This window comes from Silurus meridionalis, chromosome 20 (assembly GCF_014805685.1).
Source record: "Silurus meridionalis isolate SWU-2019-XX chromosome 20, ASM1480568v1, whole genome shotgun sequence".
NCBI classification, from domain to species: domain Eukaryota; kingdom Metazoa; phylum Chordata; class Actinopteri; order Siluriformes; family Siluridae; genus Silurus; species Silurus meridionalis.
In genome coordinates, this window is record NC_060903.1 from 3,989,904 (window position 1) to 4,118,384 (window position 128,481).

The window sequence follows — 128,481 nt, forward strand, 5'->3', positions numbered from 1 at the left end:
ACCACATCTATTCATCTCTCCTTCACATGTGTGCCCCTTTCTAAACTCTTATACGTCACCCTATGATTCTCCTTCTTCTTAAAATACGTATTCACCACTGCCATTTCCATCCTTTTAGCAAATTCTACCACCATCTACCCTTCCACATTCCTCTCCTTAAAGCCATACCTACCCATCAGTTCCTCATCATCTCTGTTCCCTTCATCTACATGCCCATTAAAGACTGCCCTAATCACCAATCGTTTTTTTCCTAGGTACACCTTTGTAAGAAAAAATTATGAGGACAAAGAAGATTGTAATAAAGAAGTTTATAACAGCGTAGCAGTGACAAAATACAAAAAGAACAAAGAGTCAGAAAGAACCCAGAGCAAACTCCGCCCAAATATTTTATATTGTTCCTCCGTTTGAGGTGTAGATAGGGTTTAGCTTTTAAATGTAAATTAAACTGTTGTTTACACCTTTGCTGGTGCCGGCCCCCCAGCGGGTCAGGATAGGGTATTGTTTAAATGATAATCATGGTCTCAGACACCTTTTGGTTAGAGATAGTCCTTGATGGCTTGCTGCCTCTACCAGACTGATTAAATTAAGACCATGATTAAGATTGATACAACTGAAATTCTTCATCAAACTACATAACAACTTTTTATCAAATTTAAGCCGTTTTGAGGATGAGCTAAATTTCATGTAGCATGGGGTGGAATCTTGATTAAGGCAGTCTGTAATTCTTACACCTTCTACCACTTCTTCAAACTTACTCCAGAATTTTTCCTTCTCCTTCATCTTACAACCCACTTGTGGAACATAGGCACTGATGACATTTATCATCACCTCTTCAACTTCCAGCTTTACGTTCATCACCCTATCAGAAACTCTCTTTACCTCCACTACACTTTTACTAAACTCTTTCTTCAGAATTACCCCTACACGATTTCTCTTTCCATCCACACCACGAAAGAACAGTTTAAACCCCCTTTAATGTTCCTGGCCTTACTCCCTTTTTACTTGGTCACACAACACATCTACCTTTCCCCTTTTCATCATATCAGACACCTCTCTTCCTTTACCAGTCATAGTATCAACATTTAAAATGCCTTCCTAACCTCTACTCTCCTACACTTCTCCTATTCCTGCTGTCTCTGTAGACGCCTTCCTCCTCTCCTTCTTGTCCTTTGGCCAACAGTAGCCCAATTTCCACCGGTACCCTGTTGGCTAACAATAACTGGAGGTCGTTCATAACCATTTAGCAATCACTCTACCCCAAGATCGCTTTCTGAATGTTTTGTTTATGATTGGGGAGGAGGTGCAGACTGAAAAGTTCATTATATTACTTTATATGTGTTCATCTCGTACACTTGCTTTATTGAATGCAGCTGAATTTCTTTGAGGAGAAAAAAAAAAAACTATTAAAGTAAAGACTGGATTTTTTTATCTAAAGTTTCTCTTAATTCATGTTATACTATAATGTTATGTGTTTCATCATGATAATGGAACAACAAAGTATTATTCAGTGAATTTGAGAATTTGATTAGGTTTGCTTTTTCTGTTTGCACTGGCTTTTAGATCAGACTGCAGTTTCTGTTCTCTCTCAGTGAATCTGTTCATTCATGTCTTGTCAAGTGTCAATTATGGAGTTTTCCAAGAAATGTACTAGATAGTAGTCTACAGTATGAGTCAACCATGATAGCCTCTGGACTTTTTTCTTTTTTTAAACTATATATTATTATGTAATGTAATGTCACTCTGTGCCTGGTCTAATGGCCTCCCATTATACACTGACTCATACACAGAGCTGGGTGTAAAACACAGTTCTGTATCTTAATACAAATGAGCAGCTCATGTTGATGTTGGGGAGGTGGAGCTCAGTGGTTAAGGCATTGGACTTTGGTTCGGCATATCACAGGTTCAAATCCCACCGAGCTGCCACTGCTGGGCCCTTGAGCAAGGCTTGATTGTAGGATGCTCTGGATATGTAAATGTTAAAAAAGGGTTTCGCAGAAACCTTTGTAATACAAAGGTATCACAAAATCTCTTACAAAAAAAAAAAAGCAAAATTCATATATTTAAATTGAATCCCAGTGCTCAAAAAGAGCAAAAAGAGAGGCCCAATTGAGAGGGTTTGGACATAAGTTATATCGGTAGGAGAATGCTGAGGATAGAGGTGCAAGGCAGGAGGAAAAGAAGAAGGTAAAGGATGAGGTTTATGGATGTGGTAATGTAAGACATGCAGGAAGTTGGTTTGAAAAAGGTAGAGGTAGAACGATAGGGATACAAATAATCAACTTTGGCGACCCCTAACGGGAGAAAGAAGCCGGAAGAAAACGACGATTTTTAACGTCGTACAGTGTAAGTAGTTCCTTTTAATATTATTAATAATAAATTAAGAAATCAATTCTACAAAAAACGTCAATAATCATAAAAATATATTTTGTTTCGTTTTGTTACACACTCGTCTTATAAGATTAGCGAAATATTCAAATATGCAAATTGTTTGTTCCGAAGCGCCGCCTCTCGGGTATAAAAGAGATCCGCCTTCTCCTTGGCGCCATATTGAGCTGCACGCGCCAGAGCAAGTCGGACTAAATGTAAGTGGCCTCAGTATCTGCTTTTCGACTTAAATTTTAACATGTTTTTTGTTATTCGATTGAAATATAATTATTACGACTACTTCTCGTTTTTAAATCTAGTTGTAACAAGTAGTTTGCTTGTTTGTAGGGTTTTTTTGTGTTTTCAGCTAGCTTCTTCACGTGGTACAAAATGGCGCTAGTTAGCTCAGCTACCGATCTGTGGCGTTCATTCTGGGTTTTGGTATTTAGCCATCTAATGTTTATGAAATCTTTATTTTACACGAAGGAAAAAACTTTAAATGGCTATTTTTATTTAGTTTTGCGAATTTGTGTGGTGTGTAATTACCTATTTGGACGGTTTTTTTTATTGAGGGAGGGGGATGGGTTTTTTGTTCCCGCCGCTTTTCTGTCGCGAGCACGCGCCTTTCGCTTTTATTTGTGCTGAAGTAATCTGGCGCGGTTTGTGCCGGAAAAGCGGTGGGCCAAACGTGGGCTCGGCGCGAGGCCTATTGTTTGACCCAGAATTAAGCCTGAATGGTCCGATACTATCGTTTTGTTAATTACTATCGGTATTTAATTGCGATTTAAAATAAGTTTTCACTAACGGTTTGTTTTTGTCCAGAATCGACATCATGAGTGACGAAGGAAAGCTTTTTATTGGAGGCCTAAGCTTCGACACCACGGAGCAGTCCCTAGAGGATGCCTTCTCCAAATACGGAGTCATTACCAACGGTTAGTGGCTTTTATTTCTTCTCGATTTTCCAAGTTATACTTTTCCCTCAAGTTTTCCCAAGTTTAGATTAAATTTTTTTTTTCACTTTACAGTTCACGTTGCCAGAAACAGAGAAACAAACCGGTCGAGGGGCTTCGGCTTTGTCACGTTTGAGAACCCAGAGGATGCGAAAGACGCCATGGAGGGAATGAATGGAAAAGTATGAACACAACTTGGTTCCAATCTGATTTATTGATATGGGTGTTTATTTTTGGTTACATGGTGGGGCAATTTATTTTAATTTGATCAAGACCATAGTGCATTAAATGATTATTTGACTTGGATGCTTACATAATATAGCTACTTTTAATATAAGTATAAATAAATGGCTTGCTTTATTATTCAGTTCCTTAGCACATTAAAATTTTAAACTTGATTTGTAATGAAGTTTTAAAGGTTAAATATACCCACCGGTTTGTGTTAAATGACCAGATATTGTATCGTTTTGCCTCTAGTCCGTTGATGGCAGAGCGATCCGTGTGGATGAGGCCGGAAAGGGAGGTGGTGGACGTTCAGGTGGCAGCGGAGGTGGTGGAGGATACAGAGGCGGCAGCGGAGGAGGCAGAGGAGGTGGATACTTCCGTGGAGGTAGAGGAAGAGGTGGGCCACAGCGTAACCTTGATGTGTAGTCTACATCTTGGTGCGTTTTGGAGACAAATCAAAGCTATACTGATTGCAGATTAAACTCTGTTTTTTCTTTGCTTTTTTCTTTCCCAGGTGGTGGTGGCTATGGCGGTGGTGATCGCAGCTATGGTGGTGGTGATCGCAGCTATGGCGGTGGAGGGGATCGGGGGTATGGTGGAGGAGATCGAGGCTATAGTGGGGGATACAAGAGTGGTGGTGGCGGCGGTGGTGGAGGAGGATACAATAGAGACAGGTAATGTGGTTATAATTTTTTTATAATTTTTTTTTTTGGGAAAAGTTTACATTATTTTTCTGCTTTTCATAGGAGTTCCAGCTATGGAGATCGCAGCAGCTCTTACAGAGACTACTCTGATGGATATCGTACGTATTAGCATTTATTATTAGCAGCACATTTCCAAATGTTGGGGAGACCTGTTGCCCTGATTTAACGTTTTTGTGTAGCTACTTAATTTGATAGGTGTAACTGGCACAGGTTTAGATTATTGAACCCAATTTACAGAAGCATAAGTGGTTCTTTTCTGCATTGCTGTGTCCACACGGCCTGACTTTGAGGGGCAGAGTCTGCTTCCAAGCAAGGCTTCATGCCCACTTTTGCTCACTTGATCCTTAAATCGGACACAGCCAATAAACATGTGGACTTCCCTCAGGTGTATCAGTTGGGCAGCCACAAGTTTTGTGGCATTTGTTTTGCAATTATGAGGGTTTTTTTTTTTTTTTTTTTTTATAAATCAAACTACGAATGTGTTCAGATGCTTCAGTGTCCTCTCACGTGTGCCTGCTTCTTCCTCAGCTGCACACGAATAAGGCCCAAGACCCAACTCTTCACTGGCTGTGTATTCTAAAGACGTGCTCCTCAAGGATCTGTTTGTTCATGTAGTAGCTTTCTTTGTTTAAAAATATTGCATCCAGGGAAAATGTGGGGCAGGAACGTATTCTTATTGGCTGTGAAATGTTTCTCTGCTACCCCACTTACACTTTTGGTTTGGTAGAATTTTTTTTTTTTATATATATACATACTTTTCTGAATAATGAGCCTCATGTGAAATGCTATTCTTCTCGGCCTGTTTTGAGCAGCTTCCACAGTATTGATGTTTTCAAGTTGCAAATTTTCCGTTTTAATGGAGGTCCTCATTTTTATATTTTGGGTTGCCCTGTTTTAGCGAACATCTACCTCTTAAAGGACCTTTTAAGCGGCTGTAGAATTTTCATAAAGGCTAGAAATTGTAGCAATAGACTAAAGTCGCAAAATTTAAGCAATCATTCCATTTAAAAATGACGTTAATTTGATTAAGTAAGAAGCCTTTGTCCATTGTCAAGTATCCAAAGAGTCAATTCCTTGCAGACTGGTGAACACTGAGTGAGCTGGCCAACATTGGTGCTGTTCTTGAAGTGCAGCTTGCAGTTTGCCACGTTCACCCTCACTCTTCCAGAGGTATCTCTGCCCTGCTTGACTTCTGCATATATTTTTTTTTTAACATGTGCTGTAAAGATGGACCGACACTTCTGAACTGTATAGTAATCTATATGGAAGATAAATTAATGTTGAGAACTGTTACTATTACTGCCCCAAATCAAAGGGGATAATGTGCTCTGTTCTTTGTATTGGCATTGGATCTATTATTTTCTGTCCTTGGCTTCATGGAGCCTATTAAATGAAACCGTTTGAAACATCTATTTTGTTTGTGCTTTTAAATGCTGGCTGAGGAGGTATGGTTTAAGATTTTTAGCTTGGTTAAAGGGGTTTAGCAGAAGTTGTAGGCAGCCAGCTTTTTTTTTCCACATCCTTGGGGAAAAGAAAAAAAATCTAATTCAGACTAGGGGAAAAGATGGTTTGCTAAATTTAATGGGTAAAGAAATAAAAGAAAGTTTGACTTTCTGGAATTGAATATTTAGTTGAACAAATTAGTTTTAAATAGCATAATTTAGGAAGGGTTATATAAACTATAGTAATGTCTTTTAGGCATCTAGTTTTTAACCATTGGCCCTTTTTATTTTTTTTCTCTCCCCCTTCATCAGCACCAAATGGGTTTACAGTTTATTTATATCAAGCTAGGTAATGGAATTATACGAATATTTAATGCCCATTGTCTGGTAATTAGCCACTCACTGAACAAGTTGTATTGGTTAACACTTGTGCTCTTGGCTCTGGTATAAAAGCAAAATACTATACTTAATTCACAAGCTCTGCTTCTGTAAAGAGGGGATCAAAAATCCTCACTCGTGCCTATGGAGAACGAAGTTTTGCACCTACCGAAGTGATTCCCTCCTGTCAATGGAACAGGAGAATGCTGCTACACTCTTGGGCTAGTTGATGTATGGAGAAACAGTAGGCCTGTGTACACGAGGTAACCTTCCTTTGCTCACCTGTTCATAATCTTCTGAAACTTAAGTTCATATTTTATTGTGCTATGAGATCAGTGTGTTTTAAAGTTTCTTCCTTGCCATGTGCCTTTCTGCATGGGGTCGTGAGCGCCTGTCACTTGTTGCCCCGGAAATCTGTTTGGCTTCAAATTCACATGGGGGTGTCAAATGTTGCAATCAACCCCTCAAGTCCACCTTTTATTCTCATGCTTCATCAATGCTCCTCAGATCATTTGTGAAATTTGCTAAATGCGGGTCACTTGTGAGCTAATATGGATGCCTGGTACCCTGATATTTTTTGGTGACCTGTAAAATTGGATCAAACACCTGTCCCTTAGGAAGAAAAAATTACTGTCTAAACTTTTATTTTATGTATGCAATGTTCATGTTTAGCGAGTATCTGTTTTTTCTTTTTCTCTTTCCACTAGGTTGAAAATGTCCTGTCATGACTTTGGCCTTCATTCATCAAGGTGCCTGTGTGCAACAGTGATCACCATAAGACAGAATGTAAAAGTAAGACTAATGGTTTTACTCAACTTTAATTTTCTGAACTTTGCCCATAAATGTTTAAATTCACATCATACTGCTTTTTTTTGTGTTCTGTAGTAACATGTTGACTTTTTAACAGGTGTGGAAGTGGCAGAGAAGACAGCTGCAAAATGCTACCAGTTCTTAATGTGATATGAATTGGCTGTGATGGGAGTTGGAGATCCTCCATACCCCTTGGCTTTACTTCATTAGTCAATTGATTAAAATAAATATTTAAGCAATGAATTACATGACATAAAATTTAGTTACCAGGTTTGTAGACAGTAAATTGGATATTCATACACATTTAAACAATATATATATTTTTTTTACTGAATTGGAATCATCTGTTTCACTATTACATCAATAAATATATTCTCTTGCTAAAGTGTTTATTTTATTTTTTAAGTCCCAATGATTTTTACCACCTTCTAGGGTGCAGTGCTGAGATTTACTGAAATATATGCAGGCTTGTTAAAGGATTTCAGTAATACATGCTGTACTGGGGAACTTTGGTAGATTGAGCTCATATTTTTTCTGAATATCGTAGGGCAGTAAGCGTCCGGCGAGTAAATGAATACCAGAGAAACTGAGTGCGCATCTTTTTGGTGCCATCAGAGAGATAAGGACATTAGGAATAATCCCTTCAGTGCTGGCTTTGTCAGGGTCCCATCCTGTAAGGACAACATTCCAAACTGAGTCAGGACTTAATTATAGATTTGGTGAGTAATTAGAATGATTAGAAACCAATGTTGCTGCTGTATATAAGCACGTTTAAGTCAAATACTATGAATAATGTATGGAAATTATAGGTCCTACCCATTACATTAAGTATAAAGAAAAATAACATTAATATACATTTGTTATAGGTCCAAATTAATGTTTAATACAAAAGTATAGTCATACAAGTTTACTAAAGATGGTTACATTTCTCAGCATGAGATCTTTATAGATCTGTCAGTTTCTACATGTTATAAAACTAAGTTTAAAACATAAATCAAACCTGAAGGAATGTCCAGGCTAGCAATGGGGATTTTGACCCCTTGGAGAGTGAGGATAATGCCTGTGAAGGGTTCTGCTGATCCTGGTTCTGTCTCTGGACCCAGCAGTGCATCCACCACCAGCTTGTATGCATCGTTTATCAGCTGCACCTATAATACAAGACGATACAAGTTAAGGCTGAAGATGAAGCTCGTTCCCAATCACTGCATATAAAAAAATTATTTTAGTGGCCATTACTTTTAGAGACTTGGTGAAACCTTTTAACTTTGATAAGCTAAATGAAAATTGTACAGTGGACACTGCAGCTCACAGATCAAGACCGATACTTTATTTATCCCAATGGGAAATTATCAGTTGCATTAATATAATGTCTTATGGGGCGTCATGACGTCTGCTAATATTCTATTAAATCATGCTCTAGAAAAACTAACTGATTGAAAATGTTGTAAAAACAAGTAAAGAGAATGAAACCATTTTCTCTCAAAATATGAAGCATTAACATTCGTAAGAAGATCAGACAGGTACAAAAGCAGTGCCTCAAATTTAGTCATACAATCTGAGTGTATCAATGGAAAAAGAGGAAGGAGACATTTTCCATCTTGGGTTTCATCAGAAGAATTAAACACTGCAGTACCCATTTTGATTATGGCACTGTGCGAAAAAGGGAAGTGTGCATTATTTTTTTTAGCATTGTCAACAAAAAAAACCCTATTTGCTTGGTTTTGCTATTTTGTGCAGTGAAAATAAAAGCCTTAGTGATGTGTGACTGGACGCTTTTCTCACCTCTGTGGGCAGGTAGGACAGGAAGGGGATGTCCATTTTCTCACACTGTACTGTGAAGTCCAGGTGAGGGATTTGTGAGGACCGTTTTGGGTAGAAGACAGTAGGCATGTATTCCTGAAATAAAGGCAAGTGAAGGATGCATTATTGTACCCCACTGTATAATTTATACATTGTGAGCAGAGAAGGAGCTGTTACTTTGCTGTTATGTGACCTGAAACTGGTCCAGGTAGCATTATGCCACCTGAAACTGTTTTACTTGATACTTACAAATAATCTCAGATAGCGTGCACATGCCAGGCCGATGCAGCCATTCTTATCTGGCCCACACACCACTAATACAGTGGGCTGCCTCTTACCCAGAGTGCTCAGTGGGTACATCTGTGAAGGGATCAGGAATATGAACCACATGATCCTTTCCACATATGAAAAATTACTTTAGAAAAATAAATGATCGCTTTATTAACATCAGGAATTAAAAGATTACATTAATTGTGCTATGGAATATGACTCAAAAATGAATATTTGAATGGAGATGGTTGAAGCTCAGACCTTTGTGATGGCAATAGCACAAGCGTGGCCTAAGATTTCTGTCAGCTGATGTACACCAAAGTGATAGTCTCTGAGCAACTCCATCTCCATGGCAACCGCCTCCTCTTTACTGAGAAGAAATCAGAAAGGGAAATATTACTCCAAAAAAAAAAAAAAAGGTTAACAATCTGGATATATTTATCCCAACTTTGTGAGAAGGTTAAGATTTAATGCACCTAAATAGTCATTTTACATACATGCACTGACCTTATAGAGTCTGTGGGTCTATTTGTGTTCTGCTCCTCAGTTCCTGAACCCTAACTGGGTATTGATCAAGCAGCAGACGGCTCCACACAAAGGGGAGCATCAACTCTAAAGTTTAATCTTCAGGAACAGATGTCAGCACTTTAGTGGCTTATGAAGCGAATATATTTAATCAATATTTTAGAATTATTCGTGTGAGTCATGAATTTTGGACCCCCTGTATAATATAGAATTTGGGTAAATCAGAATTGTCTTTAAATGGCTAAAATGATTCTAGTAGGAGAACATTTTCCCCAATTATTGCAACGCTATTGTGAAATAAAATAATGTTAAAAAAAAACCCTAGATTTCTAGAATGTAGAATGCAGTGCAGGTCTAGTCTCAGTGTTTCCCTCATCCTCACACTAGTAGGTCACTAATGCTTCTCAGCTTGTAATATTTCCCAATAGGCCATTATATTATGTGGCACAGGTTAAAGTGGAGAAGCTTTAACTGAAAAACTGCACACCTACAATGCTCCTTCCTGTTCCTCCTAACCAGCTGGGGTTAGAGACGGAATAGGCAGCAGTTATCTCACATGAAACTCATGGTTAGGATTATTGTGCTGAATAACTCGGGTGTCGTTTTATGATCTCAGTATGTGATTAATGTTACATAACAATGTTCAGGATCAAATGAAAAATTTATTGCATGCCACTATTTGGGAAAAGCTGTTAGACTGTGAAACACAGCAAGTTAAACATTAATATTACATGAGAAAAGTACCCATGAAGGAATACATGTTCACACAGGGTCCTCTTTCTCTTCCTTTAGTTACGGATTATTACACATTTATTTGGATCTTTCAGTAAGTAATTATATATATATATATATATATATATATATATATATATATATATATATATATATATATATATATATATATATTACTGACAATTAACTTTAAATCAGATAATGGATATAAACAATAACAGGTACAGCTAATAATAATAATAATAATAATATTTATTTTATCAAATAATTTAGCACTGACATTGTAGAAGTTATCACTTTAATTGATGGAAAGCAGATCATTTGGTTTTGTACAGAAAATAATAATTATTTTTATTTTTTGGAGCAAAGTTTTTTATTGGTTTAACACAAATCACAAACTTTTATGTACCAATTTTTTTCCAAAACAAAACAAAAAAAACAACAGTTTTTTCTGTTCTAGTTCTCAATTGCGTGTGGTATGTTCTTAACCCCAGATTGATATCTGTTTAGTTAGTGATACACAGAAAATGCCTAATTGTTTACACAACTTTCACAATTACAACAATTTTAAAAGAGGGAATTGAAAAAGAGAAAGAAAGAGAATGGGAAGGGGCGTAGGGAGAACTGCCATTCAGAGTATGTATTAGGGTTTAGAGAGGAAATCTATTAGAGTGAAGGTCACATATTCAAGTATATGGCAGCCACAAGATTACAGCAGTTATACTGTAAATACAAAGACATTAAAAAGACACATCCCCTCCCCCCTAGATTTTATTTGCGGCAAAGTGGGGACAGTTTGGCAACAGTTTTAGTATCAGCTTTGCAATCATTTCCTGTGAGAATATTTGCTGCGATATAGATTCATTCTGGTTAGATGTAAATGAGAGCTGTGATTGATAAAGTTAAAATAGGTAAATAAAACACGAAAGAAAAACATTCACCTAGTAACAGAGTTTTCACAGTCGTTTGAATGATGCTGGAGATGTGGTGGATGCAGCTTACCTGAGGTAGTGCAGCATCTGTGTGGACTCGCAGTCCTGATCAGCACTGCTGTGGTCCATCTCCTTCACTTCAGTTTCACAGTGAGCCTCTTCTGTGGAACTCGAACCAGATTCCTAAAACATACATGTAAAAATGTGTTTTCAGGATCACTCCTCTCACTTTAACTGTATTGCTTCATTAACCAGTTAGAGCAGAGGAGAACAAGGAAGGCTCTTGATTGGCTGAGCAGACAAAGGGGGTGTGACCTGCATTTTGAGGGACGTGTATAAAGTGTGTTTAAGTTCTGCATATTTTATATTTTTTTGCACTTCTCTTTTTACAGATTCAACCATGTGTACAATTATAACTCTCATTTATCTTTCTGTAATATAGTTTGAGAGAATTTACAGCGATTCATTATTTATATATAAAGTGTGTTTGAAATCTTGGCAAATTTATTGACAGAAGAAAAAAAAAAATTCATTCACAGCCTTTGCTATGACACTCAGTATTGTGTTGTATGTTTGTGACAAATAAAATATTTAATATATTATTCCTGATCAGTGCTATTACTCAACAGTACACTTCTGAGAGAGAAGTAAGATGATGGAGTGAATCCTTGATCAGATGTCTGTTGAGTTGCATTAACAAATATGTAGGTTAAACGGCATGTTTTACATTGGAATCGTCATTAAAATGTTATTTTTGCTTGATAGATGATTAAAAAATATGTCCATTTAAGTCTTACAACACTGACCTCACCCAGTTACTTCAGCCCTATAAAATATTTGGCATAAATCATGTTATACAGAAAATTCTAAAAAAATCAAAAAAGAAAAGTGACATGCTAATTTAAATGAACTCATTACTTTCTAGTACATCATAAGAATGTGCTTATTCGACATTTAGCATTAGGAATACTGGTTAACTAGTTAAAGGTTTGATTACACCACAGAGGAACAGAGAAAAACTGGGTTGTTTTTTTTACCAGGTAACTGGGAACCTCACTAGAAAGAGGAACATTTCCAGTTATACATTAACAGAATAGAGAAAAGATGACAGACATACAAATGTCTGTATGCATTCTGAACGCAGAATGAGTAGGAGTTCACTCCATTTACATGTAGTATATTAGATAAAACATGCAATTTTTGGCAGTTGTTCATGTTTGGGGAAAAAAATATTCATAAAATATTTAATTCTATATATAATGTTTTCTTCTAAATGCCATGTTAAACTGGAGGATAAAGATGTCCAGGCCTTCCTTAATATTCAGGTCACGATTAAAAAAAAAAATTGAAAGTGTTGATTAACAGTTGTAGCCCAAGAACCAGGGAATTTGTAGCCTACAAGACATAAAAAAAAAATTATGTAAAGAAAATATGAGTTCAACTTTTTTCCCACTGCTTTCAAAAGCGCCCGTTTTTAATTCTACAACAGGGAAAGCATTGGCCTATAGAGGAAAAGTGAATATTTGCACACTCCTATTTAATAAAAGGGTTAAATAGTTCTTATATATTTTATAGACAATTGTTTGTGGACACCTGACCACCTGTGCTTTTTTTTTTTTTTTACATCATATTCCACATTCAGTTTCCATTTGCTCTAGAACCTCCACTCTTCTGGGAAGATGATGTAAAATCAGATTCTGTTGAAGGTGAGAAGGTCTGGGGTAGTCAGATTTCCAAATCATCCCAATGCTGTTTAGTAGGGTTGCGTTTCAGAGAATCTTCCACTCCAACCCACCCCATGTAAAACATATCTTCATGGAGCTGGCTTTGTGTACAGGAGCATTGTTGAAATAAATGTAATGCTACAGCATTCAATCCAATACGATTTGTGTGCCTCCATGTTTGTGGTAACAGTTTGGAAAAGAACCACATATGGATGGAAATGTCAGGTGTCCCAATACTACCAATACTTGTTAATATAGTGTATATTCTTAATCTGCAGTTAAAAATAGTTCCTGTTGTATCAGTGTTATTGTGTAACAGTGCAAACTTGACAAATGTCTGTAATAAATCAAAACAAAACAGCACAACAATGGAAGTAAAGAAATCATATTTAATATTAGAAACATTTACAGTCTGAACATTATACACTGCTCCTGTCTCTCTCTCTCTCTCGCTCATCTCTTACAGAGCAGATTAGACACAGGTGGGTGATCCTCCAGGCCGAGCTGCAGCTTAAACGTACCACAGGAAGCCAAACCTCTTGTTCAAAAGCTCCTCCTGAGGTCGAAGGTTAAAGAGCTCATCTGTGGTTGGAGTGACCCAGCGGTCTGTGTGGAAAACATTTTCACCCACCTACACACACACACACACACACACACACACACACACACACACACACACACACACACACACACACACACACACACACACACACACACACAGGTTCCCAGCATGATTACAGACATAAAATAAATAAACAGAAAACATTAATCTGCTAATGCAGTTTTATTTTCAGTGTAACAATATTTTCAGCAATCCAATGTATTGTATAATAGAGTTTAACACCTAATACAGCTAGGCATTGACCTCTAATGAGAAACAAAAACTGGTCATTATTTTCCCTTCAAAGGGCACCACAGGACAAATTTGAGTCCTAGTTTGGATCATATACTGCAGATGGCAGAAACTGAGAAGTTCTGAAAGTTTTCTTCAAGTATTCTGCCTTTGAAATGGCTAGATTTAATACTCTTTAAAGACGAGCAAAACATGACAACAGCCTTCAAAGGAGAAATCAATCTGAAATACCTTCCAACTGGGCACATCCTTCATGATGACGGCTTCCTCTTCCAGATTCTCCCGGAGCATCCGTAACGTCCTACACAGAACAGAGCGGAAAAAGGAAAAACGATCGGTAGGGTTAAGTAGAGTAACGACAGACCCTCCTGTTCTTAAAACATCCTGCATTCATTTAGGACAAAAGAATGAACAAAAGGAAGTTAAAGGCTCCTTCCTTCACAGCCATACACACATCCTATAAATAATTAAGCTGAAAATCGTATTCAAAATAAGAAACATCATTACAGGTTTAAATTTCTGATTTTTTACCAGGGATTTTGTACGAGATTTTTCACAGCCATCATACTATATATGTTTTTTAAAACATGATAAACCCACCAGCATTTACAGCCTATTTGCTTTCACAGCTTGAAGACGTGGAGAAATAATGAAGAGAGTCGAAACATCTCACCTCCTGTCATGTTCAGCCTGTAGGAGAGGCAGGAGAGCGATGCGAGCTTCGAGATCCTCAATGTGCAAACGCCTGGGAGACGCACATGTACACACATACGTTTCAATCACTGATGTAAAAGGTTTTACAGCATATTCTAAAGAATTATTTTAAAACCAAAGCTGTCAACAACTTTGTTTCATATCAGATATTACTCACGGATTGGGAAGGCAGGAAATTCCCAGCTTTTCTAATGTTACTTTACATTTATAGATAGAAGGGATTTCGCCTGAACACTGAAAACCTGGATCATGTAAAAATGCCCTCTCCAGGATGTAACATGGATCTAATAACCTGGTATGTAGACACTGGGGGTCGACCGATTAATCGGGACGATTTCTGGCATTTTTAAAAATAAATCGACTTATTTAAAAACTCTCTCATACCAGCAGGTGGCAGTAGTCTGTATTCGGCATCCAAAAAGAGAAACGCTATAACTGTAAATATCGAAAGCGAGCAGGGTTTCCACCCGCTGCGATCATTATTAATGGATCCGTGTAGCTTTTTTTTTATTTTATTTTTTTTATCATGTCTGTTAACGTGCAAAGTACAAGAGCAAGAATGACAACAGGCGTGTTCCTTTTTTTGCGTGTGCTCATTCGCTAATTAGACAATAGGATTCTTCATACACTCAAAACGCCCGGCTGTAGTTTAGGCTACAGGGAGGCATGGGCACCAAAACAATAAATGTTTTAATTTAAGCAATTCTTGTTTCGCATCTTATTAATAAAGAATTTCATTTTATGGCCAAACATATTGCCATCATATATCGGCCGCCCTGATTTCTAAATATCAGCCAAAGAAAAACCCACATCCGTAAACCTCTAGTAGACACATACTGAATTGTAGGCCACGAAGCAACCGAGTATAAAAAAGTAAAAACATCATCAGCATGTGTTAGTTATAATTAAACAGAGGGACTGTGGTTTGGAAATTGCGGTTATGTGCTGCGGAAGGTGAGAATATGGACCCATCATGGTGAGAGAAAACAAACCCACCAGCATCTACAGCCTACTTGCTTTCACAGCTTGAAAACATGGAGAAATATGGACCCATCGGGGTGAGAGGAAACAAGCCCACTTGTCTCAGGTAAGCAAATAAATATCTCATCCTAGTCTGCATGTGCAGTCAAAATAAATATATATGATGACTGTGTATAGAATTTCTTCCTTACTGAAATCCCACATTCCCAAAATTCCAGTATTGCTTCAAACTTTTTTCTCCTTCACAGTATTCAGAGTTTAAGAGTTATAGTGTGTTGATTAATACGTTATTACATGTTGTATTTCTTTTGTCTATCAACATTGTCAATGATTTCACCAGCCATCTCTGGTCCGAGGACCTCGACGATGACCGTTTAGGAGCCACAGACACGGAAATCACAATAACTGTTTCAGGGAAAAATTAATCTGTAAAATGAAGGCACGATTTTTTTTTAATAATTAAAAAATTAAATACAAAATAGATTTTTCCATAAGCGCCACACTATATACATCCACGCCGTTCTCCTGGGCAGCTCTTCTGACATAAGTCACAAATTTGTGATGTTTTTTTAAATGCTGTTTGTACATTGCCACCTACATTTACAGCATTTGGCAGACACCTTTATCCAGAGCGACTTACGACTGAGCAGTTAAGGGTTAAGTGCCTTGCTCAAGAGCCCAGCTTAGTGTTGCTGGGATATGAACTTGTGACCTCCCGATCCAGAGTTTAATAACCACTGAGCTACCTCCAACCTCACAGCTCCAGGGTTCCTGGTTCGATCCTGAGCCCTGTTAATTTTATTTGTTCTTTGTGGATTTCATCTGGGTTCTCTAGTTTCATCCCATGGTCTCAATTGCAGTCGGATTGACTGCTCAACATTTCCCATGTAGGGGTGTGTACTCATAATGCTTTTGTGATAAAATCATGTGACAGATTCCACATAAGTGACCAGAAAATGTTTAAAATAAATGACTTGTGCTTGACCAATCAATGGTCAGCTTTGAACCTAGGCCCCCACAGGCAGGTTTGGTTGTCTGTGTGAAAAGGGGTCAACAAACTATGGGTGGTGTATAGGGATTTTATAAGGCTAGTTGAAAGGACAACAAACATGGGCAGGGGCACTGTATGAAATTCATATAACTGTAGAAAAAAAAAAAATTTATATATATATATATATATATATATATATATATATATATATATATATATATATATATAATAAATACTAACACATATTCTGAGTTGGGAATTGATTCTGTAGCATCCAATACAAAGATCTCGGAAATTAGTTTTAAATTAACAATTGAAAAGGTTGGGACAAGTTCATGTCCAATTACTGGACATGATCCTACCTCCTCTCTCTGTTCCACTTGAAAAGCCTCCAGTAGCCGAACAGCATCACTCCAATCCCAATGCCGAACATGCTGTAACCTGGGAATTCCAGATAAAAATCACAACGAATAATTCAGCCGATTTCACCATTAATACCATGGGAATATCTCATTCTAAAGACATTATGGATTGTAGTTGTGACATTTCCCACCTATGAGATGAAAAAGAAGACGCTGTAGAAGATGTAGATAAAGTTGAAAAAAATTTTTTAACGCAGATGATGTAGGAGTAGAAGTATAAATAGAGGATGAAGAAGAAGTAGAGGGAAAAGGAGTAGAATATGAAACAGAAGCTGATGTAAAAGTTTAAGAAGTAAATGTGCATAAAGTAGAAGAAATAGATGCAGAAGTAGTAAAGAAAAAAGAAGAAGAAGAAATAGATGATTTGTTATTCTTGGTGCACTTGCTCACTAGTTCCAGCACATTTTTACACTGGCGATAAACTTTATATTAATTTGTTGTATTTACTCAACAGCTCATGTACATTTTTCCCTGCAAAATCCTTTATATTTCTTTGTTGACATTAATTCACATATTTTTACATGCTGTACAGATATTTGAAGATATTTATCTGCACTTGTCAATTTGCTCACTGCTAATAATTGCACTTCTAGTAGATGCCAAACTGCAAGTCGTTGCTGTGTATCTGTACTATGCAATAACAAAGATCTATCTATCTATCTATCTATCTATCTATCTATCTATCTATCTATAAGATGATGTAGAAGAAGTGAGCTTTATGTGTGTGAGCCTTATGTATGGTAATATGTAATATTAATAGACAGTTAAAACGCTAATTTCTCTAAAACATTAGCTTGCACAACTATTAACAAGTTTTATTTCAAGCTGAAAATAAACAACAAATGTACTGTCAGAGAAACACAAAGCTAGAAGAGTTAGCTAGGTAGCTCGCTGTGCTAATTCTGAACACCACTGATCCAAAACAACGAAAATACCTATAACTCTGATCCTGTAGTAACCGAAGTTCGGTATACTAACCAGAAAGCCCTCTTTTAGGTAAATTTCTCTTGTAATCAAACGGAGCGTAACCTCCCGGAGGAGGCATGTCCTGCTTCACCTTGGACGCCGCCATCTTTCTTCCACCAGCACTAACAGCTTCGGCTGGATATTTCTCTCTCCCTCCCCTTTTTAGGTAAACCACGCCCACAGATCGATGATTGGACAGTACTGTGTGCGCCCTATCCATTCAGAGAGCTGGTTTGGAGACTCGCTTAGTGGCCAATCCTAGAGCAGGAGGCGGGCTCTATGTGTAATGTAATGCAATGTGTTTAATGCCCTCTGCTGTGGACTGCAGGTATTACAACGACGTTTACCACTCAAAATGTTATTACTTTACTTGAGATATACATTTTTGATCCCTAATTACTATTTTTCAAAACTTGGTGGTCTCCCCTTTTTTTTTACTGTCTTGCAATTATAACATAGATAACTTATAAGGGATTCTATCAACGTTTCATAAGCAAGTATTACTTGCATGGTACGACGGCGTATTAGGGCCAATATGGGATTTAAAAAAAAAAGGATTGAAAGGACAGGGAATTTTCAAGTTGTAAGTCGAAATTTTCAAGAATATTGCAAGTGTGGAGAACTACCTTCGCTTATACACACAGGAAGGAGAGGCGGGGTTTGTGTGACGTCACCTCATTAGAGGAGCGCTGAATCTAAATGAAAATTATGGATAACAAAAACGATTTTTACAATAATTATATAAGTGTGTAAAAAAGGGAGTAATAATAATAGTTAAACATATCACACATTAGATAAAAAGTTGGATGAAATAGCAATCCAGAATTGAAGGCCAATATGATTTTAGGGGAATCAGCTCATTTCTTTTGTATAATCCAAATTTCAAACTCAGACAATAAACAACCATTAAAAAAAAATTATATATCAGAAATAACTAAAGCATATACATGCAGTTACAGTTTTCTGGCTGCCTGAACATTGATACAAAGAAAAATCCTTACAAAGACAATGGTTTATATATTAAAAAAAAAAAAAAAAAAAAAAACCTTGAGACTTTCAGACACAAATCAATGCACACGAATAAACCAATTAAGGGTTAAAATTCTTTTATTATTACTTCTTAAACTGGGAAACAAAAAGGATACCTAACAGATGGTAACATGAGTTTGTACAGCGCTGCAGAACCTGAGGCAGCCAGCACTGCTATTAAACCCCTGAAAACAGAGCGGCGTGACATCATCAAGCAGAGACGCCCAGGACGCCTCCATCTCCGATCATCTGAACACTACAGCATCCACGCTGACGACCAAACGCATCAGTGGTGCGAAGGAGCTGAACAAACGGCAAAGACAAGGACGATATATAAAGAGTAATATGAGACTCGAATGATTTCAACCACAAAGAGAAAGCGAGCGAGCGAAATGGTCACATCTGCTGACAGAAAAGTCGCCTAAAATCCATTTCAAGATTTATTTCACTAATAAATACAGGCCAGTTTCACAATCTGTAACAATCCAGGCTTTCGGGAAACAGGTTTCCGAGTCGCTCACTTTCTTATCAAGGTGATAAAGGTGTTTATGGTGAAAGATTTCCAGTCTGGGCAGTAAAATTATGAAGTGCTGCTCTTTAATCTGCTGGGGGAAAAAAAAAAAACAGTGACACACAAACCATAAAGAACAGGACGCAAAAATCAACTGGAATGGAATCAAACATCAGCATACAAACACAATCCATCATGCACACAATTTTGTGAAGGACCTGCTGAGGTATAATTGGATTGTTTTAAACAGTCATGAATAAAATAGGAGAAAGATGAAAAATAAACCCTCAGACTAATTTATGAAAAAAAGAATGTGTTTGCAGCAGAGGGGAAATCATTACGCATTCATTGTTTGGGTCGTTGTGTATCGCCGAGACTGAAAAAAGCCTCAAAACTCAAACCTAAAAAACAAACTAAATGCACAAGGAGGAAAAAAATATGACTGAACATTTTTTGTTTTTTTTTTGAAACACGTGTTGAAAGAGACAGAAGACGTTCGAGCTCGGACTCGATCAGGTGTATAACTTACAATCAACAAAACTGCCGTACGCCGTAAAGGGCTGTTCGTGGAGCACTGCTGGCTTTTAGTTTGTGACTTTTAATTATTCATCTTTTTTTTTTTCTTCACCCCCCCTTTTTTTTTTTTCAAGAAAAACCTATTTACTCTTTTTTTTTGTTTTTGTTTTTTTGTTTCCTCAAAAAACTGCAATTTCTATGATTCATATTGAAAAAAAAACAGTCTCTTGGTTCGTCTCAAATCCACAAGGCGGGGCACAGAGTCTCCCAGCACAGAACGGCTTCATGTTCCGGCTCACAGACGCGAGTCTCTACTGACAGCGAAGCAAACGAGTGGAAGCCCTTTACCCTTTTCTTTTCTGCTTGGTTTCGTTTTTCTCTTCAGTAACTGGTCCGGTTGACGGCGTCTCCGGAGCCTATTGCTTTAAGATGCGTCACTGTTCTCACACAATGAGCAAAATGTTGTTTTTTTTTTAAGACTTAAAAAAAAAAAGAGGGGAGGAAAAATAAATCGTCACGAGCGAGTGATTGAGGAAAGTCTGCTGTAATAGAAGGCGAAAAGTTTTTCTTCAGAATTCATTCCGAGATCGAAAGGCAAGACTCCCGGGGGTCTTTAAAGATCTTCCACAATCCCCCACTGATCTCAGAGGTTCTAGAGCCGCTCCTAGAGCTGTTCCAGGATTCCAGGTGAGGTTCTCGAAGAGGGCTGAGGGTTGTGATGATTAGGAACGCTCGGCTGGGTTATTTCCACGTGTTTGCTGTCTGGGAGATGGACCTGGAGGGAATCATATCTAGCAGATACTCTCTCTGACGCTCCACCGCTGACGATGAAGACTTGTGTACAGGCAGGCTGGGGTTTACATAAGCCATCGTCACACCTTCAAGGGGAGGATAGAGAGAGAGAGAGTCAGAACACAGAGTACATACTAATGCACACAAAAAGGATTAAAATAACAAACAAGGTGATTTTATTATTCTTGTTAAAGTACCCCTGAACAAATAAAATTAAAATAGTATTTACTTTTCATGTGGAGAGGAACATCTGTTATGGAACGCTGATATCAACACTACTGAACACCTTTTGGATGAATGTAAACGCTGACTGCACCCCAGTCCTCCTCACCTTCTCACCTACATCAGTACCTGACTTTACTAATACCCTTGTCCACAAATGTAGGCAAATATCCACTAACGCACTCCAAAATCTAGTGAAACATCTTCCCAAAAGAGTGGAGGGAATTCTAAAAGCAAATTGGGACTAAAGGTGGAATGCAATGCTCAAAAAGTACACACCATACACATGACCAGGTGTCTGCAAACTTTTGCCAATAAAGCGTAAGTTTTCTCCTTGGTGCTAAAAGCGAGACAGTCCAATAATGTGAAGTATAAAATACGTTGAATAGAACATACATAGAGTTAAGTTTTGAAAGAGATTGAAATTGGAAATATCATGGAATGTCGTGTCATTTGTAAAAAAACAAAACAAAAAAAAAGTAAATATTTCGAGTTCATGGGTACTTTAACACTGCTGCTACACTTCACACACACAGCATGTGCTTCAGATAAAAAGCATCTCAATGTAAGAAGTTCTACAGAGTGGAGGAGAATCACCAACATTTAAACCCCACACCAGAGGAATGAGAGAAATGGTCAGAGGTTCACGAATGTATCTATATACAGGGTATAAAGTCTTCACTCAAACCCGCGTTATTGCATCACGGAGACGGGGGTCAAATCCATTTCCTGTTTAGGATTCAGACAAGAAACCCAAATCGGCTGAAGTGACCCCCTGATTATATTATATATCTATCTATCAGCACCAGTACAGTCAGCAGGAGTGAGTGAGCGAGTGAGAAACAGAGGAATGGGACAGAGACGGGCAGAGGAAGTCGAGAGGAAGGTTTTTTTTCTCTATTAATTTTTATTTTTTATTTTGCAGACGATCCTACACGGGGGCTCAGAATCTACCTGGTGGTGCGCTGTTCCTTTTCCTCCAGGTGGAGGAGGTCACTGTCTTAGAGGTCCTGCTGCCGGCACTGCTGCTGCTGACCTTTGACCTCTGAAGCACAGCATGCTTACCTGGCCTGCTAACCAGCGCTGCAGCCGCCACAGCATTCTGGAGCTGAGAGGCTGGAGAGAAGGAGTGAGACACAGCACGCAGGGCCCCTGCTGACTGCTGAACACTGCGGGACAGCTGAGAACTCTGAGGAGACACACACACACACACACACACACACACACACACACACACACACTTTTAACTTAGTTAAAAGGTCAAGATTTCAGGCCCCTGATGCGATTGTCCAGCTTTTTTACAATTACTATTGCAATACAGTGCCAATATTTAGTTTCAGTATTGACAACCCTTTTGCTATGATCCAGCTGTTCTACTGTCAGTGTCTGCATGTTCCCCTTACTATTGTCCAGCTGTTATTGTATCGCCCCAAGAATCAGCAGATTCCTCATTCATTATCCGTTTTACAGTTAGTATCAATACAACCTTATTTATTAGCATCCAGCTGTTGAATAATCAATATTTGCACTCCCATGTAATTATCCAGCTGTTATATAGTCAGGATCAGCATGTCCATTTATTATTATCCAGCTGTTATTGGCATGCTCGTTAGTACCTTCCAGCAGCAGAGATGGGAAGTAACTAAGTATTTCTATTGTAGTAGATTTTTCAGGTATCACTACTTTACCTCACTATTTATTTTTCTTTCACACATAAATTTTTTTTTACACAAATGTCGGTACTTTCTACTTAAATTTTTAAAACAGGCTACTTTAGTTTGAATCGATTTGTTGACACGATCGATATCTTTTTATTCTCACTGCGCCGTTTTTCAGCCCATCAACCTGTTTCTTGTCTTTGCGTGGCTTTTTCCACTAACGTATCATTTTCTGGCTCTCCCACACCACAGATGTAGGCTAGTTTACGAAGCTCACAACGAGCACGGCAGAAGGCAATAAGAAGTCTGGCTAATGTGGATGAGACAGAGGGAGTCAGCGATTATCATCATCATCATCATCATCTTTGCTCTGCTTGTGTTCTATATGGTGGATGTTCAGCCTAAATGCATTCATTAGATAACCTTTGAAATTCTTTTGTATTAATATGTTAATATGATGTCAGGACCAGTTACCAGCGTGACACTGAAACAGGAGTAGGAGTCGTAGGAGTAATGGCTATTTTTAACTATAGGGCTGCGTTGAAATACGGATCCCACGGTTTTACCGCTGCCATGGGTGTGAGTTTGCGGTCAAACAAATATAGCGTGAGTCCTGCCATCCCAGAGTTTCCCACTAGTTGTAGTGTTTTGTTTGGAAGTTGTTTATAAGTTATAGTTTTTTTTAAGGCTAATAATAAAAATAAAAAAATCCCAAGGCGTCTGTCGTGTGGTGTCGTGTCGGCACTTTTTTAACCAAACACGAGTATCTGTACTTCTACTTAAGTGAAGGATGTGTGTGCTTTTGCTATCTCTGTCCAGCAGACATTTTGTGCATGATACCATCGTTGGGCCTAAATCTCAAAGCATCAGCACGTCCATTCAGACTGTAAAACACCTGGACAACACTTTTTGATACAAGCGGTATCTTGCTATAATCCAGCTGTTTTGGCGAGCTCACCTGTGCTAAAGTGGAATGGTGGCGGCCGACCAGCTGGCTGGATCGACTGTGCTGGAGCGAGGAAGATGAGCGCTGCTTAATCTGATGAGTGACGATCACCTGCTGCTCTGACTTCGCCACGTGGCCCGAGGACATGGACGATGAGGAGGAAGATGAATGCGAGACAGGAGATGAGGCCTGCTGGAGGATCCTCTGCTCGATTTCCTGCTCCTGCTGCAAGGCCTTGACGAAGGCTGCCTTCAGTCGATTGGTGTGCTCGGCCTTCAGGGACTTCTTCTGGTTGGTGGACATGCACTGCTCGCACATTAGGGCACCGTTCTTCTCCTTACGCCACCGGCAGGTGAAGTCGGTCTTGCACTGAGTGCACGTGAACGGCTCTGTCGGTACAGAAGCCTGAGAACCTCCCGGTTTACCTGAGGGATAGAGAGGGAACAAAAAAAAGCAAAAAATAAGAAAAAAGAAACAAAAAAATGATCTTTCATTTGTTTAATGCTGTTTGATATTATGATAACATGTGTCCAACAATGACTCCAGTACTTCTGTCAGATCATGGGCTAGCTTTAATGTTGAAGACAAATATAACATTAAAATTTAATACAGGTCGTCCCTGAGTTATGATAGAGATGCGTTCGGATGACCCCATAAAAACTAAATATGTGTGTATGTGTGTATGTGGCAGCAGGCACTTCAACAGGTTCGGTTTTGTAAGATCGAAAAATCATAGCCCGAACTGTTGTAACTCTGGGTTTTGCTGTATTTAAAATTCAGGTCTTATTAACCAATAGGAATGAACGATCTGATCTCTCATGATGTTTCATTGAGACAGGCAGATGTATACCTCTTCCCAGGGCATCCATTAGACACTGCACAACCGCCTCCAGGCCCACCAGGTAGATAAACTCATTATTGGCTGCTGAGGGCAGAAAGTTGAATTCTGGGGCAGGGGGTTTGGGAGGAGGAATCTCCAGCAGAGTTTTCTCCAGCTGCTTGCGCAGTGCCAGCTTAGCCGCTGCCTGCCGGCTGGCAGGAGACTCGTTAGCACTCGCCACGCTACCCCCAGAGGATGTCTTCAGGTTGGTGGACAACTGGAGAGCATGGAAAGCACAAAAGTGAGCGGAAGAAGAAAAGTAATTACAATAGATCCGGCATGGTGCAGCTTCGAGGATCTAAAAATCGATTTATTTCTTACAGGAAAAGCATGATGTTTACTGAGTGGAATGTCAAGTAAAGTGACTGCTGAAGACCCCATTAGCTTTAGAAGGAGTTTCGAGAGAGAAAATGAAGTGTTTATGTATGGATAGTAACTCACCGAGCTGACGTTGACGAGCAGGTTGGCATTAGACACATTGGCCACGCGAATGAGGCTGGGCTGGATGATTTTCTGGCCCTGGACAGTGGGCACAGAGGCTCTAGGGGCCAGCAGCAGGGGCGGAGGGCCTGAGCTGGAGTACTGCTGCTGCTGTCGCAGACTCGCTATCTGCTGTGGCGTCACTGAAATCGGCTGGTGTGTGCAAGAGAGCGACAGAAAGTGAGCTATACACTTTTTAGTGTATTTTAATCAGGGTCTTAGAACTAGTACCAAAAAAGCTGCTAGCCTGACATCAATTTGTTGCCATGAGGTAAAGGATAAAAATGTTTACACTGCTCTAGGACTGTAATATTTTAAATGCAATACTTGTGACATTTTAGATATTTATTAATTCTCTATTTGTGTATTTCACCATTTGTGATACATGATGGTTAGTGCTGTCACTTATATACATTAGGGCTCTCAATCGATTAAAAATATTTAATCACGATTGATTGCTAATTAATAGCACTTTCTTTTCTTCTGTTCTAAATGTAATGTATAGGAATATTTTTTGCATAAGATTGCAAAATCAAACAAATACAAATTGTCATATTCACCTGAAAGTAACAGAAGTTTAAGAAAAGCAAACTGTTAAAAAAAAATAATAATAAATGAACAAGCTGGTTTAAAGTTCATTCGACTAAATCGACTGCTTGGAATAAATGCTTAGATATGTTTCCTGATTTCATGATTGAGTAAGAAAAGAAACCACACAATAAGAGGTTGAAAAATGCGTGTTGTGAAAGGTGTAGGTGTGGTAGACACTAGGGTCACCTGAGCTCCTCTGACCAGTGGAGGCATGATGATCTGGGAGCCCTGAGAGCCTTGTTTGGACACCTGGCCTCCACGCACCAGAGGAGGAGGGATCACACCTGATGAACTCCGGCTGGGCAGAACCTGCTGAGGATCAGAATAATGCAAGAAGGTTTTCCAGTTGTGGTGTTGAAACAACATTTAAGTCAAATGATTTGGCTTGAGAATAAAAAATGCATGTGGATATTAAAGTGAGTGGTGACTTGGAGACTTACAGGCTGAGTTCCTTTGCTGGTCAGTGAACCTCTCACCAGAGGAGGAGGTGTAGCCACAGAGCCTGAACTTAAGGGCTGAGAAAAGTAGCAAATACTCTTAATACACAAATTACTCATGGGTTTTTTTTTCTTTTCAGAAAAAAAGGCCATAAGTGTTGTGTATGTGTGCGTTACCTTCTGAGCATTGGTTTCCTTGTGTATTTGGCTCTGTCGGAGTTTCTTCAACAATACCAGTCTGGCCTCTTCAAGCCTCAGTTCCTCCTTTAGTTGCTTTATAATCCGAACTCTTTCTTCAGGACTGCTCCTCTGTGCATACACAGACATTGAAAACAGACAGATTCATTTAGCGGACCACATTGAGCCAGAAATAGATGCGTCATTACTGATCGTCACCTGATCTAATAAATAAGCCTAGAATAATATAATTGTGTAATGGTTCTGACCATGAGCAGGTCCGTGTCGAGCTCTTTGAAGTGGCTCCCACCATTCATCTGTGGACTGGATGGTTCGTTGTCAGACAGAACGATGACATCGTCTGGGGATGGAGGTGCCTTCTCTTTCTTAATATCGCTATGAAGGAAGCAAAAAAAAAAAACCAAACATGAAAAACATTTGCCTCTGCACGTAATCCTATAAAACAAATGAGAGGTTTCTGACAATGATCATGACTAAAGGTCGACCGATATCGGTTTTGCAGATTATTTGGCACCGATAGTTGATAGTTAACTATCGACAAAAATTTATACCGATACCGTTTTTCTCGGGGTGCGTTATATGGTACGACAGCGGCCTCTAGAGGCGAATCACTTACTGCTGTTTCAGTTCAAATGCATGTCTTTTATTTTCCTCAATATTTATTAATATAATTAATTTATTCATATTTATTTCTGCTAAATGCCGCAAATGAATTTCATTAGCACATTTTCAAGATTCAGTACTGTTTTTATTATTTATTTTGTTATAAGTTTCAGTACTTTTACAGGAAGTGTTTGTTTTTTGCTATGTTTTTTATTATTATTTTTTTTTTATCAATTATCCATTGTAAAAATTATCGGTTGTTTAATCGGTTATCGATATGTATGATCCAACCTAGCTATTGCTATTATCGGTAAAATCCACTCGTCGACCTTTAATCAAACCGGTATACAGGCTGATCGATGCATCCTTAACCAAAAAAGTGCATCTTTAAGTTCTTTTCTCCAATAGAGGGAGACAAACACACACATTTCAAACACCCCCTCCCTCCCCATCCACCCACCCATATTTTGGAAACTTCTTACCCAAAGTGAAGTTTTATGCAGTGAACTTTACAACCGGATGTTACTCAAGTCATATTAGACAGCTTTTCACACTCATTTCACATTGAATGGAAATTATATATTACACATAAATCGAAAGATAATGATTCATCAAGAAGCTTGCAAATAAATACATTAAACAACCCCCCCCCTTCAAAAAACAAACAAACAAAAAAACTCCCAAAAAACAAATGATCTCCTGAAAGGACGGAGGATTGTAAACCTGACTGGTGGAACTGTGTGCGTTTATCACTGTGTAAACTTGTGAAACTGCTTACAGGTGATAAGAGCTATTAAATGGGGGCAGAGTCAAAACTTTTAAAAACAAACACAAGCCCCTTTTTTTTTTAATGGAGGAACATCAGAGGTACATAAATACAAAACTAAACATCTCTTAACTGTAACTAATGCTGTTGAAATCGAGAAAGGGGATGTAGTGTATACCTGCAGACACGCTATTTAAAAAACATGCACTCTAAAGTCAAAGGAAGGACGGAATTTAATCGTGATATTAAAACTTTGAAAGCGAAAGCCTGAAGCATGTTTGGTATTCTATAGTTTACAGCGTAAACGCAGGCCATAAAGACACATGACGCTGAGCATTACTGACTGTCCCAATCCTTAACAGGCAACAAACTCTGTGCATGTCATGAGCCATGTTTCCTATGTAGGCCGTGCACTTTCTTCCTCTAGGGAAAGATGCAGGGGTGCCTGCATATTTATGACCTGAAGGAAAAACTCGATAAAACTGTTTAATGAAAGTTTGCCACGCGGCGAGTTCTGGTTTACGTTTTGGGAAAGGAGAAGGCTGCTGCACCAGGTGATGAAAAAGCATCGTTCTTGTTCTTTGCCTCGGAGATGCTCCTCTTCCTACAGGCACCCACTTCCTGTACATTAATCACTCTACTAAACAAGTCATGTGACCGACAGCAGTTGCGTCATGTGACCCCTCCCCCTCCTCCCGCCTTGCTCCTTCCAAAGTGGAAACCATGGCAACCAGCCGGCTAGAACTGGTTTGTGACACATGGCCTTCATTTTGTGAAGTGCAGTAGGGTTCAGGTGCTGGAGAAAATGGAGCTGCCGCCTCGCAAACTTCTGCCACACGCACATGCGCACACACACACACACACACACACACACACACACCTCTCTCTCGCTCTGTCTGTCTCACACACACACACACACACACACACACAGGAACACACGCACACACTTCCTGTGTCAAACTATCACTTTGCTCACTCTTCATAAGTATTAATAGATCACACACCTCACAGAGATATTTGTGGATTATTCATATTATTAGACGTACTACTCTATGTCCAATCTAAAAATTACTGCACCGCAAGACTTCATAATATAAAGGAACCTCCAGATTCACTTCAATTTTTTTTACTAATGACATTAATACGGTGAAACAAAGCTAAATATCTCTGAGCAGACATCTCTCCACCATTACCATACACAAATACACACACGGCTAACAGCATAATAAAGAAACCGGCTCGTTTCCCTTCATACCTCAAGTGTACACACACACACACACACACACACACACACACACACACACACACACACACACACACACAAAACAGAGCAACATTTTTGGGACACCTGACTTTTCCAGCCGTGTGGTTCGTTCACAAATATGTTACCACAAACTTCCAGGGTCCAGGTGCACAAAATGAGCTCCATGAAGATATGCTTTACATGAGATGGAAGTGTGTGGAAGATCTTGAGTGGCCTGCTATAGAGCTCTATAACCCTATTGAATGCCTTTGGGATGAATGTGAACACCAACCGCATCCTCACATCACCTACATCAGTACCTGACTTTACTAACACCCTTGTGGCTAAATGAACACTACTCCAGTATCAATGCAGGAGAGTGGAGGTTATTATTTACCAGACATTTGGCAACATTTATTGCCAGATGGTTACTGGCCTTAAGGGACTTGCTCAAGGGCCCAGCAGTGACAGCTTGGTGGGGCTGGGATTTGAACCCATGAACTCCTAAAAAATTTGCTGAAATCTGTTCAAAACTGTGCTTATTGAGCATCACATTCCTCTTCTTTTTCTTCTCTTTTCGGCTTCTCCCATTAGGGGTCGCCACAGCGGATCATCCGTCTCCATACCACCCTGTCCTCTACATCTGCCTCTTTCAACCCAACTACCTGCATGTCTTCCCTCACCACATCCATAAACTGCCTCATTGGCCTTCCTCTTTTCCTCCGTCTTGGTGGCTCCATCCTCAGCATTGAGCATTGCATTCCACAGTTCCAAATTTGTTTTATATTCTCTCCACTCTTCTGGAAGACTCCACTAGATTTTGGGGATTTGTGCTCATTCAGGCACAAGTCAGATACTGATGTGGGTGAGGTAAGGTGAGGAAGCCTGGGGTGCAGTCAGTGTTTCAATCCATCCCACAGGTGCTCAGTAGGCATCTAGCAATAGGGTTGGGCACTAGGGTTGAAGTCAGAGCTCTACAGCAGCAGATTTTTCATTCCAACCTATGCAAAGCATATCTTAATGGAGTTTGCTTTGTGCACAGAAGTATTGTCATGCTGGAACACATTTTGGTTAAAGTGAAGGGGAAATAACTGCATTTAAAGATACTAATGGGTTTGTCCTTATAGTGTATGTGTGTGTATATATACAGTGGTGTGAAAAAGTGTTGGTGTGGCAGTAAATCAGGCCTGGGTGTGGCTATAGAAACGGAACTAACCACAGTTTTACCAGGGGGGCAAACACTTTTTCACACGGGGCCATGTAGTTTTAGGATTTTGTTTTCCCCTTAATAATAAAAACCTTTATTTAAAAACTGCATGTTATGTTCACTCGTGTTATCTTTTATTAATATTTAAATTAGTTTAATGATCTGAAACATTAAAGCTCAACATAGAGCATGAAGGCAAAAAATTCTTGTAAATGTTTTTAAGTAATTATGGTGTTTAAAATTATGTAAATCAGCAACATGTTTCCACACGGATGGTTTTAATTGCCGGATGTGTGCATCATGGCGCATTTGGGTGCTTGATTTGAGATTTGGCGTATCAGTAAAACAAAAGTTTAGTAACAAAAAATTATTTTTCCGGTGAAGTAAATTTTTTTAAACATCCGGGTAAAGAAAGGACATGGTCAATACATGTGTGTTGCGTGGAAGTTTTTAATTTCCCCTTTTTTATATTTATTTATTTAGATTTTTATATATAATAATAAATATAGATAGATAGATAGATAGATAGATAGATAGATAGATAGATAGATAGATAGATAGATAGATAGATAGATAGATAGATAGATAGATAAAGTTTGTTACTACTACCTTGAAACCCAGCCATCTTTCAATCCCAGCACATTGACTGATAAATCAGTTTAGAAATGACATTGAATATTGAACAACAAGCTGGTGTTTGCACAACAAGCACGTTTGCAAAAATCTAAAAACACTCCAGGCACATGTGTGCTCTTAGTATGCAAAACTATATGATAAAGTTATGGTAAAACAACACAGTGAGAACCTGTTCCTGTTACATCACATATAATCCTTTACCACAATGTAACATGATCCACATCAACCACAAATGGGAAAAAATATATAGTTTCTGTCATTCTGCTTCATTTCATCATGAAAACGAAGTGAAATTAAACGCAGAGCAACATGATCACAATAACTCTGTGTTCTTTTTTTCTGATGTGTTTCAAAGAACTAATAACTGACCTGAATTATCTTAAAGAGAAAGTCCAATCACAGAGGCCAGTGGCTTTAACTTTAAAGATTAAAAAATTATGGGATATTAGTCCTCTATTTATCTATCTGTAGCCAATTATCCATCCATACCTCTATGTATCCATATATCTCTATCTACACATCGCCCTGTATCCCTTCTTTAATCAATCGCTCCATCCATTTGTCGATCCATCTATCTATCTATCTATCTATCTATCTATCTATCTATCTATCTATCTATCTATCTATCTATCTATCTATCCATATCCCTCCCTCTTTCTATTTATCCATTGATTCCTCTACCTGTCAATCTATCTGTAAATCAATCCATCCATCCATCCATCCATCCATCCATCCATCCATCCATCCATCCATCAATTCTTATCGATCAATTCACACCATATCAATATCTATCTTTTTATCCATCTTCCCACCTATCCCTATCTATCCATCCATCCATCCATCCATCCATCCATCCATCCATCTATTTATCCTTATATCCCACTTATTGTGCCATAGAGCTTCTCACTCCTGAACTTTCCACCAACACAACATATTAGGATTTGGATGAAAACCTATTAAACTGAAGTGACCCATTAAAAAACTTTTAAAAACTCAAAAATAAACATAATAGCTTTCATAGTGATGGGTTATAATTCAGCAATGTAATAACAATAATAAAAAAAAAACTTGGGTGTGTGTTTTACTGTAAGTGGGTTATGAACCAGGGATTAGCACGAGAGCTATGAGGAATTCAGCACTCAGCTGGTCTTTCTCTCACCCTTTAGTGGTGCTCATGTCCACAGGCTCATCTCTGGTCTGCAGCTCCACTTTAATGGTGGCCTTCACCTCGCCGGCGCTCAGGATGTTGGAGCTGCGTGCCGCGGCCTCGGATCTGGGACGCAGCACGGGCCGATCATCCCTGTCCCCGCCCTCCAGCTTCACCTTTTTCACATCCAAGTCCACGGGCAGAGCCTCCCGCTCCAAAGCCCGCTTCTGACTGCGTGTCTGACGCACCGCCTCGTCACACATGGCCACACCTGGACGGAGGGAGAGCGAGACAAAGAAAGGAAGCAAGAAGGAGAGGGCAAGAAAGAGATGGAAAATCAATAGTCAAGTTTATTAAAGCGGACCCTTCAAACGCCAAGACATCACTGCAACCTATGACCCAGTGCAGGAGCAATAACTGGCCATAATGTAATCTAATGGGCTGCACTGATAAAATTGCAGACATCAAGATAGCAAAGTACATGCAGAACGCCAAAGGCTGTCATCTACAGGAAATCACCAGCACCCCTTCGGCCGGACTGAGTGACTCTGAAGCCGATGATAGATTGAAAGATGGGCGGTTTAATGGAGAGTGGTGGAAGAAGTCAAATATAGCTTATTTGTTCGTAAATCCTAATTAAATGTGACAGCATTACTCAGTCTTCAGTGAAATAAAACATTCTGCCTGCTATACGTTCAAAAATCCACCTACATTATGGCACCCTCACAACAAACACTCACCAGAATCATGTTCACTCGTGTACAATATATGGTCTGATTAACGAATTAAACATAATCGACTAAATTTTTAAGTATAAATGCTACAAATTAAATACTAATACAAAACACTCTGAGGTAAAACAAATATACATGTTGTGTCAAATTTATGCTAACAAAATAAATCAATAAATTAAAAAAACTTGCAAAAAAAAATCCACTTGCAAATAAAAAATTTTCCCATCATCAAAAGATAGCCAAGGCATCAATCTCAGCTAATATGAATAAAGGCAAGTTTTTGATAAAATAAAAAAACAAACAATAAAAAAAGGTTTAAGGGGTTGTTAACATGCTACTACTGAGAATTAATAGCTACTATACAATCTTAATGCAGGTCCATACACAAGGCCATGAGGTAAATCTGAATGATTTGAAGACTGTATGTCAGCTTTTTTTTTTTTTTTTCCAATTATAGCATATTTGTAATACACTGTATAGCTCCAATCTTTACCACAACTCTAAATCTGGATTTGGAAATTCATTTTATACCAAAAGTTCTGTCAGAAGTTCCAAATAAAATCACCAAGTTAGAATAAAGCACCCATTATCATGTTCGCCTCGTTTGTACAGCGAATGCGCCACGTCATACACGAGTAATAAGAATTGAAAAATTATTAAGCAAACAAGAACAGATTGTTGCTTCAGTTTTTAATAAGAAAATGTTTATATGGCAACATCAGGGGTTTGTAAGTGCATTTGGTCAGTTTTTTACCACAGGAAAGATTTCAGGTGTTCAAAAAGTTCAAACTTTCTAGTTTTACAAGACCACGGCAAGCCGGGTCTTAGTTGATTACTTCATTCTTCTTAATACTTCAAAAGAGGAAACAGTAAAGTCTAACAAAAAGTAATAGAGTATAAATTAGCACGGACTGTTTTTCTCAGCATTAGGATTGCGTTTTACAATTCAATAACTGAGATGTGATGTGAGTCGGCGTGTCTACCAGAGTCGCACATATAAAAGACTTAATTCCTTCAGCCACAATGGGCCAAGAAGGAAGAAACGTTTTATTACTTTTAGAACATCATTTTTGTCATTTTTATTGCAGACTTTTAAAGATTGAACAACACGGTAGCACAGCAGTTAGCACTGTTGTCTCATGGCTTCAGGGTTGCCAAGGGCTTTCACTGGTTTCCTCCAAATCCCCCTCCCTAAAGGAAATGCTAGTAGGTGGACTAGCATTGACTAAGGCCATGTCCACACTGATACATTTTCTTTTGAAAATTGCTATTTTTCTCTCCGTTTTGTCCACAGGGAGACGGCATTGTCGGTCAATAAAAACGTAGCTTTTCGAAAAGGCTCTCCAAAGTCGATGCATTAAAAATGGCGTTTTCATTGCAGTGTGGACTGTAAAAGAAACTGAGGCGCTTTTTTTTTTTTCCATTTTTAGTCATTGGAAAACGCAGGCGGAAATGACGCAGGTCGAAGGAGCGTTTTTAGACTATCAGATTTATCCAGATTAGTGTAGATGTAGCCTAAATCGCCTCAGGAGTGAATGAGTTTGAGTGTTTTTGTGTGTGTGTGTGTGTGTGTGTGTGTGTGTGTGTGTGTGTGTGTGGGCTTCTGCTACAGTACACCACAACCCTGCAATGGATAAAACTCTACTGAAGAAGGCTGAAAGAATCGAATTTTTATGATCCATGTGTAAAAGCTGGAAAAGAAGCTACTACGCAATTTAACGCAGACCAAAAGACAAGCCTGAGAGCCAACAAATAACTGTATGGTGCGCCCTCTGAAGTAATTCAACAACCGACTTCACCTATTAATCCATAGGCGATGTTTACAGTTGGTGTCTGTATAAAAAAACCCACATGGAAGGGGACCTTTGAATTCCCTTCAGAGTTTTTTTTTTTATTTTCAACATGGTTTAAAAATGCCTTGTCTCCACAGGAAGATCCTACTAAGAAACACTAGCCAGGTATATCCATTCCCGGCTTCCTTGCCTGAACATGAGCTGAGTTTGGAGACTGGCATTAAGGACATTAGGAAGATGCTGAGATGTGGTCTCCTCTTGGTGAGGGTAAGGGTGAGATGAACACAGTAATGGAGGCGGAAAAGCAGAGCCTCATCTACTCGCTGGTGCATAACAGGAAGCGTTAGCTCAGAACGTAAGGGCTAAACATAATATTAACCCTTTCCTTGATGTGTACACTCACACATTAACTCTTTCCTGTCACAAAAAGAAAAAATAAAAATAAATCAACCATTTCCGAGTAAAGTTTTGCACAACACTGTAACTGATCTCTGATCACCTCATACACACACACACACACACATATATATATATTACACACACACATTCAGCTGATAAAGGAAAGCTAACTTAAGTTCCCTCTGTGACATCACTGAGTCGCACATGACCCTTCCCAGGATACACTGGGCCACACAAAGCACTTTACTGAGGACCGGTTTAAACCAGTAAGAGAGAGAGAGAGAGAGAGAGAGAGAGAGAGAGAGAGAGAGAGTGTGTGTGTGTGTGTGTGTGTGTGTGTGTGTGTGTGTGTGTGTGCGCGCACATGAACGCGTGTGTGTGCGCGTACATGCACGTATGAGAGAGTGAGGCAGATTTTAACCCTTCATGAGCAATAGCAAGCAACCACATAACACAGACAAAGACAGTCTCTCACACACACACACACACACACACACACACACACACACACACACACACACACACACTCTACAAATGAAAGGTTACACCCCAAAGAGACGCCACATGGCATTCCAAAACACAAGTCCTCCAAAGGAACGAGGGCTGGAGGTGGTAGAGGGGGAGTGAGGAAGAGTTGAAGAAGACTGTTACTCTTAGCTCAGCCCCAATCAGGCTGTGTATTATTTAAGATGCTGTTATGACCAAGACTATTCTTTTCTTCAGCCCAAAAGTACCGCTATCTGCTAACGAGCAGAAACGCAGCTCTCTTTCTGATTCATTGATCAAATTAAAGAAAAGGCAATTAAACACATTGTCTATCCTTGATTGCAATTTTTTTGCTACGGAAAGAACGCAACCGAATTCCAGAAACGAAAATGAAACCGTTTCGATTTTGTGCAAACGTCACCACAAAACCGTAAAACGTCTCTCCGATCAGCAAATACCAGGCCCCGGGTTCCACCTCAAGTGCCTTACAATAGACGTGTTGTTTCTTCTGATCTGCTTATATAGCGTGTAGCTTAGGTCAGTGCTCTCGAGTCCCAGAGGACGTGTCCGTTCTGTGTGTACAGACTTTGCCGGGGGGGAATCGTTTCGACACGCCCATTAATTCTGAAGTGTTGAGGGACAGCTGACCCGTTCAGCACCTTATTTTGGGCTGCCAATGCTCATAGTGATTTTGAATACTAAGATCGCAAAGCAGATATGCAAATGAGCAAACCACAAGTTCTTTTTTTTGTGTGACTTTAGAGTTTCCGGTTTCACTGCAGCACAGGTAGGCCGAAAGAAAAGCTTAAAGAAATTAGTCAAATTTATGTGGGCCGGCGTTCAACAAGAAGTCGTTGGTTTGCCAGTTTGTTCTGTTGCACATCGTCAGAAAATCAAGCTGCGTTTTTGCAATTTTTGGTCATAGTATATATACCAATGGGATGCTGTATAATTTACAGCATCCTTAGTAACTGCCTGATCAGTATTTCAGTAGATTCAAATAAGGCTACCAGATTTGGTTTTATAGAAACAGAACCAACCAAACTGGGCCTGGAGTGATGCAGCTGAGGTTAAGGAACTGCCTGGGTCAGACCTTATACAGTGCTATTTCCACTTCTGCTTTTGTTTTGCTTAGGGGCATAATGGTAAGTTTGACATTTGTTTCACGAAAAAACGTCTGGTTTAGGCCACTCGGATCTTATACGGATATCTGGTGCACCGAACAGATAGGGGAGAAAGGAGGGGGCACTGTGTTACAACTCTACCATGCTAATCTTATAGGGTCATATTGTTGCTTGCATTTCGACAGACGTACACACAAGCAAATGAATTCCGTTTTTAGCACTTTGCATACTGACGTGCGAGTTCTGTGCCGAAATTTGGCTTCTTATTTCGAATGGGCATTGAGTCATTCAGCCATCAAAACAACATATAGGCCTTTATAACATACCATTAGGCTTGGGATTGTCATAGACACCTAAATGTAAAAGATTTTAGTATTTAGGCCCAGCAAGTTTCAGATATGCTCATTTCCATATTGAAGACGCTCCACACATATGACTTGGATGTCAAAGCTTTCTGGTTTAGCATCTGGATAACAGGGTTTCAAATCAACCGGACTTTGATCTGGAAATCTTGTTATAAATGGACCAAAGGTGCTGGGATAAAAGCGCGAAAGATGCGAACGACGTTACCAACATCGTTTTCACTTTCGGACACGACAAATTGGACTACAGCGAGAAGAACAGCAGCACACGACTTGCCCTTTCTCCGCAGGCTACTGTTCCTTCACAGAACTCGCCTCGGCATTCCTTACTGGGGACGAAGAAATGGTAAACAAATGAGTCATCATCCCGCACAAAGCTATAACAGACAGCTGAAGCGATCGGGCTGTTCTCAGATCGGACTGTAGAGGTCGAGGGCAGCAGTAGAACAATCGGGTTTGGTTTAGATCGGCTGAACTCGACCCAGCAGTTACAGATGGCTGTGTGAAGGAGCCAAAAGTGCAGAGTCAGACGGCGGACCGTGGAACGAGTCCACATGTTGCAGTGAACGTGTTGAGTGTCAGTTACAGTGGGTAAAATGGCAGCGACGGCTCAGGTTTCACGTCGCCCTGGGGCAGCATACGTATATGTGGCTTCTCAACAAGGCACATCCTTCCATACACATGCAAAAGAATAGAAAAGACCAGTTGAAAGAAAAAAAAAAAAAGGATCCAAACCATAAAGATCAATTTAAGTGCAACCTGCCAATCATCTCATTGCAAAACTAATTTTTAATATTTGTCAAATTTTATATTTAAATTCTTTAAAAAGAAAATCACGTACAAAAAAAGGATATGAAAGACAATGCCCATTGTCTTAGACCACAATCCTCTAAAATACAAAACAGCCAATGAGAGTAATGAGCGGTCGCCATGATTTCAACACGGAACTACGTTCTCTGCTCAACATCTTCTCCACCGTGATGACATGCACGAACACATTTTGAATATACGGTGCTGTAAACCATTCATGATCACTAGCAGATCCAAACTAATTGCTTTGGCAATAGGAACCCAAACGTAACCCTGGTGATGAGGAAACGCTGACTAAATAAATAAATAAATAAATAAATAAATAAATACGTAAGCAAATCCATAAAAAGCAAGTCAAATTTATCCCAAATCATCTTGTACAGACCCTAAAACACATTTTTATTCAAAGCAGTGATGCCCTCTGGTGCTAACTGCTAGTCTGCTACTGAACAGGAGCTTGAGCTGCTGTAATGTTGATTCATTCAGGAACATGCGCTCGTGAACTGGTGCTCGTACATGCACCCGCTGCCACGTTTTAAACTTTATACAGTACGATAATGATAATTGCTCTGTTTCTCTAAAACTGTAATTTGATCCTTATTAACAAATTAAGACTCCTGGGTAGGCTAGGCCATGTCTCAACTTAGAGATGTGTTCAGATCACCCATTCTTAACTCTAGAATATTTCATCGTAAGTCGGAGACCACCTGCAGTTTCTAAGGCTCGAAAATAAAGAAACACTTCTATGTTCTGAGCGAAATGCGTGTATTTTCTCTAGAGCACATTAAAATCAAGGTGAATAACGTGTGTCTGTTTGCATAAATGAATTTCAATTAGATTCCCCATTGAGCAGTACAATGGGTCTATAAAACGAACTGTTCCGAAAGGCTATTGACAAAGAGTCAGCATATTCCCTCAATTCTGTATTCCCTTTAATAAAAAATAAACTCTGGGGTTAAAACAACTTTTGTGAGAACCGGAAAAAAGCGTCTATCAAAACAAAAGTAACCTCCAATAAGGTTGAAAACCAATGAATAAGTCTTTAGACCGGTCCTAGAACAATGAACAAGTTTCTTCCTAATCATTTTCCTTTATTCATGTTTTATTGACGGTTCTGATGATGTATCCTGTCTAACATGTCACTCCAAAATCTCCCATAAACATTCATCAGGACTGAGTGCGAAAAACGGACGATATGATCTACATCATTCCCTTTGAGCTCTGCTGCACAGTGACTAAAGGCTTGGCCATGCTGTAAGAAAACACAACCACCGCAACAGCAAGAAGGATAAAGAGGATCAGTCCAAGGACTGCACTATTCATTGGCAGTAATTTTCCTGTCTGAGAGGACCAACATTGGCAAAAGATTACGACAGAATTATTACGCAAAAACAAGACGTGCGTAAATTATTAGCGCTAACATGTAACATGAAAAATAAAAACTTGCATTTTAGATTCTTGGTGACGGTTTGAACGCTACGATTTCTCACTACGTAATTCTTCTACCTGCCAAATTATATAAATATATACGGGTCGTCCCTGAGTTACAATAGAGACTCATTACAATGACACCATCGCAACTTGAAAATATCAAAACATGGCCCAGCCTACCCAGGGGCCTTAATGAATGATGACCAGGATGGGGCAGTATACTGCAATCGGTTCATAATTGAATAAATTACAGGATAAAATTTAGCAGAAGAAATTCCACTATTGTAATGCATCGACTTTATAGTGCACGAGTACCGGTTCATTAATGGAGGGCGGAGCGTGCTGTGTGCTCCGTTTCATTGTCCGGTGACGCCGATAGAAAAGGAAAGAGACGAGCTAAAAATCGGGCCTTAAAGCAGCAAAAACACAGACAAAAAATACGCACTCTAACACCGAGACACTGAACTCTGTTGACCGCTGGTGCGTGTGAGGCATCTCACAAGGAGGAAGATACGTACATTGTGGTGCAAAAATGTGTAAATTTTTTTACCATTTTTTTTGTAGCGCTATCGTCATTATAAGATCGAAAATCGCAAGTCGAACTTGTGTGCGCACACACACACAATGTGGGTACTTGACTGTAATTATCCATCTGCCAATATTTTATTGAATTTCTATACAACTCCAAGTACATCATAATACATCATTTGACATGAGAAAGCAACAAAAAGTCAGCAAACAATGGAGAAGTAATGCTTATTCCTCACAACATATCTTAAACTTTTTAACTTAAACTACGTATTAAACTACCTCTTTTCACAGACACAGTTTCCGCTTGTGCCAGGTTACAGATTTCTGCACCCTTGCACATACATTTAACTTGACTTACTGGTGTGTCGTTAAATTGGTGACAAACAAGGCTGGAAAAAGTTGCAGAAAATTTCCGCAAACTTTCTATGCGAATTTTTGAAATATTCCAAGGAATTTATGGAAATTAGACATTTTTAGTTTGTTCATAAGATGATGTGCATACAAACTAATACACTTTATTACTAACATTAAAATCTATGTAATATGTATGTCATTTACGTGAATCCTCACCAAGGTTGACATTTATTTGACATCATTTTGCAAACTCAAGAAATGATGCGTGTTCTTGAGGAATGCAATTTCTGCTCTGCACATTGATCAATCACATGCACACAACACACTTACCGAGGCCACACCCCCCTGACATGCAGCGTGCATGTCAGGGGGGTGTGGCCTCGGTAAGTGTGTTGTGTGCATGTGATTGATCAATGTGCAGAGCAGAAATTGTGAAAGTGCATTAAATCTGAATGTTTTAACAAAGATGACCCTAAAGATTATTCACAGTCATTCCCGAATATTTCAGTTAATTTCCATGGAAAGTTTCCAATCTTCAAAATTCCCAAATTGTTGCAACCCTAGTGCCGTGACCGTTTTGATCAGAGCTCTTAAGGTGTGTAGAACAAGGCAAATGACAATCATAGGAGTATTACAAAGTCCTAAATGTGCACCTACTGTGCATTCCCTAGTACAAGCTTTAGCTCTTCAGCTAAGTAAATATGTACAGTAAGTCTGATGGCACGGGTTCAGCTGACCGAGAGCTGGGTGGTCAGGGCTGCTTGTCTGACCGAGCTCCTGTTCTGGTGTTCAGCACGATTCTGGTCCACACACTTCCACTGCCTACCGAATGAGGCTGATTTTTCTTCACACTGATTACGGAGGAGCCGCGGGTCGTTTTTATAACAGCTTGGAGTGAGATAAGGCAGAAGCCTAACTTGTGCGGTCGGATTCAGCAGAATACGGTTACGTCATCAGTACTGCGGAGTGCATAGTTTTCTACCTCAAGCAAACCACATTCCTCTGCGTACCTGATTCAGGTTTAGTAAGTGTGTTAAAACAAACACCTGCTGGACTACAGCGCTCCGGAGCTGCACATGAGCCACGGTGTGCTGTGAAGTTTGTCAGGTTGTGGTTGTTAAAGCTGAATTAGTTATACCATATTTCTCTCAGGTTTTGGACAGAAATCCCAGAAAATGTTTATTTCAATCAAAGGATCTAATTTTGAAACATGCTGGGGTCCTTTATCGAAGAATATAACTTAGAATAATGCTAGTAGAGTAGCATTGTTCTTCTGGGAGAAAAAAAAAGAGCGAGAGAAATCAGCGTTACTGTAACTAGCTAGCTAGCAATGAGGCTTCTTATTTTGAACTAGCCTGATTATAGGTTTTGGTTGTAAGATGTATGGAAAGCCATTTTGGCCAAAATTAGTACTTGATTAAATTTTTTTCTCAAATGCTCGGATTCGACAGCAAAACAACAAATGTAACTACCTGAGCGTTATTAATGTACCACAACACATTCCTTTTGCTGCATGCAAATGACGCATGACAAAATCTCTTCATGGAATAATAATAAAAATTGAACACACACCCCACTTTGGATTTCACATACCGGAAATGTTGCGTTTACTGTTAAACTACACGATGGCTAAATGCTTCGTAACATTGGCCCAAATATCTCACAACCATCTCGCATATTCCTGACAATATTTTGCCTCACAGGCGTATCTCTTTTCTCTCCTTCTCTGGAGCACATGCCCCTGCCAGGCCAGAGAAAGGCTTTTCCACGTCGGTTATTTTTAGCTAGTGATGTAATGACCTCTCCTGCAGGGTTTTAACTTGCAGATGCACACAGACGTGTTTGTGTTGTGGAATTTTATATGGGGAGAGAAAATACATACATACATACATATATAATATACAAACAAAAGTATTGAGACACCTGACCTTTCCAGTCATAGGTGTTTTCTCCACAAAATGTCACCACAAACTTGGAGGCACACAATTGTGCAGGATGTTTCTGGATGCGGGAGCATTACATTTATTTAAACTAGGAGATCCAACCTTGTTCCAGTGTGACAATGTTCCTATGCACAAAGCCAGCTCCGTGAAGATCTCCTGCTATAAAGCTCTATAATCCTACCTACTGAACATCTTTGGAATGAATTATAAAGCGGTTTGTACCTCAGGTTTATTCACCTCACCTACATCAGTACCTGACTTTACTAACACCCTTGTGGCTAAATGAGCACAAATCTCCACACTCTGAAATCTAGTGGAACATCTTCCCAGAAGAATGGAGGTTACATTTTTTACAGAAAAATGGGACTATATGGGGAATGGGATGTTCTAAAAGAAGATCATGGTGCACAAATGTTGGTTTGTAGATACAGGTGCACACAAACAGACACACACCTCTTTTTTTTCCACCACCTAATGGGCATAAACTAATGTTATTTCACTGACTGGACCCCAGAGAAGCACATTATAGCCATGTTTTATTTTCACTATGAAGGTTGTGTGGCTAATAGCAGGCAGGAAAAAAATACTTCCACTCAAAACACAATGGTGAAAAGATTTTTGCGGATGAGACAAGGACACACTGTTGTTGTGGAATTCATGGTATTTGTGAATTTCCCCATGTGCTTGATTCCCTGGGCATTGTGTTCAAGATGAAGGACATTTTTTACCTCTATAATCCTTTGAACCTACTGCGTAGGAACGGAGTTAGAGCAGTATTCAAATCTATTGTACAATATTATGGTAATGATTCTTCTCATCATTGTGACAAATCCAACAACCTTCAAAACCTCACTACATACTAGAAAAGCAATTTCTCTCTCGTCCACTGTATGTCATTAACCACTAATATGCTTTCACCAAACTTCAGTGAAAAATAAACCCAGTAAACACACAAAAGTAAAACAGTGCGGTGTGACCGCGAAACTTAGACAAAACGACTTGTTGACATGTAAATAATGTCAATGTGGCTGTACAGATTAAACTGGAATATCAGACACCTTATGCCTTCACCACTTTTTTTTTCCACACAAAATAAAATAAAAAAAAACCTGACATTATACAAAAGCTGAGCCTTAAGAAAATAAATGTGATTCACAACAGAGGTCAGGAACGACTTTAACTCTTTATACTTTCCACTCCTGGCCAGAAGCAAAAATCTGAGCTCAAGATGCTTTTAAACGATTCAAATCCGAAGGATATGTATACCGAAAAACCCCCGGTGATCATGTAAAAATCCGCCTGGACAGATTCAGCTCCATCTTGAAAACACTTACATTAATCAGGTGTAAAATAATGACATCACAATATGAGCGGTGAAGTGAATAACAATAATAATCTCTTCATCGTGGCACCTGTTAGCGGTGGGATATTATTAGGCAGCATTTTGTCCTCAAAGGTGACGTGTAAGAAGCAGGAAAAATGGGTGAGCATAAGAATTTGAGTGAGGGCCAAGTTGTGATGTCTAGACATCTGGGTCAGAGCATCTCCGAAACTGCAGCTCTTGTAGGGTGTTTCCTGGTCTGCATTGGTCAGTATCTCTTAAAAGTGCTCCAGAGAAGGAACAGTGGTGAACCTTCATGCACCACCAAGGCTGGTCCGCATGGTCCGATCCAACTGACGATGCTGTAAATGCTCAACAGATCAGGACTTTTTTGGCAGCAAAAGGGGGACCAACACAATATTAGGCAGGTGGTCATAAAGTTATGCCTAATCGGTGTATTTCACTGTCCAATCTTGGTTTTTACCAATGAAATCATTGAAAATGACCTGGAAAAAAAACACTTCCCATCCCAAACTAGATTTCGCTGACCTATGGAAATTGTTTTCCTCCGTACACCGATCAGCTTGACTGGCAACCCACCCTCAACACATCATCCAATCAGCTTCTGAGTGTTATTGTTGGGAGACCATGTGCATGATTCCCAACATCGCCACAGGCATCTGTGGAGAGCAAAACAGGCCAAACTCCCTCTGCTGTCAATCACAACTAGCATGTGTATGCAGAAGAGGGTAGATAGCAGTTTTGTGTTCCTTGATCCTGCAATGCAGCATGAGCAGCAGTTCTGAAGGTCACTCCCAGCTGAGTTCATATTAGTCTCAAATCCCCATTCAATAGCTGTTATATGACCGAGGAAAACTGGCTGGTCTGAGAAAATTGGATGGTGTCCAACTTGAGGAGACAAATGGAACAACGGTGAGCTACAGCTAATGCGATTTTTTTTAAAAAGAGATGATGATCAGAAAAAAAACGATGATCAGTGCCTGGACTCGACAGTCTACGATCTTGAACTGATTTCCTGCAAGTACACGCAAAGGCTTTACCTCTGATACCAAGAAAAAAAACCCTGTGATTAAACCTGAAACACAAACACCTACAGAGTGTGCGCTTTCAGGCCTTTGCTTTGTGCCAAAAGTGTTCGCACCCTAGTCATACCAGCATTCTGAACACTTTAGGATTTTTTTAATGAAAATGACACTCACAAGCTTCCAAGGTTTCATCCACATCCACATCAGAAGGAACATGAGGACATGGGGAGATAAGATGGCACTATGCTTGACACAGTTCTGTGATCTGGAGCTGCTTAGCAACACCTAGGCATTGTGACTCCTTAACTATGAACAACACACAGGCCTAACTCCATCACACCCAATTCCCATCAGCTTCTGCCTGAACATTCGCTCAGACACCTGGGAGCTCAGGTGCACCAAAAAAAAGAAAAGAAAAAAAAAGAAAAAAACATTTATAGGATTTTAACCTATGAACTTCCGATCCAGAGTCACCTTAATCACCGAGCTACAACCTTCCCTAAAAGACCTGTAAAGCTGACTGAGGAAGAGTTGCTGAAGATCCATCAAGTAGTTTTTCTAATAAAATGTATTCAAAGAAGATTTTTAATCCAAGAAAGCCTTGGACCAAATGCACCCGAGAGCTAAAGACCAGCATAAACTTCATGCTAGGTTTAGTACATTGATGCACTCAAGCACTTTATCAGAAGTTCTGCGTTACTCAAAAGCATGTCCCTGAGCTCTTTGTTCGCCAGCGAGTCCCTTTTGACAGCGGCTGATGACAACCTGTGAGCATCAAGCGCTTAGACAAAGGAACATCTCAGACTGCCGCTGAGGCTTTTTTTTTTTCTTCTCCTCGGGCACTTTTTTAAAACCTATGAGCTCCTAACAGATGGACCCCCTGTGGTTTACATCTCATCAGAGCAGACATGTGACATAATGGCTTGAAAAAAGAAGCACAACTACATTATAGCGTTGCTCAGGTAGACACAGGAATGTGCAATGTCCTGTAAGTTATTACCTTAATAGCTTATAAAACGTCTCTGACTAGATGTCAGTCAAAATTATACAGCCCACACGTTTTCCGCCTCTAAAGCCCACCAACGAAACAAACCGAACATCATCTTATTGACCTCACGGTACTTTAGGATGTAATATAAAGCTCACATTCGACGAGACACCAGACAACACCCCCCATGTGACACCCAGATGGTTCTCCATGCTAAAACGTACAAAAGTTAACGCCCTTTTTGACTGACAGACTGACATCTTTTTGTAAGTTAATTGCAGTGTATAGTGACTCCTGGCCACAAGTGGATTTCTTAAATGTGTATCTAGTGTGTGTCTTTAATTGGAATAGACAGACAGATAGCTTTGGAAAGGAATACAACATTAGTTTTTGCCACCAATACATGGCAACCGAACATTCCCTTCAAAAGGTGGTCCTTGGAAACCGTTCGGTTCGGTTATAGAAAAAAAAAAGAGGACACAGGAAGTTAGTGGGAAATTCTAACGATCTGATCTGCATATTACCAGGCAGCGCAGCAGAGTGTAGCAGAAAAGAAAAGATGAACAATTCAAATCAAGGAGAAAAAGAACAGTGTAACAGTTGACATTAGGTCTTCATCCACTTGCAACAGCCTCTTTCCTTCTTTCTTCCTCAAACGTGATAAAAACTAAAAACAGTGCAGCTCGTCACTACAGAGAAAGTGAAGTGTTTCTGGTGGTGAAAACGACTGAAACTAATCCTATTTGAATCTGAAATGAAGAACGAAAGAAAGAACAAAAGAACGAAAACAATAAGAAAAAAGAAAGAAAGAAAGAAAGAAAGAAAGAAAGAAAGAAAGAGAGAAAGAAAGAAAGAAAGAGAGAAGGAAAGAAAGAAAGAAAAAAGAAAGAAAGAAAGAAAAGAAAGAAAGAAAGAAAGAAAGAAAGAAAGAAAGAAAACAATAAGAAAGAAAGAAAAAAGAAAGAAAGAAAGAAAGAAAGAAAGAAAAAAAAAGAAAGAAAGAAAACAATAAGAAAGAAAGAAAGAAGAAAGAAAGAAAGAAAGAAAGAAAGAAAGAAAGAAAGAAAGAAAGAAAGAAAACAATAAGAAAGAAAGAAAGAAAGAAAGAAAGAAAGAAAGAAAGAAAGAAAGAAAGAAAGAAAGAAAGAAAAGAAAGAAAACAATAAGAAAAAAGAAATAAATAAAAAGAAGAAAACAATAAAAAAGAAAGAAAGAAAGAAAACAATAAGAAAGAAAGAAAAGAAAGAAAGAAAGAAAGAAAGAAAGAAAGAAAGAAGAAAACAATAAGAAAAAAGAAAGAAAGCAAGCAAGAAAGAAAACAATTAGAAAGAAAGAAAACAAGAAAGAAGAAAACAAGAAAAAAGAAAGAAAAAGAAAGAAAGAATAGAATAGAATAAGAAAACAGAAAGAAAGAAAGAAAGAAAGAAAGAAAGAAAGAAAGAAAGAAAGAAAGAAAGAAAGAAAGAAAGAAAGAAAAGAAAGAAAGAAAAGAAAGAAAGAAAGAAAGAAAGAAAGAAAGAAAGAAAGAAAGAAAGAAAGAAAGAAAACAAGAAAGAAAGAAAGAAAACAAGAAAGAAAGAAAGAATAGAATAGAATAAGAGAACAGAATAAGGAAGAAAATGTTGGGAGAAACACAAGGAAGGAAGTACGAATGGTAATAAACCCCCGCGCGTGCGCGTACGTGTACACACACACACACACACACACACACACCACGCCGTGTCGACGTATCAGCGCGCGATCCAATCTGCACGTGTGGCTTTAAGAGGATGAGGAAGGATGAGGAGGAAAAGGAGGAAGAGGAGGAAGAGTACAGCCAGGGGACTTTTATTGTGATAAGAGAAGAGAAGAAAAAAAACCTGGCGGTCTGGTCGAGTTTAAGTGCCACGAATAAAAACCCTGAGACACCAAACATCAACCCTCAAATCTCTCAGGTCAACATTTAACTAAACAATTCAACACAAAGTGTTTCCTTTCAAAAGTAACACCCCCCCACACACACACACACACACACACACACACACACACCGGCAGAAAGCAGACCGGATGACGGAAATGTTGCAGAGAAACAGGAGCAGTTCGGGAGAATGAACGTGTTTATACTGAGTATTACTTCTGATCAGATCATGTGCTGAACTTTGTGTATCAATTACACGCTTTTACTGTTCCATGGGGCAGAAACACTGAATATAAACAATTAACTTCAATTAATAACTTCTCCACAATATACAAAAACTTTTATTATTATTATTATTATTATTATTATTATTATTATTATTATTATAAGACCAGGAGGCAGCAGTTCTCGGCATCACGTCTTAAAGCCAATCAAAGCGCTGAACCGTTCCCAGTGTTCACCTACCTCGCGTTCCGGGGAGAGAGTGGGGGGGCAGAAAGGGGCAGAGGAGGGCAACAGCGCACAATTTAAACTTTCAGCCCCCGAGCGAGTACAAAATCCTCCATTTCCAGGGTAACCCCGTCCTCCAGGGAGCCACCAGGGAGCCACCAGGGCGCCCAGGCAGGGAATCACCGAGTCCCGAGGGGGAACCAGACCCCGAACGGGTGATCAACAACAACAACAACAACCAAAAACTCGGACAGATGAAGCTAGTGGTTGACGCGGCGCTTCATCAAGATTACGAAAGAAAAAAAAGAAAGAAAACCCGAAAGACCCCCGGAGAGCCGGCGGGCAGAAACTTCAGGAGGAGATCGTGATGGAAGGGGTTAGAAGTGTTTGGGGTGCCGGGTGAAGCCTCCTGGAGCGCGGCACGGAAATGAAAGTGTATCGGCTACTTTGTAACGGCGTCGCGTTGTTGGAGGAGGAGGAAGAGGAGGTGGAGGAGGTGGAGGAGAGAAAGATGAGCTTTCGATAAGACCGAATAAAACGGATTCTCCCGAATACACCCCCCCCTCTCTCTCTCTCCCTCCTCTCACCCTCCCTCCTACCACCATCACCCCCCCCCCTTGCTCTCTTCTTCTTCTACCCCCTTCCTCCTCCTCCTCCTCCTCCTCAAAAACTTCACACACCGCTCTTTTCTCTCACTTACCGGCTCCCAGAGGCGCTTCTCCGTCTATCCGCTCTCCTCCTTTCGCCTTTTTTGAGTCACAAATAAATAAAACTCAGCGTCAAAAACAAGAGTCGCGGGGATACCAGACCTGAGATCAGCCTTTTCCTCCTCACCTCTTCTGCTCCCCGCTCCGCCGCCTGGGCTGCCAAATAATGCGCCTTATACACACACACACATACACACACACTCCTCTCTCTCTTTCTCTCACTCACTCACTCTCACACACACACACACGCACGAACCGCGGCGTGACCGCAGTGCGCATGCGCGCTTGTGCACGCCAGGAGCGACCAAGTACATTACACACAGGACCATTATTCCTGACCATGACCAATAACAAGGAGGGCAAAAGATCCGGACCCCAACACACACACACACACACTTCTTTCCCAATACACCCCACCACCACCACTGCCCACTCTACCCAACTCTAACCTACACCGATCAGGTATTATAACATTATGATCATTTAAGTGAATAACACTTATCTCTTCATCATGGCACCTGTTAGGAAAAATGGGCGAGCATAAGGATTTGAGTGAGGGCCAAATTGTGACGGCTAGACGCCTGCGTCAGAGCATCTCCAAAACTACAGCTTGTGGGATGTTCCTGGTCTGCAGTGGTCAGTATCTATCAAAAGGGGTCCAAGGAAGGAACAGTGGTGAACCGGCGACAGGGTCGTGGGCGGCCAAGGCTCGTTGGCGCATGTGAGGAGCGAAGGCTGGTCCGTGTGGTCCGATCCAACAGGCGAGCTCCTGTAGCTCAAACTGCTGAAAAAGTTTGTGCTGTTAATAGTCGATGGGGAAGGACTGTTTTAGCAGCAAAAGGGAACAAACACAATATTAGGCAAGTTGTCAAAGTTATGCCTGATCAGTGATTATATATGATATATAGTGTATATATAGGATAGAGATCCCCAGTACACTATAGTTACAGTGAGGGATACATGCACTCACTCATCAGTTTATCTTCATCTTGGTAGGGATGGCAGTGGCGCCGATTACTGGGTATTGCATGAGGCCCTGTTTTGGGACCTGTGTGTTTCAGGAGACCTCAGACACTCATTCAGAACTATCGTGGGCAATCCACATTGACAAAACCACCCCAGGTGTTCCTTGGCGGTAGGAGGAAACCAGGAAAGTAGAGGAAAGCGACATGGACACATCCAACCAGACAGGATCCTGGAGCTCTGCCAGATGTGTCTGTATTTTATGTTTACATTACGATGTATAAATACAGCGATGACACTTAAACCTAAAGCCGCTCAGAGGTGAAGGTAATAAAATCGATTCTCCTAGTTGAAATCAATTTATAGCATTTTGGTGTTTATCCTGAGCGACCTACATTTATCTCATTAATTCAACTGAGCATTTATGGGGTTAAGGGCCTTGCTCAGGGGCCCAGGAGTGGCAGATTGATGTAGTTGGCATTTGAACTCATGACCTTCTGCTTAAAAGATCAAATGCTTTAAACAAACTCTGAAGACATCTGGGTAAGGGTGTCCCCCAAACAGCAGGTCTTGCAGGGTGTTTCGGTATTCAGTGGTACACACCTACCACAAGTGGTCCAGGGAATGACCACCAGCCTCACTGGAGTGTGTGGGGAGTGAAGGCTAGCTGGTCGCTTCCGGTTCTACAGAAGAGATACTCTATTGGTTATGCTCTACAAACCATTTCTATCTGTCGAGGCAATGATCTTCTCCTTCTGTCCAGGAGACAAATACCACATTTGCTCTTCCTGTCACTCTTCTGGGAAGATGTTCCACTAGATTTTGGAGCAGCTTGTGGACATTTGTGTTCATCAGCCACAAGGGTGTTGGCCTGGGGTGAAGTCAGCATGCCAGTTCTTCCCAAAGGTGTTCAGCAGGGATGAGATCAGAGCTCTACAGCAGGCCACTCAAAATCTTCCTCTCTAAACCATGTAAAGCACATCTTCGAGGAGCTCACTTTGTGCACAGGGGGATTGTGTTCCTCTGGCTTTGTGCTAACAGTTTGGAGAAGAACCACATATGGCTGGAAAAGTCCGGTTTCTGAATATACACACATGCAAAGATATGCACAAATAAACATTTATTTATTTATGGTAATTTATGCGTATGCATGAACCTGTATATACGTGTGCACTATTTAAGTCATTATAACGTTATACATTCAAATAAAGTGTTGTTATTTTACAATCAGCGCTACAGATGTTGTGCCAGTGAGAAGAATAATAAGTGCTATGTCTGTGATCTGACAGTGCCAGAGAAGATCTGGTGTGTGAGAGTGTGATACATGGAAGGATAGGTGGGGGGGTGGGTGGATTGGTGTGGATACTGTAATCCCCAGTGAATTAGACCTGATAAACACAAATACACCCACACAGACGTGCGCAAATATATACGGGGTTGATTTCATCATTTTATTTTTTTTTGCAATCATTTCCTCAGGGGTGTGTTTCATCTGATGTCGATTTCAAAGCCACCAGATTTAAACCGCCGATTGTCAGATTAAAGATTTAACAAATAAACCTTAGATTTTTTTCCCCCTCGAATAAATACGGCTAATATCTTTTTTTTAAATTACAGGATGCACAATACATGTCAAAGAACACAAATCAGCTATCCTCATATACGGGAAGGAAAAGAAACGACCACAAAATCACGTTCAGCGCAATAGATTTATTGATTAACTAAGACAAAGTGGCACCCTCCTGTCCCTTGGTATAGCACATACCGGCCTATTAAGGTTATATAAGATGCGCTTAGTGCAGCAATACTTGATTTAATTAGATTAAATAAAAGCCACAGGGTGCATTTTGGGTCATTATGGTTCAAATGTTGCTAAAGAACCATTATCTTTAAACACGAATCGAAGGGAGTGTCATAGAAAAGCGCTCGGATCTCATCATACTTAATTGGATGTACAGAATTTGAGGCTTTTCTAGAAGTGATTCAATTCCAGAAAATATCATCTAGCACTCCGAAGATTCTGGTTCGAAAAGAAAGACATATTTGGCATTTTCTCTTGTTATTTGATAGAAGAAATCGTACAACTTTATGTTTTTCTGTACGCACAAAGTTTAGGCTATTTTTAAATGAATAAAAATAATCATGAAAACAGAAACCAAAAGACAACATGGTGCACTCAAAGGTCACGACACAGCACCACGTTCGGTTTGTCTTTCAGCTCAGCAGGAAACAGTAATGGCTGCCCTGAACAACATGACAGTCTTGACTTTAATCCCCATTTAAGTACAGTAACAATGCAGGAAGTGGCCCTCCCAGTCCCCATCAGCCCGGCTCACTATTTGGCAGGAAGTCTCGACTCTCGGCTCTGCTCTGACACCTACTACCTAATAAGCATCACTTAGTTAGCGTCAGGTTTCCTCCCCCACCAAGTTACGACTCTGTAGAGCACGAGATCGTATTTCAACTGAACCATGTCGTGTTTTTTTTTTTTTAAGGCCCAGGATGTGTTTCTCTGGACTTCATGTCTTATCACAGGAATGTCAAAGGCACTGCTGGGCAGATTAGAAAAATAAAGACAGTCATGTGACCAGGCCTGCAAGCTGACCTCAGAGTTGGCATGGTTCCCTGCAGAAACACATGCGCACGCACACACACACGCACACTCACACACACACACACACACAGAGACAGAGACAGCTCCACCATTACTGGAGATCAGGACTTTTATGCATTCCTCAAGGGCAAGGCACAGAAGCACACACAAATATGCAGTCACACCCTCATGTTTGTATACACGTGACCTCAGCATATCGATTTGTACACACGGTTAACTGAAAATGCAGGTTAATGTTATCAATAATACATATATATAAATATATATATACACACACATACACAATATATTACCAAAAGTATTAGGACACCTGACCTTTCCTGCTATATGTGGTTCATTTCCAAATTGTTACCACAAAACTGAAGGCACTCAATTGTAGAGGACGTCTTTAGATGCAGTATAATACAATTTTGAAAACCCAAACCTGTTCCAGCATGGCGATGCCCCTGTGCACAAAGAGAGCTCCTTGAAGATCTGGTTTACATGGTTTGGAGAGGAAGATCTTATCTTAGAGCTCTGATCTCATCCCTACTGAACACCTTTGGGATGAATGTAAACGCTGACTGCACCCCATGTCTCTTCACCTACATCAGTACCTGCCTTTCATAATACCCTTGTGGCTGACGAACACAAATATCCATAAGCACCCTCCAAAATCTAGTGGAACATCTTTCCAGAAGAGTGCCAGGAAGAACAAATTGGGACTAAATGTGGAATGCGATGCTCAAAAATCACAAACTGTCCTATTAATACACAATGTGCACTTTATTAGAAAAAGTACCCGTCTTTTCAATCAATCAATCAATCAATCAATCAATCAATCAGCCAATCATGAGGTGTAATGTAATATGCATATTCATATTAAACATTAAAATGAGGATTTGATTGACTCAATGATCTGCTGATCTGGAATTTTATGAAATCTTTTATGTAATTATTAGTAAATGTGTTACACTTTTATTACTTAGAAAAGAATAAATTGATTAATATTTAAGATTGATTTCTTCTCACTAAACAGTTTCCCAGGCGTGTTCTCTCAGCACCGCTGCTGCTACGTAAATATGACGTATCACAACACTATGGAGACCGAGGCGTGTCCTGAGTCACACAGAATACAGATTAACATGGCAGAGGTAGAGCTGCATTTACCTGGATTGATTTCATTTTGTCCTTTTTTATTCTTCGAACTACAAAGACGTGTTTGTGAAATGGCCACGAGTAAGAAGTCAGAAGGCACTAAAGTAAATTATTAATTTGCTGCCTGTCTGAACTAAAGAAATTAAAGTGAACTATCTGTGTTATATTGAATTGGAGAACATACATTTTTTCCATTGGATAGAATCGAAATCGTATCGTATCAAAGGCTATCTTGCATCAGACTCAGTTATGAAGATGAACATCCCTGATATGTATCAATATATGTTTAATTAATGGCACAGTTGAGGGTGAGTATATGCAAATCCAAAGACAGTAGAAATGTAATGAATCGTTTTAAGATTTCTTATTTTTATAGTTATAAAAAGGTACAAATATTGTAGCAGAATTAACCTTTAAAGAACCTTGAAAATCGTCGTGTTCAACGTGAGATTGTTTTGCCTACTTCAAGTCAAATGTTGTTCTTCATAAAGCAGCACAGAGGTGCAAAAGTCCAGAGTCCACAGTTCGATCCTGATCCTGCGACTGTTTCTTCATGACCTTCCAAAAATCATAGCAGACAGCGGTTCGGATACGTCTTACTTCTAGAACGTGTGCATGGTATACTGATGGACTTACACCGCATCCATTACATTTCAGGTGCCCTTGATTTATTATTTCATTCCATCCAATCGAGCAGTTAATGTTCAAGAGCCTTCCTCAAGGGCACCAAGGGTGGGCCTTTCAGAAGTTCAACAGCTTGACCACTGAACAAGAACTTGCATGTATTCCTGGGACAGGCTCCAAATTCACTGTGATAAGATGCGTTCCTGAAGATGAAAGAAGAAACCTTATGGTATATTTCAAATCAGATTGTTATGTCACTTACATTTTCCAGAGGGTCCTTGAATAGATAATCACAAAGAGAGTCGGGTTTCTCTCAGGGTATCTGCCTCATGCATTATATCGACAAAAGTATTGAGACACCTGATCTTTCCTGCCATATGTGGTTCTTTTCCAAACTGGTACCACAAAGCTGGAGGCACACAATTGCTTTGGATGCGCTATAATAAAATTGTGTATTCAATTAAAACTTGGAAACCCAAACCATTCCAGCATGGCAATGCCCCATGCACAAATCAAGCTGCATTAAGATTTACATGGTTTGAAGAGGAAGATCTCGAGTAGCCTGCTATAGAGCGCTGATCTCATCCCTACTGAACACGTTTGGGATGAATTGGAATGCTGACTGCACCCCTTTATGAACACCCTTGTGGCTGATGAACACAAATGTCCTCACTCTAAAATCAAGTGGAACATCTGAGAAGAGTGGGGGGAATTAGAAAACTGGGAGCACACTGCATACAGACCAGGTGGTTTCGCAAACTTTTGGCGATATAGTGCATCATCTCAGGGAGTTTTTTCCCTCCCCTCCCCTGCCGCCAGCTGCCCAATAGGGATAAACATACTAGGGGTTAATTTACGAAACTAAAATTAATTTGCAATCTAATCAATTCTGTGAAGCTACTTTGGGACAATGTCCATAGTTAAAAGTGTTATAGAAAAAAAATTGAATAGAACTGAATTTTTCTTCCTGCCAACCAGAAGCAGTTTGGGTTACAGACATTTTCACTTGACTGTACATCATTAAAATTAGAAGCACTCGTGATCCGACTGTGATCGCATTACTTAGGAGGGGGGAAAAAACAACAACCCAAAACATTGTGCAGCACGTCATCGCTGTCCATTACAGTCACGTAACAGTTAACGTAAGATAATATAATAACGTTTATACTGCATTATAGTGAAACCTGGCACCAAGATGAGTTTTTCAGCTTTTAAATCTTATAGATGAATTTAAGCTCACAAGTTAAGGTCCCTCGATAGTGGGATCGTGTGTGTAAGAATTGAGTCCTAAGTCCAAAAGGTGTAAATGATAATGGAGTAAAATTCATGAGGTCAGCAGCATTAAAGCTATTTTTAGTATTTCACCATCCCAAATGTGGATCATTGAAACAACAACCATGACACACATTTTCAAGTTCAGATCTTCAGAGCGTTCAACAGAACCCTGATTTGTTCTCGAGTCGATAAGTATATGACAATTTAGAGTAGTTCAAAATAAATTCGAGTGCATCATCGGATTTATTTAAATGACGTCCTATTTTTAACCCGTTCAAGTAAGCAGTTAAGATGAGTTTTTAATATTAATAAATACACTTAAACAGCTAAATGCATTTGTCACTTCCCCCTAAAACAGTATCGTACATTAACGTGAGATTTAAACATTTACTACATCGGTCAGTGGGAAACAAATTAAGTTTTCGTTCAAAGAGACAAAAAGACACGACTGCTTTTTGTAACATTTATGCAAAGGTTGTTTTTTTTTCTTTTCTTGTTTGTTTTTTTTTAAATCTGATGAAAATAATAACAAGGGTAATAATATGGATAAATGCGGCATATAAATATTCAAACTTTACAAAATTTAATAAATGGATTTATTTGTTAAAACTACAGAAAAGGGGGGTAAATACCTTTAAAAAAAAAAAAAAAAAAAAAAAAAGCTGACTCAGCAGGGTTTGTACAGTGGATAAGAGAAAAGGGAAAGGGGGAATAAAAGAAAAAAAAAAAGAAAAAAAGATGAGCACTGTGACATGTCAGTACAAAACACGTCTCGCTAAAGGAAACTCTTGGGTCTGGTTTAAGAAATATTTACTAGAATATTACAAAAAAGGGTCTTCAGTTTCACCAGCCTGGAGTTGAGAAAGGAATGCTGATCTGGGATCAGAATGCTACAGGAGATGGATCCGTCTTCAGCATGGGAAGAGTTCATTTATGACTACAGACCTGGGAGAATGTGAAAGGAGAACAGGCTGTGACACCTCTAGCGCCCTCTCTTGGTTATACTTTTATATGCACATCTCGAATGAAACCCAATATTGATGGAGATGCACGGAAAAAGTGTTTAACAATAAATATCAGTGAAACGTAAAATCAAACTTAAAGATAGACGCTGTATGCTGGTGGCTTGTTTTTTTGTTGTTTTGTTGTTTTTTTAAAAGATCAATTCTTCGCAATACTTCGCAAACAAAACATGTAAGCCTTTGTTGCTGAACCAAGCACAGTATTTCCCTAAACTGCATCGACAAAATGCTCTTAACTACCCAACTGCCACTGGTAATAAAAAATTTGATACTGCTAAAAAAATATCTGCAGTGCTCAAAATAGAGAAAAATCTATACATATGTTGTTTTTTCCTGAAATAACCCCACACTAGACATAAATTGCAAAAAGAAAAGATTACTATGCATTTAGTTACAAATTTTAGATGTAGTTAAAAAAATAAACAATGAAATAGGACCAAAAAAAAAAAAATCTCTCGATGATGCTGAAACGATACTTTGAGATGTGGCTTATCGTTAGACACTGTGCGACGGAGTTGTTTTACCGATTATTCTTCACGTCACACCCTTCAAACTCTTAGCTGCCTGTACGAGCTCGGGTTTGATATTAAACATATCCCTTCTGTTCGGACAACCCGCACGTCTTTCTTAAGCTCTACTCTCATGCCAAAACCTGAAGAAAAAAAGGTGGAGCGTCAACCTCAAAGTTCAGATGTGCACCAGTAGCATTTGATATTTTGCAAAGGTTCATCGTGGCTGCAGGTTTCCTTTTTTCGAACAAATCAGCAGCCACAAATAAGAGTCTTTTAAAGTCTGGTGTGATCGGATGCGACTCTTGATTGTTTGAATGAAAACGATTGCATTCATACCGAGTCTTTATGCACCCAATTGTAATCAAAAACTTAGCAATCTAGGTAGCGCGCAACACACCAGTGTTTTTTCTTCCCTGGTTGGATGATGCATTGGGAGTTAATTTGGTTACAAAGTCCGTGCACGGAGCATACGCGCCGAGGAACTCGACTGAAGTTGACAAAAACAAAAAAGGCTCCATTGGTGCCTTCCTTTTCCTGTTTTTTGACGGTCAAGCGACCGAATATATTTTCTAAATGTACAACGCAGATGCATGCCTCAGATTTATTTCCCAGTAGAGCCTTTCTCTGTGTGGATGTTTACGCGGACTGAAGTCATTATCGCGCCCATTGTGACTCGCATCCCGTTGGTCTCAGTGACATCTCATTGCCCCAACATCATAAGTTTAATAAGAATAAGTTAAAATCTGAAGAATACAAGATAAAATCTGCAGGACAAAAGGCAGTGGAGTCCTGTCTCCTTTAGTTTCAATGTGTGTGTGTATGTGTGCGCGTGTGTGAGGGCTCAGAGGCTGACCTGTATGTACAAGTAGGTGTGCTCACAGTGAGTGAGAGTGTGGGTGTGTGTGTGTTTATCAGTGTGTTGGATATTCAAAGCAGGCTGGCCAGGCTGGTTGTGGGTCCATTCTGAGCTTGGATCTGCACTGGTGGAGGTCCATCTGTCCACTGAAATACATTCGCACAAACACACACACAAAGCGGTAACTTTAAAAGAGGAACCAAGACTACAAAAACAAAACATAAATTATACATTTCTAGTTTTTATAAAAAAAACAGTTTCATTGTATTGTATATTATTTGTATAGCATCATTATATTAAGAATTATCTGCAAAAATAAATAGAAATAATTAATACCTATAGGTAAAAAGTAATACCCAGAGGTTTTTAGCACTAAAATGTGGAAAGAAATCAGGAAGAAAAAAACGTAAGCTGAAAGACACTCCTAAGCAACATCACATCAGATGCTCCCAGTCAGTTTGTATTTAATAGAGGTCGACCGATTAATCGGCACCGATAGTTTGATTGCTGAAACGATCCATACCGATAGTTTTTCCGGCTTCCGGTCCGCTGCGATTACGACAGCGGCCACTAGAGGCGAATCGCCGCGAGACTGCGTGCTGCACAGAGAGTGCTACATTTATAATTTATTAATTATACTATATTATATATATATTATAAGTATATTTTGTCATTATTTCATTTATATATTATTTATAATATAATTATATTTATGTATTTATTTTATTTAGCACATTTTCGTGAATCAGTACTTTTTATTTTTGTCAAAGTTTAGTACTATTTTATTTTTTCTAAATCGGGCAGCGTCACGCTCTCTATAAAGCCAGAAAGTTTTACACACTAAAAAAAAAAAAGGGCTACAATCATTAGAATCGCATGGTATTAAACTAAGTCTCTGAAAACAAAAAGAAAACAGCTAGGCCCGAAGAAAAGATTCAGGCCAAAGAAAACGACAAAGTTTCCAAAGTTTGGGATCATTTCAAACCAAAACAAAGAAAACAGTGCGTACAGTGCGTTTACAATTTTAAAAGTCATTTGAAATCGATTTTTATACTTTAATGTTATTTTTATATTTTTGTATTCGCATTTTGATGTAATATGGCATTTAAATGCATTAAATAGGCTTAGTTTTCGCAGATATTCTTGTAGTCAGTATCAGCAATAAAATGTACATTTTTCAAAAAAGAAACAAATAACGTTCATTTTAAAAGATCCGTCTCATTTTCTCTTTAATATTTAGTATTGCTTAAAATAAAAAAAAGAAAAGAAAAATAACATCCGATTACTCAATTAATTCTATGGAATAATCGGCAGAAATGTTCGATTAATAAAATATCCGATAGCTGCAGTCCTACTCCAGCATCTATTTTTTTTAAACTATTGCTTGATTAATCAATTATCGCCAAGTACGATCCGACCTAGCTATCGCTGAAATCTGCTACTGGGTGACCTCCACTATTAACTATTAAAAAAAGAGAACATATAGATATCTATATCACTATAGTTAGGGATAAAAACATTGTTATAAGGATAAAAACATTGGCAACATATCGGAAGTTCACCTTGAGTGATTATACCTCAGAGACTGATGTGGATGATGCTGTGAGAACCATCATCATTTCCCATTTCCAATTTATGGTTTGGCAGAATTTAGCGATAAGGTATTGATATCAGTATACTCGGTTGCACATGTAGAGGGTGTCTTACAGGCAGAAATGCAATCAAAAAATACATTTCCTGGTCTTTCTTTGTGATTCAGGGCACCAAACATATTAATTGCTAATAATGTATGTGGAAAATAGATAGTCGTAAATTAAACCCCACCCCGTGAACCCGTGTCTGGTGATTGGGCACTTACACTTATGAGGTTGTGTTCAGGCAGGCTGCAAGCAGCTATATGGTCCTGTAGGAGCTGCTGGGAGAAGTTCTGGTGCATTTGTGCTGCCTCGTGCGCGTCTATCGTGTTCCCACAGGCCTTGTTCAGATCTGAGCACAGAGAAACATGGACACATCAGCTGTCTGGTGAATCATAATCAAAACATATGGGAAAGGAATCGTATTCGCGGAATGATTCGTTTCCAGTGAAATCCTTTTTTTCCCCTCTGCTTTCCAATGAGTCACAGGATAACGTGAGAGAATCTTGAGTTCAAATGCCGCTGTCCCCACACACACACACACACACACACACACACACACACACACACACACACACACACACACACACACACACACACACACACACACACACACACACACACACACACACACACACACACACACACACACACACACACACACACACACACACACACGGGCCGGGACTTTTACAGGAAAAAAAATGGATAAAGGGGTAAAACCCAAGCATATCTATGGCCGTACGTCAGTCAGTGACAATCCTAAAGCAGGCTGTCCAAGGATGGTTTAAGCGTACTGACAAATCTTTCTATGCTGCCATTAAGTCAAGTCAAGTCAAGTTTATTTCTATTGCGCTTTTCACAACAGTCTCAAAGCAGCTTTACAGAAATCAACAGTTAAGTTGAATGGTGTGAATTTGTCCCTGATGAGCAGCCGTGGTGACTGTGGCAAGGAAAAACTCCCTTAGATGTTATGAGGAAGAAACCTTGAGAGGAACCAGACTCAAAAGGGGAACTCATCCTCATTTGGGTGACATCAAGATTTTGATCATAAATCTTTCAACAATACAGAACACTGGAGAGTGAGAACTAACATGAGTACTGGAGTATAAGATTATAAGTAAATGTTCTTTTTACAGTCTTTGGTATAAAAGTAGGAGCTACTGAGCTCAACATTTGTGATCATCACAGATCCAGCACCAGCTTCTCCATGACAGAGCCTTTAAACACTTCAGGAGGTCCAATGTCAAAACTCCACACATGTAGTGGGATCCAATTGGCACGTCTCTAGATGGTTCAGGATGTTTGCGAGTTTGGCATCTACTTCTTTAAAGTAATTAGTTAAACACCAGTGTATAAATGTAACAGGGGCATATGTGGGAAAAAATCGTTTCCATCCCTTGAAATTTCATTTATTCTTTAATTTTATAAACTCAAAAGTCCCAGTTTGACTTGAACGCCCCTCATATATACATATACACACATACACATCAAATTGTTGGGGTTTTGTTTTTGTAACAATGTAGTTTATTATTATCCTCATTTGAACAGTTTTAATTTCTAAAACAATTTTAAATAAAATGTCTGCTTGGTAAAAATAATATATAAAACAATATGTTTTTATTATTTATTATAAATAATCTAGAAAAAATGTAAATTAATAAAAAAAAGATTTTTTTATATTGATAAAATTGAGTAATCAATAAAACTGTCAGAAATTAAATTGATAAAATCCAATGAAACAAATGTAAAAATGTAATGAAGTCATTTATGTTGGTTAGACCCCATTTGGGTAATACACGTTTATATAAATGTGTGCGTTTTACGTTTTATATTTGATTTAAACGTTTCTACTTATTTCAGGCTACTTTAACAAATGTTTTCATTCCTTCCATCCTTCATTTATTTACTCCTTCAATATGTGGAATTGTCAGGATTTTTTTAGTTTTGAGAGAAATTCTTGAAGCTGGACATAAAACGCTAAAGAACGCATAGCGCTGATGTTAGCTGCTAACCAGAAAGTGGCTAGCGGCTAACGCCAGTGCTATGCATTCTTGAGCGTTTTTGTGCATGTGCAAAACAAATCTTATTTCCGGTACGGAGAGAGTAGCCACATCGCTAAACAGTTTCTTTCTTTTTTTTTTTTTTTTTTTTATATATATACCCCCTGGCATTGTGTATGTTTTTAAGTTTAATAATAACAAATAAAAATTCGCTTAAAATGCAACCTGGAGACTAAACAAACTGGCGGTCCGCCACTTAATGCGTTCCTGAGGAAACTTCGATTTGAACTATGTTTCGTACCGTATGTAATTATTTCTAAAGCAGACTGGAACTTGGTTAAATTGAAATGGTTCATTGAAAGCTAAATAATGCAATGTGTAGATAAAAAAAAGCCACCACATATCTAAATGTTGCAACCTGGAGCCTTGAAGAACCAAATACAGAGCTTTCACAGCCCCTTATATGTAAAGTAAAGTGTGAATTCTGTACCTTTAAGCAAAGCAGAAGACCACAACTGAACAGACATGTCAGGAATCTTGCTGGCCAACTGCATGGCTGGAACCACCATATTGTTGCTTTCCTGAAGATGATTAACATGGAAAAACTTTTACTTTTCACAGCTCAATGAAAACAGACTACACATATACACTAATTCAGGCTTCTCCAATTGTGATTAAACCGTGTCTAGTCATTTTTACATAATCACTCAAATGGAAAAACCATTATACATGCTCACAGAATGATGGTAAACATGTGAATAATTCATTTCCATGGCTCAGAAGAGAATAAGAGCAGCACGTACCCTGTGGTTTCCCAGAACATAGAATATGTGTCCAAGAAGAACAAGCGAGCATGCGGTCAGTCGATTCAGATCTTCGGCGTTGGACATCTTTAGAGTTTCACGCAGGAAACGCCTGCATATGCACAAATGCACGAATACAACCATGATCAAGTGTACACAAGTCTCGAATTTCTGCTTTGGTAAATCAACAAAACACGGAGTACTGCTTAAACGAAAGACTAAAAACGCAAAATGATTTCATGCAAATAAATGTAAAGCGAGAAGCAGGTCGTATTTAACTCACTTGGCCTCGTTGTAGCGACCTTGGAAGAAGGAGAGAAGTCCACGAATATAAAAAGCTGCAGCTCGTAGACAGTGGGAACTGAAACCAAAAGAAAACAGTTCAGTGTTTGTAGCAAAAATGTAAAAAAAAAACACAAAAAAACCTAAAGTGCACCCCACACATTTCCGCAGCAATTGTAGTGCATCTTCTCAAAGAACAAACTATAGAAATTGTTGAGGAAGGTGCTGCATCCTCTATGGGGAAGGTGAAGAAGCACCATGTGTCTAACATCCAGCAGCTCCGTGATGTCATTATGGAGGAGTGGAAGAGGATCCCAACAACAACCTGTGTAGCTCTGGTGAATTCCATGCTCAGGAGGATTAAGGCAGTGCTGGATAACAATGATGCTCACACAAAATACTGACACTTTGGACACAGTTTTCACATGTTCACTTGGGGTGAACTCACATTTGTTGCCAGTTATTAAGACTATAATGGCTGTATGTTGAGTTGTTTTCAACGGACAGTAAATCTGCACTGCTGCACAAACTGCACCATGATACTCTAAAATATATCCAAGTTTCATTTCTATAGTTATCCTTGAGAAGATTTGCTAAAATTGATGCTGAAAGGGGTGCTGTGTGTAAGATACAGTGTATAATAATAATATTTATATGAAAAAAAGAGGGTGCAACGGTTCAAAATTCACGGTTCGGTAAAATTTTGGTACGTTTCCGGATAAGAAATGCAAAACAAAATTGCTTGTCATTTCATATTAATGCAGTTTATTAATATTAATATTTGTGATAAACATTTAAACAGTTGAAATTTTTTTTATAAATTAATATATACAATTATATTCTACAAAAATTCTAAAAAAAATATATAAATACACTATTATATTGAATCAGATTATATTATTATATAGTAATTAATTAAATTGGCACAAATTGAATAAAACTAAAATAAATATATTACATTAAATTCATATATTAAATTAAGTAGTTTACATTTGTTAGATACAGATGTGAATATAAATGTGTTTTATATTTAAAATTAATTTTTTTAAAGATATGATCTACTTAACTGTTCTATGTATTTCAGCATAATTTAACAAACGCCTTCATTCTTTCCAACCTTCATTCATTTACTCATTTGATATGCGGAATTGTCAGGATTTTCTCCTTTTAAGAGGAATTCTTGAAGCTGTACAAAAAACGCTAAAGCATGCTTAACAAATAAAAAAATCTTTAATCTATAGCGTTAGAATTTAAGATTTTTTTTATTTGTCACAGTTACATGCAGGATACAACTTGCACTAAAAGTTGTATCTATGTTAGTTGCTGCATGTAACGATGTTTGCGCCAAAAATTCTTGAATCTATAGACCTAGCGTTAGCTGCTAACCAGGAAGTGGCTAGTGGCTGATGCTATTGCTATTGATTCTTTAGCCCAGTACCGAAAAATGTTGGTACAAACACGTGTACCGTTACACCCCTAATATATATATATAATTAAATTAGAGCAAGATGTGTAATTTTCCTTTAGCAGCAGATGGTCAGTGCATGCAGGAATCTCTTACCTGACAGGAAAGTTGTGGTCAGGGTTTATCCTCTCTAATAGGCTATAAAGCTGTTCAGAGGAAAAAAAAATACATTGTTATACCACATTAATACACCTGGTAAAAAGAGCAGCACCAATAGACCAGGTGACTCACTTCTTGGTGTCGGTTGCCTTCTCTAATGTAGACACTGGCCAGGTTGGTCACGATGAAAGTCCACAGCTCCTGGTGTGTAGTGAGCTGGAAGATGATCAACAGAAGAAAGAATCAATATATTAGATACATTTCATCACTAAATTTTTATTTCAAACTTGAAAAAATTACAGAAACAGAATTTACCGTAATTTCCGGACTATTAAGCCCAAATATAAGCCGCACCCAGTGATTTTAACAAAGTTTTTTATTTTGAACATAAATAAGCCGCATGTCTACATTGAAACTAATGAACTTTACACAGGCTTTAACGAAAGACAGTGTCTGTTACACGGCTTGTATCTAAACAGTAGCCTACCAAGAAAGTCATTGTTCACTGTCTTCCTCCTTCCTTTTATAACTATTTCTCTCGAGAGTTTTCCTTTTGGCATCGTCGTGCGTTTAAAAATCACCATCGGTGAAGCTTTTCTCCCGATGCCGTGCAGCTCAGAACACAGGTGAAGTGTGTTTTTTCATGCCCGGTTGTTTTCAGCGTGACGAATGATTCGCATTTCTTGTAGACAGTCCGAGTGAGCGGCAGGTCAAACGTCAGAGGAACATCATCCATATTTATGATGTGGTGCGGCCTGATTCAGTGGGAGCGCATCTGATTTAATACAAAGAGTTTGATTGGTTCACCTGAACCCGTTCAGCAATTTCATTGGTCTAATGTTATGGGGTTTTGATTTTTTGGCTTGAAGTTTGTGAAACCAGGAGAAATCTATAAATTAGCCGCTTCATTGTTTAAGCCGCAGGGTTCAAAGCGTAGGAAAAAAAGTAGCGGAAAATATGGTAGATTTAAAAAAAAAAGAAAAGGAAAAAACCTGGAGAGGATTTTATGTAAAAACTTGTACGCAAAATATGTTTTCAGCATTTCAACCCACACCAGAGAACAAAAACATGTAATATGACAATTTCTTTTTCTGAACAAGTACAACACTGATGCTCATCTGCTATATGACTGAATGAAGGAAAAACGGTGCACTCACCCGCAAGGCTGTAGTGAACTGAGCCTCTGCGTTGTCCATGCAGTTCACAGAAATACAGTAGAGCCCCTGATGAGACAAATATTCATTAGATCACACCATTCATGCAAAACATGCAGAACGTTTTGGCACCGAACATTTCAACATCAGTGTGTGTGCAGTTTTGACTCACTAATAGAGTATGGAGCTGAGCAGCGTGGTTGGAGAACAGACGAGGGGATTGCTGGCACAGCTGGCACACCTGAGAGATCTGTTTGAATAAAAAAACTTAATTAGAACCCCTTTCGGAAAAAAAACCCACATTAAATCACATGTAAGTAGAAACATACCTCCTGCAGCGCCGTTGCTTTGTGGCCTGTGACCAGGCGACACATGATGATGTGCTCCAGCAGGATCACTTGGAATGACGAGAGGATTGGACTGCAGTCCAACACTAAATATAATACAAGAAAAGGCAAATCTGAGGCAATGACATAACAATGACCTCTGAGCCATAATAACCAACACGGAATACAAAGAGACCTGCAACAAACGACATACCATTCAGACCGCTGTTAAACATGTCACTGGCCCCAAGCATAACAATGACCTTTCACAGAAGTACAATGGAAGCCTAACAATTTAATGTAAAATCAGGGAGCACAAACATAGAAAATGTATATGTAGATAGACACAGAGTTCGACTGAAGATTTTCGATAGCAATTCGATTGACACACAGCAGTCAAACGTAGCAGCGTCATAAATAAAAACACACACACACAGTTTATGCTGTACGGTACTTTAAATTGTTCTGTTTTGCTAATTAATGTACTGTAATTTGTTAAATTATTAATACTGAGCACCATTTCATAAATTTTCAATTGATGATGGGGTCATCCTAACGCATCTCCATCGTAAGTCGGGGACTAACAGTGTCGTATTGTGAAATAAAAACTAAATTCATCATAAAAAAATGATCCACTTTCCAGTTGTGTGGCCTGTTAGTGTGCGGTGACTCACTCTTTAGTTTCTCTAGTTGCATTAGAGCTTTGTCTGTGTACTTCTGTGCCTTCTCCAAGTATCCGGCCTGCATCGAGTGCATAACAGTGACCTACACAACCAACAAACAAAAAAAAATTATTCAAGTATTATAGGAGAGAAATGCATCTGTATTTAGAGCTCAGATTTCACCACTGGTTGTGTGTAGGAGCTGCATATGCAGGGTGAAAGCTGAGTGTATATTAAGACTAGCAATAAATGACTTAATGCAACAGCCAGATGTAAAGAAAGTCAAAAAGACAACAATATTAAATGTATAATCAAAGCAACACCAATGAATTAAGAGGATTCTCATTTAAAAACAGAAAACTAAAAGCAGGAGATTTAATTCATGGTCTCAGCAATGGCGCTCAATGGCAGATTTTTTTGAAGACCCATATAGAAGAACATTTTAAATGAAACTAAATCTGCAGTGTTTAATGTGATATGAATCTGAATATACGGCTGCATGCTTTAATAGATGCCCTGTATAAATTTCGCAGATTAAGCATTTTAATGTAAAAGCGTATTTGTGAATGCTGAACTGAGCTGCGACTTTATGAAGGTTTTAATTCTTTTCAAGCGCAAACTCCAACATCTGGAACAAATCGAACAAAGTATTCTTTTTAACCAAGTCTGAACATGCATTAAGCAAAAATGTGTTCTGTGTACATGTGATGATTACTCTGAGGTTGTGTTTTAGAGTGTGTGTGTGTGTGTGTGCGCGCGTGTGTGTGTAAGAGAAAGAGAGAGAGAGAGAGAGAGAGAGAGAGAGAGAGAGAGAGAGAGAGAGACATACCAAGTAGACGAGCACACACATATGTTCCTTAGGCAGCCAGTGGAAGAGGTCTGCGGGGTTACTGGGCAAGATCTCATCATCATGGAGTGTTGAGATGGTCTGAATGCACTGCTGCAGTTGCTTTAGGCACGGCTTTACACTTTTCACCTACACACATAGAAACACACGCAGACACGCATGAATTCAAAATTTAAAAGCGACGCCACGATTGGAAAACTTGCTCCGGGATCAAAGATAACAAATGGCTTGCGGTGCTACAATGTAACTGGAATATTTAATAATGAAACAATACAGTCGTTTTAACTATAAAAGTAGTAAACAGAAAAAGAATAACATTTTTCAATGAAACTTCTCAAATCTCTTTTTTATCTCCTGAGAAACCCGAATATAAACCCGTCGAGCAGCTAGACGAGCCGGTCACACGATTGAAAGTGGGGACACACACACACACACACACACACACACACACACACACACACCTGTCCGGCATCCAGGTAATGCGTGACCTGCAGCACCAGGAAAAAGACCCGGAGGGATTCCTTCTGTATGGGGTTCCCTTGCCAGTTCTCCACGATCTGCCCACACAGCGTGAGCAACGGATGCACCTCCTGTAGCTTACGTTCCATCAGCAGCAACTGTGCGCGCACACACGTACACCATGTAAGCGAAATCGTTCTTCAGTCATTACAAACAATTTATTATTTATGAATAATTGTTGGGGCATAAAAACTCACCATCCCTTTACTTAGAAGAAACAGAGCTCTGTGGAAGTAAAAAAATTCAGATAATTAATAACAAATAAAAGCACTACTTTTACATATAAATAACCACTATATTTTATTTTTCAAAACATTCATACCTGGTATATTCTGATCCGACGACCCTGGCATATTCCGCACCTACACCCAATAAGTCACACGCAGACACCAAGTCCTTCTCCAGTGTGTGCAGTTGCTGTAAACAGAAAAAAATATAGATATAACCACAGAAGCACTTCAGTAGAAATCAGCAGATTTTTTTATGGTATATTCTACTGAGTTTTATGCAAAAGCAAATCTGCCTCCACTTACTGCGAGTTGGAATAACAATCTGCAGTGCCAGTAAGGAGTCTGCTGGGAAATCTGGATGGCTTTGCGTAGTAAAGGCTTAGCAGAATCAACCAAATTCTAGACGGGGAAGAAAAAAAAGATATCAACACAGTTATATATTAAACAACTTCCACCTCAAGCCTAAAAGAATATTCTGAAGAAGGTTGTGTTTAGTGCTATAAAGTATGTAATCTATGATTGATGCTCTGCGTTTTAAGCACTGCTCGTTTTTTGTTTGGTGGAAAACAATAGAAAAATAAGTGAGCTCTGGGGGAGAGAAAAAAAAAAAAGAAATTTTATATATATAAGTATGTAATAAGTAAATAATAAATAAGTATATAATTCCTAGAGTTATTTCTATTAGAAAATTTCTAGAAGCTAAAAAAAACTGTAAACCACACAGACATGTCCATGACTATTTAAATGAGACTAATATCCCAGAGATACACTGGGAATAACGACATCACACCACCTGCTCATTTCAACAGCGGTTGTGTCAGGAGCTCCCGAAGTAAAAGTCATGACCCTAACGTCTACACTAATTCAGATACATTTGAAAAAGGCGTTATCGTCTTCACACTTTCGTTTTCAATCGTTTTCCAAAAGTTGCTCATCTGCACAGAATGGTCCGAAAACTCTCACGCCCTTGTATGGAGCAAAACGCAAGGCGATTCGTCCTGTGCCACTTCTGGCTGGCGTTTCTTCGGCTTTTGCCTCTTTAAAAAAACATCACGGCAAGGACTAAAAACACATCATCGTTTTCTCGGCCTCCGTTTTCACAGTAAACGCCGTTTCAAGCTTATCCACTTTGGAGAGCGTTTTTCCAAAAGTTAAATTTTTGTCTAAAAAAAAAAAAAAAAACAAAAACAAACAAACCCGGAAAAAAAATCTGATAATTTGTTTTTTTTTTTTTTCCATTCTTTGTACTGGTCGGCACTAATGCGTTACTGTTTTTCCTTGTCTCGTGTTGTCTCTTGTTTTTTGTTTGTGTTGTTAGTTTAGAGTTCTGTGTAGCTTTTGGTAGTTTATGCTGTTTGATGTTGCAGCATGTTCCTGGGGGAATGTTTTCATTTCATGGATGAATGACATCTTACTTCCCCTTACCATTTGAACATTTTAGTTTCTTGGGATAATCAAGAAACATTTGTGTATCTTATTCATATAAATGAATGCATTATGACTATGAACAAACACAATGTAATGCTGTAGAGTGTATATGTGTATACAGTGTATACTCACCTGTTGGCAATAAAGCTCTGAGAGGAGACTGGCAGCTTCAAATTTAACATCTTCAAACTGGGGGATCTGAGGAAATCTGGGTTAAGGGTTTGTCAGGATGCAGAGGTTTTGCAGTGAATGCAGAAGACTTTAAAGTTAATTCAGAGAAGGCAATAAACCACTGACAGTATACACAAATCACACATGGGATCCAAACACATCTGTACACAAATCAATGAGCGTTTTCTTCATGCTGAATATATGTATATAAAGGATACTTGTTGCGAGATACACCACTGGAAGAAAAAGAGAGAAAGAGATGATCAGTTGTAACATTAACACGCGTAGACAAACGCTAAAATATACACTTAAAGAAGAATAAAAACTGAAAACACACATACGTAGCGGGGAAACTAGCTCACGTTAGCAAAGGCAACATTATCTTGCCCGACTTCAGTCCAGGACTGACCCATTCAAATAGCGTTACCGAGAACAAGTCATTCAGTCAATTCATTATATATTGAAGAAGTAAAGCGATTATAAAAATAAAAAATAATATAAAGCTTACATGGTTTTCTATTAAGAATATATATGTCTGGTTAAACTAGCTAGCTAAATAAATATTCCCACAACGGCGCTCCCACTAGAGAGGCCTACAAATCCCGCTTCTCCGCCACATCCCCGGTGTATCCTGACACGTCCTTACCGCCTTCTCTAGATGATTCCGGGCGAGGTCGCTGTTCTTGGTGTGGTGATAGAGGACCGAGCCGAGCTGAAGGTGCGTTCGGGCCTCTACTCTTTGTGGAGGCTTGAACTGAAATACAGCTTGGAGACAGTGCACGCAGAGGCGAATTTTAGGGGGACTCGAAGTGCGGAAATGCTCGGCGAAACCAAGCAGGGCAAGATACCAGGACTCGGGGGCCTCTCCGCTAGTCGCCATTTTGACGACAATAACAACAAAAACAACCGCGGCCTAAGCGATACTGGTCTGTTCTCGCGAGATTTCATACGGGAACTTCCGCAAAACCCTGCAGTCTGATAGGCATCAGTGGGAAACAGGACCGTCCTGACTGCTCATGTGTGTTAAAAGTGTTACATTAAAAATAAAAAAATAAAACACCTCCAAAAACTATTTCTTCCATATGATTAAAAACACTGAGCATTTATTTCCAAGTGGATTTGATTAACAATTCTGATACAGAACCCTAATTTATAAATTAAGTTAACAAGATATTTAAAATGCTAACTTCTGAAATTATCTGAATTGCAAAAATCATGGGTTTGGACATCACTAGGTAATGGCAGAACATGAGAACTTGATCTTACACGTGCGCAAACACACGCACACACACACACACACACAGAATTAGAGGACCAATAAAACTTTAATGGGACCAATACGACACAATTACAAGATGTTTTGAGAACAAACAAAACAAACAGGATCGTAATCGCATTGATTTGATAATGTCAAGATTTCTAAATAGAAATTGAAAAAAAAAAAATGAACATTTTAACCATATCCCCATCAAGTTGATGACTATTGACTAAACCGAATTTTAAAAATGAACAAATTTGATGTTCGGACAAACATTACAATGCTTGTCATGTTACAAGGGGCGTGTTTTAAACTACAGACTGCAGCAAAGGTGCCAGACATGATTATTATTATTTTTTTAAATACAGCGTAGTACATCATCTTCAGTAATAAGGCCTCCTTGGATTATTCTAGTGGAGAGAGAAAAAAAAAAAAGAGTGAATATTAGTAACAAAACCAACAAGCCAAAAAAGAATAATTTCTCATTGAATTTCAGGATATACAGTATAACGCATGTCATACAAGCTGTAAGATATTTGAGCCCATTTGAATTAATTTACTATTCTTACACCCCCCCCAATAGGTTTTGAATCATTGATTCATTTGCTTCTTAACACATTTTAAAACAAAATATCATTTAATCATTTAACAAATTCACATTACTGACCAAAGGGTTGGGCCTGAAACGGTAAGCCAGCATCATTCTCTTGCGGAAAGCATCGTATTCGTCGTCGTTTTTGGATAATTCAGCAGGTCGGTCCACACCAAAGCCTGCTCCATCTACTGCCGTGGTGCCTCTTTAATACAAAAACACACAGACACAAAAATTGACATTAAAAAACAAAACAAAGTCACACTTTATTTAAAGCTAATCACTAACTAGCGCAACAATTGGGTCAAGAACAATCCTGATTATACGCTCAAAACTGTTTTGCAGATTTATACACGATTGAGACGTGTCTAAAATGTGTACTCATGAAGCTGCATTTTACATGTTTGAATCATAAATAATCTTTTCCTTAATATTTCAATAGCAGAAAGTTAAAGTTAAGGAATGTAGCTGCACTGGTCTAATGAAATAATGGCCACGCTTCAGACAGATGTCTTTTCTGTCTGTTTATTTTTTTCTCTCTCTCCTTCTCTTTCATTTCAGCAGACACTGAAAACCTTTGCGCCTCTTAGACCGTGCAGATAAAAGACTTCTTTTCCAGGCCGTATGCATTTCGTGTTAGTTTGACACACAATGCCAGAGTTGAGGTGTGGAAGGAATACCTGTATAAGCGAAAATATTCTAAATGTAATATTTACCTGTTCACAGGGTTTTTGATGCCCTGACTATCAGAGCCCAGACCCTCTCCCTCCTTCCAGCCCATCTTCATCAGCATCTTGAAGCCGATGTTCTCTACAGTCAGTTTAAACTCTTTATACTCCGAGTAGTCTGGATCTTTACCTTCCTGCACGATGAAAAGCCACAACCAAAGTCAAGAAAAAAATATTGGAAATTTCCTAGAAAACTGTTAAATACTACTACAAATAGTAGTTAATATCATTAAACACAAATAAACAAATAAGCAATCAATATATCTGAAGCACTGTGGACCAGACGTATCATATGCACCATCTAGACTTATGGAAGTGTATTTTTCTGGAGAATATCCTTCAGGATGTTGTTTTTTTATCTATTTATTTATTATGAACAAGAGTGAAAACAACATCACATCAAATTCTATCTGGTCTTCGTAGTCAAAAATTTAGTGGTCATTAAATTGTCTGAATGTTCTGAAATACTGAGGTCTTTGTGAAGATGAATGGGCGAAAGAGAAATCGCTCACCTTCAGAGCCTTAAATGTTTCCATGAACTTCTCCAGCTCATCAGGCGGCAGAAAGTCACCGATGAAATGCTTTCCTTTCCCCATATCAGTCAGCTGCTCGGCCCACTCTGCACCCAAAAACATAGCCCATAAAGAATACAGGATTATGTTTGCTAGCACGTTTCTACCACAATAACAGCCATTATATTAGACATGTCATCGAATGAGGATTTTCAAAGTTGTGTGACAATTGTAAAATCTTGCCTATAGCGCTGTACGAGAATGACAACAGTAGTCGTAAAAAATGGTTCCTCGTAACATACAGATTATCACACAAAGATATAGGAGAAAAATAGAAAAACTTTTTTGATCAATAAACTTAAAAAATAATTTTTTTACGATTTACTGCAGACAGGATTTGCATTTCTTGTGTCTGGGGGGGACAGACACACGACTATATAGACTAAATTGTGCTCTAAGTGGGATATACCAGGATATATATATATATATATATATATATATATATATATATATATATATATATATATATATATATATGATATAAATAAAACAGGATATACCTTTACAGAATCTCCCAGACATTATTCAGTTTTTAAATCCCTGCTCCTGTGTCGCTCACAAATCATAGAAAGTGAAATTTAAATCTGTCACAGGGGGTTGAATTTACTCACGCTCGTCTAAAATGTTTATTAAAAGCTTCATTCTTTCCACATTTTAATTTACAACATATCATAACAACTTATCATAATGAGCTGTACATTGGGAGAAAAACAGTAGTTCTATGTGAAATCACACATTGAGCACCCCCATTTAACCAAAATGGTATGATCCTCGTTTTGTAACACCTGTGCGAAGATTCAGCTGTGAGATTGGAAGTCGAATCAGGCTCCTCTGATTGAAGCATCAAATTTTCGACTATTCAGGGTCACCCCATACACACACGTACGTACGTACATACATACATACATATATACATACATACATATGTGTATATATATATATATATATATATATATATATATATATATATATATATATATATATATATATATATATATATATGTATATATGTGTGTGTATATATAAATATAAACAGCTGCATCCAAACTCTAATTCGATTTTATGTAACTTTCTGACCCCTTGTTTTTTCCATTTCCATCTTCCGGAGTCTGTGTTCCCAGGTGCCGTTCCTGGTGTCGATCTCCTCATCGCTGTCGTACTCGTGCTGGTGATCCCGCACAGCTTTCTCCCACATGAGCTGCATCTCCTGCATCGCCTTTTTGTGCTTCATGATCATGTCAAACATCTCCTGCATCTGGGTACGTTATTGCACAACTCAAGAGTTATGAACAATCACATCAATTAAATTAAATGACAAATACAATTTTACTTCTTTTTTTGTAACTGACATGTTGGAGAGGAAAAAAAAGGCAGATTTGCCCCACGGTACAGTGTGTTACGTGAGCTTTGTACCTCCTGTTGTTCTTTGAGTTGTTTCTTCTGATCCTCTGAGAGCTCAGTGACTCCCACCAGACCGACCGGCTTCCCTTTCTTATAACCCAATCCAATCAGTTCCTGCTCTGTAATTCAGACACAATACGCACAAACACGTGCGCAGTCAAACGCATCATTAAAACAATTACAAATTTTTGTACCTACAAAAGAGTATAAAACCATTTGCTCTATTTCTTTACCAGTTGTGCTTCGGTTAAATTTAAGCCCACGTGTATAGTAGAGCATATATGCATACATATTTTTGTATATCTTTGATATTTATAAATGGACACAAGCATAGTAGAGTACCAGACAGCGAGGGAGCATCAGGATCTGGCTTAACCATTTGAGGCATGATGACAGAAGAGAGCGGCATCTCCACTCGGTTACACTCGGACCCCCAGCGACTCTTCCTCTTGCGCTTGGCACATGTAGAAGCGCTGTCCTGATTCTGCTCTGACTGGGCTGGACTGTAGCTGTAGGTATCTGGTGCTGCAGCTGGTGGACTCGCAACCGGGCGTTTGGTGCCTGAAGGGGACTCGACACTCGAAGGAGGTGCAGATTGGCTTTTGGCCTGACGGTACTCCTCCACTTTGGACTTGTAAAAGCGGTGAGCTGGACTTTGGTGGTCATAAAGGAAGCTAGAGGAGGGGCATGATTCTTAGTCATATCCATAATCCAATAAAGTTTAAATATAACATTTGTTTTTATAACTAACACTGAGAGATTCTGCTTGTAACAGCGGAGGGGGAAAAAAAAAGGAATAAAAGTTACAGAAACCGGCCTAATGAAGGTCGTCGAGGCGTGTCGTTTCTTTTTATTGTGTACTATACCAAACCGTACATTGTTGAAATGATAATAAAAGTCACTGATTAGGAAAATAAATTGAAAATGTACTGAGTAAAAATCTTATAGTGGAAATTAATTTCCTAAGTTAAAATCTTTTTTTTTTCCAAATCAATTAAAAAGATGAAAAATAAACTCTCTTATTTTTCATAATCTTTTTTATTTTTTTGCACTCCAAAGGCCTGTGTGTAAGAAGGAACTAGAGTAAATGTATAATTTGTTGTCTGTCTAACCCAAAGAATTCAAATGTATCATAATAAATTGCATAGCATCATTTTTTTTTAATCGAACTAAAACCTGATCGCACTGCATCGCAATGTGGGTGAATCGGATCGCATCCGTAGCTGCTTCATATATGTCTTTATGGTATCATATCTTTCGAGATGTGTAAAGTGATTGTACCGATAAACTCGTGTGAGGAATCTCACCTGAAGTTGGGGTTGTCGTGGTTGTGTTTGATAGCGATGGCTTCCACCTCTGGCCCTCCGTCGGATACGAAACGGGCCAGCTTCTCCGCCACCTTCTTGGTGTCCTCGTCCACTGAGAAGAAGACTTTAAGCAGCTTATCAGTACTGGGTCTCAATTCAAACTACTACTCAACTGCCTCATATCAGTCTACTGCAGGTGAAGGAATACAAGAGGGAAGGGGACGGCACGTGGGTAATCTTTCTCAACACTCAGAGTGAGGCTGATGTGTATTTTGATGTATTATGTGTTGAAACAGCTCCATGGATATATTTCTCCCTCTTTCTCTCAAACACTAAATTCAAAATAGAAAAAAGAAAAAAGAAAAAAATTCTCTTACCAGCAGGTGGCATACACGAGCCGTGGTTCTCTTGCCTAAGCTTTGCTAGTTTCTTGCGAAAGTACAGATATTCCCTGCTGTCCCTCTCGTATAAGAACCTATAGGAAAAAGAAAACATGAATTCAGTTTCGGTCATAGAGTCGGTTTTATCCTTGGCCACACAGTTAATGGACTTACGAGAACATGGGATTGTCCTTGTAGTCTTCCAAAGCTTTCTGCTCAAGCTCTGGCCCGCCTTCGGCAATGAAAGCAGCCAGCCGGTTGATAATGTGGGCCATGTCTTCGTCCTCTGGGGGGGAAACTTTAAGCAGGCTATGAGTACGGCGTCATTACTCACACATTCACTACTGCGTACTAATAAGACAGGACATGAAGCGCGGCACGCTGTGAAACACGCGGCGTCCACCAGGACTGCATGTTTCCAAAGCTTATTATTCTACAAGCTCACTTTCGATAAAAGACACACTCTCACAATGAAACAACGCTTTCAGAGCGTTAACTTGAATAAAAACTAGATTTAAATAAAAGGAAACATCCAATTAGTGTTGTATCTTTATATTGGGTCAAGAAAACTATAATACAAGTTGGCAAAAAAAATCAGGAACCAATGAGAATAAGTTGAGAGAAATATGGCAATCTGAATATGTCGAGCAAAAAGCTGCCAAAACATGATCCAGCAGCGGATAAGATGAAAAGCAGCATCGTTTCTAGGCGTTCGCCAAGAGCTCAACCAGCTGGGGGCGCCAGTGATAATAATAATAATAATAATAATAATAATAATAATAATATTATTATAATATATCGTCATAAAACAGGGTTTCTGTGACGTCTTTAAACGTTATACTTTTTTGTAGACGTTTTAAAACAGGAAACCCTGTTTTATGACACAATTTTGCAATGATTATTAAATGTGTTTAACCTTTTTTTATTAAAGGTTGTGAATGATTTGTAGTGTGGTGGGTGGAGCATTGTGATGGGGCAGAGCCATTGGGGGGAGTGACAATAGGACACGTTTATACCGTATGTTGTAAATAAGTAATAACATATGCGTTTTTATTCACTGTGGTTCCTGATTTTCTTGACACCACATTTACAAAATGACAGAGGGCAATATGTTACCCTCAAAAAGTGCAGCCCTCTCTTTGCTAAATAGAAAATTCCCAGTGCACATTCTATTTACATTCTATCAGATACGCTCTATACAATCATTTTTTACATTTGAGTCTTGAGAGCTATTGAAAAGTAAAAAAATAAATAAATAAATGTGGATTTTAAACACGGACTGCCAGGTTACCTTTAACCTCCAGGAAGTGCGCATCATCGATGTGCTCCTCTTCATCGTCGTCTGGCGAGCTGAAGACACTCGGGCGAGGGATCTGTAGCGGAGTCTTTTTGGTCTGGGAGTAGCTCTTATACTGATTGAGCATGCTGCAGACACCCAAACCGGGCCGTTTCCCAACCAGGATGTTTTTCTTCTGGCTCTGTGATGAAGATGAGGTTCCTCCAGAGTCACTGCTGGGTGCTGCATGCAATTCAATGCATTATACAAGTTTATTACTGTTTGAAAATAATTTATCCAAATGGTGTGCAAAATTACAAAGTACACTTTAAAAAAAAATAAAAAAACAAGAGTACGAAAAATTTTAATCTTTTAATTAAGTAAGCTGAAGTCAAAACCTGTCCATATATGAACATTTTTGTTGCGGTTACGTTCTAAGACCGTTCTGATTTCCGAAAATGTGTGTATTTTGGACGAAACCCCTATGGTGAATTCATCTAGACATTGTAACTTTATAAACGTATAAACTGGAATAGTGTACAATATTTGACCAAATACATCGTTTAAAATATTATTCCTAACGTTCCTGAACATTCGGTGCCGCTGCAGATTCCTGCCAATTTTAAGAAAATCCGCAACTTGCCTTTAGTTCGCTTTCAAATGAGAACCTGCAAATATATATATAGCACTGCGTCACAACCACGTGACTCTACTGAATTTCAGCACAGTTGTAATTTGCCATTACATCTTTCAATGTTCACCAATCAGAGCCGGGCTGATCACCAGTACAACAGCACTACTCCTGCTTCTGCAACGCTGAATGTATTAAACAGACGTGTTTGTGGCGCGTTTCTAGTTCATTCCGAGCTGTTGATCAGTGCTGCTGTGATTCGTGTTAGATGTTCCGAGTGTCTTGTTAAAAAACGTCGCGAGTGGTGGATTTTTTTCCATCAGAAAATAGTGTAAGATCTGGAGAATGACGATCATGTGGGATGTAAAGCTGTGCAGTAAAATGCAGCTTGTTTATTATTAATAATAATAATAATAATAATAATAATAAAATTTAGTGCTGGTTAGGGTCGAAACTGTAAAAAATTTTATACCTGAATTCGGGTTGGATTTCTCCTTCTGCATCTTTAGAAACTGCTGGAGAAAGCTTCCATCATTTACAAACTTGTTAGGGGTCTGTCCCTGCGGCTCAGCGGGACTAAAAACACAATGGGCTTTGGTTAGAAAGCGGAAAAGTGTACGAATATGGTTTGTTGGTTGAAAAACAGACAGACAGACAGACAGATACCTGTTTCAGGTATAAACAAGTGGTACTGAAACACAATAGTATTTGGTTTCGTAACAATAGGTTTTGTTGGTACTCATAAGTAGGAGGAAGAAGAAGAAAATGTATTGTTATGTATGTATGTATGTATGTATGTATGTGTGTGTGTGTGTGTGTGTGTAAGAAAGAGAGATAGAGTGTGTGAGATACCTCTCTGCTGGTGGTGGTGGTTTGCTGGGTGTTGACGGGTTTTTTTTGGCTTGTTCAGCCAACTTGGCCTCGATTTCTCGCTTTTTCTGCGCTATGAGCTCCTCCTGACGCATTATAACGTTGAACTTGCTCTTCTGGTGAGCGGATTTATTTTTCCAGCCTCCTCGAGCTTAAAAACACAGGTGTACCATTATATATTAATAATAACCATGAAATAACTACAGAAAGTACCGTATATACTTGCTAAAATGGGAAAAAAATATAAACAACAAAATGTATATATTTATAAGTCGCCAGTTACGTTTTTATTTACGTGTGTATATGATTCATATAAGCGCATTCGCTGTTTTTTTTTTTCCCAACTCATTCCGACTGGACCCGAATATTGTTTCTGTGATTGGCGCAATGTTTTTAGTCACAGCCAATCAGCTGCTCGGATGGTGTTTAGTAACCAATCCAGTTGCAGGAGGTGGGGAGTGTCGCAATACGGGTAGGAAAAACGAAGTCAGTCAGCTAGTTAAAACAGCTCGCTTAGCTTAGCCTCGTCTTGCTAGCAAAACATCGAGCTGAGTGTTACAGTGATCCACACTGAGACAGTATATAGTGTGAGAATAAGAACTGAATGCGATTAAAATATATTTTTATAGTTTACCTGCGTCGTTTGACTCCATTTCCAGGATCTTTAATAGCCTCAGTGACGCCAGAGAGAAAGACTATTTCGGGATTTCTGCAAAAAACAAAATGTTTATGGGTGAACAAGGGTTTTTCACAGCGCCATCTAGCGGAGCGGAGGTTCCAATGTTGACTTAATAATAACTAACCACACCAATTCAATTGTATATATTTATTAAGTTTACTTACATTTGACAGTTGTTGGAAATGTGTATATTTGGCAGAAATATAGACAGGGTGTCAGTCAATCATCTTGTGCCTCCACCAAACAAATAACATCCAATTTCGAGTAACCATGATTCAGAACCAGTAGCCCATTGACAAGAGCTACCAAGAGCTACCTCTGCTGCAGAGGATAAGTGTTTAAGAATAACCGTCCTGAGAAACTGCTGATTCACATAAAACAGAAATATTTTAACATCCATGCTAAAGAGACAGGCCTTCATGGTTGAATTGTGGCAAGTAAACCATTAGTTTAGAAGAAAAACAAACAAAAGGGATTTCTTTGTCCAAGAAACACAAATAATGGACATTAGATGAGTATAAAACTGTCCTTTGGTCTCATGAGTGCAAATTTGAGATTTTCGGTTCTAACCACCATGTCTTTGTTAGACTTATAGAGGGTGAAGACGGTTCCTGGAAGTTCGGTTCCCACTGTGAACCAACGAGGAGTAGGTTTGATGGTAGGTGCTTCGCTAGTGACACTGTTGGTGATTAAGTCAATAGTGCGGACACACTTAAGCAGCATGGCTACCCCAGCATTTTGCAACAACATGCCATCCCATCCTGTTTGCACTTAGTGGGACCATCATTTATTTTCCAACAGGACAATGACCCTAAACACACCTCTAGGGTATGTAAGAGCTATTTGTTCAAGAAGGAGCGTGATGAAGTGTTAAATCAGATGACATGATCTCCAAAATCACCCGATCTAACTCCAGTTAAAATTCTACTATTTACAGAATCTGATAACCTACACATACACATGAGATTACAAACACAACAGAGCAGGTTGGCACACCAACACTGGCAAACATTTGGCTTGCACTGCTCCATCGTGGCAGCTTAAGCAACAGCCCCATTCCATCATTATATGCTACATTCATTTTCTGCATGCTGCTCCTTCTGTAACTTCTGTATACATACAGTAGGGGGCACAATATGCTCTATAACAGGGGTTTTCAAGGTCGTTTTTTCAGGTCAAGGACCCGTTAGGCGATAGAGACATGGGGCAAGGACCCCCGATACAAAATGTGTCAAACATATCCACTGATATTAATAGAAACCATAAATATTACACTAGTTACATTATGTTAAGACAATTAGAACTATGTTGCTGTTGTACATGCATCATTGGCTGCATATTTTCATATATTTTCAAATCTTTCAAAAGGATTTATGCATCATAACAAACATGTCTTTATTCGATATACCTTTATTCATCCCACAGAGAAATTTCCCCACTGTGGGACGAATAATTGTACATCTTATCTTATCTTAATCTTAATCTTGCAATTAAAATTACAATTTATTAAGTTGTTTACAGTTGTCTTTTATTCTAATGGATTTGCAGTTTCATACTTTTTCTTTTTACTATCAGGTGGATTATTATACAGTACAGACCAAAAGTTTGGACACACCTTCTCATTCAAAGAGTTTTCTTTATTTTCATGACTATGAAAATTGTAGAGTCACACTGAAAGCATCAAGGGCTATTTGACCAAGAAGGAGAGTGATGGGGTGCTGCGCCAGATGACCTGGCCTCCACAGTCACCGGACCTGAACCCAATCGAGATGGTTTAGGGGTTAGCTAGACCGCAGAGTGAAGGCAAAAGGGCCAACAAGTGCCAAGCATCTCTCGGGGAACTCCTTCAAGACTGTTGGAAGACCATTTCAGGTGACTACCTCTTGAAGCTCATCAAGAGAATGCCAAGAGTGTGCAAAGCAGTAATCAAAGCAAAAGGTGGCTACTTTGAAGAACCTAGAATATGACATTTTTCAGTTGTTTCACACTTTTTTGTTATGTATATAATTCCATATATAATTCCACATGTGTTCATTCATAGTTTTGATGCCTTCATTGTGAATCTACAATTTTTATAGTCATGAAAATAAAGAAAACTCTTTGAATGAGAAGGTGTGCCCAAACTTTTGGTCTGTACTGTACATTTACATGAACTTCAGCTTTAAGTTAAATAGAACTAAACAAGGGCTTTAAGTTTGATACAATCAAACATTTATTAATGAATCTTTGGACACTTTGAAAGCTGGCAGCCTGCACATTTTTTTTATCTTCACACCTTCTTCCATTTTTCTGTTCTGATCTCAACAAGTCTGAGCAAAATACTGAGTAGGCACCAATTAGAGGCAGCATTTTATGACGTCATCATGTAGAACTTCTTACAAAGTATTTTACAGAATTTTAAAACAACAAAAATACAAAACACAAGTATTTCGGTATAAGATAATCAATTTCAATGAACACTATATGCAACAAATGACAAAATCCCATTTTATATTTAAAATACATGTACAGCAAATTGGTACATGGTCTGAGAGAGCGTGAGCGACATGGTCCTGGTTTTAATTTGAATTAAAACGTCGTGGGAACGTTTACGAATTCAAATCCTTATAAATCACTCAGTGAACGGATCCGATACTCCCGAGTCACTTTGAGTCCCTAGAGTCAGTAGGGACTCTTCCTGCTTTTGCCATGTGTAATATATGTACTATTGGTATCAGCATTCTGTGATAAGCCTGCCCTCTAGTGGTGACTTATGTAGTGCCGTATTAGTAATGGCAGTTCTGAATAAAAACCATGTGAGTTAACACGACTCAACCGTTCTGCTGCGTATTATTCTTCTGACAGCATACACAACACCATGGAATTCCACTAGAGGGCACCAACCGAATCTGTGAATCGTTAATGGGTCCGACTGATTCGCTAAACGCTATTAGGGATGTAACGGTACACAACATTCACGGTTCGGTACGTACCTCGGTTTTTAAATCACGGTTCGGTAAAATTTCGTACGGTTAGTGGAAAGTAATGCAAAACATAAAATTGCTTTTCATTTTTTTATTTTTATTTAAGCATTTTATTATTCTTAACATTTGTGAACATCAACAGTTTACATTTTTAAAACCATTTTTAATTAAATTACTACTTGGTTAAATAATATATACACAATATTTTATACAAAAATAAAATAGAATGAATATAAATAATTTATTACAATTTTTATTATATTGATTAAACTGAGTAAGCAATAAATCGGCATAAATTAATTTGATTAAATTAAATTAAAGAAATGGTTTATTTTTTTAGACCCTATTTGGGTAATAGAGATGTGTATGTAAGTGTGTATGTAAGTGTGTGTGTGTGTGTTTCATAATAAATTTTTACATTTCTAAAGATCTGCATAGCTGTTCTACTTATTTCAGCATACTTTAACAAATGTCACACTTCAACAAATGTGGAATTGTCAGGATTTTCTCTTTTTAAGAGAAATTCTTGAAGCTGGCAGAAAAGCTAAAGAATCCCTAGCGCTAGCCGCTAGCCACTTCAGGGTGGTAAAAAAAAATGTGCTGAAAGTGCGAGGCAGAAACTAAACAAACTTGTGGTCCGCCGCTGAATACGTTCCTGAGGGAAACACAGATTGTTGAAAAAATTTTGGCACGAATTGTCTGAGGGATTCACTGAATCCCACGGTTTAGCGAGGACTCGCATAGGATCCGCAATTTTTAGTCTCCCGTGTTTCTGACCATACAGGAAGTTTCCTGAACCACTCAGTCAGCTACTTGTTGCTACAGTTACTTGCTAACAACAACTTGGAAACACTAAATAGTCTAATTTATCATTTGTATTTATATGTTGTTATTAGCAAATTAAACCAAGGACTCGAGTGATCTGAGTAAATAAAGAGAACGATTCATGAATTACGAGTTGTATAAAAGTTTGCGTTATTTAACTCGAATGAATCTGGATTCGCCGCCATTTCCTCAAATGAACGAACGGTCGTTGAAATGGTCTATATTTGTTTAGATAATTAATTATATGATTATATTCTGTTAACAGAAGCTCAGAAGACACAGTATGCCAGTGAATATCACCCAACTGGCAAGACTTTGTACCTCGAATCCCATTTTATTTATGGTAGTCTATCTTTCACAGAAAGTATTTATTAAAATACATGTATTTGTAAGCAATATAATCCTGAACAAAGGTTATACACATTGATTCAATGACACCAGTCAGCCTTGGCCTGGGTGCACCTTCTCAATAAGCTCACAATGGCAAAGAAAAAGTGTGAACGCATCAATATTTCACGATCAATTACCGCACAATTGTCTCCGCATCACCGTGATACGTGATACGCGAATTCATGCATTCATTAGTTCATAATTTCCCGTCATATTCGAAACTATGCACATTTATTAGCTTGCACATGCAGGATGGAACACTTTAATGATGATGTTTGTGTTCCTGAACCCACTCCTGTGTTGTGACCTGTGTGGGTAAACACGTGTAACTCGACTCTTCGTCTAAGGCGTCACCCCCCAGCCCTCAGCGGGGGCTCCGTGCCATCGGCACTCCCGCTGACCGACAGCATGCATTCACGTCCAAAAAGGGCCTGCCATTCAGCGAAACGAAAACGATGAAACCTGGCCATTATAATGGGGACACAGAGGGATATCTGATCCACCTCTGTTCTTCCCAAGTCCTCATTATCGCAGCCATTTCATAGCTGAAATATCTGCTTGCATCTCCATCTCCACTGTATTGCAGAGCGGTACTCGCACGGCCTGTTTCTTCTGCCTACTGCGCTTCATGTCGAGGGGAAATGGGGAACAAGCAGACCATTTTCACACAGCAGCAACTGGACGCATATCAGGTCAGTCGGATTTCCTTTCAGGGTGCGAAATCACTATTGATCCTAGAATAACCTCTGCAACCTTTAGAAGCGCTGAACCCATCTGTCGATGCGGATAAAATTGTTCTCAATGACTTAAAAACAAGAAGCAAATCTGTATAAATTGAGAAAATGTATGACAATCCAATGATATTTTCCTTTGACTTCAAATGTTAGTACGTGACTGCTAAAGGTTTTAAAATAACACATTTGTGGATTCCTAAAAATCTGTTTGCATGTTAACAGCATCGTTTGCATTTCCTTTTCAATTTACAGGACTGTACATTCTTCACCAGAAAAGAAATTCTGAGGTAATTTTGAAGGATTTGTTTGTCAATAAATCAATACTGTACAAACATTACTTTAACTTTTACCTCAACGTACCTTCATGTAATTGTTTCCCGCCTTGCGCATAACCGTGTCAGAAATATTCATTAAAAAAAGAAATGTGTTACAGTATGTTTTTTGAATGAACAAATGAACTGCTTTATCGAAACAGTGGTTTGTGCCCTCTGTCAGAATGATTGTGCTTTGCTCTGCCCTTATTCCTACAGATGCCCTACTATAATTTTGTGTAGAAAAGTCATTACTTTGTACTTTTTTGTATTTTTGTTCCACATCAGGCTAATGTTCCCACGCATTTATTTACACACTGTGGGAGATATGCTGAGAAAACCAATGCAATTTTTACTGAATGAATTCCATTCATTATACCTGTATGTAAAAGACAATTGGTTACAGAACTTGTCTGTTCTGTTTCCTTTTGTAATTATTTTGTAATGAAGGTTATAATAAATTACTCCTTTCTGCATAAACTGTTGTCATTGCTGTTACCTATATCAATATTTATTGTCATGTCATGACAACATGATAAAATGAGATAAAGGCACTTGCATGCCAACTGGAACTCACTTTGCGCTTTTTATTGTGCCAGTATGTTTATATTAACTTTGTATTCTTGCGTACCAGTGTAGATTTATTCATTTCTAGAGACTTAAAGTACTTTTGTACGTTGCTCTGGATAAGGGAGTCTGCTAAATGCCGTAAATGTCTGATAAATGGCGCAAATGTATGTGGATCGAGACTAGCTCTGTTTACAAGGAAGTACTTAATTGATCTACGTTTACACACGATCACCTTTAAAATAGTCCCCCTGCACAGCAATACAGCGCTCTCAGCGTTCCTGCCACTTCTGGAATGTGTGCTGGAAGTCTTCTTTTTGAAGCGTCTCAAGCACCTTCTGCGTTTCACGCTGGATCTAAGCAAACAGCGAACTTTAGGATGGATCTTCATCTTCGGAAAGAGGGCGAAGTCCGCATGATCTAATCTGTCGAGTTGAGTGGGTGCAGAAGTGAGATCCAGAAAATCACGTGTGATGTGCACAGGACGATGTCTTTTTGGCACGTTGACTTATGAAGGTCGGTGCCCTCTGTGACTGCGTGTGCAGTCTTGTGCTGCCATCTGTTGGCGTGTTATAAAACCAGTCTTAAAACTTTTTGATACCACCTCATGCTTAGGCAAAGAAATACGATATCTGGTCAAAATATTGCAACAACTGGTTGCAGAAGAAGTTGATTCTTGTCTGGTGGTCTGCTCATTCAGCCACAAGGGTCTTATTAAAGTCAGGTACTGATGTAGGGAGGTGTGGAGGCCTGAGGAGCTCTATAGCAGGCTACTCATAAACTTCCATTCCAACCCATGGAGCTGGCTTTGTGTACAAGGGCATTGTGATGCTGGAACAGATTTGTGTCTTTAAATGAAAGGGAATAATTTAATGCTACAGCATCCCAAGTCCAAATTTGTGGTAACAGTTTGGGGAAGAACCACATATGGATGGAAAAGTCCATGTCCCTATAATTTTTTAATAAGTGTAACAACATAAGGAGTGAGGAATAATATACTGATGCATTTTTTGTATATAATTCTTTTCCCCCAGACTCTTCTATAGGTATCGCGATTTGGCCCCACAACTCGTTCCGCTCGACTACACCACCCAGCCAGATGTGCGCCTACCCTATGAGCTGATTGGCAGCATGCCTGAGCTGAAGGTACGCTATATGAGCCTCCCGCTGCACTAACACTACACACTGCGGCACTCACTCCGTGTTCCTTATTAATTATGGATCCGCTACTAATTGATCGCAGCCTTGGAGAGGTTGTGTGTCATCAGATCCCCCTGAACTTGAGAAAGCATCAACATATGGACTTTGCTGAAGTGCAAGTCCATTACATGCCACTTCACACAAATTTGATCAGTAGGTTATCTGTCACAACAAGAACCAGGGAGCTCATCATTTGCATTAGTAAACCTATTCTCTACTAATCATGAGAATGTTTAAAATGTTTATGATCTATGAATTTGTAATCTGTAGATACACCAGTTTATTAGGTACACATACGAGGTAGTATCAAAATGTTTCGAGACTAATAGTGCAAACTGGTGCCATTCAGACCACGTGCGCTACCACGTCTGCGATAAATCTGCGTGAAACTGGGCCACAATCAGCCACAAAGATGTTTGACATGACATACGTTTGACATACGCCGATGCTGCATCGAGTCGTTCGAGGTGTTTTGAGTGGCATGCGCACACGAGCGGAAGAACACCACTGGAAGACGACAAGAGATCAGGAACACCTTCAACAAGCTCAACCCTCTAAAAATGTCGAAACCCTTCAGACTGACTTTCTTTTGGCTTCTCCCATTAGGGGTCGCACAACGGATAATCTGTATTCGTGATCCGCATGTTCGATTTGGCACGTTTTTACACTGGATGCCCTTCCTAACGCAACCCTCCCCATTTATCCGGGCTTGGGACCGGCACTAAGAGTGCACTGGCTTGTGCAACCCTAATGGCTGGGTTGTCAAAACCATTCAGCAACCTGTGCATAAAGATCATCGGTATCATTACATGTAAAAGGCTCAAATCTATGAATCTGTGTGAGACGTCTTGAGGAAATTTTCTTTAACTGATCTTAGGAAAAGGCTTTGAGGCTAATGTTAATAAATAATTACTTTTTTTGTTTGATGATATATGTCTTGTTCAGGATAACCCGTTCCGGCAGAGAATCGCAGAGGTCTTTTCAGAGGACGGAGAAGGAAACATGACTTTGGACGACTTCTTGGATATGTTCTCAGTGTTGAGTGAAATGGCACCGAGAGACCTAAAAGCCTACTATGCATTCAAAATCTATGGTCAGTCCTAGCCAGAACAATTCAAATTTACAGTACACACACACACACACACACACACACACACACACACACACACACACACACACACACACACACACACACACACACACACACAGACAGACGGACAAACCACTCACAATGCCAGTGTATCTGTGGTCTCATTCTGAATGATAAGATAGTTTAAGATGACTATAGGTCAGAGACACATGTACTGGAGCAGAGATCAACAGCTTTCTTTTGTGATAATCGTGTACAGGCCGGCCGACAGTACTTTAAGAAATCGTATAAATAATGCATGGTATATTATTAGAGCATGGTCTATCTCCAAAAACAGAAAGCACACGTGTTGTGTGCGTGTGTGTGTCGAGGCTGTCTAATTAAATGTTATCAGATTAAGACTTTTTACAGCCGCACATGCTCCATAGCCTCCGAAGGTCAAAAGAAAGTTTTCATTTATTATTTACAGACAGTAAACAAAAGGAGCCCTGATACACGCATGACTGATGAAGTCCCAACACCGGTTATACATTTAATTTCAATGGTGGACAGTCAGGAAGTAAATGTTTGTAGTTTGTTACTGTTCTTAAGTAGCTTTTTCGTGCATCTGTTTTTTACTGAAGTATTTTCATTTGCGGAGACTTTTACTTCACTACATTTTAAAGTCAAATATCTTTTGACTCAACTACATTTTGCGAAATTAGCCATGGGCAAAAACTTGTAGTTGAAAAGAAGGTTTAAGGCTCATTATAATTTTAATAGATATAATTCAGTGTTTGCCTCATCAATATGATTCTAATAATAGTAATATTTTACAGAGTGAATCTCTACTTTACCTCAAGCACATGGTTTGTGTACTTCAACCAGCACTGTTTAATTTAAACAAATTGTAGCACAAGAGCCAAGAATTTTGTGTTACCTTCAAGTTTGCTCTGTAACTACAATACTAACATAGTTAACGTTTATATCTGCCATTAACCTAAAAAGTGCGTCGAATTGTTTGGTAAATATGACTATCAGGTCTCAAACATAACAACTGACCCCATGCTAAAACAGGGGTAGCAGCCATCTTGTTATCTCGTGCCAATCAGATGTAGAAGGTTTGAAGATGAAATTGTTTAGATTATAGTTGGACAGCAGTAGGGTGGATTATTTTTTCCACTCACGTGCCAGTACGAATGTTCGACCATGAAGTGTATAGTTGAAAAAGAGAAATGGTGCTAATTAGAAGGCTCCTGATCCAAGCAAACATTAAGAATGAATGTTATTGATATAATTTGATTCTCCGGGCTTCGGACCGTCCATTTATGTACTTTATTCCCACAACTGAGAACCCATTGGGGTGGGGAATAAGGGCCTTGCTCAAGAGCCCAAGAGTGGCAACCTGTAACCACAACCCCCAAATCCAAAGTCCAATGCATTAACCCGTAGGCTACCACCTCCCCCATCTGTTTCACTGCTGCTACAAATTTCATTTCAACCTACCATGTTTATTTATTTACATTTCCTTAATTTTTAAATTTTACTTTTCTCTTTACTTTTTGGTTTTACTGCGAGAAACTGCAACCCAATTCCCCGTATGGGATCAATAAAATATTCTGATTCTGACAAATAGAAATTATTGCCATTTATATATATATATATATATATATATATATATATATATATATATATATATATATATATAATATATATATATTTACACACATACCACTGCAACGTTAATTTATTTCATATACTCATACATAATGAAAAACCAAAAATATGTGGACACTGATATGTACTTGTATGTTAAACAACGTATTCCAAAGGCAAACCATTAATATGGTATTCAGTGGGCTTCAGATTCAGCACATTAAAGTTCTTTATCCTTGGCAAAACCGTGTCCACAAACTTTTGATATACTGTGTGTATGTGTATATACACTGTATATACAGTATATACACTGTATATACAGTGTATACACTGTATATACAGTATATATACTGTATATACAGTATATACACTGTATACAGTATATACACTGTATATACAGTATATACACTATATACAGTATATACACTGTATATACAGTATATATACTGTATATATATACAGTATATACACACATATATATATATATATGTGTATATACAGTGTATATATATATATATATATATATATATATATATATATATATATATATATATATATATATATATATATATATATATATATATATAAAGTCAAATTCTTCATACAATAGGCTCATTGTATTATATATCTCTTTCTAAGACTTTAACAACGATGACTTTATTTGTCAATCGGATCTGGAGAAGACCTTGAACAAGCTTACGCGGAACGAGCTGACTGAAGATGAAGTGAGGATGGTGTGTGAAAAAGTCCTCAATGAAGCTGACATGGACAACGACGGCCGTCTGTCATTAGAGGATTTCCAGCACATGATCACTAGAGCGCCGGACTTCCTCAGGTTAGAGCTACAGAACATGTAGGGTTTAAAGACTTAACAGTAGTGTAAAATGTCTAAATCTTCTCAGTATAATTATCAATACTTCATTGCCCAGGATTCTAAATCCAAGCTTCTTCAATCATCTAAACAATTACATGAAGCCATTTCTAGACATTTAAACTAGTACAAATTACTTTTTAAAATCTGTACACCTCTTTTCTTTCCAGCACATTCCATATCAGAATATAAGCCTTTGAGGACCAAACAGACTACAAGTCAAACGCTCTTCTTTGCTGAGGCCACCAGAAACTGAAGATGAAATGGAGGTAATGCAGCACCTGGCCTCAGAAACATTTACAGCGTTTTTCTTCTGAGAACAATGGATCGACAGTGAAATACATCAAACCAAGATGTTGCACTTCCTCGATCGGCACTTCGTGTTTTAGTTTCCCTTTTATTTTATAGTCAATGCATCTTTTGTCTAATGAAATGAGTATCGTTTCTGAGAATCGAGGACTCGACCCCGACCTGTAAGCCCACAGCTCCCGATTCAGCAGGGCTAAAGATTGAAACAAGTCACAAATCTTCACTTCTTAAAAGAATCTTATTTTTAATAAATCAAAAGCACTGATATCTACAAAATGTAGACAATTTTTTTCCAACATGATTTGTTTTTTTTAGAAAGTACAGTACAATTTAAGTAGATCTCTTTTTAGAGTGTTATTTACAATTCTTTTTTTGTCGTTTTTTATTTTATTTTATTTTCAAAATGTAACAACTTTCTTCTCCCCGTTCACCTCACGATCGGAAATTAAATGAACGTTTGTATAAAAGAAAACGATATGAATGACAGTGATTTCGAAAATAAAGTTAAGGAACAAAGACAGTTCGACGAGGATCGACGCAGTTGGCAAAAACTGCAGGAAATTTCAGGAAGCACTACCGGTTAATAAACCCTCTTCTCTCTACTAGTTTACTTTTCTCTTCCGGTCTTCGCGCTCGCAGTGGCACTCGGAATTGCAAAGAGCGCACAGAAAGGGAACGAAAAAAGAAACGCTGGATCGAGCCGTTTCTGCCGGACACACTGAAAGACCGATCTGCTGTGCGTAACAGGGTCTAAACACACTGAACGGCGAAAACTGCATTTTGCACTTAATACACTGTACAAGTCTCATCATTAAACAGCCACTGAATTGCACAAAAGCAACTGACAGCAAAAAAAAAAAAAAAGAAAACCCTGACACTGGAAATGTCTAAGAATTGTAAATAAAAAAATTAAAAAAACCAACCAAACAAACAACAAAAAAAAGATAATAGAAATTACTGCAGAGAGAGGAGAGACAGAAAAATATGTAAAAATACAAGAGGTCAAAAATGTCACCTTCATAATGCATAGATCTGTAATGAGAGATCAAGTATTAGTAATTAAGACAAATGGCAGAATGTTAGGAAATCTCAAAAGGAAGGGGGTGCACAGGGCGTGGGCTGGAGCAAGACTGGGTGAAATGGAGATGTGAACAAACTCGTATAGGAAAATATCTTAAGTCTTTGGGTGTATGTGTGCGTGCGTGCGTGTGTTTGGGGGGTGCTGAAATTTTTCCATTCAAACCAGCTTTGTATTATCTCCAGCTTTCATTGAAAGAAAGAAAGAAAAGAAAAAACGATCCACTCGGTGAGCTTTCTCTCCGCTTCCGAAAAAAAAAAAAAAGTCTGTGAAACACTGTTTAAAAAAAAAAAAGAAAGGGAAAAAAAAAATCCATCCTTCATTTTTTTGTATTCTTTTTTTTTTTTATTCTGGGTGTCAGCGCTGGTAAGTTATCGGCTCTTTCGGCCTATTGCTAGCTCTGAGGATACAAGTTCCTAACACTTCAGCAAAGAAAAAATGAAGAGAAAGCGAAATAAATGGCACGAGCAGCTGTTGTCTGTGCGGATGAGTCCAGTCATATGATATGAACTCTAGTCATCGAAGCGCACGCAGGAAATGGGCGGGAAACGTTGAATTATACTGGGTGCCTGATGCCGTCTATGAACAGGAAGTGACAAGTGTGTTGTGTTTTGGGTCTAGTCAAATCTTTTTTGGGGGGGGAGAGAGAGAGAGAGAGAAAAAAAAAAAAAAAGGGCTGTTTCCTGTTGCGTAAATAACACGTCTGCTTTTCTACGTCAAACGGGACGCAATATAAAAGCCAAGCGAAATGACAAAGCAAGATGATTTTTCCCCTTGAATTAAATCCGAATAAATATTTTGGTATTTCACTCGGCCATTAGGAAGGAAGAACCAAAGGCTGCATTTTGAGGTTGGCTTGTGTGCATTTTCATGGGGCAGCTCAGGGGAGAGGAAAAATTTGATGCCATATTTCTATAAGTTGGTTAAATAGACAAACACAAATAACACGACAGTGTGTTAATGGAATGTTGACTGCGAAATGAGCCGCTTATTCGATTTGATCGTAAACGTCAAAGATGGTGCGCAAAAAAAAAAAAAAAAAAAAAAAAACTGTACTGTTTTTTACAGGAAATGATCCTCAACGTTTGAGAGCACATCCTGCTCCGACCCCAGAAGGGTATTATTAGCTGATTCTCTGCTGCAGTAAGAGCACTGAAGAGTTGTGAGACTGAATGGGAATGTGTTATTTATGGTGCAATCCTCAGTCATGGAGACATTACAATGGGCTGGATGGTCTGCCTTGGCCTCGTTCGAAAAAAAGCAGGCGAGCTGGAAGAAACAGTCACGTTTCAGTGGAAGCAGATGAGAGGAGCCGAGCACTCCTGTAGTGCCAGGGCAGGAAGCAGATAGGTGCTGAAACAGACAGAGCAGGATAGATAGATAGATAGATAGAGAGAGAGAGAAAGAGAGAGAGAGAGAGAGAGAGAGAGAGAGGGAGAAGTGCTTAAAAACAAGAGCACAGTCCAGTTGAGTCCAGCCCCCAGGGTGAAGGACAGTAAGGCCTTAGTCTTCACAGTAAAACACAGCGGAAGAAGCTGCTCTTTTTCTGTTGCTCGGTGGTGATCTTCACTCCCTGACTGCTGCCTTGGGGATTGTTGCCCTCCTACAGCAAGAGACACGAAATAGAAATGGATTACAGCAGTTGGAACCCGACTTTCACTCTGCTCTGTTATATCTCAAGATCTCTATAAACCACTGTATACTTCAGTACCTTTATTTAATTCCTCCCAAAATAAAAACAAACTCAAGAATTATCAGAAGTTGAGAGACGACTGGAATAGTCATAGAGATGAGTTCAATCTAAAGTTAAATCCAATATGGAATGACGTATATGGATTAATATTATTTATCTGATTGTTAACTGAACGCAATGAAAACCTGTATAATGAGTATTTCTGCTTGTCCCGTATTAAAAGTTTAACAAGTTCTAAGTAAATTAAATAAACGAATCAATAAATACACAATCTTGTTAAAGACAGCACAAACAGAACCAGCGTCAGATTAATGTGCACGTATTTTTGTTCAAGTTCAGAAAGATGAACAGATTAAAAAAAAATGTAACCGGGTTCCTTTTACAGAACCAGATCAGTTTTCAGGTGGCATAAGTTTGATGTGCAGTGGAGAAATTTTTTTTTTCTGAAAATACCTTTAATATCAGTTATGCTAATAGAAGTGAAGAAAATGGAGTAAACCTACCAGTTTCGTGTCCATCTTTGCTTTGATGTCTCTGGCGAGTGTTAAAAACGCCTGGGAACAGAGAAATCAGAAGCTTTAAAACAACAACAACAACAACAACAAAAAGCTCTCTCTGTTGACTCGCACTTTACTTAGTGAATGCATAATGCATGTGTAATGCGTTTAGAGACTCACAGTTACTGAGGAATGCAGCGGTTTCAGTAATTAATTTGATTGTAAGCAACATTGGGTGCTACGTGCATATGAAGACGAAGCGTTACCAAAACCACCGGCTGCTACCGATAACCAGACCAAGCTGCATAAAATGTTATCGGTGCAAGAATCATGCAGTAAAAATACCCAAAGCACTCTGAACTGAAGGAGGGCTTGTTTTAAACTATCCAAGCTCTAATGAATAGAAATCTGAAAAGTGAAAAACATTACCACGTGCTCTTTGACGTATAAGTGAGTAATATTTGAACTACACAACTCGAAATTACCCTCATGGGAATGAAACTAAACCTGTTAATGCGCTCTTCAGTGTCATGTGCACTGCCATGACGTGCCATAAGCTGTGGTCATTTTGACAAACAAGTTCCACTTAATCCTCTGGTAAAAAAAACAATAAAGCTCAGAATGTGCTTGATATTGGGGTCTTATGAATATAAAATATAAAGAAAAAAAATTGTGGACCCCTGACAATAAAATCCGTGTTTTTTTTTAACATTCCATTCCACATTTAGTCCCAAATCAGGTATTGATGTAGGGTGAGGAGGCCCAGATTTATTCCAGTTTATCCCAAATGTGCAATTCAATTCATTATTTGGACAATGGACATTGTTAAAAATCTAAGCAGCTTTACACAGCTAAAGTGCTAATAAAAGATTTTACACGTTCATCCCTAATTAGCGAGCCAGTGGCGACCGTGGCAAGAAAAAACTCCCTGAGATGGCATGAGGAAGAAACCCTGAGAGGAACCAAACTTAAAAGGGGAACCAAGTCCTCATTTTTAATAGGTGTTTAGGGTAAGAGCTCTATAGCAGGCCACTCATGATCTACTTCAAGCCATGTCTTTATGAAGAACTTTGTTCAAATGTCATGGTGGAACAGGATTGGGTCTCCTCATTGAAGTGAAGGGGAAACTTAATGCTACCCAAACAAATGTGCCTCCAACTTTGTTGTAACAGTTTGGCAAAGAACCACATATCAGGGTTTCTGCAGGTTTCACCAGGTCAAATTTAAGACTTTTAAAGACCTAAATCAAAACATCAAAAACACACACACGTTTTTAGCAACTGGCCATCATCGAGCCCTAAATTATTTTTTCAAGCCGACTATCACTGACCTTTCACTTTTTAATAAAATCCGTTTTATGTCTGTGGTACAATCTAAGAAAGATTTGCACCAAAAAGAGAAACCTGATTGGCTGTTGCATGTTTCATTTGTTTCATCTCATTTGTGGTCGTAATACAGTAAATTATATTTGGACCAACGAAAGAAAGAACTACAACACCGCGGTAACAAAACAATAAACAATTTAAAGTGCAACGGGGGCATTTTCCGATGAGCATTGGAGGCAGATAAACTTTTTAAGACCTAAAACTGTAGATTTTTAAACTTTTTAAGACTCTGCAGAAACCCGGACACATGGCAGGAAAAAAGTAAGGTGTCCCAATACTTTTGCCCAGATATTGTACGTTTAAAGAAGGTCTGTGAACTTCACTCACATTTTCCACGTTGATGTTGGCCTTCGCACTCGTCTCCATGAACTTGATGCCGTACTCTAACGCCAGCTGAAGGGAGAAAACGCAGCATCCTCATTAATCAACAGCTGCGCTGTTCACGTGACGGACGTGAATATCGTTGTCCATCCTTGTCGTTTTTTTTTTTAATGAATGATAACTCATAACAGCAAACTTCATACACAATCAAAGCTCCCTCACCTTCTCTCCTCTGTCTTTGGAAACTTGCCGCTTCTCATTGATGTCACATTTGTTCCCCAGAATCATTTTCTCCACGTCTGCTGATGCATGCTGGGTAACAGGCAAAGGTTCAGTTATAAAGGAGATTGCGTGTTATTATGTGCACTCTCTCTATGCTCACTAATCCTCACCTCTTCTATGTTCCTGATCCAATTCTTGATGTTGTCGAAGGATTTTTCATTGGTAATGTCATACACCAGCATGATGCCCTGATCACATAAGATACATCAATGTGATGAGAAATTATGTATAAATGCAACATTAAAAAAATAATTTACAGTTTGTCATGGACTCACCATAGCGCCTCTGTAATACGCCGTCGTGATTGTCCGGAATCGCTCCTGTCCCGCCGTGTCCCTGCGAATCACAAAGTCAAACCTGATGAGACCTGCCGGGAGGCAAGCGCTTAAAAAATCTCTTATTGCGCCATTAAGAGTCGGCCTACAACACAGAGCGGCGTCTTTACATTGACTCAGCACAGTAACTTATTCAGGAAGTAAAAGATTTCCTATATTTAAAATCAAGGTAGAAAATAAAACTATTGATTTTGTATAGGAAATCATTAACATTTAATACACAAACAGGTTATAAGCTAATTATCAGCTGAAACAAATGCCACTGTAAACTATGAATAACGCAGTAGGCCAAGTTAAATATTACGTCGCACAGACGATCGCAATCACGTTCCGCAATCAACCTGCACTGCATTAGAGCACGATCGCCGTGTGTGAGCATCGTTATTAAATCCCTGCCACACTGCACTCGCCTCACTACCTTCTCTCACACGAACGGTCTTCAGGAAAAGAAGCTTTGAAATTCATTAAACAAATAAATATAAATTAAACATAATGCGGTAAAGAGGAACCAAAATAGTTTCTGTTTCACAAAACACGGCTCATCAGATAAGCTACAGGGACAGAGACGTTACCTCACCAAAGGGGATTTTTATTGATTTATTTAGCCGCTTATCTAAGGCAACTAACGATAGAACACTAAAAAGGACAATAATGGTTAATTTATCGATAAGGAATGCATTCATTCCCCATTGCATTCGTTCAAATCGGTGCATCTCATCGGTTTGTGAGTCAAGTGAAGAAAAAGCGAAACTAGCAAAACATTTCCCCCCCTTTATTTCATACATTTCTACAGCAACAGCTCATATAGTGACGCAGTACAGCGGGGCGGACGATTAAACAGTAAATAAACACCGACTCAGAACGTAAACTAACGTTATTGATTATGGTTTCTGTAAGATGACAATATTTATGAAAGGAGTCTCCAGTTTTTCTGGACTCAGAAGAGTCTTCAGGACTGCGGTTTTCCTCGGTAACACGACAAGCTGTGTTTTTTTTGTAATAACTAAATTGAAAAGAAGGAAAGAGAGAAAGATAAAAGCTGGTGGGGGAAAAGATCCCGTATAAAGCTGCAGTGAGAAATTACAGGAAGGGGCTTGTTACAGCATGGAAAAAATCAAAGAATAAAAAACGCTTGTGCAGAAGTTAAAAAAGTCGGGAATAACATGAGTAATAAAACACTGAATTACAGAATATAAGCAGCATGTGGATAATGAGAGGTGTCGCATCACACCATGTTGTCATTGATTGTCACGCTTAAGAACAGCACGCTTTCCTAAAGGGTTAGACGTAACCGTTGTCACCTTAAGCACATTTCCTAAGCAAAAAAATAAAAAAGGGTCAAGTGCCCGAGCGTATGAAGCAGCGTGGAGAAGAAGTAGCCTTCCACGTTACCTTAATAATTAGGTCTAAACCTAAATCAGCTGACCGTTCACTCGAAGAAACATACCATATCTGTAACTTGATCTTCTTGCCATCTAACTCTATTGTCCTAATCTTGAAATCGATACCTGCAAGAAAACAAGCAGAAAAAGAAAAAAAGTGTGAACACTCAGCTGGACAGATGTTCCCTCTCTCTCTCTCCGATTTTTTTTTTTGTAGGTATCAGGAACAGGGCCTTGACAGAGCTGATAATACTGTTCACTTCCTCTTCACACTGACCAGGTCTTTACTGAAACACTTCCTCAGCTTGATCTTTGATACGAAACACTAGCAGGGATGGAAATCTTGCAAAATATGTGCGTTAGATTTCCTACTCTTCATACACACCATAATAAAAAAGGCATCTAATAAACCTGAAGTGATCTGATAGTGATCTCAAAGGCTTGTTCAGGGATTAGCCAGGAGTTTTATTGACACAGCGAAGAAACTATAGGATTTATGTGGTGGGATAAATAAAGTTTGACAGACACTTAATGATTTGCTATTAAACTAGCTGAAGTTGCTCTAGTCAAGGAAATTGTGCTTACTCATAGCTAACCTGACTTCCGTAATGATAGGATGTGGACGCTATGTGTATATTTATATATATGTATATATAGGCTGTTAATAAAGCTGAACTATTTCATGTTTCACCCAATAAACAAATAAAAAAGAATCTTTTGTGGTGTTTCGGCGTCATTACAGCAAATGCACACACAGACTTTGGTAGATTAAAAACAATGAATAATGTTACGTTGCGTCAACCTAAAAAAACTAGCCGCAGCTAGTCAGTAGAAGCTAGCAACTAGCCAAGACACCGAAACTAGCTTAAAACAAAAGGATTTACATTCGGTTCAATATCAAATGCACAATAAATGACACTACAATTAGGAAACGACTAATTAGAATGCGAATTAACCCAATTAATTTGTGTGTAAAGAAAATATTAGCGTGCTAGCTGACTAGCCTGTGGGGTTTAGCTAAGCTAGCGCTGAGCATGTCAGAGTCGGGCACCGCACCTATAGTTGAGATAAAAGTCGAGTTAAAGGCGTCTTCTGAAAATCTGAACAGCACACAGGTCTTCCCGACTCCCGAGTCCCCGATCAACAGCAGTTTAAACAAATAATCGTAAGTCTTCGCCATACTCGACGGATATCAATTTGCGGAAATCCCGCCCGGCGAGTTCACTGAGTGGCGCCGCAGACACACAAGGCAGCGCACCCAGCCAAGAGCAGCGGCTACCCCCCCTTATTCTAGGCCGCGTCCCAAACCTGCTCAGCAACCTGCAGACTAGTCAGTAGACTCCGGTATCCATGGACTCTACGAAGTGATCTAGCAAACTCCCAAGTGCCCTAATATGATGTTTATGACGCGCCTGGGAGAGGAGGGAAACTGAAACATTGTACGTCGTACACAACGAAGTGCCTTAAAAAACAGTGTCATTTATATATAACTTTATTTTCTGAGGCACGTCGTGTTATGTTTGTTCAATTTATATAAAATATATCCGTTCAGAGAATACTGCAATAATGCAAAATGGGTCTAAAAATCTATCTATCTATCTATCTATCTATCTATCTATCTATCTATCTATCTATCTATCTATCTATCTATCTATCTATCTATCTATCTAATCTACACATATCGACCGACACACACACACACTTACTTTTATTTTTTATTTATTCATGGTAATCTTGAGGATTTCCCAGAGGTGTTGAATGTTTGTTGGCAGCTTATCTATCTATCTATCTATCTATCTATCTATCTATCTATCTATCTATCTATCTATCTATCTATCTATCTATCTATCTATCTATCTATCTATCTATCTATCTATCATCTATCTATCTATCTATCTATATCTATCTATCTATCTATCCACACACACACACAATTATTTATTCATTTATAATACTAGTCAAAAGTCTGGACCTTCATCCAGTCATTCAGTGCTTTTTTCTTTCTTTATGTTTTGTTTTATATTTTACGATTCATTTAGCTTTGGTGGCAGCTTTCTGTATCAGTCAGCTTTATAAGGCAATCTCAAGGTTTTCCAAAGATCTTGAGGACTTCCCAGAGGCTGTGAATTGAAAACCATTCCAGGTGACTACCTTATGAATCTGATGCTATGAGTTTGCCAAGTTTAAAACATATAAATAGTTTAACTAGTTTAACACTTTTTTTTGTTTACTGCCTTATTCCACACGTTCTTTCAGTTTGGATGTCTTCAGTATTAATGCACAATATTAAAGACTACTGAAGGAGAAAGGTGTCCAAACTTTTGCCTGGAAAAACAATATAGATTAATGATTAAACATAAAGCTTTAAAAAAATAAATAGTTGAAAAGTAAAAATGTTAAATCCAAAATCCTTAAGCACATTATACAAACTGTCCAACTGCTATGAGCATTATATATTACCAGGCCTGAATTTCCATTCCAGATAAAAAAATGATCACCTAAGTAAGTTTTCATCCCTAAAGCATATCAAAATGCATTGGATCCCTAGTCGATAACGTTCATGCAATTTTAACTCGATACCTGCATTATTTCCATATCTCGAAACTACTACAGACTTTACTTATTCAATGCTCTCATTTATGACAGAAAAGACAGACATAGTGAAAATGTTTACATTTATTATTGTGGTTTAAAAAATACAGAACAGATTCACTGTTTCCAGAAAAGCGGGAAAATATGACCCTTTTTCAGTGACTCATATTAAACAAACAAAAAAAAACACAATCCCCTAAACATACCATGCATCACATCTGTAGACCTAATATGACCTTTCGCTTTATAAATGTGTTCCTTTGCTTGAATGGCACTTGAATGAAAGCTGAGCGGTAGATAACAGGTACAAATGTGAATTAAATAAATACAGGACTGTGGAATGGACACAATAATGAAGGAAACCTCATCCGTGTGGTCTGTAACTTGGGAATCTGTCCAGGATCCGGGCCTATAAGATGTGTTGAAGCAAAGAATAGGTCTATTTCATCGAAACATGGCATGTGGTTAAAAATGTGGGTTGAGTATTACGTGTGGCAGGTGTGAACATCATCAGACGCACTTTAAATCAGTCATCAGCATCATCACCTTGTGTGTTATAAAATGCAATAATGGGTCACTTGGCAACATAATAAAGAAATCATGTGGGTGGATGTGAAATAAAAATAGAAGAGCATGACTCAGGCAACACAATAGAGAAAAAAAAAATGTAACCACAAACACACCCAGACCTACACAAACACATACATACATACACATACACACATGGAATGTTGCTTGTTGTGATAAGTTTCCTTGTTTGTTCTTCACAAGCTGTTGAGTTCTTGAAGTGTTTGGTCCAAGACTTGGTTCAAATTCAGATTTTCATCTTTTGCGTGCGCTAGGTTCTCTGAAAGAAATATTTATTCATTTATTGTACTGAAATCTATAAAGCAGAAAAAAACGACTTATGTACATATGATTTTCTGATCCAAAGTTCAATAATGACAGAAAGTCAGAAGTATTAATTGGAATGCTGTTGTAATCTTTAGGTCATTTGGCTGCTATTCGTAAAGCTACCAATGAAATGCGAATTCCTCGACGTATTCACACCTATGATGTCATGAGCGTAATATAACTGCAAGCTTTGAAGGTGTGAGTTACTTAGAAACCGCCAGAGAAAAACCCCATACCTGTTGTCTAGACAACCACCCTTTTTTTAAACCAAAACTTCAATACTCAAATTAATCTTAATAATTAAAACAGCACCTAAGATCTAGTTAGTAATGAAATTTCGGTTTGACCATTTTTTTTTAGGTTAAACTTCTCTCATCATATTGTTGAGCTATTTTCATGTCAGATTACAGTTTTCTCCACTACCCACAGCGCTATCCATAAATAACTGCTCATACTGCTCATAGTGGTCCACTGTAGGTTGAAAATAAAAAGGTTAATAAAAAGGCTGGTAAAATGTATAGGAATTTCCAAGTTCCCCTTCAGGAACTCGAGCTGCGTCGAAACGCTATGGGAACGCCCCATAGCGTTTCGACGCAGCGTCTGGTTCCTTCAGGGAACTAGGGTTACGTTCGTAACCTAGAGACGTTCAGACAACGGTGAAGCGAAGGATAACGCCCCCTCCACTTGGAATTTTAAAAGAATGATGCAGCATCATAAATGTTATAAATCTGGACAATTTTATAGAAGTATTTACTTCAGATTAGTCCACAGAGATCCAGTAATCGTGTCAAATCTATAATGCAGATCATATAATTTGTGACAGTATTTTGAGAACATAAATACACAAACTCATGATCATGTTATGTTGTTGATCATGTTGATGATCAGGCTATGGGCTACTGATGGGAAGGTTGGTGATTCAAGCTTTAGAACTGCCAAGCTGCACTCTTGAGACCCTTTTGAGGCCCTTTACCCACTCTCACTCTGTAGCTTAAAAGTAAATAAAAGTAATGTAATTCCCGCTTCTGACTTTAGTTTGACACAGTGTTTAGTCAGTTAATTTCTAACTTTAATGCAGCAGCAGATTTGTCCTTACGTCTGTCTTACCTGTATTTATTCATCAAATTTTCAACTATCAAACTAATATCGCCATCAGAGGTGTCAGTGCATCAATGTTGCATGAAAGCTTCAAATTTTGAGCATCAAGCCCAATATTTCTCCATTCTCCATTGGGTTTTACATTAATATAACACCGAACATTGCTGGAAAAATACAAAATTAAGTTTTTATGGCAGCTTTTACTTGACCGTGGGGAAATCTAGGTCTGCCAATTCAGGAATCTGGCCCTGAGTATGTCACGTATGTCTTTGGTGTGCTGAAAATTCACAATATACTTGGTTTAGTACACACCCTTATTTCTACTATGAGACATTTAAAATAGCAAGGATGAGGAAAAAGTTCACAAAGAAAGGAAAAGCTGGAGATGAGGAAAGAGACAGTGAAAAAAGAAGAACAAGAACAAGAATCTTTTTTTAATCATTTTTATCGAACTCTTTTATTAAGACTTTGGTATTAAAGCCAGACTCCAGAACATTGTAATACAGAATCCAGGCACAGTTATAGAAAAGAGAAAATGACAGAGAAAAAGAAAAGAAGACAAAGAGGAAGAAGCGCACAGTTGATTGAATCAACGAATCCGAAGTCGAGTTTGTGTACTATAGCAGCTTGTGAAATGGGTCAGAGCCGATCCGGAGCTCCGTAACGAAGATCTGCTTCTCAGGGCTTCCTACAATGTGTGGTGTGCATTTTTCTTTCCAACAAATCGCAAATGGGTATGAGCATTAAGGCACTGAACAACACAACGCCGATGGTTCATCTACATGGAAGTCATGTCATTTAGGGCGTGATCCAGCTCTTCACAAATGGCCTTGACTTTGACTTTCTGATTGTACAATTCATCTGGAGGTCAAAGGTCATGGGCGTATAGCAGAAGAGATTTGACAGGAAGGAGAGAAAATATGAAGAGGGAAAAGAAATAATGGAAAAAAGTGAGATCATTAGGTTATTTATAAAGTCCATGCAAGAAAAGACAGATAGAAAGTGATACATTATGAAGTATAGTAAAGTTTATGATTTGAGTGTATTTTTTCGAACTACACAATCAGGTTGGTTCTGTCTGGTTGCTTTAAAGAGTACAATGTCTAACCTTTAATAATGAGCAAACGCTATACAGCAGGTGTACAAGCAGTCAAAGTTTAAATTCCAAACGATAACCCGCTCCAGTGAAACACTACTCATGACATCATGGTGCAAACTTCTGCTGGAACACTGGCTATATACTGTATATATATATATATATATATATATATATATATATATATATATATATATATATATATATATATAATAGGGCTGCCAATTGATTCAAATAATTAATCGTGAATAATCGCATGATTGTCACGACTTAATTTGTGATTAATCACAACTTAATATCTGTTTACCTTATATTATATACCTTATATTAAAACTTTTATATACAAAAAGTTTTTAATACTCTGATCAAGATGGACGAATACGGATTCTTTATGAAAATTTATGTATATTATTAGTGAAACCAAACTCAATATAGAGCATGGAGACAAAATATTCTTGTAAATGTTTGAAAGAAATTATGGTGTTTAAAATTATCTGAATCATCAGGACATAAAACGGAACTTTTGCTATGTTTCCACACGGACGGTTTTAATTGCCGGATGTGTGCATCATGGGTGGATTTTGGTGCTTGATTTGAGACTTTCAATAGAGTTTTCTTTTTTAAAGTAAAGAAAGGACATTGTGAATAAATACGTGTTGCACTGACGGTTTTAATTTCGTCTCTTTTATATTTATTTATATATATATTTTAATAGAAAGGGTTAAACAGAAACCAACCTGTCTGACATCAACAACCAGCCATGGTTCAAGTCAGTCCAATCAGATTTTTCTCAACATTCTGATTTCTGAGGTTAAACATGAGGCTTTTTTATGTGCGTACATGACGGTTTATTATTCTAACTGAGCCGTCTGAGATGATATATTAATAGATTAGAGTAAATATGCACGAGGTAGGATGAGTTTCTTACCCTCGAGGTCATCGATTGTCTTTTCCAGTTTGGACACAGTTTTCTCGGCGAACTCGGCACGTGTCTCTGCCTGCAATGAGAAAGACAAAATTAAACAGAGTCATTTACAAAAACTCAACAAAGCAGACAGCGAGGTCTTGAAATAAATTCCGAGTCATTTCACCTCTTTCAGTTTCTCATCGAGGACATTGATCTCTTCCTCGTACCTGTCTTCTTTCTCTGAGTACTGTGAGGAGACAGCAGGTCAAAAAGACCATGTTATGGAACTAACCATTGCTAACACACTTACACATACAAAAATACATATGACTAGTGTACCTTCTCAGCCTGGGCTTCAAGGGACTTCAGGGTGTTAGTTACGTTTTTAAGTTCCTCCTCCAAATCTCCGCCTTTGCTATAAAGTAGATGCAGAAAAACACTCATTTACCTGATTTCTGGTTAGAAAAGTCATGTGTGTATTATACACATCGAGGTGTACTCACAGTTCAGAAACCTCTGCCCGTTCTTCTGCTCTCTCCAGCTCAGTTTCCAGGATCACCAACTTACGAGCTACCTGCAACACACACAATCACACAAAGTCCATGAACCCATGCATATTTGGTTAGCAGCTGATATTCTGTGATCTTTTTGTTCTTATGAACAGAATTTTTATAGTAATTTATCACCATATCTGAGAGAAATGTCGATATTCTAGACAGCTCTGAGTTATCTTCAATGTCCTTACACCTTCCCATCATCTATATAAGATCTCTCTAGGAGCTAGCTGAACCTTTATGATGGGTTCATGATGAGTGTCTACATTTGTCAAAGGTTTTCTCACAACTTGACCTATTCTGAAAGTGCAGATCTTTATATGAAAGACTAGTCCACAGGAATCCTGGATGCTACATGTTTATTGGGGTTTTCAGCCGGATACACATTTCAGCAACCGGAGTGTTTGATTTGTAATACTTGTAATATGAAAATATTTTTGTTCCAAGCTGAAAATTTATAGTTTAAGTCTTTGTTGGCTGTATAACACCTGGTCCTGAAGCCTGACCTGAAACAAACTAAACCTGACGGTGAATTTAATTTTTGACTCAGAAAAGTTGGGAAAATCGCAAATTTGATTCCTCTTGATGCCTCAGGTGCTGAATCCAAGCGCACATAACTCTCACAAGCAAGGGTATCTGTCAGCTTGTGTATGTGAAAGAGGACAGTAAGAGCTTTCCTCGTAGAAGTCGCTGAGGTAATGTGTTTCAAAGGAAGCACATGCTAGCTGTAGTCTTGCAATGAGGCAAGCTAATGTGTAGGACCTAGCAAATGGTTTAGTGCATTTTACTGACAATAATATGTTGATAACATCTTTAATCAATATATACATTTTAACATGTAAGTCAACAATAAGTTGATGTTTAAATCATTTCCCATTTACATCCTATTTTCCCAAACATCCCAGTAACAATAAAAGGCAATAAGACAAAAATAAGACAAAAAAAAAGGGGTCTAAAGTTGCAGCAACAGGCAAGAAATTACAGATTCTCACCTCCTCGTATTTGCGATCAGAATCTTCAGCAACATTTTTGGCCTCCTTGAGCTGTAACTCCTGAATTTCCATTTTCTCCTCATCTTTCATTGCACGGTTCTCAATCACCTTCATACCTCTGTGTACACACATCCACACACAGGCACACATCGCATACAGTGCACACAACATTGCTAACATTGCTACAACACTGTTAATGTGTCTTTAATGTATAATGTTGTGAATGACACATCTTTGTGTGTGTGTGTTTGTGTGTGTGTGGTGGTTGGGTGTGAAATCACCTCTCGCTTTCATCAGCTGCTTTCTCTGCTTCTTCCAGTTTCTGGAGTGCGGTGCTCAGTCTCCCTTGGGCTCGGTCCAACTCCTCCTCGATTAGCTGGATCCTACGATTCAGGGCAGCTACATCGCCCTCAGCCTACACACACACAGACACACACACAATGAAAATGTTAAAGTTCAGGGGTGTTGTAAAAAAATTATTGTGATTAAATATTTTTTGTGTGCAATTTTTGATGTTTTTTAATTGCCATTGTATCCTCCTTCACAAAAGTTAAGTCTCCAAGCTACAACTATTTAAACACAAACATGAGTTTCAGAGTGGGATTTTTCTTTTAAGATGACATCAGTATTGAGGATGTATTTTGTCATGGGATTTTCCCCAACAGATGAAGCATTACTTTTCCATACTTTCCCCCCTCTCACTAAAACTTTAAATCTGCAGAGCTCATCGTGCAACTGTCCAAGGGATTCCACTCAAAAGAGATGTAAAACATTACTAAAGTGTTATTTTTTGCCTAATGGTTTTCCAATCCATCCATATGATCATGGCATTCTGTAATCATGAAAGAATTTAGCAAGCCATCTTTAAACATTTTCCATTTGAACACTATTATTAGCTAGTGTTGGAGCTCTGTACATCTGCTGCAGCTTTGAAGGCATAATCTTCTCTGGCTGGTATAGTATTAATCACAAGCTGTGGAAAACAGAACACATTTTTCCTTCTGGGTGAATCCACAGGATCCAAAAACTATTTATTAGTCATGATAACTTGACATACTGGTATTGGATATTGAAAGCAAATTATTATTATTATTATTATTATTATTATTATTATTAATATTATTACAATTATAATTAAAAAGTGATGCATAAAGAGGCTAGCAAAGATGATTTGCCTGCAACTCTTGACTCTTGATACGTCAAATATTATGATATATGATATATGAACTAAACAGTGGCCCCAATCTAGATTCTACACCAAGCTGATCACAAATATACAAACTATATAGACAAACGTTTTGTGACTTTTCTAGCATTATGCGGTTCTTCTCCAAACGGTTATCACAAAGTTGGAGGCACACAATTACATAGAATATCTTTGGTTTTAACTAAGAAACTTAAACATGTCTAAAAATGACAATGCCCGCTTGTACAAAATGAGATCCATGAAAATATGGTTTGCATGGGTTGGAGTAGAAGATCTGGAGTTGCTTGATATAGAGTTTTGCCCTCAACCCTACTGAACACCTAATGCAACCCAGACCTCCTCACCCTGCATCAGTACCTGACTTTACTAAAACCCTTGTGGCTAAATGAGTAGAAATCTCCACAAGCACACTCCAACATCTAGTGGAACAGTTTCTCGGAGGACTAAATGTGGAAAGCAATGTTTAAAAAAACACACAAATATTATGGTCAAACATTTGTTCCAATAGTGTGTATTGAAACAGGTATCATATCATTAAAATAGTACCATATTGTCTGGTTGTTATACCAATATTCTTTATGTATATAAGTATGTATATACACATATATTTGTATTATGTTTCTGTATTATGTATCTGTGTAATCACTTTAATGTGGAAGTGGAAGTGTGAGCACCAGTGTGCAAACAGAGAGAGGCAGAGAGAAACCACACAACAAGCTGCAGTTTATATGACAGGAAGTGAAAAAAGGTAAAATGTGTAGTAGGCGTCACATCCCATATTTCCTGTGGACACCGTTTCCAGGAAGGGGACTTATTTTAGTGGTCTACTTAAGCATCATTTCCTCTGCTGAAAACCAGGCCTACACAATCGTTGATCTGAGCACACACGCACGCACACACACACACACACACCAACACACACACACACACACACACACACACACACACCCCAACACACACACACACACACACACACACACACATACTCAAGCTAAATGCTCATAAATGTACAAACTGAATTCTTTCGAAATTTGTTCGTATTGTGCAGACGACACTTCATCACAGATTCCCAGCATAAAAACCGCCACTGAGTTCATCAAGGTAAAGATGAAAACTTTGAATTTTAGTAGTACTTTTGAAAAAAAACAAATGCTCATTTCCTGTCACTGAGCATGAGCAAAATGATCATGCATGGTGCTTCAGGTTTTGCGATCACCCTCTGCCGAGTAATTTTTCCTTCTATGAAATAAAAAAGACCTATGAGAGCAGCAGACTGAACAGGTGGAAACTTTGAGAAAAGTCTCAGTAGCAGTGGGATTTTTCCACACAGCCTCAGTGTCAACAGGTAATTAGCTTCTATTTCTTTCCATCTTTTTCCTCCATTTAGTATTCATCAAGCTTACAGTTTAGCTGCTGTAACCAAGATCATACCAGAGACAGCAGATTAGGGAATTGATTCTGTTCAACAGCAGTTTGATTGTATGATTGAATTCTCAATGGTCCTACGATGAAGAAGACCCTCAAGGATTAATAAAATAACATTTTTAATTGACAAGACAGGGATTCAAGGAGACTGCCTTTTCACAAAGCTCAAACATTTTTAAAAAGGACTTTGGTTGCAAAGAAATCTAATTTAACCCATTAACAAGGCAGACACACACTCTTCATTGACATACTACATACATACTCTGTAATTATTGCCTAATTTATAGTACTTAATAAAGAACAAAAGAATAACCAAATAATATATAAGGATTATCTTGATGAACTTGTGTTATGATTTATTTAATTCACTATATAAATTTATGAAAATGTTGTCTAACCACAGTGAATCACATGTACATGGTTACATATAGATACAAGCATATAGCAGTTCTGTCAATATATTTATATTTACCAATATTTGGCAATATATGTATATTTAAATTCTGCACTGTCTATGGAATACATCGTCCTTATAATTATAATTAAATGACAATAAAGATCTATCTATCTATCTATCTATCTATCTATCTATCTATCTATCTGTCTGTCTGTCTGTCTGTCTGTCTGTCTGTCTGTCTGTCTGTCTGTCTCTTTGTCTACACTGTCTATGGACTACATCGTCCTTATAATTATAATTAAACCACAATAAAGGTCTATCTATCTATCTATCTATCTATCTATCTATCTATCTATCTGTCTGTCTGTCTGTCTGTCTGTCTGTCTGTCTGTCTGTCTGTCTGTCTGTCTATGGAATAAATTGACCTTATAATTATAATTAAACCACAATAAATATCTATCTATCTATCTATCTATCTATCTATCTATCTATCTATCTATCTATCTATCTATCTATCTGTCTGTCTGTCTGTCTGTCTGTCTGTCTGTCTGTCTGTCATTTGACACTACCGAAGGCCCTGCAGTCAATTCTAAGATCAGGTTACAGGTCTGTGGATTTTTTTCTTTTCTTCTCCTGGTTTTCTCCAACCTCCTTTCCAAACACACATTGGACTGGCTACTCTAAATATACAAAATTTTCTCTGTGTGTGAATGTGTGTGTACACAATGCCCTCAAATACACTGCCATACCTGCCAAGGGTGTAATTCCACATCATACCCAGAATTCATTCATAGCATCATGATAGCAAGAAGTGATGGCTCAGTGGTTAAGGCTCTGGGTTACTGATTGGAAGGATGGGGGTTCAAGCCCCAGTATAAAAGCATTGGGGTATTGAATGGAAGAGTGCATTCCAATTCAAACATGTGCAAGATGCCAGGGTTGAAGCAAAACCCTTATTATTCATCAACTCAGTTGTATTTTAGACCAAATTGTCAGTCCAAAAAAACTTTAAAATTATATTGTGTGACTATCCGTAGCCCTACAACAACAGATGAAACGGTACCATGAAATAGACATAAAATCTTAAAATATGTTCTGACTTTTGTATTGTACCTTATCAGTTGGGTGGTACCTCTAAGGCAGTGGTTCTCCAAGTGCGGGGGGAGAAGGGGTGCAATGAACAGCAGGATTTATAGAATTTTTCTTGTTGTTTTATGTAATTTTCACTTATGACTTTCTCTATTAAATATAAACTTCAATAAACGTAAACAGCAAACAAACAATTAGGCCAATTAATGCGTGTAAATAAAAACATCAGTTGATGCCGAACTTGATGCTATTTCACATTATTAATTTAATAACTTGATATTTGTATAAATTTGACACTTTTAAAATTGAAGTATTTCATTACCAGGTTTTGGGTTGATTGAGTGCAGGGTGGGCTTGAAAATACTCCCCATTCTTAAATGGGGAATGTCAGAAAAAGTTTGCTCTAAGAATACATGGTTTTCATCTACATTTTGCCTTTGTGCATGTAAATCTGTAAAGATGATCAGATTATTTCCAAACGAATTACAGTGCATTTTTGTATCTTGAATAATTTTGTAGATTTTATATATATATATATATATATATATATATATATATATATATATATATATATATATATATATATATACATTTCCAGGTAAAAAAATAGCTATTAAAGGTTGCCATGAATGTACCCTTGAAGATGCAGTTGACAACACAGATATGGAAAAAAAAAAATTCAAAAAAGTTCATAATTATAGGTGGAAACCGACCTAAAATAAAAAGAAAGAAAAAAAAGCGCAAAGGCTCACTTTCTCTCGTTGATCCCGTTCTTCATCCAGCTCTCTCTGGAGAACCAGAGCCCGATCTTCAGCTTTATCAGCCTGCAGCTGTAAGGCCTGGATCCTCCTCTTCACAGCGTCCAGCGAGTTCAGAGCCATGACTGCACCGTCAGCAAACGCTCTTTCCCCAAAACCCAGAGTGCGCAAACAGCCCCAAACCTTTCCGATGGATGAAAGAAAGACCTGAAAGTTCAGTTCAAACTTTCAGGAATCACTTTGCTTAGATGTTCACCCTGAATTCAGCTTCCATTCGCTGTGAGCGCACTGGAGAAGAAGCAGAATGCGGGGAAAAAGAGCAGGAACGCGCCAAGAAGGGAAATAATGTTTAGCGTTAGATCTTCCAATCCTCGGAAAGAAAGCGGTTTCAGATGACATCACGCCTGTAGGAGGAGGAGGAGGAGGAGGAAGGTCTTCCTGTACAAAATGTGGGCAGACGCTTTTCTGGACGTTGGATGGATTTCATGAGCGCTTGGTTTTAGCAGGAGCTCAGGGGTGAAGTGTTCTAAAGCCAAAGAAACAATGAAGGCTTTCTGAGGTGCCACCTTTGACAAAGAACCTGGTTGAGAGCAGAGCGTGGGCTTTGGCTTGTACCACTTAAAGCTGCTTTTATTTGCAGTCAGGGCTTTGCATTTTTTGATAATAGACTCTGGAGATTTTCATTGCCCCCTGAGGCTATCAGACCCGAAACTGCTTTCCGTTCCCATTGAGATGACCTCTTGGTGTTTAGGAATGACTCGTATTCAGCTGATTAATAAATTCCTGGAGGTTCTTGTATTGTAAATTATTTCGAAAGATATTCCAAATACACACAAGATACACATGCGATATGTCCTACTAATCCCAATTCAAGGTTCTTGAGATGTTTACGAGCTACATAATGATTTAACTGATACAACTCATCCATGTAACATAAGAAAATTGGTGTTTGACTGGATTCTTGTTTGGGCTGTTATGAGAGGTGGAATGATTTTGTAGCAGTAATCAATCCTGAACCATAATCCAAAAAGTGTCTGATTAATTGGATTTACACACAGTTCAAATCCAAGGATCAACTAGGATTACTGTCTGAATTGTTTCCCCTCTCATCTGTCACTAACACACATGAATCAAGAGAGAGGGAGAGAGGGAGAGAGAGAACAAGAAAGAGAAAGAGTGGGAGACTTAACTCTCCCAGGAGGATGCAACCCACGTTCATTTTGACAATACAAAGAAGCAAAAAATACAAATCGAAATGAAGATTTCTGAAAATAAAAGAGTTACACTGGATTTAAGTGAAGGATGTGGCAAATATACAATCAAACCTAATCCTGTGATTGAAATTAAAAGTAATTTTATACTTATATTCCTACTCTCTTTCACTCAGTGTGTGTGTGTGTGTGTGTGTGTGTGTGTGTGTGTGTGTGTGTGTGTGTGTGTGGACAGCAGGAATGTGTATGAATGCGTTTTCTCTCCCCAGTGGAAGAGCTCTGGAGCGATGCATCAGACTCTGAAGGGAAAACTTCACTGTTTGCTTTAGACAAATTCCAACCATTCCAGAGCTGCTGCATAACTGACTGGGGTTTAGCCTTTGTCTCTCTTTCTATGTGTGTGTGTGTGTGTGTGTGTGTATATATGTGGTTATGTATGCTTGTGTTGTGTGTTAATATTTCTGAGAGCTGTAGTACTGCACAGTAAATGATTGCGTGAGTAAATGTAATAATGTGCGACGTGAACACTAACTCTTTGTCTTACATGAATTATTCAATGTTAAATTTGTGATCATGAAGATCTCTATTTGCAGTATATGGCATGAACAGTAGATATTGTCAGTCCTAAATAATGGTAATAGTATGTAATGGCATTAAAGGAATGCTTTTTTTTTTTTTCTCAGTATCATCACTCGTTGCAAAATCCATTTGAAATGAATGACCAGAGGTGAAAAGAAACTAATTACATTTACTCATGTTGCTGTAATTGAGTAGTTTTTTTAAATGTTCCACATTTTACTTTTACTTGAGTATGGTTTGTATGAAGTATTGTACTTAATTACATTTTTGATCACATCCGTTACTGAGTAATAAAATAATAATAATAATAATAAATCATGCAAATAGGGGAAAAAATCACACACCTAAACTACTGCAAAGATTGATTGATAAGCGGAAAACAAACGTGCAAAACTCACAAGAAAGAAAGATGGAGACATAAAACCATTGGTGCGAAAGTGCATAACTCACATTAGACTTGTTTCACAGACTGTAGTGGTTTTTTTTTTGTATTTGCTTTTATTTCTTTTTTGTTATTTCACTTTAATATGTAAAGGTGTTCCTTCAATTAAAAACAACTAGGTTGAAAAAAGTAACTGGTAAATTCACTCTGAGTAAATTTTAAATAAATTCATTTTACTTTTACTTGAGAAGATTTTTAGCCCAGTAAATTTACTTGTGCTTAACTAAATTTACTTTTTTTTTCTTCTCAACTTTTACTTGAGTAGAATTTTTTATGACACTTTTTACCACTGTGAATGACACTGTGGCTCAGACTATTTCTTTCACATTGTGGTTCCTTTGGCTTCTCAAACGTACCTCTCTGTACAGTTGAAATGTGCTTTGTACTGGAAACATTTCAGGTTTTTATGAAGAGTCTCAATGTGTTTAGGTGTTTAGGGGATCACTCTAATAAAAATCACTGCTGATGAGATGAGATGAGATTTTTTGTTACAGTTTTTAAACATTTGGCAGATGCTCTTATTCAAAGCAAATTACAATGATATCTTTTATACACTGATCAGTTGATGGTTAAGGTCCTGGCTAAGAGGCCCAGCAGTGGCAGCTTAGATTGTAACTTGTGACCTTTCGATTAGAATTTCAACACCTTGACCATTGAGCTACCACCTCCCTACAACAGTGATAAAAGAAATATATATATATATTTATATTTTTAATTGCAACCAGTATTGCAAATAGAATGAATGAGGCTAAACATAAGACTGTTGCAGGACCATTTTGCTACATGTCTGCTTAGTCTTTAGGTGGTTTTATATAAGTGTAAAGATTGTCTTTAAAATTTGGGTGCAATCCATATTTTTGAGGTTCAGGAGACCAGAAGAACAAGACGTGCCAGGAAATGGGCGTTTTTGGTCCCAGAGGAAGAAATGGCACAATTTTTGAGATGTAACATGCCCAGGATCCAAAAAGTTTGTTCCTCTTTGAAACCCTAATGGTTTTATTTTTAGAGTAGGTTTAAATGCACAATCAAAAACCCTCGACTATCCAAAGAACCCTCACAGAACCCCTATGCAATGGAGTGCATAAAGTTTTTGAACTTAGTTAAAGTGCTTTTTTTTTATTAAAAATGTTTTTTTTTTTAAATATATTTGTTTTGAGACCTATCTATCTATCTATCTATCTATCTATCTATCTATCTATCTATCTATCTATCTATCTATCTATCTATCTATCTATCTATCTATCTATAGATAGGTTTCCATATATATATATATATATATATATATATATATATATATATATATATATATATATATAAAAGCAGGCGATTATAATCTGCCCAAAATATACCTACATGGCCTCAGAAACTCAAAGTACTCACATCTGTCGCCTTCTTTTCAGACAGTTCCAGTTTCTCCTGGGCATCTTTGAGGGCCTCGGAGTACTTCTCGACTTCATCTTCTGTCCCCTTGAATTTCTTCTGCAGCCCCTGTAACTCGTCCTCCAACTAAATCACACAGCAGGAAAAAATATCATTTGTCCATCACTGCTCACCCTGGCATTAATAACAATCAACAACCAGCACCGTTATACCGCCTGTCAGTTTTACACACGTCAATTTTATTAGTTCTTACGTTTCCTAGTGCACCACTGAGTCCTCCTTACTGAATAAATGTTTAAACAAGCTAAACAACTTGGACAGGAATATTGTAATCTGACACTGGCCTTTCCACTGGGTTCACATACTAGCGTTAAGATGGACAGATGTATTAATAGACGTATTTATCTAGTCATGCCAGTGCTGTTTTCTAACCCTAAATATTCTATGCCGTATCAGTATGCTTTACATCATCATGTTTTAATGCACAATAACTTGTGGAGAATCTCAGTTGGATTTCAGCTCAACCGGTAACACCTGCTTCAGCTTGACTAGCAGTACCTGAGCTGCTGATAATTCCCTCTGTTCTGGTTAGTGTTTTTATTGTCTACACATTTCAATATAAAGAGTGTATTTATGTTATTCCAAACAATCACTTACTTTATTTTGCTAATGGATTAGTCAAAATTGCCTTTAATACTTGGATGATTAGGAAGCCGAATTATTAATCGGACATATTATAAAATAAATGAGGTTTGTGCCATTTATACCTAATAATAAAATAATAGAAAAAAAGCTAAATAATAAAAAAGTATGACCACTATTTAATTATTAAGCCAAGCATAGTTTCTGATCTCTGATATATATGTATATATGTGTGTGTGTATATATTTATATATACATATACATATACACACATTATATTAAGCTTCATCTCAACACTCCTCTCCACTGTAAATACAATAAGGTACATGAGCTCCACACAGAAGACCTCTTACTCCTTTCTAGAGTAACAATTTGTCCAGTGGTGTTTATTAAGCTCCATACTCATGCTCTTGTAACCAATACAAGCAGGACAGAAGGGCAGTTGGTATGGCACAAAAGTTATTCCTGGTGACTCCCGAGGCCATGCCTGCTCCCTGCTGCGATTCAGTGATGCCAAGGAGCTCCTGGGATCTAGCAGATGCCTCTCCTCCCTGTTTTCCCTCTGGTACTCATTATTATTAGTGAAACAAGCTTGAAAAGCTTGAGCTTCTGTAGGAGATCTGCCTATGCAGGAGTTAATCTTTAAAAATGGTTGCCATGGCACATTGCCCAAACAATTGCATCTTAATATAATATTTAAAAGAAACAACATCTTATTCATTAAAAAAAAAAAAAAAAAAATGAAAGAGAGAGAGAGAGAGAGATCATGTATAGACACAATACAAGTGTTTGCCCTCCATCCAAAGAATGTCCTTCTAAAGTACATGCACAAAATGGTTTTTTTTTTTCTTTTTTTTTATCCATCTGAAAATATGTTGAACTTGATCACATCTCACCAGCTTGCACTTGTCCTCCGACGTCTTCTTGTCCGTTTCGGCCTGCTCCGAACGATCGAAGGCATTTTCCTTGTCTGCCTTCAGCATCTGCATTTTCTTCTTGATCGCCTCCATTTTGCCGGCTGTGGTTCGACTCTCTTAAGAGAAAAATGTGCAGATTCAAAGGAGTGGGTCTCACTGACCAGTGTAGAGGAAAGATAGAGTGGAGTTTTTCCTTGGCAAGGTTGTGAAGACAGAAGATGATGCAAAGGACACCCAGAGAAAGAGAGTGAGAGACAGAGAGAGAGAGAGAAGGAGAAATGGAGTGGAGGGAAAGAGCAGACGAAAGCAGAATGAAACACAACGCTTATGTGGAAGGTTTAAACCTGAGGTAGCTGAAGTGGACCCTGCTCCCTAGTGACACACACCCCCATCCTTGAAGATACACACAACTCCTCAAGCATGCATACCCCATTTTTGACACGCATATACACACACATAACCAGACACACCACTACTCAGAAATGCACACCCCTCCCTAAACTCTTTCTCCAAAATCTTTTTCTCAACCACTTTCCATATTTGGATGCTGTATTTTTGGAGTATATTTGAAAGGAACTGGTCATTACCTCAGGACAATCAGGCTCTAGAGCAAGACGCTTAGATTATATCAGTTAACAAAAACGTGCAAGACATTTTACAGAACAGTTTCAGTATTTGAGATATAATTCCATGGCTTTTCATTTCATCGCTGCATTTCTTTTCAGTTTTTACTCTTAAAAGCAGAACGTGCACCCAATAATAATGAAATTCCTTTCATAAAAATAATAATGAAACGCACAAAAAAAACCCTGAACTTTTAATGTTAAAATGTTCACCAACTGCAAACCCAAAGTCTTGCTCACATGCTGTTTAATTTACAAAAAGAATGCATACATGAATGTTTAAAAGGAAAGATCTTTTTTCCCCGCATTAGCCACTCAAGTAGGAGTTAAGAGCCGATGGAAAAAAAAAAGACCTAAAGCCAGCCAAGGAAAAGTCTGAGGTCAGGCATGCTTATAATTTTCAGTTCCTCCTTCAAATCCTGGAAGCTTAACCTAAATTTAACATTAATAGGGAGGATTAAGAAGGCATTAAGTCAATGCTGCTGTCAGTGAAGTCACTTTTTTTATCTAAACCAAAGATTTAAAGGTGGCGTGTGTCAAAAACTATTTCTAGACCTCTAACCATTACAAAATGTAAGAAATACTTTTAAAACCATCATTTGCATTTTTGCCATGCAGTTGATTGAGATAAATATAGCTTATTAAAATATTTCGGTTTATGCTTAAATTACTCCGAGCCAGAAATTAGCTCCTCCCCCACATTTTATTATAACTCACTATAGGGACAAATCTGTGATCACAAATTTTGACATTACTTGCATAATTGAAGGTTACCATATAAGCTGTATGCCAATTCTTTTCAGTTTCTTTCAAAGTGAATTTTTTTTTTTTAATCCAGCAAAACCCAACATTTTCCACCATCTCATAAACAACAGCGAGATGCTTTTTATTTCTTATGCAGGGTAAAAATTCACCATATGCACAAATGTTAGCAATTCCGTTCCATTTTGTCTTCATTTGCACTTATAATTAACCTCCACTCTTCTGGGCAGATGTTCCACTAGATGTTAGACAGGCATTAGTAAAGTCAGCTACTGATGTAGGTGTGTAAGAAGGCCTGGGGTGCAGCAGCGTTTCAATCCATCCCAAAGATGTTGAATGAGGTTTAGAGTTCAGAGATTCAGGCCACTAAAGAGAAGAGTCCAACTGACTGTGTAAGACTGCAAGGACATTGCTTATAATTACACACTCTGGTGCTTATGATATTGGTTTGTAGATTTATAATCACTCTTGGTATCACCCAAATGAGGATGAGTTCTCCTTTTGAGTCTGGTTTCTCTCAAGGTTTCTTTCTCACACCATCTAAAGGAGTTTTTCATTGCCACATTTGGCTCATTGGGGTTAAACACACATACATGTAAATATAACTGAATTTTCTTTTATAATTCTTACATTCTCTAAAGCTGCTTTGTGACAACAGGAAATAAAATAAAATAAAATTGAATTAAACCATATCTTCATGAAGCTGTCTTGGTGCACAGGGACATTGTCATTCTGGAACAGGTTTGGAAAATGTAATGCTATTGCAGTTAAAAACAAAGACATACCAACCCTATGCTATTGTGTGCCCCCAACTCGTTTAGACAAAGATCCACATATGCCAGACAGGTTTCCCAATACTTCTGTCTGTAGTGTAGTAAGATTAATTATATCCCAACTGAGTAAAATATTATTATATGAGCCTTATCAGTGTAACTATTAATTATTTCAGTCGACTATTCTCCAAGACTCTTCTCCCCAGCTCCAAAACAACAGTCCAGAATAAAATCAAAAGAGGAAATAGTAGTCCTGAGTTAGCAAAAGTAAGCGGTTTTCAAATGCTGTAGAGAAAATGCACCAACAAAAAACGTTGCATGTTGCAACCTTGCTAAAAACATTGTCCAAGAATTTTTATGGCTCAGTTTTATTTGTGTCTCATGCTGGGTAGGAATGTAATTCTGACAGGTTCTTCGTACTTTTAATTAATCACTTGTGATCTAAGCATTTTTGAGGAGAGCGCTAATGGTAAATCTTTAGTTCTTTCAGACAAAGAAATGTCTGTATTTTTTATGTCCAAACAAAAGTTGGTGGACCATTTGCTATTTACAATATCTTACAAAACTGAGTACACCCCTCACATTTCAGCAACCATTTTAGTATCTTCTCAAGGGACAATACTATAAAAATGAAACTTGGATATATTTTAGAGTAGGTAATGTGCAGCTTGTACAGCAGTAGAGATTATTATAATAATATAATATAGATACTGTGATTATTGTCAAAATAGATGCCAATAAAAGTGAGTACACCCTAAGTGAACATGTCAAAACTGTGTCCAAAGAGATTTTGTGTGAGCGCCATTGTTATCTAGAACTGCCTTAATCTTCCTAGGCATTGAATTCACCAGAGTTGCACAGGTTGTTGCTGGGACCCTCCTTCACTACTTCATAATGGCATCACGATGCTGCTGGATGTTAGACACATAGTGCTGTTGATGTTGAACATCCAGTGCTCAGTATGAGAGAATTGTGAGAGCACCAAATTTTAACTGCTTTAATACAAGATACACAAGTTTGCATGGTCCTGACAAACAGACAAAAACATGAACCAGATGAATAGGACATGTGGCTTTGCATGGTTAAGCTATGTACAATTGTTATCACTTAGGGTGTACTCACTTTTGTTGCCAGCTATTTTGAAAATGATGGGTGTTTATGGAGTTATTTTGCACATTGACTACTATAAAATATATCCAAGTTTCATTACTATAGTATTATCCCTTGAGAAGATACTAAAATGGTTGCTGAAATGTGAAGGGTGCACTTACTTTTGTGAGATACTGTAAAATTTAGTCTTGTGCAATATAGTATTGTTTAAAATCCTTTAATGGATATATAAAAAAAAGCATATTAATTTTAAATTGCTTTTGTTATTCAAAAACGCTACTGGTACATTTGGGCTTTTTTGGTGCATTTGGTCGAATATGAGATGACAAACAGAAAACCAAAAATCTCTTAATGCAAATTAGACAAATCTTTGTTGATTACTGACTGCATAAATCAGGAAATATATATTTATTACAAAATATGCCTATAGTGCAAAGTCTGCATGAAAGATTCTTTCAGTATAATTACTGTATTCCTATTTGTTTTTCCCCCACAGGGTGCCAATACTTTTGCAGTACATATTGTTATTCATCAGTGAAATTATTTGCAAATGACTGACCCTTTGATCTGGAGAAACAGATCATGATCGAGGGAAATGAGAGAGTCAAAGGATCTGCTGCAGTAATGAGGAAAAGGAAAAGTAAACCCACCCACAGGAAAAGCTGTTCTTCTGTTTGTTTCCTTTTAAGGTAAAAACTCCCAAAAAAACACCAGCTGTCGTGGGAATAGAGGGTGCAGACTGGCAGCGTTAATAGAAGTGCATGTAGAGGTCCTGAGAACACGTCTACAGAGCTTTCAGGAGACTCAGCAGAGCAGTGAGTGAACTGATTAAATGAAGAGAACATAAAGAGTTAACTGGTGATGAGTCTAGAAAACAGGAATAATCAAGTCAACCCATGAATCTTAAAGAACGATAATGTAGAATAGTTTGTTGGGGCCAAAAGGGCTGGTTTGTGTTTTCCAGAACATGAGTTGGACTGTTTATACTTTTCCTCCTCGAGGGTTTGTACAGAAACATTGTGTGAGAAATGAACAGCATCCCCTGAGCATCTTTTCTCCAAGAATCAAACATTTTGCTTTTAAGGAAGGTCTGAGGGAAATGGCATAAATTGTTCAAGCCAACAGGAAGAGTAGATTCTCTCAAGTAGCCACTCTTTACAACCACGGTGAGCTGAAATGCATCACAAAATGTCGAACCTCAAGGGTGATGGTGCGCAACATCTTACGACCAAATCAAGCTTTATTCTGTTCAGCCAAGAACAAGAATCTGATATTAGGCGAAGAACCATGGTCTTTTTTACAATCTTCAACATGATCTAAAATGTACAAAAGAAATGTGTCCAAAATTAAAATTGTAGTTTGGTTTTCAGATTTGAACCCAATTTGCCTGAAGAAAAAACCTTAAGTTAGAATTTGGACAGTGTGTGCTATATATATATTTAATAATTACAATTTTGCTGCCATGTCTGTGGAAAATCAATATATCTTAAGTCTGTAGATGAGTTATTCCTGGAATAAAATGTTACACTTGAGGCTCCAATAGCCGTGTTGAGGATATAAAGGAAATTGGAGGCAGGTACAAAGGAATAGGGTTAGTATACATGTTGTAGTAACTCTACTATGTAAAATCAAACCTGAGTTAACCCTAGAGAATGATACAATTCATTTGAATGCATTGTTGTATAAATCATAAATGAAGAGGAATGAATAGATAGAGAGGGACAAGCCTGGTCCATCAGTCAACAGCAAGTCATGTACATTCTCCAGGTCATATGAGGAGTTTGAAAATATACAGGGCTCTGTCTGCTCAGACAACTCCCACTCTCTTGGCTTTATTGACTTACAAACTGTCTGTCTATGTTACAATCCTTGTGTGATTAAAAATAGGGAAACTTCAAGATATGACCAGTCCTGAACTCATGATCTGTCCTATTACCATCCAAACAGAATCTTCTAAAAAACTGAGGAAAGGTAGTACATAAAGTATAAGACACGTGCATGTTGTTATAGGAAAATAGTCGTGTTCTTTCTGACTTACTGTGGATTATTTAATCAAAATGAATTATTTCCCTTCAATAACACATCCTCACAATAACACATGATGTGTTTTATTAATTTAATACCACAGCAATTTGCCAATAATTCAAAGATTTTATTTCTTGAATTATGACAATATTACTTTGTATCAATTTATTTATTAATAATGTGGAACATCCAGAAGGTAAGGAGCACTATATGGACAAAACATGACTTTTCCAGCTGTATATGATTCTTGACAAGGCGCCTGTTCACAAAGAGAGCTCCATGAAGATATGGTTTCATGGGTTGGAGTGGAAGATCTTGACTGCTCTTCTATAGAGCTCTGATCTCAATCCTACTGAGCACTTTTGAGATTAATTGGAATGCTGACTGCACCCCAGGCCTCCTCATATCACCTCCATCAGTACCTGATTTTACTAACACCCTTGTGGCTAAATGAGCAAAATCTCCACAATCACACTCCAAAATCTAGTAGGACATCTTCCCAGAAGAGTGGCAGTTACCATGAAAGTAAAATGGGAATAAAGATGGAATAGAACATTCAAAAAGCACATACTAATCTTATGGTCAGGTGTCCATATAATGGACATTTGTCGATATAGTGTATCTGCACAATTGCCAGAGCTGCTGTCATAGAAAACTGATCCACAAGGATTTTAGCCAATCAGAATCCAAAATTCTACTGTTCTGTGTTATAAAATAGTACAATAGACTGATAGATCATGTCAACTGATTATGATTGTATCATTTTGGCAACGCAATCCTTAACAGTTATCGACTGTTCAAGTTTAACCTCTGCCTCACAAAGCAACTGGTGGTTGACTTTTGTCAGTGTGATCTTTGGAAGATCTGTGGAGAGACCAAGCGGGAAACGTGTGAGAGGTTTACTCAGGGGTTAGGTTACTCTAATCTTACAGGCATTCTTGAGGAGTGCGGTGATCTCCTTGTGTAGCTAGTGACTCAGAGACCCAGAGATGCATGGAGAGTTCTGTGAGGTCGTGTTACATTAGAGAGAATATCCGTCAAAAGAAACCCCCATAGGGAGATGCTGACATATAGGCCAGATGAGCTCAGAACATATTCACATTACTTGAATTACATGTCAGAATAGCAATAATAGTAGTAATTAGTATAACAAACAAATGTGTTTGTATAGAGCATTAAAACTATTGGTCACTATTGTTGTGTAATATATAATAAAAAAATTTTGTCGAAAATCCTAAAGAAATGGGGGCCTAATAATCAAAGCAAAATGTTTACAAAATGTTTGAATGTGAATTTAAAATAGATTTACCACATAATTCCTAATATTCTCTCAAATAATGTGCTACAATTTGGGATCTTGAAAGATGGAGCACATAGTGATCCCGGGGATTAGCATTAAGCCTGCATCAGCTGATATGGGCTATATGCCGGAGTGAGAGCATTAAGGGCTTTAAATGTCAAAGGCAAGACTTTCTATTCAATGCGAAATTTAACCCTTACTTTGCACCCATGCAACCTGTGTGTAAAACACTTAATAATGATTAAATGAAACAAACACATTTTTCTGTATTATCTCCCCTTATTTGCCCCACTTTTGTCATCCGCCAATTACCGTTTGGACAGGTCTCTTTTTTAAAGGCTATTTAGCAGAAGCCCCAATCCAGAGCAATTATCTCATTCATACAACTAAGCAGTTGAAGGTTAAGGGCCATGTTCAAGGACCCAGTAGTGGCATCTTAGTGGTTAAACTCATGAACTTTTGATTAGAAGTCCAACATCTTAACCAATGAGATACTCCTTCAGTGATTATTAAACTCTCTACTGTCTTTATTCCCATTGCCAATCCCTGCATCAAGTTGCTCTATATGCATTAAGTTCAACTTTTTCTCCAAGTTTTGTTGCATTACTGGATATGCCATATCTCTATACTCAGTCGCTTTGTGCTGTGAGTCACTGTACATGTGGACATAACTTAATAACATAATTCTGATTCAACACATTAACCTAGCTGAGTGCATCTTTCTGAATTGCTGCTCAAGCTGCATAGAAATAAACTTGACTTGACTTTACTGACTTGACTGCTCAAGCTGCATCACTGGGCAGCATAACACACTTTGAGAAAAGCATATTGACTCTAAAAAAGACTCAAGACGAAGAGAATGCCAACCCACTAAAGCCAGGTGCACATTGTGGCAACGATCGGTCGTCTGAGACAAATGTAGAAAATCCTTAAAGATGCCTATGATCTTAGGCTAAAATCTGTAGACTTTGATTGCTGGATTGAGGTGTTTAATGGCCTTTGCAATTTTTTTTTTCCTCTGATGAAATTCTGCTAGTGTCACTTGATAACGCATTTAGCGTGACAACTTCAAACCACTTCAAGGAAAATGTGGAAATGAGTCAGGTGGACAGTACAGCAAGAATTTTGGGGGGAGAGGCATATTTATGGTGTTTTTATTATCAAGACATTTCATGAATAATATTCACGCTAGCGAGAAAACACGGGTCTGAAAGTGTCACGGATTGATGGCGAAAAACTTCGGAAAAGTGAATCAGTTTTGGACTGTCAGTCGGTCTGACATTATGACAACTGAGATCCTACAGTGTGACGTGGGGATCATGTTCGTGCAGTCTGACAAGCAACAATTGCAAAGGACTAACAAAAAAATCGCACAGTGTGCCAATTCTGCTTCCCTTTTCTCCTTGCCACAGCTGGATATGGCCTTGTTATGCATAGGTATTGTTCAAACGTGCATTTAATTTGAAGTTTTTTCTTCTTCCAAGTTTCAATTGCTTGCAAAAATCTCTTAAAACATCACCTTACTAGTGGTTGAAGCCCCTACAGTTCTAACCAGATGAAAGCAGTTACTGAAGGGCAAATAAATGCAGTACATGTGTTGCAAATCACAGAGTGATTATCTAATTTGCTTAGTTTGAATGAAAGTGGCCTTTGTTCAGCAAGCTTCCTATCTGTGGCATATAATTGTGTTAGACAATTGAAGAGACACTTTCAGTGGTCAGATGTTCTGGTGTTGTTGCAGGTAAAATCAGATATCAGTTATATTCTTTTCTGAAAAATGCTTTATTATTTAATATGTAACTTACAAATGCTTTTCTGTAACATTTTTTTGGTAATGAATTAAAAATTCCTTGGAAACCTAAAAGTTTTACAAGAAAATGTATATAAAATATGCGTGTCCATGCTTTTCCACACTGTTGGTATCAAAGATGAATGTATCAACATTATTAAAAAGTCAGCACATGGCTACCCTGGGAAAACAGATCCCAATCTAACACTGTTGTGCTGTCTATAACTCTCTGTTCACACTCCTTTCATCAGTCCTATTTCAGGATAGATAGATTGAAAGGCAAGGAACGTTATCTGCTGAAATCATCGTTCCAACAATGTCCCCGAAGACAAACTGAGATTCCACTGGGCAAGCAGAAATAGGCACATCACTCAAACGACCGCTAACAACCACCGATGCTAAAACATCGATGAACATCGTTGAGGTGACAGCTGTTGTCTCAGAATAAGCAAGATATAAGCTTCTGGAGGTCTGGGCCAAGAACCTTACAGTGCTGATAGCTTTTAGGCTGCAGCTGTATGTCTAGCTCTAATAAGGCTTGGGTCAGTGCTCGGTGGGTATATAAATGGGAACAACAGGTTCCTCAGTGTAACGTCAACAACATAGTCGAGCTTCTCAACTTCCAACTTTTCATAACTTTTTCTTCAAAGTTTTAGGCCAATATGAGACTTTGAAAGAAAGTTACAGCAACATTTCCAGAAGGTTTGTTTGTAGTTAGAAGCCAATTGTCATATAACGGTGTGGTTTGTGTGTTCCAAGGAGGTTTTCAAGAACAGCATAGACTTTGATAGCCAAGACAAAACATTCCCAGAACATTCTGAAAAGGTTGCTAATAAAATAACCAAATGCAAAAAAGTTTGTGGAAACATTTTATTTTGGTTACTATCGTTAGCATTTTTTTTCTTCAACAACTTCTACTCAAACCATTATATTTATTTCTATAAATTTCAAATAGTTTTATTTAGACTATTGTGGGAAAACCACATGTTCTCAGAACCCAAATACAAACATCTGCAGATAGTTCTGTGAACCAAAATGTTTAGCTAGGAGACTTTTTTGACATTTTATGTATCTTGTTAGCAAAACTAGAGACTCAGTTCAGACCGTAATCATGACATGGGCGTGACTGACTGCATTTGAAGGTGGTGGGAAATAATGTATATTTATTCTCAAACAGGGTGATATTAAGGACATCCTTCATTAAAGACTTGATCTCGACGGAATATTCAAGTTGGATCAAGTTAATAAAAAATTAACCCATTCTGCTAGATTCCTCATGATACCTGCAGTAACCATGTAGTTGTCACCAGAGGGCGCAATTGTACAAACAACTTAACGTCTCACTAGCGGCTCAGTTTATAATCATATGTGAAAGACTAGAATTGTAGATACACCTGTGCTAGGTCAAATGTTTATATAACTGGTTTTAATCATGTGCACATTGTCCATCCAACCATCCATCCATCCATCCATCCATCCATCCATCCATCCATCCATTCTTTTATCAATCCTTCCATCCTTCAGTTTACTTGTCCTACACAAGGTCATAGGGGAAACTCTGGGGGACATCATGGAGAATAGCAGGGGACACTTACAAACACACACACACACACATACACACACACACACACACACACACACACACACACACACACACACACACACACACACACACAGAGCCATTCACAAACTACAGACATTCAGAACAGTCTTTAGACTCACGTCTGGACTTGGCGAGGAAACCGTAGTACCCTGATGAAACCTGAATATACAGCATTTACCTAAGTGTACTCGGGATGGTATACTCCTTATATTTTCATTTAGACTCTATACCTATGTATTTGTAATTACACATCATGATTTTTTTTTTTTCATTTCTGATTTTCTTTTATTTAACTCGAATTCCATAACAATTTCGGGACTTTACATTAGAAAACCAGAAACTTTTAATTATTATAAAATACCTTTTTGGATTATATAAGATTGCAAATGTCATTAAAGCCACAATCATTATAACTGATTTCCTTAGTAGAAATGTTAATGTACCTAAGCAAAGGTGTTTTCTGAAATTATAGAAAAACTTTTTAATGTTTGAAATTCTAATTTTTTTTTCTAATTTGCTCACTGATTTTAATGCAGTATTTCAAATGCCATGTGAACATGTCGTGAAAAACATGGCTGTGTCCTTTCTCTTGATATTCTCTTACATTTTCAAACCAGGCTCGTTACTTTAGTTTTAATCTATTTGGTGACATCATGGATATTTTTTCTTCTCATTGCGCACCGTTTTTAGTCCATTTACCTGTTTCTTGTCATTGTGTGGGTTTTTCAACCTTCCACTGGTGTATCGTTTCCTGGCTCTCACATATTACAGATGTAAACAAGTTTATGAATCAAACAATGAGAAAGGCAGAAAACAACAAGAAGTATGGGGTTAATGTAGAGGGACAGAAGGAGTCAGCGAAGTAAACATGACTGAGAACAGAGACCTTCCTGATCACCTGATCATCATCTTTTCTCTGCTCACGTTCTATATAGTGGTTGTTCAACCTGGACACATTCATTAGATAACAATTTTTTAATTATTTAGTATTAATATATTAATATGATGTGAGGTCCAGTTATCAGAGTCACACTAAAACAGGTAGTAGTAAAGGTTGCTTATTTTTTTATTTTTATTATTTCTTTTTTTACATGACCTGTAACCTACTGTTTGACCAGTCATAACTCAATATGTAGGATCTGGGGGAAAAAGTGTTAACTGTGCTGAAATACCATTGTTACTCATTGTGCTTTTCACAATCCGTAAAATAAAAATAAAAAATACAAAAAAATATATATATATTACTAATATTATTCATTGAGTGGGTTGTAGAGAATGTCATGATGTAGAGATCCTTTCATCCTTCCTTCCTTCTGCAGCATTTGAGCAGAAAATGATCCAGTGGATTCTCAAATGTTTCTGATCATCCAGAGGCATCAAGAAACGTCAAAAAATAATCCTTTTTGTAAGACTACAATTGCACCCGTTGTTCAAGATTATCTGTTTTGAAGTCTTTTTAACGACCGAAAATGTTATTTGTAGAGTGCTTTTAAAAAAGGAGGTTATAAAGTTAAAAAGCAAAGAAGTCATTTATGGGAAGCTAAATGGAAATAGGTGATTGTGAGCAAGGTAGCATGTCATGTGACCTGATTTTTTTACAGCTTCATATTAGACTGAGGAATCTGGAGAATTTAATTCACCCTGGTGCCTGGAGCAGAAGTTACAGCAAGAAGGTACTGATGTGTCCAGAAGACCCAGTATTCTCTATTCAACACTCTTCTTAATATTTTCATATTCAGACACTGTCAGTCAAATGAAAGACTCACCAATGATGTCTTTCAGGAGCATTTAAACCGTGCACAATGTTTCATAGGATTACTTTATAGGCTTTGGGTGCTCCAGGATTGGCGTGCTCAGGTCTGTTGATTTTGTTTAACCATGTAATCAAAGAAATCTGAGAACAGGAATTAAATGTCCTGGATCGCATGGCAGACGAATACCATCTCCACAAATCTGACCTGAAACAGACGAACTGGGGTGTTTGTGCAACAACAATCACGGTGATAGGAGGCATGGAGTAGTGTATTGTTTTTACATAAATATACAATACGTTATTAAATTACACTGTTTTATCACAAACCAGCAGTGATATGTAGTTGTATGTATTCTTTTGTGGGCCTTGAATGAGAGGCCTCCTTCACCAATTTATCATTTGTTCCAAAATGGAAAGGAAAGTGTGCATGGATTTCATGGCTTAACATCCCGCCTGCTGAAGCATGTACAGGTGAGCCATTAGCTAGCTCACTAGCTAGCCAGGTTGTACAGTATGGAACCTCTTTGCTAAATGCCAGTGTTTGTACAGGATAATATGAAATGGCCATCTTTAGCCTAAATAGCTAAACTAATTAGCTAAAGCCACACATGAATAAACATAAGATAGCTATCTAGGTTATGAAACCTAGCGAGCTACTGTACCCCAGCTAACAATACTTCCTTTTGTATTCTGTTGTTAAAGGAGGTGGTGTTCATTCAGTAGTATCAATTGTAGAAACAATTTCTAAAGTAATTATGCATGTAAATTATTTCACCAGACAACTTGTTCACTCTTACTTATCTCTAATCTCATATATTTCATCCTAAAAGCCCTGATGCACAAACTTGGAGAGAAATGGAGAAATGCCACAATGAGCCGAACGGGTCAAAGAGTTCATGTCTAACCAGTCGAGAAATCTCCTAACCTTTGTCTCAGCACTGACACTGTTTTGACATCAGCAGGGGGTCTTTCTCACACGCTCTTTTCTTTTGTGCGTATTAATGTGAAGAGGGAGGGGTGGTGGTTTAGAGGGGTGGGGGCCCTCATCTTTGACCCCATTGGCTGAGAGTGCTGGAACAGACAGGTCTGCCTCCAGGGCAGTTTTAGAGATCAGTGTGTCCTTCAGTGTGTGTACACAACGATTCCAGGCACCACAGAAAAACACCTGGGATTTTGAAGAACGTTCTACTGCTTGTATTGGAGATGCTGGTTTTGAAAATTCATAAGTGGCATGTTGGAAAATATATAATAATTATGCCTAAAATGTATTCATTTAATGGCCTTTCAGCATTATTATTACAGGTAAATGAAGATACCTGCCACTAAAAACACTGAACACTTTTACTGTTCCAATAAGCTGTCAAAACACATGATGCTAAGAGTTTAAAAGAAGCTCAAATTTTCAAAAGGAACCATAATTAAAAAATGTGTAAATAACTATTATAAAATCCTAATCACATGACACATCACAATATTAAGATCTAAGATCTTTTGACACTTCCAGCCATGTGTGGTTCTTTCTCAGACTGTGACCAGAAAGCTGGAGGAAAACACTTGCATATGAGTCTTTGGAAGTCCATTGAATTTTCCCTTCACTTGGAGACCCAAACAGCAGGACAGTACTCCTGTTCACAAAGCCAGATCAGTGAAGATATGGTTTACATGGGTTGTAATGAAAGATCTTGAGTGGCCTGCTATAGAGCTCTGAGACTATAGAGCTTTTAACCCTATTGAACAACAAATCTACACAAACAGAAGAAAAGTGAAGATTATTATAACAATAAATGGAGACTGAATGTGAAATGTAAATGTAATTTAAAAGCACATATGAATTATATGGTCCGGTGTCTACAAACCTCTACCCATACAATGCATAATAGATTTTAGATAATATAATTTGTTGGAATTTCTTGTCTTGTAACCTGCACACAAGGAGTAGCCAATTAGTAAAGCCAATTCAGCTTTCTAGCAAAACCCAGACACAATTGAATGCATCTGTCTGCTAAAGTGAGCAATCTAGAAGTGAAGAGAGCTCCTGGGGGACCTTAGGTGTCTCTGAAGAGGTATGATTTCACAAGTCCATTTCTTCATGCCTTCCAGGACTTCCACATATTGTAGGTCCACAGTTAAAGAACTGGGTCTGACAGAGACTGAGCACTCCTGCACTGGATGCACTTACGTAACCCGAGAAGACAAAAAAACAGTTTTAAATCATAGACAACAACATTTTTTTAAGTGACAGAACAAAAAGCATTTGTGAAGCAGCAATGGACAGATTAATGTGCATTTTGAATTCATAATGACAGCAACATATTTCCACTTAGGCCTGTGAACCAGTTTGTGACTCAGTGTGT

General features: G+C 38.3%; 9 protein-coding genes across 21 annotated transcripts; 2 read left to right on the forward strand and 7 right to left on the reverse strand.

Annotated features, from left to right (window-relative positions):
- The first annotated feature begins 2,499 nt into the window (after positions 1 to 2,499).
- On the forward strand, positions 2,500 to 7,258 carry cirbpa (cold inducible RNA binding protein a). 3 transcript variants are annotated; one of them, XR_006928860.1, is made up of 8 exons: positions 2,500 to 2,582; positions 3,187 to 3,296; positions 3,390 to 3,496; positions 3,792 to 3,936; positions 4,054 to 4,213; positions 4,286 to 4,341; positions 6,771 to 6,855; positions 6,971 to 7,258. XR_006928860.1 is itself a non-coding variant. In XM_046876878.1 (7 exons), the coding sequence occupies exons 2-7, from the start codon at positions 3,197 to 3,199 to the stop codon at positions 4,783 to 4,785; spliced, it is 582 nt and encodes a 193-aa protein (XP_046732834.1). In that variant the 5' UTR covers positions 2,500 to 2,582; positions 3,187 to 3,196; the 3' UTR covers positions 4,786 to 5,651. The 3 variants fall into 3 exon arrangements, 2 of the variants coding, with proteins under 2 accessions (XP_046732834.1, XP_046732835.1); XM_046876878.1 differs by lacking the exons at positions 6,771 to 6,855; positions 6,971 to 7,258 and adding an exon at positions 4,772 to 5,651; XM_046876879.1 differs by lacking the exons at positions 6,771 to 6,855; positions 6,971 to 7,258 and adding an exon at positions 4,772 to 5,651 and having other exon boundaries at positions 3,792 to 3,924.
- Positions 7,259 to 7,328: 70 nt separating this feature from the next.
- Positions 7,329 to 11,338, reverse strand: LOC124403223 (yjeF N-terminal domain-containing 3-like). The gene is made up of 6 exons (XM_046876877.1): positions 11,203 to 11,338; positions 9,205 to 9,313; positions 8,923 to 9,033; positions 8,656 to 8,769; positions 7,874 to 8,021; positions 7,329 to 7,544 (listed from the first exon to the last, which is right to left on the reverse strand). Exons 1-6 carry the CDS (start codon positions 11,259 to 11,261, stop codon positions 7,345 to 7,347), a joined length of 741 nt encoding a protein of 246 aa, XP_046732833.1. The 5' UTR covers positions 11,262 to 11,338; the 3' UTR covers positions 7,329 to 7,344.
- A 1,887-nt stretch (positions 11,339 to 13,225) lies between these two features.
- ndufa13 (NADH:ubiquinone oxidoreductase subunit A13) lies at positions 13,226 to 17,948 on the reverse strand. The gene is made up of 5 exons (XM_046875836.1): positions 17,796 to 17,948; positions 16,758 to 16,836; positions 14,383 to 14,454; positions 13,941 to 14,010; positions 13,226 to 13,487 (listed from the first exon to the last, which is right to left on the reverse strand). Exons 1-5 carry the CDS (start codon positions 17,887 to 17,889, stop codon positions 13,368 to 13,370), a joined length of 435 nt encoding a protein of 144 aa, XP_046731792.1. The 5' UTR covers positions 17,890 to 17,948; the 3' UTR covers positions 13,226 to 13,367.
- A 924-nt stretch (positions 17,949 to 18,872) lies between these two features.
- Positions 18,873 to 48,290, reverse strand: LOC124402996 (transcriptional repressor p66-alpha-like). Of its 7 annotated transcripts, XR_006928819.1 has the most exons (13): positions 48,015 to 48,253; positions 31,658 to 31,916; positions 26,292 to 26,418; positions 26,023 to 26,154; positions 25,849 to 25,923; positions 25,595 to 25,720; positions 24,779 to 24,970; positions 24,308 to 24,554; positions 23,470 to 23,882; positions 21,808 to 22,042; positions 19,853 to 20,717; positions 19,334 to 19,417; positions 18,873 to 19,115 (listed from the first exon to the last, which is right to left on the reverse strand). XR_006928819.1 is itself a non-coding variant. In XM_046876513.1 (11 exons), exons 2-11 carry the CDS (start codon positions 31,906 to 31,908, stop codon positions 20,581 to 20,583), a joined length of 1,935 nt encoding a protein of 644 aa, XP_046732469.1. In that variant the 5' UTR covers positions 31,909 to 31,916; positions 48,149 to 48,290; the 3' UTR covers positions 19,393 to 20,580. The 7 variants fall into 7 exon arrangements, 5 of the variants coding, with proteins under 5 accessions (XP_046732469.1, XP_046732470.1, XP_046732471.1 ...); XR_006928818.1 differs by having other exon boundaries at positions 18,873 to 19,417; XM_046876513.1 differs by lacking the exon at positions 18,873 to 19,115 and having other exon boundaries at positions 19,393 to 20,717; positions 48,149 to 48,290.
- An 8,465-nt stretch (positions 48,291 to 56,755) lies between these two features.
- Positions 56,756 to 69,569, reverse strand: mau2 (MAU2 sister chromatid cohesion factor). Its single transcript, XM_046876486.1, has 19 exons — positions 69,294 to 69,569; positions 68,866 to 68,883; positions 68,609 to 68,674; positions 67,352 to 67,447; positions 67,141 to 67,235; positions 67,016 to 67,043; positions 66,761 to 66,916; positions 66,282 to 66,428; positions 65,465 to 65,555; positions 64,794 to 64,897; positions 64,637 to 64,714; positions 64,468 to 64,533; positions 63,443 to 63,526; positions 63,308 to 63,357; positions 61,748 to 61,825; positions 61,465 to 61,576; positions 61,152 to 61,242; positions 58,883 to 59,010; positions 56,756 to 57,170 (listed from the first exon to the last, which is right to left on the reverse strand). Exons 1-19 carry the CDS (start codon positions 69,525 to 69,527, stop codon positions 57,096 to 57,098), a joined length of 1,797 nt encoding a protein of 598 aa, XP_046732442.1. The 5' UTR covers positions 69,528 to 69,569; the 3' UTR covers positions 56,756 to 57,095.
- A 384-nt stretch (positions 69,570 to 69,953) lies between these two features.
- Positions 69,954 to 78,416, reverse strand: sugp1 (SURP and G patch domain containing 1). Of its 2 annotated transcripts, none has more exons than XM_046876484.1 (14): positions 78,297 to 78,416; positions 77,645 to 77,813; positions 77,265 to 77,368; positions 76,177 to 76,404; positions 75,060 to 75,183; positions 74,883 to 74,980; positions 74,506 to 74,629; positions 73,541 to 73,872; positions 73,211 to 73,317; positions 72,875 to 73,052; positions 71,738 to 71,844; positions 71,214 to 71,359; positions 70,573 to 70,702; positions 69,954 to 70,315 (listed from the first exon to the last, which is right to left on the reverse strand). In XM_046876484.1, exons 1-14 carry the CDS (start codon positions 78,313 to 78,315, stop codon positions 70,289 to 70,291), a joined length of 1,893 nt encoding a protein of 630 aa, XP_046732440.1. In that variant the 5' UTR covers positions 78,316 to 78,416; the 3' UTR covers positions 69,954 to 70,288. The 2 variants fall into 2 exon arrangements, with proteins under 2 accessions (XP_046732440.1, XP_046732441.1); XM_046876485.1 differs by having other exon boundaries at positions 74,506 to 74,617; positions 78,297 to 78,379.
- A 2,878-nt stretch (positions 78,417 to 81,294) lies between these two features.
- cib3 (calcium and integrin binding family member 3) lies at positions 81,295 to 91,339 on the forward strand. Its single transcript, XM_046876492.1, has 7 exons — positions 81,295 to 81,305; positions 83,106 to 83,211; positions 83,506 to 83,540; positions 85,166 to 85,277; positions 86,277 to 86,424; positions 88,696 to 88,891; positions 89,098 to 91,339. Exons 2-7 carry the CDS (start codon positions 83,161 to 83,163, stop codon positions 89,117 to 89,119), a joined length of 564 nt encoding a protein of 187 aa, XP_046732448.1. The 5' UTR covers positions 81,295 to 81,305; positions 83,106 to 83,160; the 3' UTR covers positions 89,120 to 91,339.
- Positions 91,340 to 91,483: 144 nt separating this feature from the next.
- Positions 91,484 to 97,489, reverse strand: rab8a (RAB8A, member RAS oncogene family). Its single transcript, XM_046876491.1, has 8 exons — positions 97,266 to 97,489; positions 96,275 to 96,335; positions 94,768 to 94,828; positions 94,603 to 94,680; positions 94,433 to 94,522; positions 94,217 to 94,282; positions 92,511 to 92,561; positions 91,484 to 91,917 (listed from the first exon to the last, which is right to left on the reverse strand). Exons 1-8 carry the CDS (start codon positions 97,387 to 97,389, stop codon positions 91,825 to 91,827), a joined length of 624 nt encoding a protein of 207 aa, XP_046732447.1. The 5' UTR covers positions 97,390 to 97,489; the 3' UTR covers positions 91,484 to 91,824.
- Positions 97,490 to 98,867: 1,378 nt separating this feature from the next.
- Positions 98,868 to 114,852, reverse strand: tpm4b (tropomyosin 4b). 4 transcript variants are annotated; one of them, XM_046876487.1, is made up of 9 exons: positions 114,369 to 114,848; positions 112,831 to 112,956; positions 104,624 to 104,757; positions 104,343 to 104,460; positions 103,300 to 103,370; positions 103,136 to 103,211; positions 102,981 to 103,043; positions 102,818 to 102,887; positions 98,868 to 99,648 (listed from the first exon to the last, which is right to left on the reverse strand). In XM_046876487.1, exons 1-9 carry the CDS (start codon positions 114,480 to 114,482, stop codon positions 99,566 to 99,568), a joined length of 855 nt encoding a protein of 284 aa, XP_046732443.1. In that variant the 5' UTR covers positions 114,483 to 114,848; the 3' UTR covers positions 98,868 to 99,565. The 4 variants fall into 4 exon arrangements, with proteins under 4 accessions (XP_046732443.1, XP_046732445.1, XP_046732446.1 ...); XM_046876488.1 differs by lacking the exon at positions 98,868 to 99,648 and adding an exon at positions 99,671 to 101,654 and having other exon boundaries at positions 114,369 to 114,852; XM_046876489.1 differs by lacking the exons at positions 112,831 to 112,956; positions 114,369 to 114,848 and adding an exon at positions 109,213 to 109,602.
- Between the last annotated feature and the right edge of the window lie 13,629 nt (positions 114,853 to 128,481).

What these genes read in the sequence shown, in the direction of transcription:
- LOC124403223 (XM_046876877.1), bottom strand. Translation starts at nt 11,261, where the DNA reads ATGGACCACAGCAGTGCTGATCAGGACTGCGAGTCCACACAGATGCTG. An exon ending in CAGATGCTGCACTACCTCAG is followed by an intron (nt 9,314 to 11,202) that starts GTAAGCTGCATC and finishes ATTTCTTCTCAG; the next exon opens with TAAAGAGGAGGCGGTTGCCA. An exon ending in TAGCCTGGACATTCCTTCAG is followed by an intron (nt 7,545 to 7,873) that starts GTTTGATTTATG and finishes TTGTCCTTACAG; the next exon opens with GATGGGACCCTGACAAAGCC.
- ndufa13 (XM_046875836.1), bottom strand. Translation starts at nt 17,889, where the DNA reads ATGGCGGCGTCCAAGGTGAAGCAGGACATGCCTCCTCCGGGAGGTTAC. An exon ending in CAGGCTGAACATGACAGGAG is followed by an intron (nt 14,011 to 14,382) that starts GTGAGATGTTTC and finishes TGTTCTGTGTAG; the next exon opens with GACGTTACGGATGCTCCGGG. An exon ending in AGGATGTGCCCAGTTGGAAG is followed by an intron (nt 13,488 to 13,940) that starts GTATTTCAGATT and finishes GTGTGTGTGTAG; the next exon opens with GTGGGTGAAAATGTTTTCCA.
- mau2 (XM_046876486.1), bottom strand. Translation starts at nt 69,527, where the DNA reads ATGGCGACTAGCGGAGAGGCCCCCGAGTCCTGGTATCTTGCCCTGCTT. An exon ending in AGTTCACTACAGCCTTGCGG is followed by an intron (nt 63,527 to 64,467) that starts GTGAGTGCACCG and finishes ATCATCTTCCAG; the next exon opens with CTCACTACACACCAGGAGCT. An exon ending in GGTCGCTACAACGAGGCCAA is followed by an intron (nt 61,577 to 61,747) that starts GTGAGTTAAATA and finishes GTGCATATGCAG; the next exon opens with GCGTTTCCTGCGTGAAACTC.
- cirbpa (XM_046876878.1), top strand. Translation starts at nt 3,197, where the DNA reads ATGAGTGACGAAGGAAAGCTTTTTATTGGAGGCCTAAGCTTCGACACC. An exon ending in TGGAGGGAATGAATGGAAAA is followed by an intron (nt 3,497 to 3,791) that starts GTATGAACACAA and finishes TTTTGCCTCTAG; the next exon opens with TCCGTTGATGGCAGAGCGAT. An exon ending in CCGTGGAGGTAGAGGAAGAG is followed by an intron (nt 3,937 to 4,053) that starts GTGGGCCACAGC and finishes TTTCTTTCCCAG; the next exon opens with GTGGTGGTGGCTATGGCGGT.
- LOC124402996 (XM_046876513.1), bottom strand. Translation starts at nt 31,908, where the DNA reads ATGTGTGACGAGGCGGTGCGTCAGACACGCAGTCAGAAGCGGGCTTTG. An exon ending in CACTGGTCAGAGGAGCTCAG is followed by an intron (nt 24,971 to 25,594) that starts GTGACCCTAGTG and finishes TGCACACACCAG; the next exon opens with CCGATTTCAGTGACGCCACA. An exon ending in AATGGATGCCCTGGGAAGAG is followed by an intron (nt 23,883 to 24,307) that starts GTATACATCTGC and finishes TCTATCCCTCAG; the next exon opens with GTAAACCGGGAGGTTCTCAG.
- cib3 (XM_046876492.1), top strand. Translation starts at nt 83,161, where the DNA reads ATGGGGAACAAGCAGACCATTTTCACACAGCAGCAACTGGACGCATAT. An exon ending in AGCAACTGGACGCATATCAG is followed by an intron (nt 83,212 to 83,505) that starts GTCAGTCGGATT and finishes TTCAATTTACAG; the next exon opens with GACTGTACATTCTTCACCAG. An exon ending in AGAGCGCCGGACTTCCTCAG is followed by an intron (nt 88,892 to 89,097) that starts GTTAGAGCTACA and finishes TTTTCTTTCCAG; the next exon opens with CACATTCCATATCAGAATAT.
- sugp1 (XM_046876484.1), bottom strand. An exon ending in AAGGACAATCCCATGTTCTC is followed by an intron (nt 74,981 to 75,059) that starts GTAAGTCCATTA and finishes TTTTTCCTATAG; the next exon opens with GTTCTTATACGAGAGGGACA. An exon ending in ATCAAAAACCCTGTGAACAG is followed by an intron (nt 70,703 to 71,213) that starts GTAAATATTACA and finishes TTTGTATTAAAG; the next exon opens with AGGCACCACGGCAGTAGATG.
- rab8a (XM_046876491.1), bottom strand. Translation starts at nt 97,389, where the DNA reads ATGGCGAAGACTTACGATTATTTGTTTAAACTGCTGTTGATCGGGGAC. An exon ending in CCAACATCAACGTGGAAAAT is followed by an intron (nt 92,562 to 94,216) that starts GTGAGTGAAGTT and finishes CTCTGTTCCCAG; the next exon opens with GCGTTTTTAACACTCGCCAG. An exon ending in CAAAGATGGACACGAAACTG is followed by an intron (nt 91,918 to 92,510) that starts GTAGGTTTACTC and finishes CTCTTGCTGTAG; the next exon opens with GAGGGCAACAATCCCCAAGG.
- tpm4b (XM_046876487.1), bottom strand. Translation starts at nt 114,482, where the DNA reads ATGGAGGCGATCAAGAAGAAAATGCAGATGCTGAAGGCAGACAAGGAA. An exon ending in CTGATCGCAAATACGAGGAG is followed by an intron (nt 103,371 to 104,342) that starts GTGAGAATCTGT and finishes TGTGTGTTGCAG; the next exon opens with GTAGCTCGTAAGTTGGTGAT. An exon ending in TTGAAGCCCAGGCTGAGAAG is followed by an intron (nt 103,044 to 103,135) that starts GTACACTAGTCA and finishes GTCTCCTCACAG; the next exon opens with TACTCAGAGAAAGAAGACAG.